Raw genomic sequence first — 122,893 nt, 5'->3', positions numbered from 1 at the left:
TCTATATATATCTTTACCCTAAGGACTAAAATGCAATTATTAATTAATCCACATTAATTAATAAATCACAAATGAGTCCTCACACTTCAGTCATCCAATGACTTGCCCTTGTTATAAGAAAGAAAGATCAAACAAGTCCTTGTCACGAGTTTCCATCAATAGACAATCTATTTATAGAAACTCTCCAAATAAGGAAACTATCGTATTTCCTTAATTAGATTTATCCTTGATATTGAACTTGGCTTTGGAATGTGCTAGCACCCTTACGACCACATTGCAAACCTCGTTCGATAATTAATTCCTAAATTAGAATTAATTCTTTTCTCGGTTTAAACATGCTCATCGCGTGTGACTAACTAGGTTCATTATCAAATGGCAATGGGATTATATTATCAAATCATTTGACACTACCAGAAACTCTTTCTGTAACCAAAATCATAATTCCCAAAATGCCATAGATTCCCAAAGTTCACGAGTGACACCTAGCAGCATATCGTGAGAATCCAAATGATGACGAATGTATAATTACAACATTCTGATGAACCTCTGATCGTATATGCCATGCATTGAATCCCTTCATAACAAGATCTCGATTTAGCTAGAGTTACGGTAAATGCCAAACTCTATAGCCGATTATATGGACTCTTTAATTTCATTCTTAAATCTGTAGTACTTGAACATAAACTCTTTTCTATTCGAGTCTATCTACCTCGGCTGAGGATTTTTCGATCTAGAACAAAGCTCATAACCATAGGACCTTTTCCCTGTTTACTCAGGTTAGTGAATTCCGTCTTGATCGGATACCTAACTCCAAGTATAACTAACTATGACCACTATCTGCCGAATACTCATGCTAAGCACAAATATATTAGCAGTAGCAAATCCTAATCACCTATACTTGAGATAGCGTTTCATCTCAGGTCTAAGGATTATATGCACTAATACGATCCAGATAACATTCATTGACATTAATAAATTACCATATGAATATTATATGCACGTCACATTCGACTACTTATCATATAAGTATCAACATATCTGTCATGATAACAGTTATCAAATAGCATGAGACTCACTACTCCATCTTCATTAGTATCTGTATACTAATAATGGAAACAGACAGAAGTGACGATCTATCTAGAGAAATAATGTCCAGTTCAGTCTCCTACGATCGTGAATAGTTTAAAGATATTCTTACTGAATTATTTCGTCACTCATATTCTTAACTCTTAAGAATGAACCATTCAAAATATCTTAAGGACTTTATTCTAATAAACATAGACAATATACGAATAATAGAATAAATTTTATTGCCATAAAAGGAATTATCCAAATATATAAATCAGGCTTTAGGGCATATCACTAACAGTAATAGCATCATATCATTGATGCTTCCAAAGTAGGCATTCATCATCATAAGGAACATAAACATATATAAATATATATGTTTACAATCACCTTCAAAACTTTTATCTAATCGTCCAGTCATCTTGAAGAGGTGATCGAAATGGGGTTCGCAATATAACACTCCGTCGTAGGAGGAGTAATGACTCAGCTGCAGAACATACATGAAGTCAGAAACTGAATTGCATAGGAATCGAAGAACTCAAACTCGTCTCAAACTTATCGATCTTCACAAGAGAAGGCCATAACAAGACAATCATTCCAAGATGCAGTTATCGACGCATACCTAAAGGAATTAGAGGCTCTTCAATAAAACGGATAGACAAACCAACCGGAATCAGACAAGCAACAAGCAGCAAAGTTTCTTAGCTAATCAATTGCAAGTATTCAACTCAGTAGTATCCTTCCACTTTAATTAGTTCTATAGAATCTTTAATCTGCAGCATATATAGAGTCTTTAATCAATTGCAGCACAAGATGCTTAGCTAATCAATTGCAAGTATTCAACAAGTAATTGAATTTCAAAAATCTCAATCAACAAGCAGCATTAATTTGACGAACAAGTGCAAGAGAAATCAAAGTCGGAATTGCCAGAATAAGAAAATGTTACGCCCCCGGATAGGACTTAGAACGAGAATTCGGGTGGATGCTTATGGAAATTGAAATCGTGAGGCCTAAAAGGAGTTTTTGATCAATTAATTTGATGCGGCAAAACAAAGTGAAAAATTGGATGAAATCAAAGATGTAGCAAAGCAGAGCAGGGAAGAGGAGTGCGGCGGGCGAGGTCTGCAGAGCAGCCAGCAAGGATACCTGAGGTCGAGGTCGTGCTCGTGAGGTTGAGCTGGGGTCGAGGTCGACTTCGTCTGAGGTCTCGGTGACGTCGCAACGTCTGAACAATTAGAGACGGCTCGAGATCCAGGGCTCGAGGGTCGTGGTCGCGGGTTCAAGGTCGAGGACTGAGCCGACGTCACATAGTTTGAGACTCTAAGGTCGGAGAGAGGGCTCGAGTCGAGGTTCGCGGGGTCGCGGTCGCGGGGGTCCAAGGTCGCAGGGTCGAGTAGAAATGCGGAGCGGATCGTGGACTATGGAGCGGTGGAGGCTTCTTCTACTGACAGAGGTGGAGGCGGAACCGAAGTAGGAAGCCAGAAAGGGACGAAGTCACGAAGGGTTACGGGTTAGGGTTACAACCTACAGCGCTACAGGAATAGGAATGGGAAGGCAACTTAGGCAAGCACCACAGGAGGAATTTCAAAATTAGGGTTAGTGGAAGGGTATATTGGTAAATTTGGTTAGATAAACGGGTTAACAGATGACACGATTAAATAACACAATTAAACAAGTCTAAATAAACAGGTTTAATCGTGTCTAATCGGGCTATGCGGATTCAACCCATTAAGACACGTTTATTAGCCATGTCTAAAAGGGTTGAACCGGTTTGGACCGAATATAGAAAAACCTCAACCCAAACCTGTTTAACTTCGTATCGTATTCGTGTCGTGTTATTATGTCGAGTCAAATATTGTCGGTCCTACCCTTGCACCAAGTGGAAGGAAGATATTCTTGTTTGTTTACTTCTAACAGTCACCCGGTCCTATCAACATGTACGCAGTCGATATGAAATTGGAGGAGGTTATAATTAAGAGTGATTACGTGTATATAATACAGCAAAATAATATTTGAAATAAAATCGATAAATTATTGTAGTCTATATCTTTAGAACATTCTAGATCTAATTTACATATGATGTAGTATTTGTGAATATTTATTTTCAGATTTTGTTCTAGTATTTAAAATCCATGAATAGATGAGTTCTTTTGTAATTTGTTTAGCGTGCCTGATAATTAAGAGGAAAAACCAGACCGGCCATTACTAGCTTTCCCGATGTGAATTTTCTCAATTCACAATACTCGAATTCGAAACCCTATTTGAAGAGAGCAAGCGTCAAACCGTCTGAATTGACCCACTTTAGTTATTCTCGACCTATATTTACTATGCGTAAAATTCTCAGGAAGAATTAGATCTCTTTTTATTCTGTATTAGTCATTCACATATATATCATTTGTTAAATAAATGACCGACTTACCAATATAAGTTGGTTCAACCGGTCCAGCGATTGTTCCCCTTAAGCAAAGTTTCGAGGTTCGAGTATTGTGGGTGGAAAAAAATCATGCTGATGGAGCTTTACCCTCTTAGTGGGCCGACCTGACTCATGCTGGATTAATTGAGGTTGGATGAGTTTCCGAATACCAAAGTACATACTCAAAAAAATAAAGGACCAACTTAATTTGCTTAGTACGAATTATAATAGTACGTGGGAACCCCAAAGATTTCCTTTATATAGAAGTATAGATAACCATCGATCTTGTCATGCTTCATTGATTTATCTAAATACTTTTAAAAACTTTAATCTTCACTTTTTTTTGTAAAATAATATTTTGTGACATCTTAATTTTTAAATATTTAATTCTTATATTACCAGTATGTGAATATTTAATGCTTATACTGATCATATAATCACCAGTATGTGATGCTTTTCGAATTAAATCTCATGTGATCAATTATTCACATTTTTACTTTCAAACATATAGATTTTATATTAATGTGAAGATCATATATATATATATATATATATATGTATATATTATATGTATGATCTTCTAAATACTAGTTGGTGCGCACTGAAAAAAATTGATTAATAGAGACACTAATTTTATACCAAGCATCTCAAAAAGGATAATCGACTCATACCATTTTTTGCAATCTCCCTCGTCTTCTGTTCTACACCGGTGTTGATCCGCCACTAAGCCCCTTCTTACTCTGTGATCACCACCACACAAGAGGTTTTAAAGCCTCACGTGGGCCGCTTAATTCGATATAAAGTGTACATTTTACATTTCAAAATCCGAATTTCACATCGTATTTTACAGTATTTTGTTGCAAAATTAATGTAATTATTTCTCCGAATTAAAACTTTACAACCGTGCTTAGTAAAGATTTTGGATGTGAAATATATGGAATTTTTAGATTGCAATGAAATTATATTTGTGGGATCCAAATCTTATCTCTCTGAAAATAAATGATATTTTATATTCTCATGTGAGCCCAAGGTATCCATACTGAAGGATTAAAAAATAAATAAATGAAACTTTTTATAGATTGTAGGGTCAGCTAAGAAAATGGAAAAATCGTTTGATTGACTGCATTATAATTAAAATATTTTTTCCATCAACTAATATCTAAAAAGTTTAATTGGCTCCAACTAATTCATATAACTTACTAAGAAGTAAAGCTCTCTCAATTATGAATAATCACATAATTTATTTTATTTTTTTTGGGTGTTTTTTTTCGGTGAATCATTTATTATTTTTCTTTATTTTATAAAGGCGTCAACTCACCACCTCAGCCGCCTCCTTTTCGGTGGTACTTTCAAATTAATATCGGTGCTACCTCTAATTATTGTTCTTTATTAATTGATTTGCTCACCAGTTATGTCAGCTCCACCCGAAGCTCAGCCGCCCTCCTCCACTATAAACATGCTGCAAACTGCATCTTACTTCTTCACTTCTCATTTACACATTGCCATATCCAGCCAAATTATAAGAGCCTCTCTCACTCTCTATAACATCTCTCCAAATCTTTCCAATTTCTCAGATGGCGAAATCACCAGAGCAAGAGCATCCCGTGAAGGCGTTCGGTTGGGCTGCCCGAGATTCATGTGGCCATCTCTCACCTTTTAAGTTCTCCCGAAGGTTCATTGCTACCCTTTGTTTCTTGTGCTGAGATTCCTGTGTGTCTTGTTTTTCATTTATTTGGTTGAAATGATTTGTTTATGCAGGGTAACGGGAGATAAGGATGTTACCTTCAAGGTGTTGTATTGCAGGATATGCCACTCCAACCTCCATTGCATTAAAAATGAGTGGGGAGATTCTGTGTACCCTATGGTACCCCCGGGTACGTTATAGTTTTAGGAACACCAACTTAAGTTGTATGTACAACTTAAATGAGAACCTCTGTGGATATAACCCCGGTCTCCGGGTGCTCATTTCACTATCTAACCAATCGATCAAAGCTGCCTTAAAGATCCGATTTTACCAAAAAGAGTTTTGACTTACTCGTAAAAGTTTTGGACAAAGTGCAGGCATGAGATTGTGGGAGTGGTAACAGAAGTTGGCCCCGAGGTGACAAGGTTTAAGGTTGGGGACAAGGTTGGCGTTGGCTGCTTAGTGGGATCATGCCACTCTTGTGAGAGTTGTGTTAACGATCTCGAGAACTACTGCCCCGAATGGATTCTCACTTACAATAGCAAGTACACTGACGGGACCATCACCTATGGTGGCTACTCCGATATCATGGTCGCTGATCAGCACTTTGTGGTAGCAATTCCTGACAATTTGCCGCTTGATGGGGCAGCTCCGCTCCTTTGTGCCGGAATCACTGTCTACAGTCCATTGAGGCACTACGGGCTTGACAAGCCTGGACTCCATGTAAAAGGGAGGAGGCCGTGGGCTGCCTGGGGGCCGATTCATTTTTAGTTAGCCGTGATCAAGAACAGATGGAGGTACATGGGTGGATATAATTATCTGCTACACACATCATCTGCCTTTTCACCACTTAATTATAGTGGTTCTTAATTAATATTTCGTTATGGTTACAGGCTGCTAAGGGAACAATGGACGGTATCATAGATACAGTCTCCGCAGTTCATTCTCTTCTACCTTTGATTGCTTTGTTGAAGAGCCAAGGCAAGCTTGTCCTGGTCGGTGCACCTGAGAAGCCACTCGAGTTACCAGCTTTCCCATTACTCACAGGTATGCATTAGTTTAACAAAAATTTAATAAATCCGACTATTTTAGTTTGATAATATATTAGAAAAAAGAATCACTTACTACTTGATAACGAGGTAGCTAGATTCAAGGGAGATACTCAATATAATCATTATATGACGTCCTGCCATATATTGGATTAATTACAGGACGGAAGGTTGTGGGTGGGAGTGCGATCCGAGGGCTAAAAGAGACTCAAGAGATGATAAATTTCGCATCACAGCATGGCGTCACTTCAGATATCGAGGTTATTTCAATGGATTATGTGAACACCGCAATGGAGCGTCTTGCAAAGGCAGATGTTAGATATCGTTTCGTTATAGACATCGGGAATTCATTAAAGTCTACGGCCTAAGACCGTAATTCATTGAAAAAGAGGCGGATTAGTTATTTCAGTTTGTCGTGTCAGTTGTTCCATGTATGCTTGAGCTATTTAATTGTTATGTTTGAACTGGGATGTTTATCAACAATAGTTCGGTCGCTTTGAGAATGGAGGTTGCGGTGTCAAGGACTTGCACTGTTTAATTCTTACTAGTGGGACTTTTTGTATCAGTTTGTTTACTTAAGCTCTCTTTGTCAAATAAAATCATTGGCAACCAGAACAACCTAATTTCAGATCCCAGAATCATCGTTTAATGATTCTTTGTTTGGAATCTATGGCTGGTTATGGAAAGGTCCACCGGTAGTTTATAAATAATAATAATAATAATAATAATAATATTAATACTCCTCCACTCTCATAGGACAAAATCGAATGGAAAAAAAATTAAATTATGATGTATTGTAAATTATATAAAATACGATGTATTATAAATTATATATATGTATTGTTTTCTCGAGCACCGAGAACAGGTTTAATAGAATATGGACGCCGGCCATCCGAGATTTAACGGATTATTAGCGAGGTAATCCGTGCATTATTGCCCGCGTCGATGGAGGAAAATTAAGAGCCACTGAGATTTTACGTGGTAAATTCCAAAGTAGAAAACGTCCACGGTGCAAAATAGGAGAAAATCCATTGAGAGAAATCAGGAGATTACAAAATTTATATTTATGGTTAATTATGTTTACGAGAGAAAAGTTAAAGAGATATTAAGCGATCCTAAATCAGGTCAAAGGAGGTGAATCCTAATCAACTTGAGTAGAAAATAACAAAGAACCTTCGCCCAGATTTCGGGGCTTCTTGGGTGGCATTGCAGCATGTTGTTGCAGCGTGGACAGAGACATTCGCCGAAGCTTCTATGTGGCACTCAGGTGGTGCTGCGGCACAGTATCGCACCGTGGATACTGACCAGCTCTCCAGCCCGCTCTCCATCATGTTCGTCCATTTCTTCCTCATACTTTTTAGTCTCCCGAGGTTCAAATGGAGGAGGCACATCTCCACAGTCTCCATACTCCAATTCTTTGAGCTGAGCTCCAAGCCAGACTAGACCTGCCAGAGTTCCGCCTTTAGATACCAACATTATGCATAAATCTACCAATGCACCTGCCGAGGCAGTCCCCAATTGGACCACGTGATCCTGCTATTCCTCGAATGCGCCTTTAGCCGCATCATCTATGTTTAATTTGTGAATCCTTCTACTTTAAACTTTGTTTGTGTGAGAATTTGAGATGTCAGATTTGTCTAATATAAAAGGTTAATCTGAATAGATACGATATGGATCAAATTGATATAGAGAGTGACCAAATTGATGTCAGGACATCGAAATTGAAGTCAAGACGAATCAAATTGATATCAAGTGGGTGGGACAAAATTGGTGTAAAATTCGAGAAAAATATCATATTGATGCAACTCATCTATTTCAGGGACGAAATTGGTAGTTTTTACATTGAATTTCTCTTCATTGGTGCAGCTCATACATATAGTTTTGCATTGAATTTCTTAATCTTGCGTTTCTCTTTTTTTTTCAATTATAAGAGATATTCATAATTCTGTAATAATAAAATAAAGGAATGAGAAATAAACCGCATGAAAATCTTGGTATTGAGAATTAAATCTTACACCTCCTCCCTCAATTCAAGTCCCAGCTAATGTTATTGTATTAAATCACCTTACTTTCTTTCCATCATAAAAAATTTTAATTTGAAAATTCCCCAACTAACCCAAGGCTGATAAATTTGAAAGGGGGAGTTATTAATAGTTATAGATGACTTCCTAACCCCTTTTTCCGACATCGTTCGCTAAATATAATCTCATCGAGCAATAAGAAAGAAACTTCAGCATATTTCAAGCCATTCGCCCTCCACTTATATACGAAAGATCCCATAATTCAATTCTTATCTCTTTGGGAGCGTTTATTATAAGGCAATCTAGCCACATTACCAGCAATATTGAATTAAATTGCCTGAGCCCACTACGTTAATATGTTTATGTTTGATTAGGCCAGATTATCAACAAAGCACATTGCCTTGGTATTCTATATTACCACCAAACTAGCAATGTAGATAGCCACCATGAGAGGTGTCTAAGTAGACTACCGACCAAGTGATAATCTGAGAAAAATAACATTCCAAAACAACCCTCATGTCTTCTGTCTTCACCCTCGCTTCAAACCCTACCGTAGGTGGCCGGAGAAATCGCCAGCAACAGGACCCTTCCTTTTCGTCATAGCTGCCACTCTCTTCTTCCACTCTTGATTTTATGCTTCGACTTCGAATCGAGGCATCTAGACCTCAATTCTGAAGCGACTTTGAAGAAGCCCAATTACTTTGAAAGGAAGCATTCTTTTTTGCTTCGAGGAAGGCAGACAGAGGACGATGACCCTTCGGTTTGAATTCAATCGAGACAGGGAACACGAGAAAGAGAGAGAGAGACAGAGGAATATAAGCAATGGCGGCCGTAGCATTCATGGGACCAAGAGAGGGTACAGCGCAGTGGCGCACCTCTCTCCTGGTGACCAAGATATTCCAAGTTCGATACCTAATGGGACTACTTATGCCTCTTTATTATATATTTAGAATTTCTACTTTAACGAACTTGACCCATGAGCTTCCCTTGTAACCGAAAAAAAAAAATTCTTGAACAGGAAATAATTTAGAGACATCAAGTGATCTCAAGCGCAACATGAAATTACAACTAATTAGCAATAGAAGCTAGCATGCAACGACATTACAATATAGGTTTTGGAATTCACTATTGATTCATATTTATTTGATATTTATCCATATAGAAGATTATTGCAATCCATTGTGCTTTATGTCGAGCACGTACAAACAAATATAGGCAGGACTAGATACAAATCAATATTTGGGAAATGCTTAAACCGCATATATGTATGTGTCCATCCTCTCTTTTGGCTTCCTCGCCCTCAACCTAATAGGGAAAAAAGATTATAGCGCGGCATGTTGGGAGATATTTGTCCCACACGGAAAAATTTAAGAAAAAATCATAAGTTTATAAGAGATTTAGTGCCACAACCAATCAGCTCGAGCTTTTGGGTTGAGATGGATCCAATCGCTTAAAGACAATTTTACAGGGCGCAAAAACGTTTTAGGCAGCAGGCCTCAATGTGTTCTTGATGTCGATGACGAATCGGTATCTGACATCTCCATTTGTGAGGCGATTCATAGCAGTATTGACATAGTCCAACGGAATGACCGCGATGTCAGATGTTATATTGTGCTCTGAAGCGAAGTTTATCATTTCAAAAGATAAGAAACTCGGAAAAAAAAATGTAATATAAAATAGACCCGTCATTGATTGTTTACCTGAAGAAAATGTACATTTTCGAAACCATAGTACCCACCTGCATCTGTTCTGGATCACTACTGACCAGAAACCAGTCGGCTCCCAGCCGGTCGATGGCCTCCTCCTTCTTGCTGGGGGAGGTGCTAATAACAGTCACCTTAGGGCCCATGGCCTTGGCAAACTTGACGGTCACATGGCCCAGGCCACCAAGTCCGACCACACCGACGTGGAGCCCCGGCCTATTGTGCCCATAGTTCTTCAGGGGGCTGTAGGCAGTGATCCCGGCACACAAGGAAGGAGGTGCCCAATCCAGCGGCAGATTGTCGGGTATTGCCACCGCATAGTGCTCGTCCGTCACCATGATGTCTGAGTAGCCACCGTAGGTGGTGCTCCCGTCTCGGTCCTTGGTATTGTAAGTGAGGATCATGCTGGGACAGTAGTTTCCCACTTCTGTTACTACACCCACGATCTCATGCCTAAATTTGCCAAAATGAAGAGATAATACATCAACTAATTAATTAATTGCTTTTAGCATATCAGGGATCGAGGAGCAGATGATTTTATGGAGGTCGGAGTGGCATATCCTGCAGTACTGCATCTTGAATGTAACATCATTTTCTCCAGTAGCCCTGCAAAATCATAATAAATATGATTTTACCTTTTAGTTAATTATCTTTCTAGTTCCTAATAAGACGATGATTTAGGATACAACAAACAGTTACGGCGTCGGAATTTTATTTTGATAAGGGCACAGGTGATATTCCGACAGAAAATATTAGAAAGAAAAGACAATGAGAGGAATGGAATCATCAATTCACATAAGAAAGAGAAAGCAATATTAAACCTCCTCGAGAAGTCGAAGGGGAATAGATGGCCAGAACAGTCCGGTGCAGCCCAATATATAATGAGTGAAAGAGAGCTACCAATATATGTGAAAGGTTACTGAGAAGCTAGGAAGTGTTTAATCACGTATATATAATGAGTGAAAAGGGAGACGATGACATAACTGGTGAGCTAATTAGATAAGACTATATCATTTATATGTATATAATAATGATATAGCCTATTCAAAAATGGATATAATAATGACATTGTTGACAAGTACGTCGAACATCATCGCATTTGAAAGTTCCATCATCAAATGCTAAATTGTCTTCTTTTTTTCCTTTTTTTTTCCTTTTCGGTGTCAATCATCTTATATCCGAAATTTCAATAAGTTAATCTAAGTTTAAACAAGATTGGTCCATTAAAAGTGAAAATATTCATATAGTGAATTTTTTTATTCATGAGATTTAAATTTAAATCCTTATTTGTTTTAGTGAATTTTAAGACCTTATTTATGAAGAATATGTATTAAGTTATCTGAACTAATCAACATGTTTGCTAATTTAAATTTTTTTTTTTAAATTCGGGTCCGCAGACTATGAATTAATTTTCTCTTAGTCCAAGCAGAGTAAGACATGTCGATGACCGAAGAATCTCATATCATGCATATGGGGTTGGACAACTCCGTCATTCAATACGTGATTCTCTCTGTAGTCTCTGTGCATGGAACTTTTCCACCGTTCACATTTTCATCCCAAATCTTGGTGCTTTTTTGTTTTCACCTAAAAAAAAAAAAATTATTGTCCTGAATGTGATAAAACTAGCCATGGGGTTATGCATATTTATGTTTTAATTTTATCCTGAATGTGATAAAACTTCTTCAAATAAATTTTTTTGGGTGTGATCCTTGGTATTCAAGTGAAAATCCGATGGACTCCGACTAATCCAATTCGAGCCAGGTCGGCTCACTAGGGGTAAAATTCTTCGATCATGAATTTTCTCCATTCATATGACTCGAACCCAATACTTTATTTAAGGAGAGCAAGTATTGAACTACTTGAACCAATCCAGGTTATTGTTCAAATATATTTTTCGTCAATGATATACATACTTATACATTACTTTTAACTTGTTGGAAGTGGTATATGACACGCAACGCTGTTGTCGTATATTTAAGCAAAGGTGAAGGTAGTCGCCACTCGTTACAAGGTTATTCTGTCTTCCCTTCGCTGGCCGTGAATTTTCAGGCTTGGTGGTCGAGAACCTATCTTTTGGTAAGCTGCTGGAGGCCTATTTTGATCAACCAAGTAAAGTCGATTTTATATTCCCTTTATAAGCATTAGTTCAGAGCATCTGGTTTGGAATCCCTGTGACTGGGTCGATTCCGACTAATATAATGTATCGACAGGAAGGTCAGTACCTTCCCATGATAATAACGACAAAATTGACAATTTGGTCCCTGAAATATGCACCTTAGGACAAGTTCATCCCGAAAATTAATTCTGTGGACAAATTGGTCTGGACGTTGCAAACGTTTGGACAAATTGGTCCTTCCGTCCGAAAATAGGGGAGGTCCCTGACGGATTACCTCTTAAGGCCGAATTTGCCGTCCCTTACTGTTGATCATCTTCCCGCCTGAATCGTCCCCGAATTCCTTCGTCCTTCTTCCCCCAAAATTCGATCAAACCCTAAGTAAGCTACAAATCTTCCTTCTAATAGTGTCGTCTGTGAGTTCGAGAAGCTGCAGAAGGAGCTCTGTTCAGTTCGTGTTTGGCACCGTTAGAGCTCATCTCGAGCTCGAGATCCTGCGCAAGGAGTCATTCTCCTTTGTCAGGTCAGTTCAGTTCGTGTGTGGCACCGTTGGGGCTCATTTTAGCTCATCTCGAGTTCAACATTGTCGATTTGAGTGAAATGATTGTAGAGATACGATACTAGGGACGCATTTCGCCATTCTCAGTCTCCCTTGAGCTGCTCCGAGTAGAGTTTTGTCCTTTAATTGTTGCTGGACCTTGGTAAGTTTGTGTTGATTTCCATAGTGTAGCTCGTTGCTGAAGCTCGATTGTCTACTGCGAATTCCTGATTCGACTGTGTTGCTCGTTCTCAATTCTCATTATGATCGACTCTATGTTGCTTGTGCGCTTTTGTGTCTGTGTACTGGATTTTCATGGTTGATTATGTTCACACCGAAATGCTCGCAAGGATCAGTTTTTGCTGAGTTTGTTTCGAATGAGACACAACATCAGCTGGTGCTAAATCTCCATCCATTACTTGTTTTGAATCAGACCCAAAAGTGTAAGTTTGAAACATATAGTACGAGGCGTTTTATAAAGATTTGAATGGTGACAGGTATGTTGAATGTATTATTCAATTTAAACTAAGTTTGCTTAGGAAAAATAAGCAATCTATGAATGAGGGAACTATGTGAATCCTTTGGGGTGTTCTGCTTGTGGTGATACCAATAGGGTGATTCAACCAATATGAGATGGGCTAGATTTGCATTGCTATGGCTCATAGGATCATATACGCAATTCGTCTGCTTTAATTTTTTGTAACGAACACGATTGTCAATTTGCTTTCAATTATTCGGACAACCATCCTTATATCAAATTCGATTGTTGAAATTTCATTTCAGAAGGCCCCTCTTTTGTGCCGCGTGGTTTAGCTTTTCTTAGTCCATTCGTGGGTCGCAGATCAGTTGCTGGTCCGCTCACCTGCCTGTCTCAATCTACCAATCCATTCTGTTATATCAACTGCTTCTACACGAGATGCATTGTGATATATAAATTTTTAGTGAAATGAATGAAGAGATGAGTTTTATTATATCTCTGATTTTTATGTTTCTTTATGGAAGTTTTTGTTTCGTCAAGTTTGATGAGTTGGGATATATTTATTTTCGGTGAGACAACGGAACATCCATAATCTAACCCGACAGCATATTTGATCAAGTCTCATTAAATATTTTCAGGGATGAGAAGGGGAATAACCCCGAGAGGATCCGAGAGTCCCATGGCTTCCAGGTCAATTATACGATTGTTTGCTGAGAGATCTTGCCCTTTTATGCCTCTTGCCAATTATGAATGTGTGGTTTAGCATTTGCAATCAAATTATGCTTTTGTGTTTGGCATGAGGTGATGGATTTTTTAATTGGTTTTATGAAGGAATGATGATGAGGTTAGTGAAGAAGAAAATCTTTAAGGATATGATGTAGATGGGTAGGAGGATCATTTTGAGTATGAAGGTACTGAGCATGTTGCTTCAGAGGTTTATTGGGATTCAGAATATATATTCAACGAGGATGCTGAGGGTCATTTGGATGAAGAAGAGGAGCATATTGGTGATGGATCAGATCCCGAAAATGGAGTGCATATAGTTGTGAGATTATCACCAACAACAGCGGATATGGTCATCTCCAGTGATGAAGATGAAGGCTATATTTCAGAGGAGTTAGCGGACAAGTGTATATCTGATGATGACAAGGGTGAAGAGGAGTTGAGAAAGTACCCCGAGTTTGATGAGAGGACCACGCTTGGGGAGGTTCAATTAGAGTTACACATGTTATTCCCAAACTTAACTATGTTCAAGAAAGCTGTGACAGATTATAATATAGCAATAGGAAAGGTGTTCAAGTTTGTGAAGAATGACAAAGAAGGGGTTAGGGCAAAGTGCAGATCAGAAGGGTGCAAATGGGAAATATTCTGTTCTTGGAGTAATGATGTGAAAACCTTCAAAGTAAAGAAGTTCGTGGAGCCACATACTTATGCTAGGGGGTTCAAAAACAAGCAAGCTAATAAGAAGTGGTTGGCTGCATAGCTTGTTGATGAATTAAGATCATACCCAACGATGTCAGCACATGATGCTTTTGATTGGCTTAAAAGGCATAGAGGTATTCATATAGATGATCATCAGATATATAGAGCAATGAGGTTGGCCAGAAAAATTGTAGAGAGATCTGAGAAATTGCAATATAAAAAATTATGGGACTATTGTGAGGAACTTAGGAGGAGAAATCCAAACTCTACATTTGGTTTGAAAGTGCATAGACTTACTGTAGAGCTTCCACCAACATTTGATAGGTTATACATTTGCTTCAATGCAAATGTTCAGGGGTTTAAAGCAGGGTGCAGGCCCCTCATTGGGCTCGATGGGTGTTTTCTAAAAAGATACTATGGAAGACAGTTACTATCTGTTGTTGCCCAAGATGGCAATCAACATTTCTATATGATTACAATAGCTATTATTGAGTAAGAAAGTAGGGATGCATGGAATTGGTTTTTGACAAATTTGCTTGGGGATATTGGACAATACAATGACAATGGTTGGAATTTTATATCAGATCAACAGAAGGTATCTATCAATTAACTATAATTCTTTAATATTGATTAAAACTAGAATATTATTTGACAATAAAGATTCTTGCAGGGTTTAAAATTGGCTTTGGAGGAATTATGTCCTGGTGCTCCATATAGGAATTGTGTATTGCACATATGGAGGAACTTCTACAACAAATTCAAGAACATGGACCTGACCAAGCAACTCTGAAAATGTGCAAGAAGTACTACAATGGTGGAGTTTGACCATAATATGATGATAATGAAGAGAATGAATAAGGATGCATGGGCATGGTTGAAGAGATTCAAGCCCGAAACTTGGAGCAAAGCTGGATTTAGTGATTATCCTAAAACTGATAATCTACTAAATAATACTTGTGAGCAATTTAACTCGAAGACTGTGAAGTTCAGAGGTAAGCCAATCATTACGATGCTTGAAGAGATTAGATGTTATTTGATGGGGAAGATGAATAAACACAGATTGAGGGCAAATAGTTTTGTGGGTCCAATTTGTCTAGTAGCACAGAGTAGGCTAGACAAATCTAGAAAAGATAGTTCATATTGGACCCCTGAATGGGTTGGGGATGCAAATGGTTACAAATTTCAAGTATGAAAAAGGCCACAATGCAATGTGATAGATTTAGGTGCTGGAACTTGCAGTTGTAGAATGTGGTAGTTAACTGGGATACCATGTGCACATGCTATTGCTTGCATGGCTTATAATAATTTGGAACCCGCGAAGTATGTTCACTCATAGTATTCTACGGAGCGATGGAGAGCCACTTATGTCCCGTACATTGAACCAATTACTGGTGAAAGTGACTGGCACCGCACTAAACTGCCACTAATTGAACCACCTGCATTTAAAAGACCATATGGAAGGCCTAAGCAAAAGAGAAGGCAATATGCGGGTGAGGCAAGCAACTCTGGCAACTCCTCCAAGGCAACAAGAAAGTATGGTGAGACTCACTGCTCTAAGTGTGGAGAGGCTAGGCACAACATTAAAAGATATACGAATCAAGCCACTAATGATGCTCCAAATGATAGGAGAAACAGAACAGCAACCAGGGGTCCAAATGCATCTGATTCACATGTATAATAACTGTTTATTATGTTAACTATGATAAATTCAATTGGCTTTTGTCTTATAAATGTTCTTTTGCTCTTTTGGTAGGTTGAAACCCCCCTTAGGCCCTTCAGGCCGCACTGTAGGGTTTCAAGACTCAATCATCCTTGGGCCTAGCGTACCTGTTTTATTGGGATCCATTCCATCAACCTCACATGCTTCTGCTCAGGTTGATTGAACTCACATTGAGAATTCAATTTATTTTTACTAAGGAAAGGCAGTATATAAATCTTGTTTTTATAGGTTCAACGAAGGCTTTTTAGCTCAGGAATGGGGATACCAGCAAATCAAGGTCCTAATTGGAGGCCTCCAACACCATTTAATCCGTCTCCAAGTCCAAGCACATTTCCATTTAGGATCCCTGCAGTAGTGATGGGTAGAGGCAATTGGAGTACTCACGCTCATAGACCCCCTCCTATAAGGCCAAGAGTACTTGCACCAGCTTCAACAGCTTCAGCGTCAACTTCTCATTCAAGCTCATCACAAGGATCAAACACAATCAGTCGAAAATCTTGAGGAATGGTTATATATAGTTTTAATTGTAGTTTCACCTAATGGTTATGTATTTTGTTGAAAAAATACATTCAGTTATTTCCCAATACAGAACAATGGTTTTGGTTATGTATTCTGTTAAAAAAATACTTGAAAAAATGCACTATGTTATTTTCCAATACAGAACAATGGTTTTGGTTGTGTATTCTGTTGGAAAAATACATTCTGTTATTTTCCAATACAGAACAATGGTTTTGGTTGTGTATTCTGTTGAAAAAATGCATTCTGTTATTTCCAATACATAACATGGTTTTGGTTGTGTATTATGTTGAAAAAATGCATTCTATTATTTTCCAATACAGAACAATGGTTTTGGTTGTGTATTCTGTTGAAAAAATGCATTTTGTTATTTCCAATACAGAACAATGGTTTTGGTTGTGTAATCTGTTGAAAAAAATGCATTCTGTTATTTCCCAATACAAAACAATGGTTTTGGTTGTGTAATCTATTGAAAAAATGCATTTTGTTATTTGCCAATACGCACAATACGCAACAATAATAGAAGGCCACGCAAAGCCAAACATTGAATTATATTAGCAATAACAGTCATCTCAATACAAATTAGAATCTCACAAGCCTATAGTATCACATTCACACGAGGAAACACATTACCATATCCTAAGACAAATACAAACTAAGACTAAAACAAGCACGAAAATCAATATACTGCATACAATCTTCAGCATTCTGTTCTCCTGTTTATGCATTTGAATTTTCTTCTTCATCTTTTTCATGAGCTTGTTATCTTCTCCATTTAAACCCATAATCTCGGGGGATGTAAAAGAAGCTCCAATCCGAGGTCTTGTAGTCTGCTGCACTTCAATCAGCTCCTCATTATCAACCCATTCAAAGTATCCACATGTAAGATCACTTCTCTTCCATAAAGGACAACCAAGGAAACGTCTACCATAACTTTGTTTCCTGGTAGATGTTTGCAACAGAAGCTTCATTCCATACCCAAAGAGATTGTCTGATTCCTCAACTCGTGACGAGGCTGTAGACTTTTGGACATATTGCTTTGTCCCACTCCATTGACTTCCCTCACCTCCCATATCTGTTGTGCTGAGATCTGAAGCTTAGTTGAAGCTTTGGGATGTGTCTGTCTATTTGTTCTCGCTGCAGATGGTTGAAGCTGCAAAAGAACATGTATCGACCAATTCAGAGAGTGTTATTCAAAGAGGATCTTAAATCAGAGTCATAACCATTGCCGTGCTACTTCAACAAACCAGATTTGCATAATTTCAATTCAAAAAATTGTAAATGTTCAACAATACAGACCCATTCATCAGACAATCAATAGAGAACTAGACATGTAATTAACTCTGCAAGATGTATCTCCATTCATCAGAAAATATACTGATCTAGAACTCTGATTACTGACCCAATTTTATCATTCCAATGGAATGTCCGCAGCAAATGAACCTAGTTCGAGGTTCAAACCCAACTTATCACTACACTGGAACAAAATAAGCAAAAGCAAGTTATACCTCACAGTAAAACTTCATTGCATGCCACTGTGCAAGGTGAAGTAGCAGCTTAAGGAGCTTAAGTCTGTAGAAACAAAACTTCCAAGACAGCAGTGACCGAAACATGAGACCAAGTATTCACCCAAAAAAGAGTACGGGACCAAGTGTCCACATGCTGCCTATGATGCAATGTCATTTCTAAACTTAAAAAATGTAGACAGTAGGAAATGAGCATATCAAAGCCACAAGCAAGCCGAAGGCCACTGATGCCAATTGCATATGTCAATGCATAGAATTGACCAATTTCCATCCTAAGTGAGAATTCAAACTACCTTCAACATGTGCAGATACAAAAATTATACTTCATATAACTCCAAAGAAATACGAAAGTGAGCAGGAAATCTCAATCTAATTCTGAGCAAATAAACAAGCTAAAGCACCAGAAAAATGCAAAGAAGCATTTCACATCAGGAAATCGAGAAATGTATTGTCTCCAAAATTCTTCAGTAACTCTCCTGAAGCAACAACATCAAAAACTAATGCACCAAAATATGAAATCTAAATTGAAAGGAAGCTGTTTTCATTGATTGGACAAAACCTAGATGCGATAAACTCAAAAATAAACCTAAATTGCAGAAAGAAACAGCATTCGGGCAACGCAGCAGACTTACCTGGTCCTCATTCAGGCAACGCATTGGACGACTTCGGTTCCCCCCCGCAGCGGTTCGACCCAAGTGATTCTCGTCGGAAAACGACCAACAATAACGTTCGCGACTTCGAAAGATCACAGTCGACAGTCTAAATTGTAGAAATGTTGAGGCATTTGGTCGAATTGGAAGATTGGCGTAGAAGCGGGTGGTTCAATTAGGGTTTATCGGAAGGCAGAGAAGCTCCAATCAGGGGCAATTACCGACGACACTATCACTTGCAGAAGGAAGTTTTATCGAATTTCAAGCTTTGTCCACAATTTGAAGATCAGGGTTTGATCGAATTTTAGGGGAAGAAGGCAGAGAAGCTCCAATCGGGGGCAATTGGGGCGGAAAGGAAATTGCAGGGGGAGGGGGGTTGGGGGTTGACAGTAAGGGACGACAAATTCGGCCGTGAGAGGTCAGGGACCTCTCCTGTTTTCGGACGGAAGGACCAATTCGTCCAAACGTTTGTAACGTCCGGATCAATTTGTCCACATAATTAATTTCCAGGATGAACTTGTCCTGAGCTGCATATTATAGTAAACGTTGCGACAATAAATATTAGAAAAGTTCTCACTAAAAGAACCCGTGATGGTCGAGGTGGACGATATTGGCCGTTAATAAAAGTCAAATGATAATTGTATTATAAGATTTACAATAATTGTTTTGGGTGGAGCTGACATACAGGGTGAGCTAATGATAGTAATTAATGACCAAAAGAAGGAATTAATGATTTTATGTTGTTGGGTCAAAAGTTTCCTGAAATTTCTATGGTTGACCCGACCACCTCTCCAAAAGTTCCTCCTGCTGGTGCTTTTTTAAAGGTCGGATGGGCCCCCCTGCACCAAGTGGAAGGAAGATATTCTTGTTTGTTTACTTCTAACAGTCACTCGGTCCTATCAACAAGTACGCAGTCGATACGAAATTGGAGGAGGTTATAATTAAGAGAGATTACGTGTATATAATACAGGAAAAAAATATTTGAAATAAAATCAATAAATTATTGTAGTTTATATTTTTAGAACATTCTAGATCTAATTTAGATATGATGTAGTATTTGTGAATATTTATTTTCTGATTTTGTTCTAGTATTTAAAATCCATGAATAGACGAGTTCTTTTGTAATTCGTTTAATATGCCTAATTATTAAGAGGAAAAACCGGACCGACCTTTACTAACTTTCCCGATGTGAATTTTCTCAATTCACAATACTCGAATTCGAAACCATATTTGAAGAGAGCAAGTGTCAAACCGCTTAAATTGATCCATTTTAGTTATTCTCAACCTATATTTACTATAAGTAGAATTCTCAGGAAGAATTAGATCTCTTTTAATTATGTATCAGTCATTCACATATTTATCATTTGTTAAATAAATGAAAGACTTACCAATATAGGTTGGTTCAAGCTGTCCAGCGATTATTTCTTTTAAGCAAAGTTTCGAGATTCGAGTATTGTAAGCGGAAAAAATTTATGCCGAGTGAGCTTTACCCTCTTAGTGAGCCGACCTGACTCATACTGGATTAATTGAGATTAGATGAGTTACTGAATATCAAAGTACACAGAAAAAAAAATAAAGGACCAATTAAATTTGTTTAGTACGAATTAAAGTAGCACGTGGGAATCCCAAAGACTTCCTTTATATTGAAGTATAGATAACCATCGATCTTATCATGCTTCATTGATTTATCTAAATTCTTTTAAAAACTTTAATTTTCGTTTTTTTTGTAAAATAATATTTTGTGACATCTCAATTGTCAAGTATTTAATTCTTACATTACCAGTATGTGAATATTTAATGCTTATACTGATCATATAATCACCAGTATGTGATGTTTTTCGAATGAAATCTCATGTGATCAATTATTCACATTTTTACTTTCAAATATATGGATTTTATATTAACGTAAAGATTATATATGTATGATCTTCTAAATACCAATTGGTGCGCACTAAAAAAAATTGATTAATAGAGAATAATTTTGTACCAAGCATCTCCAAAAGTATAATCGACTCATACCATTTTTTGCAATCTCCCTCATTTTCTGTTCTACGCCGGCGCTGATCCGTCACTGAGCCCCTTCTTACTCCGTGATCACCACCACACAAGAGGTTTTAAAGCCTCACGTGGGCCGCTTAATTCGATATAAAGTGTACATTTTACATTTCAAATTCCGAATTTCACATCGTATTTTACAGTATTTTGTTGCAAAATTAATGTAATCATTTCTCCGAATTAAAACTTTACAACCGTGCTTAGTAAAAATTTTGGATTTGAAATATATGGAATTTTTAGATTGCAATGAAATTATAATTGTGGAATCCAAATCTTATCTCTCTGAAAATAAATGATATGTTATATTCTCATGTGAGTCCAAGGTATCCATACTGAAGGATTAAAAAATAAATAAAAGAAACTTTTTATAGATTGTAGGGTCAGCTAAGAAAATGGAAAAATCGTTTGACCGACTGCATTATAGTTAAAATATTTTTTTCCATCAACTAATATTTAAAAAGTTTAATTGGCTCAAACTAATTCACATAACATACTAAGAAGTAAAACTCTTTCAATTATGAATAATCTTATTTATAAGGAATAGGCGCCAAATCCCTTAAAGTAATCACATAATTTATTTTCTTTTTTTGGGTGATTTTTTTCGGTGAATCATTTATTATTTTTCTTTATTTTATTAAGGCGTCAACCTACCACCTCAGCCGCCTCCTTTTCGGTGGTACTTTCAAATTAATATCGGTGCTACCTCTAATTATTGTTCTTTATTAATTGATTTGCTCACCAGTTATGTCAGCTCCACCCGAAGCTCAGCCGCCCTCCTCCACTATAAACATGCTGCAAACTGCATCTTACTTCACTTCTCATTTACACATTGCCATATCCAACCAAATTATAAGAGCCTCTCTCACTCTCTACAACATCTCTCCAAATCTTTCCAATTTCTCAGATGGCGAAATCACCAGAGCAAGAGCATCCCGTGAAGGCGTTCGGTTGGGCTGCCCGAGATTCATGTGGCCATCTCTCACCTTTTAAGTTCTCCCGAAGGTTCATTGTTTCTTGTGCTGAGATTCCTGTGTGTCTTGTTTTTTTATTTATTTGGTAGAAATGATTTGTTTATGCAGGGCAACGGGAGATAAGGATGTTACCTTCAAGGTGTTGTATTGCGGGATATGCCACTCCGACCTCCATTGCATAAAAAATGAGTGGAGAGATTCTGTGTACCCTATGGTCCCCGGGTACGTTATAGTTTTAGGAACACCAACTTAAATTGTATGTACAACTTAAATGAGAACCTCTGTGGATATAACCCCGGTCTCCGGGTGCTCATTTCACTATCTAACCAATTGATCAAAGCTGCCTTAAAGATCCGATATTACCAAAAAGAGTTTTGACTTACTCGTACAAGTTTTGGACAAAGTGCAGGCATGAGATTGTGGGAGTGGTAACAGAAGTAGGCCCCGAGGTGACAAAGTTTAAGGTTGGGGACAAGGTTGGCGTTGGCTGCTTAGTGGGATCATGCCACTCTTGTGAGAGTTGTGTTAACGATCTCGAGAACTACTGCCCCGAATGGATTCTCACTTACAATAGCAAGTACACTGACGGGACCATCACCTATGGTGGCTACTCTGATATCATGGTCGCTGATGAGCACTTTGTGGTAGCGATTCCTGATAATTTGCCGCTTGATGGGGCAGCTCCGCTCCTTTGTGCCGGAATCACTGTCTACAGTCCATTGAGGCACTACGGGCTTGACAAGCCTGGGCTCCATGTCGGCGTGGTCGGGCTTGGGGGATTGGGTCACATGGCAGTCAAGTTTGCCAAGGCCATGGGAATCAAGGTGACCGTTATAAGCACCTCTCCCGGTAAAAGGGAGGAGGCCGTGGGCCGCCTGGGGGCCGATTCATTTTTAGTTAGCCGTGATCAAGAACAGATGGAGGTACATGGGTGGATATAATTATCTGCTACACACATCATCTGCCTTTTCACCACTTAATTATAGTGGTTCTTAATTAATATTTCGTTATGGTTACAGGCTGCTAAGGGAACAATGGACGGTATCATAGATACAGTCTCCACAGTTCATTCTCTTCTACCTTTGATTGCTTTGTTGAAGAGCCAAGGCAAGCTTGTCCTGGTCGGTGCACCTGAGAAGCCGCTCGAGTTACCAGCTTTCCCATTACTCACAGGTATGCATTTGTTTAACAAATATTTAATAAATCCGACTATTTTAGTTTGATAATATATTAGAAAAAAGAATCACTTACTACTTGATAACGAGGTAGCTAGATTCAAGTGAGATACTCGATATAATCATTACATGACGTCCTGCCATATATTGGATTAATTACAGGACGGAAGGTTGTGGGTGGGAGTGCGATCGGAGGGCTAAAAGAGACTCAAGAGATGATAAATTTCGCATCACAGCATGGCATCACTTCAGATATCGAGGTTATTTCAATGGATTATGTGAACACCGCAATGGAGCGTCTTGCAAAGGCAGATGTTAGATATCGTTTCGTTATAGACATCGGGAATTCATTAAAGTCTACAGCCTAAGACCGTAATCCATTGAAAAAGAGGCAGATTAGTTATTTCAGTTTATTGTGTCAGTTGTTGCATGTATGCTTGAGCTATTTAATTGTTATGTTTGAACTGGGATGTTTATCAACAATAATTCGGTCGCTTTGAGAATGGCGGTTGCGGTGTCAAGGACTTTCACTGGACTGGAAATTCTATGTTTAATTTTTACTAGTGGGACTTTTTGTATCTGTTTGTTTACTTAAGCTCTCTTTGTCGAATAAAATCACTGGCAAATAGAACAACCTAATTTCAGATCCCAAAATCATCGTTTAATGATTCTTTGTTTGGAATCTATGGCTGGTTATGGAAAGGTCCACCGGTAGTTTATAAATAATAATAATTAATACTCCTCTACTCTCATAGGACAAAATCGAATGGAAAAAAATTAAATAATGATGTATTGTAAATTATATAGAATACGATGTATTATAAATTATATATATGTATAGTTTTCTCGAGCACCAAATCTTAGATCAAACCAAATGAACAGTTTTAATAGAATATGGACGCCGGCCATCCGAGATTTAATATGAAATATTTTTTGGTTTTTTTTTTTTCGGTGACGATTTAACATGAAATATTAAACAGTATAGAAGCGTTTGTCGGCAAACCAGCCAGATGCATCAACAAGAAGCTGCAAATTATATAAACTGTATGAAATAGATCGTAAAATCCTAGCTGTCCCTACAACACTAAATTAATTAGCGAGGTAATCCGTGCATTATTGCCCGCGTCGATGGTATTGTTGATGACTGCTACCAATCTCCATCGGATATAATAGCTCCGTCATTGTCCCAAAAAGATACTCTACTCCAACAGTAGAAAGATGGAGGAAAATCAAGAGCCACTGAGATTTTACGTGGTAAATTCCGAAGCAGAAAACCTCCACGGTGCAAAATAGGAGAAAATCCATTGAGAGAAATCAGGAGATTACAAAATTTATATTAGTGGTTAATTATGTTTACGAGAGAAAAGTTAAAGAGATATTAAGGGATCCTAAATCAGGTCAAAGGAGGTGGTGAATCCTAATCAATTTGAGTAGAAAATAACAAAGAACCATCGCCAGCATGCCGTTCGGGTCGCCCAGATTTTGGGGCTTCTTGGGTGGCATTGCAGCATGGTGCTGCAGCGTGGACAGAGACATTCGACGAAGCTTCTATGTGGCACTCAGGTGGTGCTGCGGCACAGTATCGCACCGCGGACAGAGGATGCTCAGAGCTACTGACCAGCTCTCCAGCCCCCTCTCCATCATGTTCGTCGATTTCTTCCCCATACTTTTAGTCTCCCGAGGTTCAAATGGAGGAGGCACATCTCCACAGCCTCACTTCCTCTCCGTAGCACGCTGCAAAAAATCTCGGAGTCTATATTTTGGAATAGTCTCCATACTCCAATTCTTTGAGCTGAGCTCCAAGCCAGACTAGACCTGCCAGAGTTCCGCTTTTAGATACCAACATTATGCATAAATCTACCAATGCACCTGCCGAGGCAGTCCCCAATTGGACCACATGATCCTGCTATTCCTCGAATGCGCCTCTAGCCGAATCATCTATGTTTAATTTGTGAATCCTTGTACTTTAAACTTTGTTTGTGTGAGATTTTGAGATGTCAGATTTGTCTAATATAAAAGGTTAATCTGAATAGATACGATATGGATCAAATTGATATAGAGAGGGACCAAATTGATGTCAAGACGATGAAATTGATGTTAATCTGAATAAAAATTCCATTTGCTTGTTACTAGCCATGGGGTTGTGCATATTTATGTTTTAATTTTATCCTGAATGTGACAAAACTTCTTCAAATATATTTTTTTGGGGGTGATCCTTGGTATTCAATTGAAAATTCGATGGGCTCCGACTAATTCGGATTATGGATTTCAATCGAAAATTTGAAAGTATTCGATTATGGATTTTCTCCATTCACAAGACTCGAATCTAAGACTTTATTTAAAGAGAGTAAGTGTTGAACCACTTGAATCAATCAAGGTTGTTGTTCAAATATATTTTTCGTCAATGATATACATAGTTATACATTACTTTTAACCAATTGTCATATATTTAAGCATACAAAGGGGGGGAAGGCAGTCGCCACTCGTTCCAAGGTTATTCTGTCTACCCTTCGCTAGCTGTAAATTTTCAGGCTTGGTGGTCGAGAACCTATTTTTTGGTAAGCTGGCGGAGGCCAATTTTGATCAACCAAGTAAACCGATTTTATATTCCCTTTATAAGCATTAGTTCAGAGCATCTGGTTTGGAATCCCTGTGACTGGGTCGATTCCGACTGATATAATGTATCGACAAGAGGGTCAGTACCTTCCCATGATAATAACCGGGTTACATATTATTAGCCTGAAAGGTTCGATTGATTGATCCCACGTGAGTTCAACCTAGATTTGAGCTCCAGTCTTACGTAATATATCTTCCATGGATGGATCCCAAAGTCAATTCTGACATATCTATATATAACCCAAGAAACCAGCGATGTCATTATCAGCTTTGAAGGGCCGACCTAAAAATGGAAGCCAAATATACTCCAGGTGCTGTCTGACCTAATCAACTGACTCCAAACACTGAGGACGCTGACTTCGCCCAAGATTCACTGAGAAAATTTTGAATGATCCTACCTCATAATGATATGGTGAAAAAGAACTAATAAGATTGTTTTAATTAAGAAGACTTACCACAATTAATCTAGTTATTAGTACTTATTATTTAGTTTATTGCAATTTAATTGATTTTTCTTCATACCATGTGGCGAGGTAGGATCACCCAATAATCTTTCAAGATTCACCGATCGAGTTTGAAGCCGGTCCTAGCTGACCTAAGCAGGCATGGGCTGGCTAGAATTTCTCCATCAAATACGACGGTGGAGGAACCATGAACATAGCTACGGCACAGTAAACGTTGCGACAATAAATATTAGAAAAGTTCTCACTAAAAGAACCCGTGATGGTCGAGTTGGTGCACCTGAGAAGCCGCTCGAGTTACCAGCTTTCCCATTACTCACAGGTATGCATTTGTTTAACAAATATTTAATAAATCCGACTATTTTAGTTTGATAATATATTAGAAAAAAGAATCACTTACTACTTGATAACGAGGTAGCTAGATTCAAGTGAGATACTCGATATAATCATTACATGACGTCCTGCCATATATTGGATTAATTACAGGACGGAAGGTTGTGGGTGGGAGTGCGATCGGAGGGCTAAAAGAGACTCAAGAGATGATAAATTTCGCATCACATCATGGCATCACTTCAGATATCAAGGTTATTTCAATGGATTATGTGAACACCGCAATGGAGCGTCTTGCAAAGGCAGATGTTAGATATCGTTTCGTTATAGACATCGGGAATTCATTAAAGTCTACAGCCTAAGACCGTAATCCATTGAAAAAGAGGCGGATTAGTTATTTCAGTTTGTTGTGTCAGTTGTTCCATGTATGCTGGAGCTATTTAATTCTATCAACAATAATTCGGTCGCTTTGAGAATGGAGGTTGCGGTGTCAAGGACTTGCACTGGACTGAAAATTCTATGTTTAATTCTTACTAGCGGGACTTTTTGTATCTATTCGTTTACTTAAGCTCTCTTTGTCGAATAAAATCACTGGCAAACAGAACAACCTAATTTCAGATCCCAAAATCATCGTTTAATGATTCTTTGTTTGGAATCTATGGCTGGTTATGGAAAGGTCCACCGGTAGTGTATAAATAATAATAATTAATACTCCTCCACTCTCATAGGACAAAATCGAATGGAAAAAAATTAAATTATGATGTATTGTAAATTATATAAAATACGATGTATTATAAATTATATATATGTATAGTTTTCTCGAGCACCAAATCTTAGATCAAACCAAATGAACAGTTTTAATAGAATATGGACGCCGGCCATCCGAGATTTAATATGAAATATTTTTTGGTTTTTTTTTTTCGGTAACGATTTAATATGAAATATTAGTATAGAAGCGTTTGTCAGCAGACCAGCCAGATGCATCAGCAAGATTTTACGTGGTAAATTCCGAAGCAGAAAACGTCCACGGTACAAAATAGGAGAAAATCCATTGAGAGAAATTGGGAGATTACAAAATTTATATTTGTTGTTAATCATGTTTACGAGAGAAGAAAATATTAAGGGATCCTAAATCTGGTCAAAGGAGGTGAATCCTAATCAATTTGAGCAGAAAATAACAAAGAACCATCGCCAGCATGCCGTTCGGGTTGCCCAGATTTCGGGGCTTCTTGGGTGGCATGATCAGTAGCTCGAGTGGCCTCTGTGGTGCGCCGACCATGATAAGCTTCCCACTAGATCTCAACAGTTCAACCAGAGGGAGGAGAGCATGAGCGGCTGAAACAGTGTCAATGATAATGTCCAACGTGCCCATAGCCGACTGTAAAAGTCACGTAAAATTCAGAAGATAAGAAACTCGGAAAAAAAAATGTAATAAAAAATAGACAAGTCAGGACTGTTTACACGAAGAAAATGTGCATTTTCGAAACCATATTACCTACCTGCATCTGTTCTGGATCACTACTGACCAGAAACAAGTCGGCTCCCGGCCGGTCGATGGCCTCCTCCTTCTTGCTGGGGGAGGTGCTAATAACAGTCACCTTAAGGCCCATGGCCTTGGCAAACTTGACGGCCACATGGCCCAGGCCACCAAGTCCGACCACACCGACGTGGAGCCCCGGCCTATTGAGCCCATAGTTCTTCAGGGGACTGTAGACAGTGATCCCGGCACACAAGAGAGGAGCTGCCCCATCCAGCGGCAGATTGTCGGGTATTGCCACCGCATAGTGCTCATCCGTCACCATGATGTCCGAGTAGCCACCGTAGGTGGTGCTCCCGTCTCGGTCCTTGGTATTGTAAGTGAGGATCATGCTGGGACAGTAACAAGAAATAAGATATACAGTAAACGTTGCGAGAATAAATATTAGAAAAGTTCTCACTAAAAGAACTTGTGATGGGCGAGGTGGACGCTATTGGCCGTTAATAAAAGCCAAATGATAATTGTATTATAAGATTTACAATAATTGTATTATATATCAAATGATAATTTAGGGATTGTAATATAGAAGATATCTAGGCACATTCCAATTGAAGCATCCCTTTGGTATTACTGTCCCAGTTCTCTTAACAATCCAAATACACAATAATATTTTATCTGCACTGCCTGGTATCAAGAAATCGAATGGAACCCGACTAATCCTGATTCAAGCAGGGTTAATACACTAAAGGGTAAATATTTCCCAATTGTGAATTTTTTTACATAAGATTTGAATATGAAACCTTACATTTGACGAATTGACACAGCCCTTACGTTGGTATTCATCCAAATTTTATGTCGGTAAGATTGATCTTATATTTGTAATTAATCCAATAAAACTACCATCAAATGAAGATTGCAAATCCTGGAGAAATGCTTGGAAAAGTTTGAAGAAAAATATGAGTATTATACGGGGAGAACATTCATTTTTTGATGACCGCAGATCATTCAATTAAATCATAGAAACAGTTACATCAACCGATCCACTAATTGACTTTATTTTAGAAAATAGCAACTAAGGGGCTTCCATGGAAGTACATAAGACAGATGAATGTGCAACAAGAAGGAAAAGTATGAAAGAACTAATAATCCGTCTCCAAGTGATTTCTCGATGATCCAAGCAAGTGAATGATGGATACTCTTAAGCAGCAGATTTCAATGAGTTCCCAATGTCTATAACAAACCGGTATCTGACATCCGCTTTTGCAAGTCTCTCCATTGCAGTATTCACATAGTCCATTTGAACGACTTCAATGTCTGATGTGATGTTATGCTTTGAGGCGAAATTTATCATCTCCTGTGTCTCTTTCAATCCACCAATTAGACTTCCCCCAACAACCTTCCGACCTGTAATTAATTTTATGTATAGTTAGTTCTCCGTAGCTGATTACATCAAAAGTCTCACATGGGCTAGTTCAAGAGCAGGCATACCCATGAGCAATGGGAAGGCGGGTAACTCGAGTGGCTTGTCTGGTGCACCAACCATAACTAGCTTGCCGTCGTTCTTCACCAGAGCAAGCAATGGTAGGAGAGGATGAACTGCCGAGACTGTATCTATGATGCCGTCCATCGTGCCCATAGCAGACTGTATCCATAGCAAGTATTAGAAACCAATACAAACAGTTTATAAAGATGTATAATGAAAACGAAAATGTGAAAATATAAGCTTGTAATTGTTAGGATGTCATATTATCACGTACCTGCATTTGTTCCTGGTCATGACTAACTAAAAATGAATCGGCCCCGAGGCGCTCCACGGCCTCCTGCTTTTTACTGGGAGACGTGCTGATGATAGTCACCTTGAGGCCCATGGCCTTGGCGAACTTGACGGCCATGTGGCCCAATCCGCCGAGCCCGACCACTCCGAGATGGAGCCCGGGCTTATCAAGCCCGTAGTGCTTCAATGGACTGTATACTGTGATTCCAGCGCATAGGAGTGGAGCCACCCCATCAAGCGGCAGACTGTCAGGAATCGCCACCACGAAGTGCTCATCAGCCACCATGATGTCGGAGTAGCCCCCGTAGGTCATGGTGCCATCATGACACTTGCTATTGTAAGTAAAAATCGTTTTAGGGCAGTAGTTTTCGAGATCATTGGCACAGCTCTCACAGGAATGGCATGACCCGACTAAGCACCCAACGCCAACCTTGTCCCCAACCTTAAACTTTGTCACCTTGGGGCCGACTTCGGTCACAACTCCCACAATCTCATGCCTACATTCGGGCCAAAATTGTTCATTAGAAAGACCACTTTTGGGATATAAAAGTATGTGATCTAAAAGATCTTGTAGACCGCTGTCTACGAATTAGAAGTTTATGTTATCGGACGTACCCTGGCACCAGAGGATACATGGCGCCTCCCCATTCATTTTTGATGCTATGAAGGTCGGAGTGGCATATCCCACAATATAACACCTTGAAGGTAACATCCTTCTCTCCCGTTGCCCTGCAAAATATAAATCATACATTTCAACCAGAGGATACACTATATAACCTCACTTATTCATCAACCACACAATAAGAGAGAGCGAAACAACCTAAGATTAATAAGACGAGTGAGATCTCACGGTATAAGGAGCACAATACGCAATAAAAGTACCTTCGAGAGAATTTGAAAGGAGATAGATGCCCCGAGGAGTCGCGGGCAGCCCATCCGAAGGCCTTCACGGGATGCTCTTGTTCGGGCGACTTAGCCATTCGAGATGCCATTCTGTGATCCGGGATGAATCCGATATAGAGCAATGGAGGCTGTTGCTCTTTGGTGGTAAAAGAGAGGAGGTGGAGAAGGGTTTGATGCAGTATGAGCGTACTTATAGTGAAGGGGCGGCTGAGCGTTTGGGGTGGAGCTGACATAGATGGTGAGCTAATAATAGCAATTAATGACAAAAAAGAAGAAATTAATGATTTTATGCGGTCGGGTCAAAGGTTTCCTGAACTTTCTATAGTTGTCCCGACCACCTTCTCCCAAAGTTACTCCTGCTCGTGCTTTCGTAAAGGTCAGATGGGCCCCTTGCACCAAATGGAAGATGTTCTTTGTTTTGTTTACTTCTAAGTCACCCGGTTCTATCAACATGTACACAATCGATACGAAATTGGAGGAGGTTATAATTAAGAGAGATTATGTGTATATAATATTTGAAATAAAATAGTATCGAAAAATTACTGTAGTTTCTATTTTTAGAATATTCTAGATCTAATTTAGATATGATGTCGTATTTTTTAATATTTATTTTCAGATTTCATTCTAGTATTTAAAATCCATGAATAGACGAGTTATTTATGTAATTTGGTCGGTGTGCCTAACTATTAAGAGAAAAACCCGACCGGCCTCTACTATCCTCCATGAAATGCCAACCTGACGATCTAGTTACAACGTGATGTTCAAGGCTACTCGTAGATGTTTTGAATCAGATTTCAAATCGTAACGGCGATCGAAAACTCTCGATTTATCAAATTTGATTGTATATAATGTGTGAAAAAAGTAAAACAAATTGCACCTCGAACCCGAACGAAAAGATGGCATGGACCAATATGGATACGAGTGAACATGTTTAGTGCTTGGACGCGTGCATCTCAAGCCCCAATCTCTATGGAGCAGTTGAGCTCCACGTAACAGCAATTTGGTGCCACACATATGTGGCCATTTTCGATTTTCAATTTCTCTAGCTGGCTGTTCTGATTTCTGGAAGGTTGCCAACAATGGGAAATGAAATCCGATGGGAAACAAAAATAATTTAATGACGCAGCACAAATTAGAAAAAAAAATTAATTTATCGGTTTTCCCCAATTTTCAAACGGATAAGTATCTAATAAATAAATAAATTTATGAGCAACATTTCATTTTCTTCTTTCCACATGTAATTAATTGGATGAATGTGTGTACTGTATCAATAATTTAGAAGGGATAATTACCCAACTACCCCTTACCTCCCCCGGACTGGGATAATTTATGCATTTATCAACTCAATTTACCCTCCCAACCTTCGCACGGACATTGCACTTGAATCCCCAACCAACGGAACTTATAAAATTGGGCTCAGGTGACATTAATTGTTCACGAGATTTCTTTTTTTCTTTTTTTTTCCCTATCACAAGAGAGGCTTGCTATGTGCATAATGAAGGAATATTATGAACCTAAAATATATAGATAAGCACTAAATCCAGAATCTCATAAATTCATGTTGAAAATGAATAACGCTGTATTGAGTTTTCCTTTCTCATCGATTTAACCGACTAAAAAGAAAAATCAAGGGTTATTAGGATGTCAATTTAATCAATAAACTGTCCCCTTTTGTTTCTTTAGAAAACACATTAGCTTAGGAGAAAATAGAGGAAAGGAAAAAAGAAACGGTCACATGATCCCACTGATAAGAATTAAACTCGGACTTCTTGGTCTTAAGTCGAGAGCGATGCCATTACACCAAACCACCCTCATCGTAACTGCCCCCTTTTCAGTTTCTCGGCCTTGGGTTAGTAGGGGAGATTTTCCTATTCAAAGTTCCAGGATAAGAAGGATACAGAAAAAATTCATGAACCAATTCAATGACAGGAATTGATCCATATTCATCACAGGTTTATCCTTGAAGGGTGGTTTGTATGGACTTCTTATGGCAGCTTCGCAACACCACAAGATTGGATTCGAGCACTCTCAACTCCTCCGACTCTGCAGCTACAATACATAGGAGACACGGGGAATACGACAAAGCCTGACTCCACCATTCCATCACTCAATTCACCCACAAGGCTGCCACCAATCCTACATTACAAGTCAACTTCGATGTTGCAATCTTTCAGCGCATTCTTACCTCTCAGTGGTTTGCATCTACAACAAAGGCACCATCAAGTTTGCCTAGGCTTTCTACTCAACTGCAACCGACCCCTTACAAGGGGAAGCAGAAGCTGCCTCAATGCCATTCGTTGTGCCCAAACTTGGACTCCACAGCCTGCTTCTACTCGGCGATTGCAAAGACTTCATCGATAGCTTGATGTCTTCTCATCAACTTCTGCCTAAACTATCTGCTATTATCTTTGTTATGCTATTTGATCTTTCTTTCTTTAACAACTGGACTACTATATATATCCCTCGAGCTGATAACCACCTTGCCCACAACATTGCCCATTGGGCTGGTTCTTGCAATTTGAATGGTCCTATTGACATCTCATCCATCCCTCTAGCAATTCGCATCAAAGAGGAAGAGATGCAACATGGTCCATTCAAATTTTGATACTTTATTATTATTAATGAATATCCATCTTCAAGGAAAAAAAAGTTCAACGAAGACTTTTTTTTATAGGTTAACAAAAAAAGAGACGCCATTATCTAATTATTTCTCATCTTGTTCCTACTAAATCCATGAGCTCTTCCTCTGTAACCGAAAGAAAAGCAATTCACCATAGCAAGACGAGAGGATATATTAAGGCTGGAAGTTAAATTTATGCCCCCCTAAGAGAAATTTCCACGAAAATTTTATTAGTAATAATATTTCTTAATAGTATTTTGGAGTCTATGTACGTATATATGACTATTTCTCAGTGCTTGCATTGCCTTTGCTCAAAGTCGTTACTTCTATAGACTAATGCAATGACATATATTAATCTAAATCATACTTGAAGGCTACTCTTAGCTTTTTCAAGCATTAATATATTGATAGTCAACTTAATTTAACTATTGTGCAAATTCTCTGCCAGTTCCCATAGACATACTAAACCTAGGAATTGTGGCATCTCCTCTTTTTTTTTTCTTTTTTTTTGTTACTACTAGTGTAACAGCACACCCATTGCACGTGAAATGTATTTGTTTTTTCTACTAATGACCTACTTCTAGTCACTGCCGGTACAAACTGGAATGGCCCGCTTATATATTTGTTCTTTACTATGAGGATGAAAATATCAGTAGAAGAGTGCTAACAGGGTAGGCTCACAGGGAGGACATCTGCACATAGGTTGGGCCACAAGTCAGTTGAGACTTTCTTTGATGATGGTACATTAAAAAAAAAGAAAAAAGAAAAAGGTAAATGTAGTGAGGAACAATTTAGAAAATAAAAGAAATGCATGAAAAAATTAGAATTCTTGTCCTTTTTTTTTCCTTCGGCGAGAAAAGGACGCCAAAGCCTAGAGTTACAAGAAAACATGAAAATTACAAATTACAAGGGACAAAGGCAGGACATGGAGGCCCCAATAACATCATCTAAAAGAAGCGAACTAAATCCATCAGGCGGGTCATGGATATATGCACCCCGAAAGAAAGAAGGGTCGGCCTTTTGGCGAGCCAATTGGCGATCAAGTTTGCCCTCCTGATAAGTATGTCAAATTCCAGTAGCCCAATCCCCTCTTAGAAGCTCTTCAACACCTCCAATCAGTGAAAATAAATGAGTACCCAGCGAAGAACTTGATAAAAGGTTGCAAACAGCAGTCGATTAATACCTTGGTGAAATCCAAGATCCCAGGGTAGCTGCAAACCGGTAGAAATGGCCAATAACTCGGCAGCAACAGCAAAGGTCCAGCCGATATCCCAGGAGAACCCAACAAGCCATCTACCTTCGTCATTCCAGATCATACCCCCAGCTCCGGCCAACCCCGGGTTGCCCCTGCCAGCTCCATCCATATTAAGCTTCACACAACCTCGCGAAGGTGGCGCCCAATCAAACAGTTAGTACCCTTTAACAAGCCCAGTCAAATTATTAGAGCTGATAAGGGACCGGCTCAAGGAGGCCGCGGTTCTTATGATCACAGCAGCTGCTCTGTCCGGTCTAGAAAAGTTTGGATCGAACAGCTCTATGTTGCGCCATGACCACCACAACCAACAGCCAACACACCAGCCCAACGAGAGGAAACTAACCGGGAGCCAAAGGGGAAGGGAGAAGAAGGAGACGCAGAAAAACGGGGAAAGATGGACTCCCACATTAAGCGAGTACTGCAGCAATCCCGCAGCACATGAAGGACGGAATTTTCCTCAAGAAGGCCACGTCTACACAAGCTGTTTGAAGAGAAATTCCACAAAGCTCAAAGACTATCTGTGAGAAGTCAATTGTGTGACACAATCCAAAGGAAGTTGCGGATTCTTTGAGGCCCTCGCCACCTTCATATAAGTTTCCAAAGCAAGAGATCATCAGCTCAAGACTCCTCAACCAGAAGGTCATAGGCAGAAGAGACCGAGTAAATCCCTGATGGATCAAGTGGCCAAACATATACCAATGCTAGTTCCCTGAGAATCAACAAAGTCTGCAACCGGCCTATCTCAAAGATCACCAATTGCATCACCAGGGACACGGGAAAGCAGTGAGGTGCAACCTGGTATCCAGGGGTCCTCCAAAAAGAGAACAGATACCCTGAGTAAGAGGATAAAACCCTTAGATCACACTTTTTCTCACATAAGCAAAACCCTGGCATCAGGGCAACAACATTTTCCATATATTGATGCAACAACATTTTTCATATAAGCAAAACTCTTTTCCAGTAGAATTTAGAACAACAATTTTTCATTGGAGAAAGGCTCCTTCAAATGATGGTTACAACTCAACTAACAACTTAAAGAACAAGTTCTTAAGAATTACACAAACACAGTCATTTAGAAGCTCAAAAGGTCAAGTGAACTCCGGATATATAGACTGTGCAATTGCTTACGGCGAGCACTAAAATTATTTTACAACATTAGCAAAACCTCAATAACTTAAGTTGTGCAATTCACATAAGTAAACTTGCCAATAATTATAATACCAAAAATCACATATATTACAGAGCAAGCATCAACAAAGATGATATGCTCATACGCACTAAATATCAAAGTCAGAATCCAAAAAGTGGGGGATGTGGGTTCTCTTGAACTTGAAGAGATAAATAAACCAAACAGCTTGTGTAAAGATAATGTTTGGGTATTCGCGAAATATCAAGAGAAAATTGAACAAGCAGAAGTCAATGATCATCAGATAAAGCATACGCTTTGTTTTTCTACCATTCATTTTAAGGTGCAGTATCTTATAAAATCTGATAATTGAGCATTTATAATCAACTTTAGTATAAATTTTTAAAACATCAAATGACTGAAAAAAAAATCCAAAGCCGATTTGCTATCCAACTCAGGGAACTTCTTTTTCTTTATAAGAGGATATCCATCATCCGACCTTTTCAAGGAAAGCACAACATTCAAATGAGCATTATGTCGAACATGTGGTGGATAGAGCAATCATTCCCAAAATGCAAGATCTATAATATATAATGCTGGAAAGAATAGAAGGTCAAACAATAGAAAATATACGATCAGAAGACCAAAGAAAAACTGTCATAGCAGCAGAAATTAGATGCCTCCGAGATTAACAAATGTAAAACGGCAGCAACAATGGCAGATTGCAGATTGCCTGCTTCTCGGATAGCAGATTGCCGATGGAGTCACAGAAGGGGCGGGTAGCGCGCACGGAAGCGATGGCTAGGTGATTCAGGGAGGCCCTGGGATGGGCAGTTGTAGTGATCGAGCGCATCTATGGGGGGGTATCACTGCGAAATCGGAAGGAGAGGCGGGACCATCCTGGTGCCATGGTGTGGTGAAATTCATTCTGGAAATGACGATGGCATCTTCGAAGGTAGGAGCGGTTAAGGAGACGGGAACAAGTGCGAGGCGGGTATGGCAGTGTGAAGCGCGAAAGAACACCAGGGCACGGGTACTTGAGTAAAATTGAGAAAGGGCAAGGGTATTTTAGAAAAAGTGAAAATGTCAGACTGTCAGACTATCTCCCTCTTTCTTTTTAATAGTAGAGTGATTATCATTATTATTATTTAAAAAAAAAAATTGTTGCAAGCGCTCACATGTGATGCACATTTGATTCCATCCATCAATCAATCAATATAAATACAGTGGCAGTCCAAGAGAATTATGGACAAAAGAAAAATCTTAAAGGGCCTTTCATTTATTCAATAAGATTGATATGAACTATAATGTAAAATTTAAGCAAATTTTTATAACCAATTTCGTCTAGATTAATGTTATAATAACCTAGAGAATTAGAATTTGCAGTTAGCTGATTGGGAGAGCAATGATTAAGAGAAAGTCAAATGAATTGGGTTGATGGAGAAAAAAATATGAATTGTGGAAATTCATAACCTAATAGTGAACTAATAAATGAAGATGAGAGAAAAAAATTCATTAAAGATTAAATAAGTTATTATATGCCTTATATTAAAAAAAATAGTTATAGATTTCAATTATAAAATTTTCATTGGACCAATAAGCTATTGAATCTATCTCCAACTTAAAAGAATTGGACCTGATATGGTTTCAGCTCACACGAGTATGCAGATAACGAACAGGTGGTAATGGTCGCCTTGACTCCCATGGGTTTAAAAATATTTAATATGTTAAATGATTTAAAGAATTATGTCTCATAACTATACTCAAACTGTTGTTGAAGCTTTTTAATAATACAAGGACAAGTGTCCTTCATATTTTCTATTTTAACATTTTCTTCTTTTCTTTTCTTTTTTCAAATTTGGCCACAAATTTTGATTGTTTTTCCTTTTCGTACATTCCATTGATTTTTTCTCACCTCGTCCAAAACTATCTCAAAATTAACATGTTTTAACTATTTATATATTAATTAATTAACTAAAATAAGTCACATCATACTAAAAAGTAAAGCTCTCTCAATTATAAATAATCTTATTTATGAGGAATAGACTTCAGATCACTTAAAGCAATTACAAAATTTATTTTCTTTTTTTGGTAATTTTTTTCTGTGAATCATTGATTATTTTTCTTTATTTTATAAAGGCGTCAACTTACCACCTCAGCCGCCTCCTTTTAGGCGGTACATTCAAATTAATATCGTTGCTACCTCTAATTATTATTCTTTATTAATTGATTTGCTCACCAGTTATGTCAGCTCCACTCGAAGCTCAGCCGCCCTCCTCCACTATAAACATGCTGCAAACTGCATCTTACTTCTTCACTTCTCATTTTCACATTGCCATATCCAACCAAATTATAAGAGCCTCTCTCACTCTCTATAACATCTCTCCAAATCTTTCCAATTTCTCAGATGGCAAAATCACCAGAGCAAGAGCATCCCGTGAAGGCATTCGGTTGGGCTGCCCGAGATTCATGTGGCCATCTCTCACCTTTTAACTTCTCCCGAAGGTTCATCGCTGCCCTTTGTTTCTTGTGCTGAGATTCATGTGTGTCTTGTTTTTCATTTATTTGGTTGAAATGATTTGTTTATGCAGGGCAACGGGAGATAAGGATGTTTCCTTCAAGGTGTTGTATTGCGGGATATGCCACTCCGACCTCCATTGCATTAAAAATGAGTGGCGAGATTCTGTGTACCCTATGGTCCCCGGGTACGTTATAGTTTTAGGAACACCAACTTAAGTTTTATGTACAACTTAAATGAGAACCTCTGTGGATATACCCCCGGTCTCCGGGTGCTCATTTCACTATCTAACCAATTGATCAAAGCTGCCTTAAAGATCCGATTTTACCAAAAAGAGTTTTGACTTACTCGTACAAGTTTTGGACAAAGTGCAGGCATGAGATTGTGGGAGTGGTAACAGAAGTAGGCCCCGAGGTGACAAAGTTTAAGGTTGGGGACAAGGTTGGCGTTGGCTGCTTAGTGGGATCTTGCCACTCTTGTGAGAGTTGTGTTAACGATCTCGAGAACTACTGCCCCGAATGGATTCTCACTTACAATAGCAAGTACACCGACGGGACCATCACCTATGGTGGCTACTCCGATATCATGGTCGCTGATGAGCACTTTGTGGTAGCGATTCCTGATAATTTGCCGCTTGATGGGGCAGCTCCGCTCCTTTGTGCCGGAATCACTGTCTACAGTCCATTGAGGCACTACGGGCTTGGCAAGCCTGGACTCCATGTCGGCGTGGTCGGGCTTGGGGGATTGGGTCACATGGCAGTCAAGTTTGCCAAGGCCATGGGAGTCAAGGTGACCGTTATAAGCACCTCTCCCAGTAAAAGGGAGGAGGCCGTGGGCCTCCTGGGGGCCGATTCATTTTTAGTTAGCCGTGATCAAGAACAGATGGAGGTACATGGGTGGATATAATTATCTGCTACACACATCATCTGCCTTTTCACCACTTAATTATAGTGGTTCTTAATTAATATTTCGTTATGGTTACAGGCTGCTAAGGGAACAATGGATGGTATCATAGATACAGTCTCCGCAGTTCATTCTCTTCTACCTTTGATTGCTTTGTTGAAGAGCCAAGGCAAGCTTGTCCTGGTCGGTGCACCTGAGAAGCCGCTCGAGTTACCAGCTTTCCCATTACTCACAGGTATGCATTTGTTTAACAAAAATTTAATAAATCCGACTATTTTAGTTTGATAATATATTAGAAAAAAGAATCACTTACTACTTGATAACGAGGTAGCTAGATTCAAGTGAGATACTCGATATAATCATTACATGACGTCCTGCCATATATTGGATTGATTACAGGACGGAAGGTTGTCGGTGGGAGTGCGACCGGAGGGCTGAAAGAGACTCAAGAGATGATAAATTTTGCATCACAGCATAGCATCACTTCAGATATCGAGGTTATTTCAATGGATTATGTGAACACCGCAATGGAGCGTCTTGCAAAGGCAGATGTTAGATATCGTTTCGTTATAGACATCGGGAATTCATTAAAGTCTACGGCCTAAGACCCTAATCCATTGAAGAAGAGGCGGATTAGTTATTTCAGTTTGTTGTGTCAGTTGTTTAATGTATACTTGAGCTATTTAATTGTTATGTTTGGACTGGGATGTTTAATTCTTACTAGCGAGACTTTTTGTATCTGTTCGTTTACTTAAGCTCTCTTTGTCGAATAAAATCACTGGCAAACAGAACAACCTAATTTCAGATCCCAAAATCATCGTTCAATGATTCTTTGTTTGGAATCTATGGCTGGTTATGGAAAGGTCCACCTGTAGTTTATAAATAATAATAATAATAATAATAATAATAATACTCCTCCACTCTCATAGGACAAAATCGAAGGGAAAAAAATTAAATTATGATGTATTGTAAATTATATAAAATACGATGTATTATAAATTATATATATGCATAGTTTTCTCGAGCACTAAATCTTAGATCAAACCAAATGAACAGTTTTAATAGAATATGGACTCCGGCCATCCGAGATTTAATATGAAACATTTTTTGGTTTTTTTTTCGGTAACGATTTAATATGAAATATCAAAACAGTATAGAAGCGACATTGTCAGCAGAGCAGCCCGATGCATCAGCAAGAAGCTGCAAATTATATAAACTGTATGAAATAGACCGAGAAATCCTAGCTGTCCCTACAGCCCTGAATTAATTAGCGAGGTAATCCTAGCATTATTGCCCCCGTCGATGGTATTGTTGATGACTGCTACCAATCTTCATCGGATATAATAGCTCCGTCAATGTCCCAAAAAGATGCTCTACTCCAACAGTAGAAAGATGGAGGAAAATCAAGAGCCACTGAGATTTTACATGGTAAATTCCGAAGCAGAAAACGTTCACGGTGCAAAATGGGAGAAAATCCATTGGGAGAAATCAGGAGATTACAAAATTCATATTTGTGGTTAATTATGTTTACGAGAGAAAAGTTAAAGAGATATAGAGGGATCCTAAATCAGGTCAAAGGAGGTGAATCCAAATCAATTTGAGCGGAAAATAACAAAGAACCATCGCCAGCTGGCCGTTCGGGTCGGCCAGATTTTGGGGCTTCTCGGGTGGCACTGCAGCACGGTGTTGCAGCATGGACAGAGACATTCGCCGAAGCTTCTATGAGGCGCTCAGGTGGTGCTGCGGCACAGTGTCGCAGCGCGAACAGAGGATGCTCAGAGCTGCTGACCAGCTCTCCAGCCCCCTCTCCATCATCTTCGTCGATTTCTTCTTCATTCTTCGAGTCTCCCGAGGTTCAAATGGAGGAGGCACATCTCCACAGCCTCACTTCCTCTCCGTGGCACGCTGCAAATAATCTCGGAGTTTATATTTTGGATTAGTTTCCATACTCCAATTCTGTGAGCTGAGCTCGAAGCCAGCCTAGACCTGCCAGAGTTCCACCTTTACCGATGTCAAGATACCAACATTATGCATAAATCTACCAATACACCTGCCGAGGCAGTCCCCGATGGGACCACGTGATTCTACTATTCCTCGAATGCGCCTCTAGCCACATCATCTATGTTTAATTTGTGAGTCCTTGTACTTTAAACTTTGTTTGTGTGAGATTTTGATGTGTCGGAACTGTCTAATATAAAAGGTTAATCCGGTTAGATACGGTATGGATCAAATTGATGTAGAAATGGACCAAATTAGTGTCAAGAGGACGAAATTGAAGTCAAAATGGATCAAATTGTTGACACGAAATTGATGTAAAATTCGAGAAAAATATCAAATTGATGCAATTCATCTATTTCAAGGACGAAATTGGTAGTTTTTGCATTGAATTTCTCTTCATTGGTGCAGCTTGTACATATATTTTTGCGTTGAATTTCTTAATCTTGCGTTATTCAGGATTTCACCTTCTTTTTTTTTTCAGTTATAGAATCGATTCATAATCTTATAATAACAAAATAAAGGAATGAGAAATAAACCACATGAAAATCTTGGTAGTGAGAATTAAATCTTACACCTCCTCCCTCAATTCAGGTCCCCGCTAATGTTATTGTATTAAATCACATTACCTTCTTTTCATCATAAAAATTTTTATTTTGAAAATTCCCCAAGGAACCCAAGACTGATAAATTCGAAAGGGGGAGTTATTATCAGTTATAGATGACTTCCTAACCCCTTTTTCCGACATCGTTCGCTAAATATAATCTCACCGAGCAACAAGAAAGAAACTTCAGCATATTTCAAGCCATTCGCCCTCAACTTATATACAAAAGATCCCACAATTCAATTCTTCTCTGTTTGGAAGCGTTTGTTATATGGCAATCTACCCACATTATCAGCAATCTTTAATTAAATTGCCTGGGCCACCACATTGACATGTTTGGTTAGGCTAGATTACCAACAAAGCACATTGCCTTGGTATCCTATATTACCACCAAACTAGCAATGTAGATTACCAACCAAGTGGTAATATGAGAAAAATAACATTCCAAAACGACCCTCGTGTCTTCTGTCTTCACCCTCGCCTCAATCCCTACCGTAGGTGGCCGGAGAAATCGCCAGCAACAGGACCCTTCCTTTTCGTCATAGCTGCCACTCTCTTCTTCCGCTCTCGATTTTATGCTTCAACTTCGAATCGAGACATACTTTGAAGAAGCCCAGTTATTTCGAAAGGAAGCATTTTCTTTTGCTTCGAGGAAGGCAGACAGAGGAAGAAGACGCTTCGGTTTGAATTCTATCGAGACAGGGAACACGAGAAGGAGAGAGAGAGACGGAGGAATATAAGCAATGGCGGCCTTAGCATTCACGGGAGATGAAGAGCAGAGACGAGGGTTGAGAAATAAACAAATTTTTTTAATTAATTTTTCAGATATTAAAGAAGGGCATAATAGGAATTGGGTATGGATTTCTTAGATTGGCACTCATATTATTGTGATACCGAACTTGATATAAGAAACTTTGAGATGACTAATCCCCCTCAAACAGAGAAATCTTCTCATCAGGCAGTAGAACTTAATGAATTCCCAATATCTATAACGAAACGGTATTTGACATCTGCCTTCAAAAGACGCTCCATCGCAGTGTTCACATAATCCATCCGAATAACCTCTATATCTGCAGTGATGTTGTGCTTTGATGCGAATTCGACCATCTCTTGCGTCTCTTTTAGCCCCCCGATGAGACTTCCACCCACAACCTTCCTACCTGTATTAGTCATGAAAATATATCGCAGTCTCATAAACTCATTACATCTAGTCATTTTCATGCAGTACTACATTATTCTTCCTTTTAAGATAACACTCGGATTAATCCAATTTCCATAAGAGTGTAGAGGGATACCCCTGAGCAATGGGAAAGCTGGTAACTCGAGCGGCTTCTCGGGTATACCGACCATGACTAGCTTGCCGTGGTTTTTCAACAAACCAATTAAAGGTAGGAGAGAATGAACTGCTGGGACTGTATCTATAATCCCATTCATTGTTTCAAAAGCAGTCTGTAATGGTGAAAGATGATATGAACCAAGAGTTGCTAATTTCTCTGTAAGCAATTAGGTTATTATATAACCGATCACCAACGTACCTTCATCTGTTCTTGATCACGACTAACCAAAAATGAGTCGGCCCCAAGGCGGTCCATGACCTCCTCCTTCTTACCCGGGGAGGTGCTGATAACAGTCACCTTGAGTCCCATGGCCTTGGCAAACTTGACTGCCATGTGGCCCAACCCCCCGAGCCCGACCACACCGAGATGCAGTCCTGGTTTGTCAAGCCCATAATACCTCAAAGGGCTGTAGATGGTGATACCAGCACAGAGGAGAGGAGCCACTCCATCGAGCGGCAGATTGTCAGGAATCGCCACCACGAAGTGCTCATCAGCGACCATGGTGTCGGAGTAGCCGCCATAGGTGGTGGTCCCATCATGGTACTTGTCGTTGTAAGTGAAGATAAGTCCGGGGCAGTAGCTCTCGAGATCGTTGGCACAATCCTCACAAGAGTTGCATGATCCCACTAAGCATCCAACACCAACTTTGTCCCCAACCTTAAACTTTGTCACCTGGGTGCCTACTTCTGTCACCACCCCAACAATTTCATGCCTGCAGTTCGTCCAAAACTTACACGAGTAAAATCGCAACACTCTTGGTAAAACCACGACTGATCTTTCAGCTTTAATCAATTAATTAGATGTTGAGTGAGAGTCGATCGAGTTTAGTGTTCGTCGAACGATATATGTACCCGGGGACCATAGGATACGTAGCACCTCCCCATTCATTCTTAATGCTATGAAGGTCGGAGTGACATACCCCGCAATACAGCACCTTCAAGGTAACATCCTTCTCCCCAGTTGCCCTATATACAGAGACAAATCATTTCGACCGAATATAAACATGGCACTAATTAATACACCCATATGCCGGAAAGGGAAACGAATGAAAAGGACAATATGCCTGAATCTCAAGTATAAGAAACGGGGAAACTAGGTGAACCTTCGTGAAAATTTGAAAGGTGATAGATGGCCGGACACATCTCGGGCAGCCCAACCGAATGCCTTGATGGGATGCTCTTGGTCCGGTGATTTCGCCATCTGAAGAATTTGAGAGTTGTTCGAGGAGGAGTGAATGGAAAATGTATGTATGAAGATCAATGATGCAATCGCAGCGTATTATTATAGTGAAGAAGGGTGAATTTCCGGGCAGCACTGACATACGTGCTAACATGTAATCTGTGTCTATATACACATGGAAACATTATTAATAACTTTCCAAAAATTATGAGCTTTTGTTTTTTTGGTGAGCAAAATTATTAGATATTATTATCATTTATATCAGGACAAAATGTTGTACATTTACTATTTGTCTAATTGCCGTTTTGGCAAGTAATTGTTGATTTATTTTGGGTAAGTAATTTGTTGAGCTTTATCTATAAGATTTCCCCGTAAATCTTCTTGCAATTCATTAATAATATCAATATATATGCAATTAATACTAATTTACTACCTGTGCAATGCACGAGTTTATTTTATTTACTCTCTTAGTACTGTACTTGTAATTATTTCATTTATAATATTAAAATATTTATTATTACTAATTCAACCAATCAAAGGATTTGCCTTTAGGCCATGAAAGTTTTTAAATACTTTTTTGTGATAAAAGAATGCTTATAAGTTCAATATAATAAAACTTAAATTTTAAATGGTAATAAAAGATACGAAAAATTTCACAACAAGCATTAAACTTGTAATCTTGATTTTTTATAAGTTAAAACTTGAGATTTTTTTTATCCAAAACCAAATTTTGATGTTTAGAAAAATTATATGGTGGTGGACAATCACTTTTTGAATAATTGAATTATAATATTGATGAATAAATAAATAATCTAGATGATTCAATGGTCAAAAAACTGATTGCATCATCATGTAAATAATTGCGTCATATAACTTCCCGATATATAATCATGTTTTTCGACCTCATTAAATAAATACATAGCCCAGCCTCGAGCACACATGAAATAACTGAGAAAGTGGAAATAATTAATCCCCTGCCTCTCCTGGATAGATTATGTTCTTAGACAGTAGACTTCAATAAATACCCGATGTCGATGACGAAATTGTTGGGAATTGGTGTATGCCCTAGATGCAATCTATCATCAGTTCTGTAATATGACATGTATTTCATTATATTACGAGGCATATCTGTTATTGTGTAAATTGCGCTAAATATGATTTTACACAATAATGTCCTTGGAATAGTAGGTTCAATAGGCATCAAGTGTGACTTGATTGTGAGATCCTATAATTACTGAACATTATTCCTAAATGTCCATAGTCAAAGTATTATCGTTAATTAGGACAACGATAATACGGTTAGATTAGTGTAAGTGTTGATTGATGATCAAATCTCATAGGTCATGGATATGGAGATATCAAATCACACCACATGTATACATTAAGAGTAATGTGTATAGGACTGATCCGCCATGAGATTGCTACATGGGTTGTTACGTGACTGTCATTAGCATATCTCAAAGTAACTATAGTGTAATGGTCCTTTGACTTGAGGTCACCATAGATTCCTACATGTAATGTCATATACTTTGATACTGTCAAACGCCACTGTAACAGGATGGTTATAAAGACAGTTATTGGGTATACCACAGAGCATGGAGAGGAATGTGAGTGATCAAGATAGGATTTGTCCCTCCTACGAAACGGGAGCGATATCTCACGGCCACTTGGTGGTTAAGTCTAAAAGTGTATGCATACCCAAATGAGTCGATATAATGATATCGAGCTCATTTGTTCTGATAGACTTACCCGGTAAACCAAGAAAAAGAGATATTGAGCCATACAAGGATGTCATCGACCATGCCTTGGGCTCAATAGAGATATAGAGGACAAAGGGATTATATTACACGGTAATGGAGGTCACAAGGTTCGTCGAGAAATTGACTTTCCGATTACTTGAGTAACAGTGATGCATTGCTAGATGCCACTCACTGTTTGTAATATTGAAATAGAGATTTTGATATTACTGTCAACGTAATTGGGAACCTACAGGGTCACACACTACGACTAAATTGACGAGATATTTTGAAACAATAAAATCATCTAATAAAGATTAGATGATTTATGGTGCGACTAATTAATCGGATATTTAATGAGATTAAATTTGTCGATTAATTAGACTCGATTTATTAGATTAAATGGACCAAATTGATGCAAGATTAATACGGTGACACATGGGCCATACATATGTCTACATTTATACATACACATGGGCTAATTAAATGATGCCATTTACCTAGACACATGGGCCATACATATGTCTACATTTATACATACACATGGGCTAATTAAATGATGCCATTTACCTAGACACATGTCATGTAGGGAGCCCATGTAATTCTAATCCCACATCGGTGGGATTTGAATTTTCTTCCCTTCCTGTTTGTTATATAAAGGGTACAGAATATATATATATATATATAGATGAGATATATATGTATGCATGTGTTTGTGTACGTTTACATACACAAATATATAAGATATACATGTATGTATATAAATGGGCATAATTGAGTTGAATTGTTCAACTCATTAGGTCCAATTAAGTCTAATAAATTTCGAGAGTCGCACCAGTGTTTCTTTCGAGTGTTGGTCGCTAGCACCGCCGATCTCGAAGACTCGTCGACAAAGTCGGTGTGGATTCCAGTAGAGGCGTCACGCGTGGGACGCTCGGTCGACAACTTTAAATATTCCAGGTACGTTTTATTTACTCTTATTCTTCTAGTAGGTCTTGGAATTAGTTTCACGGGTAGGAAATTTTGAATTTCTGTTCCTTTTTCGCTTCCGTTGCGCCCCGTGGAACTAGCAATTGGTATCAGAGCCTAGCTAGTTAGAATCTGAGTAGATAATAGCATAAAATATGATTTTATGCTTGGTACTCGTGTGATTATGTTTGATATTTGCGGTGCATGACTGTTAGACATGGACAATGTCCTAGTTGTGTTAGTATAATAGTTATACGTGTGGACTATTATGTAATAGTTACATAATAGTGTATAGTGAGATCGATTAAATGTTAATCAAATCCCTCAAAATATTAAGTCCATATCCTTCCACCGTGTAACGCTCGTCAAGACCAAGATCGATGAGTGTGTAGACCTTGCCTTCGCAGGATGCCCTTATCTATCCTAGTAAGACGTTGTGTTTACCAGTGGGTCGGACTTAACTGAGCAAGCCTAATAGGATTAGGAGTTCAGAGGCATGTAGTTGGGCATCGATCTATAAGATAGATTTGAATAAGGAGTTATTCACCCAACTAATCAAGAGTTGCATGTGATGCAATTGGGAAAGTGAGTTCCCTACCTAAATAGCCAGTTCTGGGTGAATCAGCCCTCGCTGACTCAGAGCTTGGTGAGATATGGATCTTGAGCTACTATGAGAATGATATTCTCTGAATCAATGTTGAGGGTCATTGATTTGATATAAATAGTGGGAGCAATATTTATAAAGTCCTCATTAAATATTGTTGTGTCATAATACTTATTTTGTATATTTCTATGGTAGTTACCATGGCAGGGAGCACTTCTAGTACTTTCTGTTTGCGATCCGTCCTTGATAAGGACAAACTGTCAGGGAATAATTTCCTTGGTTGGTATCGAAACTTGAGAATTGTTCTCACCCAAGAAAAGAAGCTATATGTCTTAGAGCAACCTCTTCTTGCGCCACCGCCTGACGATGCCCCCCAAGCTGAGAAAGATGCTTATAGTAAGCATCATGATGATGCCGTAAACGTCGGATGTCTCATGTTAGTCACCATGGACTCGGAGCTTCAGAAGCAACACGAGAACATGAAGGCGTATGATATGATCGTGCATCTCAGGCAGCTCTATCAAGAGCAGGCCCAACATGAGAGATTCGAGATCTCTAAAGCACTTTTTCAGGCAAGGTTGATTGAGGGTAGCCCGGTGGGTCTTCATGTACTCAAGATGATTGGGTACGTTGAGACTCTGGGAAGACTGGGATTTCCTCTTGGTCAAGAGTTGGCCACAGATTTAGTCCTACAGTCGCTGCCCAGCAGTTATAGTCAGTTCATTATGAGCTATAATATGAATGACTACAATAAACCATTGCCTGAACTGCTTAGCATGTTGAGAACAGCTGAGCATGATATCAGCAAGGGGACGTCCGTTCTAATGGTCCAAGGGACCAAAAGAAAGGGCAAGAGCAAGAGTAAAGGCAAGAAGGCTAAAGGTGCATCCAATTTTGACTTGGGTGCGTTGAAGCCTAAAGCCAAGGTGGCGAAGAATGATTACTGCTTCCATTGTGGCAACACTGGACATTGGAAGCGGAATTGTAAGATATACCTGGAAGAGTTGAAGAAGAAGAAGGGAAGTGAGACTTCCACTTCAGGTATCCATGTTATAGAGATTAATGTATCTACTACTTCTACATCTTGGGTATTAGATACCGGATGTGGTGCTCATATTTGTGGAAATATGCAGGACCTAAAGGACAGTAGATCGTTGACAAAGGGCGAGGTGGACCTACGAGTTGGAAATGGAGCAAGAGTTGCTACATTAACTGTAGGGACTTATCACCTAGTTTTGCCTACTGGGCTTGTATTAGATCTTAACGACTGTTATTATGTACCTGCTATTAGTAGAAACATAATATCTGTTTCTTGTTTGGACAAGAAGGGATTTTGTTTCACTATAAAGAACAAGTGTTGTTCTATGTACATGAATGATGTATATTATGGCAGTGCACATTTAAGTAATGGTCTGTATGTTCTTGATCTAGATACGCCTATTTATAATGTGGAAACCAAACGGCTCAAATCTAATGATTCGAACCCGACTTACCTCTGGCATTGTCGTTTAGGCCATATTAGCGAGAATCGCATCTCTAGACTCCATAAGGATGGATTACTGGACTCGTTTGATTTAGAATCGATCGAGACATGCGAACCTTGCTTAATGGGGAAAATGACTAAGGCCCCTTTTACCGGAAAAGGTGAGCGAGCTAGTGATCTTTTGGCTCTCATACATACCGATGTATGTGGACCAGTGAACAAGCTTGCTAGAGGTGGGTATCTCTACTTTATTACATTTACTGATGATTTCAGTAGATTTGGATATGTGTTTTTGATGAAACACAAATCTGAATCCTTTGAAAAGTTCAAAGAATTTAAGAATGAAGTGGAGAATCAGTTGGGTAAGAGCATTAAAGTTCTTCGATCAGATCGAGGAGGTGAATATTTGAGCTATGAGTTCGCTGACTATCTTAAACAGTGTGGGATTTTATCTCAACTGACTCCACCTGGAACACCACAATGGAATGGTGTAGCTGAGAGGAGGAATCGAACTTTATTAGATATGGTTCGATCTTTGATGAGTCATGCAAACTTACCTGACTCCTTCTGGGGATATGCTCTACAGACAGCTGCTCTCATATTAAACAATGCTCCGTCGAAATCAGTTGAAAGGACACCATATGAGATGTGGTATGGGAAACGTCCCAAGATGTCTTTTCTAAAGATATGGGGTTGCGAAGCTTATGTGAAGAGATTGTCTTCGGATAAGCTTGGCCCTAAATCGGACAAATGTTACTTCGTGGGGTATCCTAAGGAAACTCGAGGATACTATTTCTATAATCCCATCGAGGGCAAAGTGTTTGTCGCTCGAACTGCGGTATTCCTTGAGAAAGAGTTTCTCTTCAAAGGAACTAGTGGGAGGAAATTAGAACTTGGGGAAGTTCTACCACAAAATGACATTGACCAATCGACGGGCAATGTTGCAGAACAAGTATCACAAGTTGTTGTGGCACAATCTTCTACACAGGTGACACAGGAGTCTCGTAGGTCTAGTAGGATACGTCATGAGCCCGAGAGATATGGATTTCTCGTGACTCAAGACAATGACGTATTGCTCATAGATAATGATGAGCCTACAACCTATGTAGAAGCCGTAATAGGCCCAGACTCTGAGAAATGGCTGGAGGCCATGAGATCTGAGATGGAGTCCATGTACACTAACCAAGTATGGACTTTGGTTGATCCACCTGAAGGGGCAAAACCCATTGGGTGTAAGTGGGTCTTCAAGAAGAAGACTGACATGGACGGTAATGTGATTACCTTTAAGGGCCGACTTGTGGCAAAAGGTTTCAGACAAGTTCATGGTGTTGACTATGACGAAACCTTTTCCCCGGTAGCTATGCTTAAATCCATCAGGATCTTACTTGCAATTGCAGCTTATTATGATTATGAAATCTGGCAAATGGATGTCAAAACTGCTTTCCTGAACGGGAAGCTCCTCGAGGATGTGTTTATGACACAACCTGAGGGTTTTGTCGATCCACATTGTGCCGGAAAGGTTTGTAAGCTACAACGGTCTATTTATGGACTGAAGCAAGCTTCTAGGAGCTGGAATCTTCGTTTTGATGATGCAATCAAAGAGTTTGGCTTCATCAAGAATGAAGATGAACCCTGTGTTTACAAGAAGGTTAGTGGGAGCATAGTAATCTTCCTGGTGTTATATGTAGATGACATACTTCTGATCGGGAATGACATTCCTTCCTTACAGTCTGTGAAGACTTGGTTGGGAAGGTGTTTCTCTATGAAGGACTTAGGCGAAGCTACCTACGTGCTAGGTATCAGGATCTATAGAGATAGATCCAGGAGACTGCTTGGCTTAAGTCAGAGTGCATACATAGATAAAGTGCTTCGGCGATTTAGCATGCAGGATTCTAAGAAAGGGTCGCTGCCTATGTTACATGGCATAAGCCTTTCGAAGGCTCAGTGTCCTTCTACTCGAGAGGAGAGGGACCGCATGAATAGGATTCCATATGCGTCAGCTATTGGATCCATCATGTATGCTATGTTATGCACTCGATCAGATGTCTCGTATGCTTTGAGTATGACGAGTCGATACCAATCAGATCCAGGTGAAAGACACTGGATTGCAGTAAAGAACATCCTTAAGTACTTACGAAGGACTAAGGAGATGTTTTTGGTATATGGAGGCGAAGAAGAGCTCGTTGTAAGAGGTTACACCGATGCTAGCTTCCAGACCGATAAGGACGACAGTAGATCGCAGTCAGGGTATGTGTTCTGCCTGAATGGAGGTGCTGTGAGTTGGAAGAGTTCTAAACAGGAGACAGTAGCCGACTCTACCACAGAGGCCGAGTATATTGCTGCCTCTAACGCTGCAAAAGAGGCCGTTTGGATTAAGAAGTTCATAAAAGAACTTGCTGTGGTTCCTAGCATCGTAGACCCAGTGGATCTCTATTGTGACAACAATGGAGCCATTGCGCAAGCTAAGGAACCCAGGTCTCACCAACGATCCAAACATATACTCAGGCGCTTCCATCTCATTCGCGAGATCATCGACAGAGGAGATGTGAAGATATGCAGAATACCAACAGATGAGAATCTCGCAGATCCACTTACGAAGCCTCTTGTGCAGCGCAAGCACGAGGCTCACACTAGATCTATTGGCATTAGACAGATGCCAGATTGGCTCTAGTGCAAGTGGGAGATTGTTGGGAATTGGTGTATGCCCTAGATGCAATCTATCATCAGTTCTGTAATATGACATGTATTTCATTATATTACGAGGCATATCTGTTATTGTGTAAATTGCGCTAAATATGATTTTACACAATAATGTCCTTGGAATAGTAGGTTCAATAGGCATCAAGTGTGACTTGATTGTGAGATCCTATAATTACTGAACATTATTCCTAAATGTCCATAGTCAAAGTATTATCGTTAATTAGGACAACGATAATACGGTTAGATTAGTGTAAGTGTTGATTGATGATCAAATCTCATAGGTCATGGATATGGAGATATCAAATCACACCACATGTATACATTAAGAGTAATGTGTATAGGACTGATCCGCCATGAGATTGCTACATGGGTTGTTACGTGACTGTCATTAGCATATCTCAAAGTGACTATAGTGTAATGGTCCTTTGACTTGAGGTCACCATAGATTCCTACATGTAATGTCATATACTTTGATACTGTCAAACGCCACTGTAACAGGATGGTTATAAAGACAGTTATTGGGTATACCACAGAGCATGGAGAGGAATGTGAGTGATCAAGATAGGATTTGTCCCTCCTACGAAACGGGAGCGATATCTCACGGCCACTTGGTGGTTAAGTCTAAAAGTGTATGCATACCCAAATGAGTCGATATAATGATATCGAGCTCATTTGTTCTGATAGACTTACCCGGTAAACCAAGAAAAAGAGATATTGAGCCATACAAGGATGTCATCGACCATGCCTTGGGCTCAATAGAGATATAGAGGACAAAGGGATTATATTACACGGTAATGGAGGTCACAAGGTTCGTCGAGAAATTGACTTTCCGATTACTTGAGTAACAGTGATGCATTGCTAGATGCCACTCACTGTTTGTAATATTGAAATAGAGATTTTGATATTACTGTCAACGTAATTGGGAACCTACAGGGTCACACACTACGACTAAATTGACGAGATATTTTGAAACAATAAAATCATCTAATAAAGATTAGATGATTTATGGTGCGACTAATTAATCGGATATTTAATGAGATTAAATTTGTCGATTAATTAGACTCGATTTATTAGATTAAATGGACCAAATTGATGCAAGATTAATACGGTGACACATGGGCCATACATATGTCTACATTTATACATACACATGGGCTAATTAAATGATGCCATTTACCTAGACACATGGGCCATACATATGTCTACATTTATACATACACATGGGCTAATTAAATGATGCCATTTACCTAGACACATGTCATGTAGGGAGCCCATGTAATTCTAATCCCACATCGGTGGGATTTGAATTTTCTTCCCTTCCTGTTTGTTATATAAAGGGTACAGAATATATATATATATATATAGATGAGATATATATGTATGCATGTGTTTGTGTACGTTTACATACACAAATATATAAGATATACATGTATGTATATAAATGGGCATAATTGAGTTGAATTGTTCAACTCATTAGGTCCAATTAAGTCTAATAAATTTCGAGAGTCGCACCAGTGTTTCTTTCGAGTGTTGGTCGCTAGCACCGCCGATCTCGAAGACTCATCGACAAAGTCGGTGTGGATTCCAGTAGAGGCATCACGCGTGGGACGCTCGGTCGACAACTTTAAATATTCCAGGTACGTTTTTATTTACTCTTATTCTTCTAGTAGGTCTTGGAATTAGTTTCACGGGTAGGAAATTTTGAATTTCTGTTCCTTTTTCGCTTCCGTTGCGCCCCGTGGAACTAGCAGAAATGATATCTAATCTTTGCCTTCGCAAGACGCTCCATTGCGGTGTTAACATAAACCATCAGAATAACCTCGATATCTGAAGTGATGCCATGCTTAGATGCGAAGTTGATCATTTCCTGCGTCTCTCTTAGCCCCACCGATCATACTCCCGCCCACAACCTTCCGCCCTGTACGTAATTAGCTAGTATATACGTGGCAGGGCATTTACACTGATTATATCAAGTATATCTCGCACAAATCTGCTCGTTTTCAGGTAATATACGTGATTTTTCTTTTACAAATAACAAAAGTTGGATTAAGGAAATTTATGGCAAGCGACCGCATTCCTCCGAGTAATGGGAGAGCTGGTAACTCGAGCGGCTTCTCTGGTGCACCGACCATGACTAACTTGCCAAGGCCATTCATCAAGCCAAGTAAAGGCTGGGGAGGATGAACTGCTGAGACTGTATCTATAATAGCATTGATTGTTCCCATAGCAGACTGCCAGCATGCCAGCATAATGAGTACTTGGGGCCAACCGGCTCGGTTGGATTAATTGAAGTCTAATTGGATTTTTCGAATACCAAAATTTTACACACACAAAAAAAGGAGGTCATAACATCACCCATGTACGTACCTGCATCTGTTCTTGATCACGGCTAACCAAAAACTACGTCTGCCCCTAGGCGGTCCAGGGCCTCCTCCCTTTTACCTGGGGAGGTGCTGATAACGGTAACGTCGAGTCCCATGTCCTTCGCAAACTTGACTGCCATGTAACCGAATCCCCCAAGCCCAACCACCCGGAGATGGAGCTCAGGCTTGTCAGGCCCTTAGTACCTCAATGTGCTGTAGACGGCGATACTGGCACAGAGGAGCAGAGCCGCCCCATCAAGCGGCAAATTGTCTGGAATTCCCTCCGCAGCTACCATTTTGTCGTTTTTTTCGATCAAGAGTTTTTTTTTTTCACTGAATAAAATAATTCATTAATGAGAGGTAAAAATTACAAAAGATAATGGATCTACCTTTGGATATCCTTCAAAAGTACATGGTGAATGAAAATTTGACATTAAGCTAAATTGGCCCAAGTCATGAGGAAGGGTATTGTCTATCGTAGGAATCCATGAGTATAACCAATTCAAAAAGAGTTTGAGAATGGAAGTTATGTGCGCTATTATGTTCCTTATCTTTCACGGGGAGTTATCGGGGTGCAAAATGACATCAACCAGTAGCAAGACATCACTTTGTAGCCAAATCTTCGTCATTCTTCTTCTTGCAGCTAATGATAGGGCCAGGAGAGTTGCTCGAGCCTTTGCTTGAAGCAATTTGTCTTCATTGGAGAGCTGAAACTATGAAAGTATTGGTGAACTATTCGGTTGCTATATGACTTTCGAGACGTGTGATTTGCTGTTATTTCAGGCTGCATCTGTGTTGATGATGAACCAATCTTGTCCTGTGGGTATTTGTGATTCCTTTTTTTTTTTTTTTTTTTGACTAACAAGTGACACTCTTTATTTAAACCATCGAAAACAAGTACAGGAACAACATACATCAGCCTCTAATTCGACCTTAAAGTAGTTTTTTTTTTCTCCTCCTATGACAAAGGAGAGGTTGCTATTCATGGAAGGAGCAGAGTAAATATCCAAAAAGCGGCGTTTTGGTACATTGCCAGAAATCTAAAATTGCCCCCAACATAGATTGCTCCCAATTAAATTATCAATAATGTGAAATGACAATGTTTGATATTTGACGATTTCGCTCCTTGAAGTCTACAACGCTCCAATTGAAACGACATCCCTAATTTTACCGATAAGAGGATTCCTCGGTCGAACGACAGAGGTACCCAGAAAAATGCAGTGCACGAACACATTCTGTTCCTCTCCAAATCACCATCTTCCCCAGCAAAAGCTGTCGATTTTGCGGGCGAACCAGTCGCTTGCCGAAGAGCAGAACCGAACCCAGAAACGCGGCAGGGCTTCTGTCGGAAGTAGTCCGAAGCTGATCACCAGCACTTCGAACCCATTTGTGAAGCACTGCGTGAAGCTCCGCCAGAGCCCCTCTTACCGCCACTCCCATGGCTCCGTTCTCGTTGTCGGCACCACCCCGATAAGGTCCCCTTTTGCTTCCTCCCCTCTTCTTTGGGTTTTCATTCTCGGGCTCAATTTGGTACCTTTTGCTGTCTGTGTCAGTTTTCTGGGTGATTCATAGTCGTTAGCACAATGGGCATCTTGTTTGGTTTTCCGAGGAGTTAATTGTGTGCCCTTTTTCGCTCTCAATTGCTAGATTTGTTGGTCATGTTTCAGCTAGTCTGAGTCTTTTAGATTACAGTCCTTAGTCCTTGAGCTCATGGCACTTCATCCATCGAGTGTTTCCTCGTTGGTTGGGAAGCAGATTTCAGTTGGAAATGATGTTCCTGTCATAAGGAGATATAGGCAAGATGAGGAGGTGGAGATGTGTAGAAGTTAAGACAACGTTGATGATAGAAAAGAGATTCATGATCTTGCCAGAAGTTTTACACTGCACTCTGCAGTATGATTTCTTCTCTGTTATCCCGAGCAAAAGGATATAGCAGCGACGCCCCTAACAAAGCAGCATTTGATACTTAGAGGAGAGCTGAAAGTGGTGATGATTCTGACTTCTGAGTCACCAATTGCCTAGGTTAACCGTATTCTTGTTTGCGTTATCCATATCGAACTTTCAATTCAGATTATGTAAAACTCATAAAGCAAGTTGAGGTTGATAACATGTGGCATATTGGTTTGTAAGGTTCTTGCTTTGTTTTTGGAAAAATTATAATGAAAATTCAAGTTTTACATGGGTGCAAAAAAAAATTAACCTATATGTTTCCGATGGTTGTATATCAATTTTTTATACTAAGATCTGTTGATGGTTTATGCAATTGAGACAATGTTCAGCTGTGGAGACATGGAGATTTCTCAGTTTACGGCATGGTGCAATATCAATCCTCAGGATTTTTTTTTAATAGTTTGTAAGTAAGATATGAAACTACTTTATATTCGTCTTGTGCAGGGAACTAAACAGTTTTCAACAGTCATTACAGGAGAGAACTTCAACAATGGACTGCTTGCTTCTTCTCAACGGAGCTGTAGTCCCCGAGGGGCTTGATGATCACACCCTTCCTATCGTGCGTGTGACCCCTCTCGTGATGAATAAACTTTCAGGTGTAGAGTCCAGTGAATCTACTGAAGCAGCTGCTGTTATGAGAATCCCGAGGACATTTCACAGTATAGTTGATGAGCAAAAAGATTATGAATTCCGGAGATGGTTCCCTTCTTTGCATCGGATTCTAGTACTAGATGGAATACAGGTGTGTCTTTTGAGTAAATGATATGTTCTATCGACCTATCTAATGCTCTATTGAGTTTGCAGCCATTTTTAAAAGTATAGCTTTTCATCTTCTTCTAATATCAAGTGGAGTGAATATCTGTCAACATGACAGAAAATTGGTTTCATATGTATTGTTAGTGCGGAAAGTAATGGTAGACATCCTTTTCTTTTGTTTTAACTGATTGAATGTAGGGAAGGGAAAGTTTGCGCTAAGTGCTTTTGTGCTTATAATACATAAAGCCCTTGAATTTTTTACTTGGTGATACGCCTTTGAATTTTACTTGGGCGATACCGTCCTAAACATTGGTTCTACTATGTTCATTAAGGAAGGTAAATGTTACAAAAATGAAATCACAAAGGCTCATGATTGTCTGCAACAATATCAATGCATTCCCTTTCCATCCCTTGAGTACATTACCTCATCGGGAACTTTATCAGTTCAAGATCTGTATCCTAACACTCAGGCTTTGTGCTACAGGATCCCGGTAACCTGGGCACACTACTGAGGTCTGCAGTAGCATTTAATTGGGTAATGCATTGGCTCTAAACTTCTCTTTCATGTTTAAGCACTGGATGAATTGGGCCTTTCACCGACAAATTTATGGGAATCCATCTCTAAAATTACCAATTGAGTTCATAGCTGTTAGCTTGTAGAGTGTGTTGGTCCCACATTCATCTCGGGCTAAACTTGAAGAGACACTGCACTATTTGCCAGATCTCATAAAACTAAGGTAAATGTCTTTGTTTGGGTTAATATTAGGGCCATGGGCCTGGTCGGAAATAATATAAGGGAAAAGAAAGGGGCATATATTGGTTGAGAACCAAATGTTTAAGTCCATTTACATGCACTGATATTGGTTTACAAGTGATAAATTACCCTGCTTCCATCTTTTGATTTCGTCTCTTTAGGTCTCTTTTCGTGTAAAAAATGAATCCTCTATGGGGTCTGCGACAGGGTGGTGTGTTTCTGCTCCCCGGCTGCTGCGATCCATTCAATGACAAGGCGCTACGAGCTAGCAGGGGAGCCTCTTTTCAGCTGCCAATCGTCTCAGGGTACTGGACCCACCTCGTGTCCCTCAAGATCGAGTTTGGGATGAGGGTACTAGCGGGCCGACCTGAGGGCGATCATGATGTCCGGAAGCCTGTTTCCGGACTCTCTCAGCAGTTCGCAGACTCTTTACTCGATGAGCCATTATGCTTGGTCTTGGGCAGTGAAGGAAGAGGACTATCAGAGAAATCAGAGTCGGAGTGCGAACTAGTCAGCATTCCCATGACTGGGAAGTTCGAGTCCCTCAATGTTTCCGTTGCTGGTGGGATTTTTATGTTTGTGTTACAGCCAAGGAGTTGTAGAAATAACCTGAAATGATACTGCTAATTTGTTTTAGTTCGCCCAATTGATCTGATTGTTTTACCTTCATAGCTCGATCGTGTTCTTGGTGAGTGTAACAAAACCTACTTATAAATATTGATAATTATGTATTTGTAATATGAATATAACTTATGTTCCAAACTTGGATCAACTGAATTTCGGTCCCAATTCCGGTTCGGATGCCCTAGTAGGTTTGTCCAGCTTCGATAACTCGATATTCTTCACCCACAGATGATGGACTATGAGGGCATTTCTGATGGAGTTGGGTAAAAAAAAAAAAAGAGAAAAATACAAAAATTTCCTTTGTGATTTGAGCTTGAGACAAATTGAATCATGTGATTTTTCGTTGGACAAATAACACTCTGTGTTCACTTTGTGAGACAAAATAGACGGCGCCGTTAATTTTTTGATCACTTTTGATCCTCAAACTTTTCTTTTTTTTCATTATGACCCTCGAACTTTCAAATTGATCCTAAAATTAAAATATGTATATATTGAGAGAGAGAGAGAGAGAGAGAGAGAGAGAGAGAGAGGCAGGGGGGAAGGAAGGGGTTGAGGCCATCGATCGGAGACCCGACCCCATCACTGAGGTCGCATGCACCCACAAAAGATGCTAACGACCATGGAGGTGGGGCTGGGGCCGTAGATTGGCGACCTCACCCCCGAATCGATTAGGATCTCAAACTCGAGATCCCGGTCGATTCAGGTGCTAGGGCTACCAATCAAAGACTCCGACCCCATCCTCGATGTTTCCAGCGTCCTCTATGGGTGTCGGCAACCTTGGCGGTGGTGTCGGGGTCATCGATCGGCAACCCAAGCCCTTTCCTCCTTTTTCTTTCCTGAATTTTAGGATCAAATTGCAAAAAAAGTTGAAAGTTTGAGGGTAATAATGAAAAAAGAAAATTTTGAGGACCAAAAGTGATGAAAAAATTAATAGTGAGATCCACTATATCTTATGAAGTAAATCATAAGGTGTTATTTGCCCCTAAAAAAACTGCAGTGTCCAATTTATCCTAAGATAAAATCACAAGAGGCTTTTGTACTTTCCCAAAAAAAAAAAAAAGAGAAGAAATTTTTTGAAATTTAAATTTGATCCCTGAACGTGCTAAATAAGATCCTACAGTCCTTAGACTCGATAATTTATCGAGATTTCATCCACTTGTATTGATAAAGAATTATCTTGGCATCTATTATCTGCAACTGTCTACGTGGTTGGAGGATGACATGAAGAATGTTTGTTCCAAGAGTACCAACTTAATACATAATAAAATAATAGAAAATGGAGAACTACTGAATGTCCTTTTGATCGGAATTAAATATGAGATCACTTTAATTTCAGATCGAAAATAAGTGCTACTACAATAAAATTACGTCCCACATTGGATCAAGGATTGCACATCTAATTTTGAAAGACTAATTATGAAATCCAGTTTCGACTAAAATTCAAGGACTGATTTTGAATGCAATTTATAAATAATTCAAATTTTTGAAATTATTAAGAGTCGAAATTGTCACCTATTAAGGTCCTATTTCTTGGCACAAATTGAAAAATATATGATTCCTTGATACGTGGCGCCGTGACTATCAGTGGATGGACTTTACTTACAAACTGATATAAATTTCTAAATATCTGAATACAATACAATTATATATAATTTGTGCCTAACAAATTGAATCATAATTGGAAAATGGCGAAGAAAAACAAAAACAAAAACAAAATCGGAAAGAGAAATATTATTTTAGATGAGAAATATTATAACACTTCGTCTTCAAGTGAAGAACCCCATCCCACTCAAAGCCACCGAAACGTTTCGAGCCCACTCCTGCACCGCCGCAGCCATCTACCGGAGGATCCACCGACAATGTCGGCGGCGACCGGGAAGCCACCGCTGCAGCCACAGTCGCCGCCTTCTTGGCCACTTTGCTCGCTCCAGGGATCGCTCCTCGGCCTCGCGGTCCTCACCCTGATCTCCTTCGTCCACCTCTCCCTCAGCTCCGTCCGGTTCCCTCTCCAGAGCTCCGGCGCCACCTCGGTGAAGCTTATCTCCCAATTCTACAACGCCTCGGTTAACAACGTCCTCTCCGAGGACTTCGAAGATCTCTCGGATGTCTACCACTTGCCGGAGATCTTCAGGGTGAATTATGCGGCGATGGAAAGGGATTTTAAGGTTTATATCTATCCCGACGGCGATCCTGACACCTTCTATCAGACTCCGAGGAAGCTCACCGGGAAGTACGCCAGTGAGGGATACTTCTTTCAGAATATAAGGGAGAGCCGGTTCCGCACGGAGAATCCCGACGAGGCCGACCTCTTCTTCCTTCCGATCTCTTGCCATAAGATGCGAGGAAAGGTAATTGCCGGCTGTTAATTGAGAAATTGGGATTCTTTGTTTGAGTGAAACTCGCTGGGAGTGTTGCAGGTCTCTGGGGTTCTTCGTTTCATGAATTTTCCGGGTGTCAAGTAATAGTCTTGATGACGAATGCTCTCAAATTCGAGAACTTGAACTTGGTTTTTGGTAGCTGCCTTGATGAAAGCTTGATTCTTGGTGCTAGGGGAAGAGGGCTCTATGCTCCGAGATGATTTTCTTAGTGGTATGAGTAATAGAAGCAAAAGGGTTTAGATTGTTTCACTTATATATAGATTTCATGGATGAAACTGCAAAGCGTTCAGCTGTGAATTGTTCTTTCTTTTTTCTCCAAGAAAAAGATTTAGCCTTACTTGGTTTTCTTTCGAACATGAGGTCGAGCAGTTAGGCGTTTTATTTGCGTTGTGCTCATTGAATTCCTGAACGTGAAAAGCTATCTTGAGCTCGTGTATTGTTTGTTGCGTTGCATGCTTATCCTATCTTATTTAATGCAGGGCACGTCTTATGATAATATGACCATAATAGTCCAGAACTATGTGGAGAGTCTGATTGCCAAGTACCCTTACTGGAATAGAACCTTGGGAGCGGATCACTTTTTTGTCACTTGCCATGATATCGGGGTGAGGGCAACTGAAGGTGTCCCATATCTTATAAAGAATGCGATCAGGGTAGTCTGCTCCCCAAGCTACAATGTCGGGTTCATTCCCCACAAGGACGTTGCCCTACCCCAAGTGCTGCAACCATTTGCTCTTCCTGCTGGAGGAAATGATGTCGAGAACAGGTATCATATTTTTCCTATCCACATTTTGCCTTATCAATAAATGATGATCTCTAGAGAGCTAGGACTAGGAATTTTGTAGATTGGGTTCATGAATGAGGTGTTTATTATTAATTAGAGCTTTGTGTTAGAAGTGCGTGATGGGATGATATTAATTAGAGCTTCCTGCATACTGGAATGTTTGCATTACTGGCTCTTGGATTTTACCTGGGTAGAATTTGTGATGTGATGTCTTTATGTAATAAATCTTTTGCAGGACACGTCTTGGTTTTTGGGCTGGTCATAGGAATTCTAAAATCAGAGTCATACTGGCACGTGTGTGGGAGAATGATACCGAGCTTGACATATCCAATAACAGAATAAACAGGGCAACTGGACATCTCGTATACCAAAAGAGATTTTACAGGACAAAGTTTTGTATATGTCCAGGTGGATCCCAAGTCAACAGTGCCCGAATTACTGATTCAATCCATTATGGATGCATTCCTGGTAAGAGCTCAATTTCCTGGCCCTCGGTAGAAAATTGGAGGTCTTTACTTCAGTCCACCACTCTTCTGCATTTCATATTCTTTTGCATAAAGTGAGATGTCAATATGATCATGATAGTTAATTTGATGAAAATAAAGATGTGATGATGTTTATTAACCACAGTAGTCTGCTGGAGTTTCTTGGAGAAGCATGATATTACGAGTAGCTTCATAATTTGCTTGTAGTTATGGTTTCTTAAACTTTCTAGCAGTAGTTTTGATAGAATATGAAGCATAGATCTATTCCCTTTTCCTTAGATATTTTAAATATTTTTGTCAGTTTTTCGTGGTATATGCTCTGATCTCTGTTTCTGCTACTTGCCTAGTGATCTTATCGGACTACTATGACCTTCCGTTCAACGATGTCCTCGACTGGAGAAAATTTGCTGTTGTACTAAAGGAGGCTGATGTGTATGATCTGAAGCAAATACTGAAGAACATATCAGATGACCAGTTTTTGCAACTGCACAACAACTTAGTGAAGGTGAGATGTTCATCTCATTATGATTTGGATGCAGCGAACAATAAAAAGCTTCACCTTATACACGGCCAAATTTCATTGTTCAATTTTTTGATCTCTGATGATTATGTGTATATATATGATTTGACGTGTTTGACGTGTTTTTATGAATCTTGCGAGCAGGTCCAAAAACATTTCCAGTGGAATACACCACCAATTAAGTATGATGCCTTCCATATGGTCATGTACGAGCTGTGGCTCCGCCACCGGGTTGTCAAGTACTGATTCTGGGAAGAAGGGATGGAACTCGACCAGTCTCTCAATTCTCTATGCCCTTGAAGGTTCATGGTGGTCCCACTCTCGACGACAAACTTTTGTATATTGTGTCGTATTACTCTCTTCTTTGCCTTTCCTCCTTGGCCTTCGGGGAGCAACTGGAAATGAACTTAATTGGGACTTAGTAAAGGAAAGGAAAAGCGAGGCGATAGCTCAGTGATTTGATTTGTTATGTGTTGATTTTTTCCCCACCTGTAAGTAGCATCTTTATGCGTCTTTATTTAGAGGAAAATGACACCACTTTTGTTCTTTGAGAATTCTTTTGTAACATCAGCAGGATCATATCAAACATGACCAAAATCTATCAGATGTTCGGGTTTCGTTTTGGAAGATAGCAGGAGTAAAATTCAGATTGTTCGACGGGGCCACTGCGAAATACAATTTTCTTACTTCCTGTGCTCGAGATAAGAAAAATGGAGCACCAGAAATAGTAAACTGTTATGCAATACCGTTCTGCAAACTAGTTTTGTATACAGATACATACGGCCACGCCCACGCCCACGCCCACAGTCTGTTGACTGCAGAAATAAGTTACAAGCATGTGCTGATTTCTTCTACTGTTTCAATCCGATCAGATCCTGCGCTGTTCGAATCCCTTGTAGGCGTGCGCCTACCACCTGAGGCAACATCTGCTTGCAAGCTCTCGGAGCCTGGAGGAGGCATCTCCGGTTTACATATAAGATACATTAGCATGACCACATAGGCAACCATCGCCGGAAACATAATGGTCGCAACCAGAGCTGACAACACCTTGGGCAGTCGACCGCTTGTGATCCATCCGGCTAAGCTTGTGGTAATGAAGTACATGTTAATCCCTATAGTGCCAAACCCCAAAATCCAAGAGAGGATTGTCACCTGCAACCCCAGAAGGAAGAATGAAAACTGATAACTTTTTTTTCTAAATCCTTTGCTTTTTATTGAACATAATGCAGCTTTTCAGGTGTAGAGGTGATTTACTGTGATAGAGCTCTTGTGCTGATGCATTTTGGCTTCTCTGCTTGTGAATCGGAGGAGAGGGACCAACGCGAAAGGCAGATCGAAGGACAAGATCATCTGTTCGAAGGACATTCAACGAGGGGAAGACGGAACAGGATTTTACTCAATTTGCAGTCAGATATGGCAAAAGAATTGGAATGTACCAACAGGGAGACACGTCTAATTTCCATTACTCTCTTTAAAACCCGGAAAATACAGAAACAAACTGCTTGCTCACTTTTCGCTATTTTTGAATCCGTGAAGTACAAGTCAAGACATTTTCTTCTTTCCTTATTTTCCTTATTTTATGAGAAGAGAGCGATGAAGCGCGGAAAGTATTTTCCAGTATTCCAAAACAAAATGGTGCTCGAGTTTCGTTTAAGTTCTTCGGGCATTTGCCCTGTTACTTAAAAAAAAAAAAAAGTGCCCAAGTTCGCGAGTATGCCAAGTAAGAAGGCTTTACTGAAGCAATGATAATGAGCCGTGAAGCTCCTGCTGATCCACCGATGATGCAAACCACCAAACTCGGAGCAATCGCTATACACCTCGTCACAAGATTCCTTAACCAGAGCTTCATTTTCAAATCCAAGAAGCCCTGACAATCAACAGAAACAGGTAATTACTTCTCCGGGTCATGGATAAAAAATTTCATCAGGAAATCGTAAAGGACAAACACGGGTCAATTGTTATGAAGATCGATGGGCACATTTTTATTCGAAGTTGTGCATGGGACGATATGGATGGGCTCACACTTAACTCTTTTGTTAGTGTTTTGTACTGCCTGGACCTAACATGACAGAAACTGGTTCAATATCTGGGGTCCTATTGAGTTGCCCCGCGAAGTCTGATGTGATGGTTGAGATTCAGTTGATCTACTGCAATTCAATCTTTGACGAATCAAAGTGGCATATACGAGATAGGATTGTACACCTGCATAATGAACTGTCCCGCATAGGTTCCTGTGACCGTTGAGCTCTGGCCTGAGGCAAGCAGGGAAATAGCAAATAGCTTCGAACTCCAATTTCCGAGTGCATTCTACAATATTGCACATTAATGAGATTTAGCAGAACCCAGTAAAAGAATCAAGCATTTTCAGGTATTCTAGGACTTGAGATTCTGGCTACTCAGCTTGGTTACGTGATAAATCAGTGAAGAGATGCGAAACCGAATTCAAACAGATAGATGCAAAGCTCAGGCTATGCAACTCTGCCGACTGGTCCTTATGTCTCTCCGGTCTTACAAATAAATCATTTAGATTCTTGTTGTCCCTATCAACAAGAGACAGATTACGGATATATTTGTGGGTAAGGAGAACGAACCTTGAGCAAGACCGCTGCGGATTGAAGAGTGATGTCCTTGCACTGAGACTTGTCGACCTGTGGGGAGACTTGGGGGCGAGAGCACACACTTGCGCTTACGGATACGACGGCCACATTGATGAGAAACGTGAAGAACAGAGCTACGCCGCTCTCCAACATGAAGTACCTGCTTGCACTCTGCCTCCCAGAAGATTATAAGCCAAGTCATGCCAAGAATCCTACATATAATCATATACATTGTTACAGCATACAAGCGAAGCATATTCCAGTAAGTATATTACTAACCCGAATGCCTTCTGAGGAGTGTTGAATCTTTCTCGAAATTACAAGCGCTGAATGAAGATAAAGATTGTGCCTGCCAAGTTTTCATTCCCATGTATCAGTGCAACGGCTTTTCCTCCCAATCATGCAATGAAAAGCTAATCATATCGAGGAGGCATAGATATATAAAATAACAACGAAATAAATGTTACGGCATTATGAGGGCTCCCAATAGAGCAACAGCATCCCTAGTGGCTCGACCACTGTCCAACTTAGGCACGAACATCCCCGTCACAATCTCCTCGGCACTGGGCCTTGCGTGAACCATTACTGCAAAGAAGCAGCCACCAACCACCAGCAGTAGAACAACAATCACAATCTCCAGTTTCCTTATCTGCGAAGTTTATCAATGTAAACTGATTCAACTGCAGAATCGGAGAGTTGCAGTTGAAATATTATCATAACTTTTTCTTTATGTATATTTATATATAAGTTGTCTGTGCTTCATTGTTTTCCAATTGATCATGTGTGTGCTTCATTGTTTTCCAATAGATCATGTGGTCCAGCATGTCGCAGTGACTCACGCCGTATCGCTGCAGTCCAAGGAGGAGGAGAGTGTTCAGTCCCGCAAGCAACACCCCGGCCCAGATGGGCACCTTGAGAAGCATGTTGAGGGCCACTGCTGTCCCTATCACTGCTTATAATTCGACAACCACCGAAAAATCAAGTAGTTGGATAAGTCTTTTTCGTACTTGGCTAGGACAATCCCACAAGATAAAGAATAGGAATCAGAAAGTATATGACAACACCGAATGTTCAACGATGTTTTCCTATTCACATGTGCAAGCATTATAGTTTGAATTTAGCCTTATAAAACTCGGTAGATCTCCCATTTTGCTTGGCTATGTTTATATTTGTTGGGAAATTGAGACTTCTGTTGTTGTTAATGGTCCATATCGAACTATCACTGCCTCCGTTAGAACGATTCCAAATAGTTATGACAGGACTACCTCCATGTCCTATTTGTATGTAAACCCTGTTTTAAAGAACACATGAAGATCTGTGCAACTATCAGATAAGCATAGACAACTGAACAATTTTGTATAATCATAATTTTCGAGACAAATGATGGATTATAAGAAGAGATAATTATTGTGAGGTGATATGGGGCTGGAACCTTCGGGGATATCAGCAGCGATTACAGCCACTTCGGCTAGTGCCCATAGGCAGTAATTCACTGCCGGAGGATACTCCATCTTACAATGCTCTGACAGATGCTTCCCTACGAATAACGTTGTGCAGAGTATTAGATCGTTTACGATCATTACTTTCGTTTATTTTTTAATTAGATCCCTTCTTGCAGCTTCACGCAGTACATATAGACGCTGCTTTATGCATATGGAAGCCAGAAAAATATGTGTTCTCCGAGGTACCTGTGGCTACTCCAAGATTTGCGGAACGTGATTGAATGATGAGCGCGTACACAAGCCCAATAAACACGATCCATAGCAACTATGTCATCCATGAAAATTAAACGATGAATATCTCTTCCTCGAAAAAGGATTAGGGAGGAAATCTGCAGATGAAAACGTTTCTAGTGCGAGGCACCAGTTACAGTAAGGCAAAGTACATGAAAGTATCTTCAACTTTGTTTTTATAAAAATTCGTGGACAGGACTAGGGCATGGATTTTTACTTTCCATGCCCATTTGGAACGTGACGCTAACAGAGCGCGTTTTTACAATGTTTGAAAATCTGTGAGCGCATTTAAGGCGCATGATGATGCTGAAAAATGTGGAAGTGCTTACAGCACCTTCAAGACTAGTATTTTCAAAACCTTGTACTCACGACGGATCAAAGTTAAGATGACAGAGATAATCTACCGGATGAAAGAGGGAGAAGAGATAACCTCGTATTTTTGGTCCGCCCCGGCCTGAAGATCTGTCTCCACTGCGTGTTCCAACCATTGACAAGGGAAGATGATTGATGTTATCAGTCAGAAAGTAAGATCAAGTAAATCATTTTCTTAGTGCATGAATTATTGCTTTTAAGTACGTTGAAGAATTATTAGTTAGTATTCAATATAGAGAGATTAAGGGACAAAGAGGACGAGCATACAGTTTCCGGGATCGAGATACGCAACGGAGACCAGAAAACCGGGGCCTACAAAGGTCAGGATCTTCTTCCACCTTGGAGTCTCGACAATCTGCACGAGAGCCATTTCCCCAACTAGTTATATATATATTTCTTCCTCACAGTCTCAACGTGTGAGCTCATGTATATAACGATATATCGCCTAATTTGAAAGTTGCACAAATTTTCTATCAGATTTATAGAGAATGAGAAAAGAGAGCTGATGATCATGGCAAGGAACTCAAAGTGGATCGCTCTGTCTCTCTCCCTCGCGCACCCGCCTTAGCAAGCACGTCAGCGACATACACTCAATGCAGACACAGTAGGTGGTTATGTCTTGTCATGTTCACCGGTTCATGATATCTTCTCGGTATAAGCCTCAGCTATGATCAGTATGAGAAGACTGCGAAAGAATTCGGTCCTAAAAATGTTCAGGAGCGGTGCAGCCTTCCCAGCCTCAGAATGCTTCTTGCTTTCATTATTTTCCTCTAGTGATTGTCACACTACATCAATTATGATGATGATGTAGATTGATTAACAATCTCAGCTGTAAACTTAATGATAACATTTCATGATAACTTATACTACGTGGAAATACGATCTAGACCTAGAAAACTATGAGGTCCACAAACTCAAGGTCCCACTGTTTTACATCATCTTTTTTTCCGTCAAGTGGTGTTAAGAACCAATAGATAAAACGACCATTTCAAATGTACTTTCCCCTGAACATATGGAGTCTCCTGGCATGATTCTCGAGAAGTGCATATTTATATAGTATGATGCTAGATCCCTATGTTCAGTTCTTCACGGGATGCCGGAAAAGAATACATAGACGTACTGCCAAAAACAGTTTGTACTTAATTCAAATGCGAATGGATAGTCCAATTGAAGGACTGATAGGGAACCAGTAAGAGAGAGTAATGACTGAAAAGGATAGGCATTGAGATGTCACAGTTGTTGAGCTGCATGCACAATTATTGGTTTTCATCCCCGTTCTTTCAAGAGGACAGAAGCATTTAGTAGCATCACTGGCCGACTCATTTTCCGCAACAAGACGGAATCTATTAGGTAAATACTACATAGGTTTTGCATGGCCATGTTCATGTTTGTATCTGTGGAAGTCCTGTCTCAGAGGGCCCATGATCGATCCATAGAGTTTCTGATTCGATCTCAGCTGGTACTGGCACTCAACCCCCTTTTTCCAATTAAAGAATCGACAGCAGAAGACCCACAGCGTATACCAGATTCTGCCCAGTTCATCAGTAACAGCACCTCTATGGTAAATAATGGCGCTTTCTCTATCGAGGTTAAGAGAAGACCTTCTGCTCTGTTCGAACTACCACCCCGCCAAGACGAAAAGTCTTGCATCTTCTCTCTCTTGCTTAAAGACCTCGAGAATCACCTGCACATTTAGAATTCTTTGCCATCTTTGAAATGCTGCAATACTCTCTCCTCTTTGCAAGTTATAGAATTGATCAACAAATGAAGTTACCCCTGCAGAGGGTGAAAGAGACCGGAACATATCTGCCGGAAACCAGTAAATGACCTAACAGTTTGTAGATCCAGTCACCAATAATCTCCACAAGAGCATGACCCATTCTTAAAGTGATGAAACCTCTTTGAATCTCTTGCAATTATCTCCCTACCAACAGCAACTGTAACAAACTTTATCCAAGTGTGGCAATCTCCGCAAACTCTGAGATTCTTTAGAACTCGAATACAAGTGGTCTTATCGCTAGTCCTCCATAGAGCAAAAGCTATTGCAAGCCTCTCGCTGTGATAATAAAGAGACGTCTCCTTCTTGTCTTCGTCCATGTCCTGCAAGACAAAACTGGTATCGGGGATGTAGCCGAGACTCTTTGCCTTCCTGATCAACTCCCCCAACTTCCCAAGTATTTTCTCCGACTCTGGGTGCGAAAAATCACCTGCCATGAAAGTATGAACCTCTCGGTCGATCTCGACCCAGCTCATTGCAGGGCCCTTTTTCAGCCTCATATCCCTCATCGTGCTCTTCATCGCAATGACCTGGCTCCAATTGGAAGTGGATGCGTAAAGGTTAGACAATAAAATATGAGTCCCCTCGTCCCCTGGGGCAAGCTCAAGGACTTTGGTCCAGACACGCTCGGCCATTTTAACCGCTCTATGAATCCTACAAGCACTTAGCAGAGTCCTCCACAGAACCGCATCAGGGTTCTTCACTTGGTTTACCAGCATTTCTGCCTCGACAAGTCTCCCTGATCTTCCCAGTAAATCAACCATACAAGCATAATGACCACTAGAAACTTTAATATCAGTTTTCTCTCTTAAGTAGGTGAATATTCTCTGACCCTCTTCAACCAATCCCGAGTTATTACATGCTAGAAGAACACCGAGAAAAGTCATGTCATTCAGCTCTAGGGATGTCAAATCCCTCATTGTATAGAATAAGTCAAGCGCTTCCCCTCCACAACCATTAAGGGCATAACTATAAATCATCGAGTTCATCGAGACTAAATCAGCCTCAACCAGAGCATCGAAAACCGACCTCGCCTGGTCAGGGGTTCCACACTTCCCATACATGTCAATGAGAGCCGTCCCCACATAATTACGCCAGTCAAGTCCATACTTAGTAGCTAATGCGTGTATCTGTCTCCCAGTGTCAAGCATAGCAAGCCTCGAGCAAGCACAAACAACACTGGAAAGAGTGAAAGAGTTCGGCTTTGCTGAGCTTCGCATCATTTTCCGAAATTTTAGAAGAGAAGTCTCTTCCTTCCCATTTTGAATGAGCCCCACTATGAGAGATGTCCATGTTATTTTGTTCGGATTCTCCAATGCATTGAATGCCCTGGACGATTCTTTGACCATCCCAAACTTCGAATACATGGTGAGGAGAGATGTTTGAGACGCAACAGCCGAAACATAGCCCAACTTGATCATTAGCCCGTGGACCGATTCACCAACTTTGGCATCTCCGAAGTTTGCACAGCTAACTAAAGTACTCGAAAAGGTGAACTCATTAGGCCTGATCCCCTTCCTGACCATATCCGAGAACACCTCCAGAGCCTCGACGTCCTCTCCCTTCTGAGCGTAACCCACAATCAATGCTGTCAATAAGACAACATCTTGATCCCATACTCGATCACAAACTGATCTCGCATCTCTCATTTCCCCGAGCTTCGCATACATATCCACGAGAGCACTTCCCACAAAAACATTCGAGGTCTCCAAGCCCAAAACCACAGCCAGCCCATGAGCCCTCCGCGCTTCGAGCACGACACCAAGCCTGGAAAAAGCTCGGAACACGCTCGAGAACGTGTACTCGTCGGGGAGCACACCCTCCGAAACCATCCTGCCATAGAGCTCGACGGCTTCCCCGCTCCTGTTCTGGCTCGCGTAAGCGGAGATCACGGAGTTCCACGAGACGATGTGCGGCTCGGGCATTTCGTCGAGCAGGCGGCGGGCGTCGGACATGCTGCCGCATTTGAGGTAGGAGTCGATGAGCTTGTGGCCCAGAGAGAGGTGGCAGAACCCGTTCTTGACCAGATGGGTATGGACAATCTTGAGGTCTGAGAGGTTCTTGGTCGGTGTGCATTGGTGTATGAGGGAAGAGAAGCAGGGAGAAGAGGCCGTGAGCTGGGTGTGCGTAGCTATGGAAAAGAAGGGCTGAGAAGCAGAGGAGGAACAGTTCCTGAAGTGAATGAAAGAGTTGAGCCGCATTTCGGAGATTCCTCTGCATCCTATGCAGAAAACTGGACGAGATGGACTCGCAGCAGAAATGTATGTTTTGTTGTCAGACCATATGACACATCAAAGATTTATTAGACATGAAATCGATTTTCCTATACATAAATGGACCGATTCAGTGCCGTTACAATGTACGAAAATTTTGGATATGTGAAACATACTACACTTATCGACACAACATGTAGCGTTATCTTATCTACTTACACATTGATTAGCAAGAGGTTATTGATGGCTTCTCCAATTTAGAATTTTCAACATTCTTCTCTTACGTTTCGTCCATTGAAAATATAGCGAAAATACGTCGCATGAGACCGGTGGATAGATAGGATCCAGTTGTGTAAGAGCCACCAGCTCGCGCGCGGGCCAAGAGAGAGTTTGAGAGAGGGTAATTTGAAAGTACGGAGGCCTCGCGAGGATGGAGTTCGACGTGAGTCAAGTCAACCTCATGAACGTGAAAGAGGAATGGGCAGAGGGATGTCGACGTGTGGGATTAATCGTTTTAGGATTCGAGAATTGAGTTCGAAAGTTACAGCGACCGGGTTAGTGCACAATCTTAGGGCGTTCGATCTGCTGATTGTTGGATTACTGGAAAAATTAGATTACTGAAAAAGTAAGTCCGATAATGACGGATTTCAAGAAATGTGATATTATGTTGAGTACAATTTTATTACTGGAAACGTACATTACATTACGGTGTTTGGTAAAATAAATAAATTAATGGAAAATGTATGTAAATTTACAGTAATGACCTTATTAATAAGATATATATATTTTAGTGAAAAATTAACTTTTAAAATTTGCGAATAATTCATTAAAATTCATATTTCATATAAGTGGACCATGTTACATATCTATTTTATTTATTTATTAAATAATCATAAAAAAACAGATATGGAGGTGTCGGTGGAAGAGGTGGCGGCTCTGCGTCGTCGATTTTCTATACGATTTTCTCATTCCTCCTTATTCTTTCATCCAACCGGAGGGTTAGAGTGCGTGGAGTGAGGGAAGCTTTTTCATTTACTATGCTAATAGCAAGATTGTTGAACACCATGCTCTCAGTCTGGTTGGTGGAGACAAGAGAGATCGACTGAGGGCTCGAAACAGCAGAGATCATTTGGTGGGCACAAGCAACATCATCAGTGGTTGATCGACGTTCAAGGTAGCACATGTTTCTATAATTTGTGGGCACGTCCGAGGTCGAGTATCGAAGTCTTCTAATGATTGGACATACTTGTGGTCGAGGACATGTACTACTGTGCTATACATAAATACTTTAATACTCCACCTTTGTCGTATATCCAATACATCACACTAGATAGATATCATATTCACATTTCTTGATATAGATCGTCAGACATGATCATTAATTACATATTCATCGTTAATAGTATAAATCAGGATACATATTTTATAGTCATAGCGGAGTAAAATTTATTCTTTTGATGAAATCTATGTATTTTAGTTTATAAGAATCTAAGTAATTAATTCCAACTAATTTATTAGAATATGTTAACTTATGAGTGTTACTGTATCCTCTTAATAATCAACTTAAAAATCCCCTTCCTCCTTCAAATTTCCAATTACACTGGCATGAGTTGCAATTTACACAATATTCAAAGACTATTTAATAAATATGATTTTGAATTAAGAGAATTTTTAAGTACGCCATTTAGAAGGATCCAACATATTTTGTAAATTACTTGAAAGGCATGTGATTTACTTAGCGTTAATAACAGAAAAAAAATACAATTTTTTCACATTTTAATAATTTTCGAACGGATTTTTTTCTTTAACATAAAAATGTACAAACTTTCGATTTGATAACAATTCTAGTACGGAGTCAAATCTTCCGTAATTTCAATAGAAATTGCTAATGTATAGGTCGAGTATGACCCACTATATTTTTTAATTAAAAAATTTTAAAAAGAAAAAAGAAAAAAGAAAAAAAGCAACATCGAGGACCTCGATTTAATTAGAATCGAGAGAATCCCCAAATTGTTTTTTAAATTTCTTTTTTATTTTTTGAAAAAATTTCATTATTAAAAAGATATGATGGGTGCCACTCGACCTACACGTCAGTAATTTTCATCCAAATTAACAGAAAATTTGACGTTGTGCTAGAATTGTTATCAAATTAAAAGTTTGTGCATTTTTATATTAAGAAACAAAGTCCATGCTAAAATTATTAAAATGTGAGAAGTTGTGTTTTTCTTTTTGTTATTAACCCATTACTTAATATTGCATTACACAAGTTTAAGTAATTTACAAGTCTAATAAATTTGAGTTATTTCAAACCGTTTATCATTCATACTATACCTCGAGCATAATATAATATGAGGGCAGTCGGGCAAGTATGCCCCCACCGTCTAGTCATGTTGTTAGGTACTCCATTTTATTTTCCCATTGAGCCCCAACCTAAATCTATACTCGAGAGATAACTGTCGATATTGATAAGGGATGTATGAATTCTCGAGAAGAGAGGAGCCATGGTAGTCCCCTCTGACCGTGTTTACACCTATTTTCGATAATTCGTGAAAACAATCGAGTCGTGATGGATGATGGTGATCTTGATATTTTCCGGGTCCGCAGACGAATGGATTCGAGCTATAAGAGCAGGCCGTGATTATTTGAACACTGGTCAGACCAATTGAAGGCCCAATGGTAGCCCATTATGGAGCCATGGGCATACACACACATATATGGCACGTGAATGAGCGTACATGCATTCAACAGAGGCGGTGAAATGATTTCCCCAGCAGACAAATTACTTAGTGATGAAGCACATAATATTCTCGTCTTATCTTCATTTTACGAAGTCAAATAAGTCGGATGTTTCTCCGATATTATTTAGTATTCTATCTTTTAGGTAATTTAGATTTGCTAGGTAGTTAATTTTCTATTTTGATAGTATCTCGATATCGTACACTGTAGCGTATCAGATTGCGATATATTCTTTAGAGTTTCATTATATTCCCTATATATTCGTGTCGTCTAATTCGTTGTTCGGTGACATGCACACATATCAATTAAACTCATACTTTTTTATCTTTCCTTTATCGTACTTTTCTTATCATGCACTTTACCTTACCTGTACTTTCATTTATCACACCTTACTTTTTCGCATCTTTTCAATTCTCATTGATCTTTCTCTCAATTGATTCCCCGTGGATCAATAAAATTCATTCTTGGAGCTCCTAGGTTTTCAAGACGAAGATTTTATCTTCCTTTGGCACCACTTGCCGAAAATTATCAAATGGTTGGGTTCACTCACATCAAGTGAATTTCTTCACTTTAAACTCGGCTTCCTGGCCTGAGTTGTTGCCGAATTCTATTAAGCGGGCCACACAGCCGCTTGATTGATTTCGGACATAGGTTTGTGTTCAAGTAGAAAGTTTGGTGAAGAATTCAAACGGCTAAATCCCTAAGTCGTGTTATCGTCTAAGGCGCGAACTATTATTTGAATATTAAACCTAGCCGTCGATCAATCGCGCGGACATCTAAACCATGATACAAGCTTTGAATCGGTAGGGCCAGCTAGTGGCATGTCTCATATTTTGGAACCGCTTCTTGAAACGCCTAGATCTTCTACGTGTTGCCAATTAAATGGTCATACGATTTGACGTGAACAGACCGCTCGAATCCCATGAGTGAATAAAAAGTTGGATCTACATTGGATCTCACCTGATTCACCCCATCTATCTTCCGAATTAAAGGTTTTGGTTTGTTTCCCTTAAACAAGATTTGGATTCGAATCTTCTAAACAGAAAAAATTAATACTGGAAGAGTTTTATCCCTTAACAGGTCGACCCGACTCAAACTGAATTAGTCGGAGGCTATTGAACTTTTGGATACCAAATGCACATAAAAAAGAAAAAATAAAAGAAGGTAATTTACGTGCATGAATGACTTTAATCACTCTTTCCCTGGCTTCGCCTATCGCATATCATCACAAGGCTGCGAATATACACGTGTTGTCGCTTTGATGCCCTTTTTCCAGGGAAGGTTGCTGGCCCAAATTTGTACTTTGAAGCCTCGCAAGATCCGTTGGGAAGGCCCAAGAAAAAGCCCAAATGTTATCTCTCTAACTCTCACTCCCTCGTTCTCCCTCAACTCTGTCAACGGTCTGCAGCAATCTCCGCCACCACCGCTACGAACCCTTCCGCCTCCATCTCCACTCCACCGCCCACCACCGCTGGATCCGACGGCCGCCCCTCCATATGCATGCAAACCCTTACCCATCTCCCATTCCGGAATGGCGCCATCTCGTCCGCCGCCCGTTGCTGCGCCTCCTCCCGTACGGCCGCCGCCTCCGCCATTGCCGCCGCCCCGCTCGACCGTCAGCACCAGAACCACCGCCTCCTCCTCAGCGAATCGCTCACCTCAGTCGCCCATTCTCCAGCTTCTCCATCTCCCATTCCCGAGCTCCTCTCCATTCTCTCCTCCCCGAACTGGCAGAAGAACCCAGCGTTGAGAACCCTGATCCCCTCCATCACCCCTTCCCATGTCTCTTCCCTCTTCGCCTTCAACGTTGACCCTCAGACCGCCCTTGGGTTCTTCAATTGGATCGCCCAGCGGCCCGGGTTCAAGCACAACGTCCAGTCTCATTCATCTCTTCTCGCCATTCTCATTCCCAATAACTTTCTTGGCGTTGCCGAGAAGGTTAGGCTTTCCATGATCAAATGCTGTGATTCGGTCGATGACGCTCGGTTCTTGCTGGATTTTGTGCTGAGCATGAATCGTGATAGTGGGTTAAAGTTCAAGCTCACTGTTAGATGCTATAATACATTGTTGATGTCATTGTCAAGGTTCCTTATGATCGATGAAATGAAGAAAGTGTACATAGAGATGCTAGACGAGAAGGTTTCGCCGAACATTTATACGTTTAATACGATGATTAATGCCTACTGTAAGCTGGGGAAGGTGGCGGAGGCTGAGGTTTATGTGAGGAAGATTTTCCAGGCTGGGTTGAGTCCCGACACGTTTACATATACTTCTCTGATTTTGGGATGTTGCCGGAACCGAGATGTAGATGGTGCCTACGGGGTGTTTGTGCAAATGCCCCAAAAGGGTTGTCGAAGAAATGAGGTTTCGTACACCAATCTTCTTCATGGCCTTTGCGAGGCTAAGCGGGTTGATGAGGCTCTTAAATTGTTTTCTCAGATGGGTGAAGATAATTGTTTTCCCACGGTTCGCACTTACACAGTTTTGATATGGGGTTTGTGCGGATCGAATAGGAGGTCAGAGGCAATGGATCTTTTTGAGGAGATGCCCAAGAGGGGCTGCCAGCCTAATCTTCATACTTATACCGTGCTTATGGATAGCATGTGTAAAGATAACAAGGTTGATGAAGCACGGAGAATGTTAGATGGGTTGTTGGAGAAGGGATTGGTCCCTAATGTGGTCACATACAATGCTTTAATGGATGGGTATTGCAAGGAAGGAAGGATGGATGATGCTTTGGAAGTTTTGGCTTTGCTGGAGTCAAATAGTTGCAGCCCGAATGCTCGGACATACAATGAATTGATATGTGGGTATTCTCGGATTAAAAACCTGCACAAGGCTATGGCCCTGCTTGATCGGATGATTGAGCGCAAGCTGTCCCCAGACCTAATGACATATAATTCATTAATCCATGGTCAGTGTAAATTAGGTGAGCTAGATACTGCTTATAGGCTGCTCGATATGATGGAGGAAAGTGGCCTTGCTCCTGATCAGTGGACATATGGCTTTTTAATAGACACCCTCTGCAAGAAAAGCAGAGTTCAAGAAGCCCATGATTTATTTGAATCTCTACCCAAGAAAGGTGTTAAGGCAAATGAAGTGATGTATACAGCTCTAATTGATGGGTGCTGCAAAGCTGGGAAACTCGAAGATGCCAAGAATTTAGTGAATAGGATGCTTGAAGAGGGATGTCTTCCGAATTCTTGTACTTATAATGCCTTGATAGATGGTCTCTGCAAAGAGGGAAAGATGGAAGAGGCACTTAATATGGTTGAAAAGGTGACGAAGGATTTGAAACCCACAGTCCACACCTATACAATTATGATTAAGCAAATGCTTGCTGAAGGGGATTTTGACCATGCCCAAAAGGTTTTCGAGCAAATGGTTTCTTCAGGACTGCAACCTGATGTATTCACCTACACCACATTCTTGCATGCTTATTGCATCCAAGGGAGAGTAAAAGAGGCAGAACATGTGATGGATAAGATGAAGAAAGAAGGGATCGTGCCAGACTCGCTTACTTACACCTTATTAATTGATGCGTATGGGCGCTTAGGATTGCTTCCTTGTGCTTTTGATGTCTTAAAGCGAATGTTCGCTGCTGGTTGTGTGCCTTCTCACCATACTTATTCATTTCTACTGAAGCATATTTTGATCGAGAAACAAGTGAAGGAAAATGGGATTGCTGTTGGATTAGGATCAGTATCAAACATTAAGACAACCATTGATCTGGATGATGTTTGGAACACTGTAGAATTCCCATCTGTCTTGGAACTTTTTGACAAGATGTCCGAACATGGGTGTTATCCTGATTTGAATACTTACACAAAGCTCATTATTGGATTTTGTAATAAGGGGCGCCTGGAAATTGCGTTTCAAGTGTTTGGTCATATGGAAGAGAGAGGAATAACTCCCAATGAGAAGACCTACATCTCCCTTATTAATTGTTGCTGCGCTCAGAGATTGTTGGGTGAAGCCATGAAACTCATGGATGGTATGATCGAACAGGGCCTTCTACCTCAGCTAGAGTCATACAAGCTTCTTCTTTGTGGTCTTTATGATGAGGAAGAAAATGACAAGGCTAAAGAAGCTTTCTGCTCTCTGCTGGAGCATGGGTATAATCACGATGAGGTGGCATGGAAGCTTCTAGTTGACGGGCTACTTAAGAGAGGTTTTGTTGACAGATGCTCTGAGCTGCTAGGTATTATGGAGAAAAAAGGATTCCAACCTCATCCTAAAACATATTCAATGTTGATTGAGGGACTGGACAGTACTTGATTTTGAGTTTAATACTCAACTGTATCTTGTCTGAGTTCCTGGGACGACGGCCAATGAGACATTTGGCTCTACTGTATGAGGGACTGTTGTGTAAATGGATATGAGACTTTCCTGTCCACATGATGAGGACCAACATATTCTGTTGGTAGCTTTATATCTGTGAAGGAAATGCAATACTTCTTTTGTCCTCCCAGTATTTTAGCATGATGACCGAGCCTATGAGTACAGTCATCATTAGCAGGTAAAATAGCTTCTCGTTGTTCTTGTGCATGATACAGAACTCCTCAATTCTTTTTAGAATATGTTTAGGTTTCACTGGCTCGTAGTTATCTATTCATTAGCATGCTAAACTCCTTGTATTTCTTAAGGCGAAGGGGGAGCAAAGTAAAACTGTGAAAAGAACACGAAACCTGTCTTTTCTTTCTTTTGCTCAGTTCCATATATAATTATTGATAAACTCTCTTTGCAGGCTGGAATTTGCCGATATCATAAAAAATTGGACATCTGGTGCAGATCTATTATGAGTGGAGTACATTCCTGGAAGACCAAGCAATGGATTCCTGGAGATGGCAATGATCTATACTGAAAATTTTTGGTGTACAAGGTATTTTGGGACCAATAGGAAACACTGCACTTGCTTAGCCTGTGTTTATGATCCATAGTTTGCTTTTTTAGAGAGTCCCATTCCTTTCACTATTACTATTTGAACTATATCATCAGTTTGGCTCCTAAGTGATTTTACTTCAAGGATCAGGGGCTTGGAATATTTTGGATCCTCTTCTGCTGGTTTTTATAATTTACTTCTAATTAGTGATTTTTTTTCTGAGGCAGTTTGAAGCATGATTATAGCAATTTCCAGTGATCCTTTTGCGATTTTTGTACAATTCTTTTGTGGCTCTTCAACCTGCTTATTTAGGCTCCAGGCATTAACTTAAATAACTTTATCATGAGCTTGCTCCTCTTGTTCATTCCGCTATTATAATTTGCAGCCTTTCTAGCATTTAATTTTAGTATATTCTATGCGTTGTTTCCATCATACACTTTTCCTCTATATGCACTGCCACATTAGTTCTCAGGGCTTTATGTTCAACTGATTATGAAAGTGCTTCTTTGCAGGTACTGCATGTCGCTGTTGTCAAGCAAATAGGCATGTGCTCTATCTGTATGTGGACATTACAAGTGCTTCTAGCTGTTAGCAAAGTGTATTTGCTCTTCCATTATGTTCCAGAGTTCCATATTGAATCTCTGGTAAGAAAGAACTTCTATTTGCAAGCATAACTTGAACTAGAGTGTACATTTGAATCTTACCTCTTGAATGGCTTTTCCCACTTGATATATGTTACTAATAATGGTAAATGGTAAGTAGCATATTTATTATGCCGCCCCCCACACTCTCCCCCCCCCCCCCCCCCCCCCCCCCCCCCCCCCGCCCCTCCCTCAAACTTATGTGCATGGCGATTGATTTTCTTTGAAAATTTAGTGATGTATTGTCTGTAACTGTTGAAGAAGTTCATAAATTGCACTGGTGAAAGGGCTACTTTTGATTTTATTATCCCACTAAAACAGAATGAGGCTGATGATGCATTTTTTCTAGTTGATTTTCTGCCTGACCTTTCATAATCTATGTTCACTGAGGATTGCAGAAAAGCTTCTCTTTGATATATTTCCTTTATTTATTTGATTCATGGGGGACAACTCCAGAGATTGATATGCTGCCATTCACTTAGATTATGTTCCGTATTTGTTTGATTAGGAGTGTTTTTATTTTCAGGGAATTCTCTGATAATATAGCATTCTATTAATTTCATTGCAGTGATTCTCGGTTGCTGTTCCAGTATGGCTGCTTTCACGTGTTACGCAGTAGTGGTCCCCCATTTGTCCCTCCAACTATATTCATCAAGCAAGGGCTTGCTTCATTTGTATGTCTCACTTGAACTTTCTGTCCTACTTGTCTTCATTTGCGGGCAGCTTTCTTTAATTTGTTTAATCAGGTCAGATCACTTTTTAAGTAACTCGATTCAATGATCTGAGGATACGGAGTGCTGATTGAAGGGATCTTCTCCAATTGATCTCAGCTCTTGTTCAGTACAAGGAATTTCTGGATGATTTTGAGAGCAATGCAGCAGCCACGCAGAGGTTGCCCGCAGCCTCACTGTCAGCATTCGATAACAGTGCTGGACACCTGTAAAAATCATCCTCTTGTTCAGTACAAGGAATTTCTGGATGATTTTGAGAGCAATGCAGCAGCCACGCAGAGGTTGCCCGCAGCCTCACTGTCAGCATTCGATAACAGTGCTGGACACCTGTAAAAATCATCCTCTTGAGGTTATGCAGGAGCTCTGGCTTTAGTTTCTCAAAATGTGGTGAATCCTCATCTTCCTCAACGGTCTTTCAGGTGAGAGAGCCCTACACTTTGTTCATCCCCTTTCAGTGAATCTTTCCTCAAGGAGGGACTTCTAATGATAAGAAATTGCATTCATTCCGGGCCTATATCTCTGCACAGAGATTGTTGCGAGGAGCTTCTCAATCGACTGTTTGATACTCTGAGCTGGATAATGACTGAATTTTCTGTTTCTATTCGCAAAATGCAAGAAAAATAACAGGTGCTACAACCTAGATTCAAGTCGAGTACTGCAGTTTAGAAATGCGATGACATATTTCTGATGTTCTTGATTCAATCTTCTGATGATTGGTGGAATAATTCATGTAGGTATTAGAGTTAATCATCGAAATGCGGCGTCATATTTGATCTTTCCTGTAATCTTGCGAGGATGTTGGAGTTCTTTATTCGTGATTTATGAGATCACTCAGGTGTTCCTATCTATCTGGAACAAACAACAAATCTCCATAGGCTGACTTGGGTTTATTGTCTTGATCAGCTTGAGTCACATAACTTCAGCAGCAGATGCTGACTTCTTCAAATCGTAAGTATTGTTGCCACTTATGTCTCAATCTTCCCCTAGAATTTTCTTTCTGCTGACTTTAACGATTCGCTCTTGGCCGGAGAGGTAATCTGTAGCATCACTATCCACTTTGTGAAGCACTAGCCGTTGTCGCTGCAAGACTTTAATTAGCTTTCTGTAAGCTTTGTTCTCTCTATTTTCTAGGTCAGTAAGAAGGCATGGTCAGTTGGAGAAAGTGAACCGAATCGAGGAATGTTGTTGACCCCTCGCAGGGATCATCTTAAATTTGTCTGATGCCTGTGGAAAGGGACAGCTAAGGAGCCAAAACGATGTCGTGAATGTGTTTGCGAGCATGGACTGCTCCAACTCAGTCCCACCGTGGGTCTCACTATCTGTTGTAGTACCTGTACAGCTCTTGCTTCGTCGTTCAGGTTCCTGGTCAATTCCTATAGCTGGGATGGCACTGGCAGGACAAAAAAGGAATAATCTATATCTATGGTACCAGATGAAGCAAGAGCTTAATATCTCTTTTTAAACGAGACAATGTAGGTGCAGGTCATTAGTAAACTCAAAACGATGAAAATCACATCAAATGAGATCTAATATAAGAAAATAAAAAATTTAATAAAGGGACGCGAGTAGTTCTACTATGGACGAATTTGAAACTATTAGATTATCGGGCGAGTAAATGTGCCGATGTGCTATAACCCTTTTCTCTTTTTATTATATAAAGCCAATTTATTCTTTTATCCTTCCAGTCTAACATTCTGAGTTGTGGGTAGCAAAGAAAAGAACAACTTATTATGCTTGTTATGCAACTCCAGATGACCCAAATTCTCATCCTTGGAACTATGTAGATTATTTAATCATTAAAGCAGATAATCCACTGGCCACTCATCCTGGCTTCGAAAAGGAGTTCGACTAATTATTTCGTAATGATGATGCCGTCCCTTGACCAATGGAAGCTCAGTTCCATGACTTTATGTTTGATGCGATTTGACATGATTGGCATTGGCATCATCACCATGTTAAAATTAGTGTCAAAATTAGTGTCGGTGTTATCAAATTATGAGCCGGAAGGGGTAAGGTTGTCTGGATTTATAAGTTTGATTGGGGTTCGAGAGATCGGATAACATGTGTAATTATAATAAAATAAATATTTTATGACATGTGTAATTATAATAAAATAAATATTTATATTCTTCATAAAAGAAGGATAAGTATGACAAAAATATAATAATTTTAAAGAAATCCTTGAAATATAATATTGTCATTTAACATATTTCTTTCCAAAACACTAATTAGGACTGATTGGTAGCTAAAAGTTAGGAAAATAAGAGCAATAGGAGCATGGTAGCTTGATTGATAGGGTGTTTAGTCACAGAAATGCGGGGAAAGTCAAAGTGAAGGGTTCAAACCCTTCAACAAAAAGAGAGAACCCACAAAACTTATAGAACCGATCGATTGTTGGGAATTTAGCTTAAAACTAGCCGGTTCAATAGATTCAACAGTTCAATAATCAATTTGGGTCCTTGAACAGACTGGATTGGACATAGTGTCGGTTCTCAATCTAATCAGGTGATCCGATTATGATAATAGTGGTCATAATATCCTCCTAATAATTCATCTAATTCTTTTCTAATGAGGATTATCAATACCTTCTTATTTAGTTTTTTATTTTCTTATACAAGATCTATTAGCCTCCTTTGTAGTAAAAAGAAAATTATGAGCACACTTTTCTGGACACTTGTGAGCACACTTATGAGCACAAATTCGGTAAGAACATCCCTATAAGTAGAGGTGTGCGGGTTCGGGTATCATGTTTTTCACGGTACTCGGATCCTATCCAGTAAGGAACATGTTTCAAGATTTTAGAATCGGATCCTACCATGTGAGATCTGGAATTGGAATCTACTTGGAACCTAAATTATACTACAGGTTTCGGCACCTTGCTGGAACTTGTAAATTTTTCTTTTATTTTTTTTTGCTCTTCAAACACAATAAATGAAATAAATAATTAAAATCGAAAAGATTTCATTCACAATCACGCAAAATAGATAATTGTCGATATAGATTAATCGGATCACATCCATCGATCCACAAAAATAAATGATTATGTAGCTCTCCTTAGGATTATATAGTAGATAAGGCTAATAAGCAATTAAAAGATTATATAATTATCTAGCAAATAAGCTCCACTTAGGAATCTGTAACTACTATATCGAACATAGAGGATTATGTAACTATAAAATATATATATTTTTTAAAAAATATATACGTCCTAGGTACTGGTTCCGTGAATACCTATATGTTAGAACTGGAACCGGAACATATTTTTACCGGTTCCTTAAATTACTACCCAGACTCTACTCCATTTTCAATTGGAGTTACCTGGACCTTACCCTAACGAGTAGTTTCCAACCGATATCCGATATCTATGCACATCCCTACATACAAGCATTATGGAGCCCTGCCAAATAGTCCTTCCTGAGGCGATAAGATTTGAAAAATTATTGGCCGATTGCCAACTAGATTCGTGGCGGACAAGAACTTGAAAAATTTATAATAGTTTTGCATCTTTAGATTCTTGAAAAAAAAATTTCCCCTCGCGAGAGAACGTTATTGCTAAAGTCTAAAAGTTTCGCGATTTTTGTTGATCGAGTTTTGCATGTTTCGTTTTTACTTAATCAGTCCTGTAACTCCATTATATAAAATAATTGAATGGTAACTGGTGATAACATTATGGTTAACACCATTAAATATTTTTGACCTATCATGAAAATGTTTACGTGGATATATAAAATAAAATAAAATACAAAACACTTTTACAACAAAAAGGAAACCTAACCCTTTATTGGGCCGGGTGCTTCCCAGTTCCCAAGGTGGGGGGCTTGCTAGTAGCCCCCACCCCTTAAGATGAGGTCGCCAACAAACCCTTAAGGCATCGACGACCTCATCCAAGAGGGTGGGGGTGCAGGCAAGCCCACCACCCTCGAAATCGAGCTCACCACCCTTGAAATCGAGCTCGAGTTTGATCTTGACCTCGAGCGCGATTTCAGGGGTAGGGGCTCCCTGACAACCCCCAACCCCTTGGGATGAGATCATCGATGCCTTGAGAGTTTGTCGACAGCTTCACCTCGAGGGGTGGGGGTCGCCAACGAGGCCCCCTATCCCCGAGTGCCATCAAGCTTATTGAGTTTTTAAAATTCTAGAAAAAAATAATTTAAAAAAGAAAAATTAGTGAAGAGGGAACATAAGGGCTCTGTTAATGGCCATCATGATCCATTTAAGGTCGCGGTCACCATTGAGGGTGCCGGCGACCTCACATGAGTTGGTTGTGGCCGTCGGCCACCTCTAGTGGCTTGCGCCGCACGGGTAACCACCACCCCTCATCAAGGTTGCCATCGACCACTAAGGCCTCCGACGGCCTCGTCAAAGTAGATGGTGGTCGCGGTTGAGGCCGCTAGCCCTCCTTAGCCGGGTTCTCCATCCTTTCTTTTTTTTTAATTATTTATTTTATTATTTTAATTTTCTATTATTCTAAGCAAGCCACATCAAAAGAAAATACCAGGTGGAAAATGCCACATTTGTATTTGACTATCTTCATGTTCCAACATCATCGCCTGGTACCGCACTACTCAATTACAATTTGGGCTGAAAATGGGTAACGAACTATAGGGTTCAGTTGTATACTTTTTTATTTGTCCAAAATAAAACACATAGGACACAATCGATAAATCACAAATTTTCAGGACTTCAGCTGTGTATATATATATATATATACATATATTTTTTTTCTTTTGTTAATGTATGCTAAAGAAGAAAAAGAGATGAATTGGGGAATTCTATATGTGAAGAATGTTTTGTGTGTAATGGGTATATTGTTGGGAATTGGTGTATGCCCTAGAGGCAATCTGTCATCAATTCTGTAATATGACATATATTTCATTATAATACGATGCATTTCTGTTATTGTGTGGGTTGCGCTGAATATTAATTTTACACAATAACGTCCTTGGAATAGTAGGCTCAACATGCATCGAGTGTAACTTGATTGTGAAATCCTATAATGACTGAACATTATTTCTAAATGTCCCTAGTCAAAGTATTATCGTTAATTAGGATAACGATAATGCAATTAGACTAGTGTGGGTGTAGATTGATGACCAAGTCTCACAGGTCATGGATGTGGAGACATCGAGTCACAGTGACTATGGTACAATGGTCCTTTGACTTGACGTCATCATAATTTCCTACATGTAATGTCGTATACTTTGATACTGTTAAATGCCACTGTAACATGTTGGTTATAAAGACAGTTATTGGGTATACCACAGAACCTGGAGAGGAATGTGAATGACCAAGATATGATTTGTTCCTCTTACGTAATGGGAGTGATATATCATGGCCGCTTGGTGGGCAGAGTCTATAAGTATATGCATACCCAAATGAGTCGATATAGGGATATCGAGCTCATTTGTTCTGATAGATTTGCCCGATAAACCAAGAAAAAGAGATTGAGCCATACAAGGATGACAGCGATCATGCCTTAGGCTCAATAGAGATATAGAGGACAAAGGGATTATACTTCACGGTAACATAGGTCACAAGTTCGTCAAGAAATTGACTTTCCGATTACTTGAGTAGTAGTGATGCATTGCTAGATGCCACTCACTGTTTGTAATATTGAAATAGAGATTTCGATATTACTGTTAACGTAATCAGGAACCTACAGGGTCACACACTATGACCAAATCGACGGGATGGTTTTGAAACACTAAAACTGTCTAATAGAGATTAGACAAGTTACGGTGTGATTAGTTAATCGGATATTTAATGAGATTAAATTTGCCGATTAATTAGACTCGAATTATTAGATTTAATGGACTCAATTCGATACATGATACAGAAACACATGGGACCCGAATTGGGAGCCACGTGGCACATAGAGACACTTGTCATTTTGCATGGATGCCAAGTGCATTCCATGTGGCCTCTTTTTGCATGAAAGTCATGCAAAATCAATGCATTGTCGAATGCATATATGTAGCCATCAGAAATGGGATGGATATATATATATATACATGATATATGTGTGTGCGTGTATGTTTGTGTATATAAGTGTATGTGCGTACGAGAGTTCAGATCGAATTATTCGATTTGAAGACATCCATTAGTCATATTATTATCGGAGTTACACCGGTGTTTCTTTCGAGCATTGGCCGCTAGCACCGCTGATCTCGAAGACTCGTCGACGAAGTCGGTGTGGATACCGGTAGAGGCGTCACGCTTGGGACGCTCGGTCGACAGTTTAAAAGATTCCAGGTATATTTTATCTATTCCCATTCTACTAGTGGGTCTTGGGATTTAGTTTCACGGGTAGGAAAATTTTGAATTCCTATTCCTTTTACGCTTCCGTAGGTCCCGTGAAACTAGCATATATATGTAGTTTTATATACATAAATAATTTTATTTTTGTTGACAATGAATTTTTTTTTTTGTGATAATATTAAAAACTCAAAATGATGACCCTGATTGGCTTATGATATTGCGTGGTGGTACGCGCGTTAAATGTCCGACTTTTTCCGATATATGGGGCCTTCTAAGTGCAGAGTACGCAGTGTCATGCACATGTGATTGCCATTATCGCTCTTGCTTTATCTCTTTCTCTACCCCCATCTAGATTGCCATGGCCGATACAGCTGATGATAAGCTCCACATAGTGATGTTTCCATGGCTGGCTTTTGGCCACATGATCCCATACTTGGAGCTCACCAAGCATTTCGGGAGAAAGGGTCACCGTGTCTCTTTCCTTTCGACCCCACGAAACATCGATCGGCTTCCGGGAATCCCCCTGGACCTCGTAGCCCTGGTTGAATACGTGAAAATTCCGCTTCCTGCCGTGGAGAACCTGCCCGAAACTGCTGAGGCTACCAGTGACTTGCCCTATGACAAGATCCAGTACTTAAAGATAGCACACGACAAGCTCCTCGATCCCGTGGCCAAGTTCCTCAAGTCGTCCGACGCAGACTGGATAATCTACGACTTCGCCGCTTACTGGATCGGACCCATCGCCCGCGAACTGAGCATCAAGAGTGCCCAGTTCAGTATCTTCTTCGCGTCGAGCTTGGCCTTCATGGGGCCCACATGGTCCCTCATGGGAGGGGACTACCGGAAGGCACCCGAGGACTACACGGTCGCTCCCAAGTGGATCCCATTCCAGACGAGCCTCGCGTTTCGACTTTTCGAGATAAAGAGGATCTTCGACTCCTTTGATGGGAATGCTTCGGGTGTGACCGACATTTATCGGTTTGGAGCAGGGCAGGAGAGCGCGGACCTCATAATGGTCAGGAGTAGCTACGAGGTCCAGCCTGAGTGGCTCAAGCTCCTCGGGGACCTCATTCCGAAACCTGTCTTGCCGGTGGGTCAGTTGCCCCCGGGACAGGGAGATTATGGTCACAGCAAGGAGACTGATGAGTGGCAATGGATAAACGAGTGGCTCGACTCAAAAGAGAGGGGCTCCGTCGTTTACATTGCATTCGGAACCGAGTCGAAACCGACCCAAGTCGAACTGACTCAGATCGCTCTCGGGCTGGAGAAATCCAGGTTACCGTTCTTCTGGGTCCTTAAGACCCAACTTGGGTCATCCGATGTAGATCGGGTCGAACTTCCAGATGGATTCATGGAGAGGGTCAAAGGCCGGGGACTCGTGTGGACGAGCTGGGCACCTCAGCTCAAGGTACTGGCGCACGACTCGGTGGGCGGGTTCCTGAGCCATTGTGGGGGTACCTCAGTTGTGGAGGCGATGAGCCTCGGGAAACCTCTTATAATGTTCCCGCTCTTATCGGATCAGGCGTTGAATGCTCGCCTTTTGGAGGAGAAGCAGATGGGGCACCCGATCCTAAGGAACGAGTCGGACGGGTCATTCACGAGCGACTCCGTAGCGCAATCGTTGAGGCTGGTGATGGTAGAGGAGGAAGGAAAGGTTTACCGAGAGAAGGTGAAGGAGATGAGAAGTGCTTATGGAAACATGGATATTCAAAACCGTTACATAGATAATTTACTGAATCATTTGAAAGCAAACCGACCTGTCGCCAAGATTCATTCTACATAGCAAACTCGATAATCTTATTCTCACACTTGGGATCTTAACCTGTAGCATTTGTATGTTCAATCTTACCGTCCTCTTCAATGTACGAGCGAGATCACGCCTGTCTTGCTTAAGCTTGGATTTCCTAGGATTATGCTAGTATAATAAGCTGGTCGAGCTGTCTTGCATTGTACGGTCGATTTCTATCTTCTTCTTCTTGTTTATGAGTTTATCTATTTGTCCTATCAAACCAGTGAATTGTTGGCAAAGTGTATGTACACATTAACGGGGTCTCTCTTTCACCCAAAACAGAGCAAAAAAAATAACAATAACAATAACAATAATAATAATAATAATAATAGAGCATTCCAAAAGTTGCCGATCATAGTGTTTTCCAATACATAGGGGAGGAGATAGATATAGTAATAACTATATCTCCCTGAGGCATTTAAGCAATCAAGCAAATGCAGGCATCGAGGAACACCGGTTCATCCCTCTACAAGACGGAAAAGGAGACGAAAGAAGCAATGGTTCAAATTGCGGCAATTAAAAGGCCAATGAAAAATTTAATCGGTTAGATAGTCATTGTACGTACTTAATGTGGATTGAGCCCATAAGTACGACCCAAGTAGAAAACAAGAGAGATCTCTTAGATGGTTTCCATGGCTGTAGGAGAGCGGATGTGTTTGCTTTCTAAAGAGTATATCAAGAGTTAAATGGACCACGAAAGGCCGTGTCTGATGTTGGTTATTATCGAAGTCTTGGGAGGATCGCACACAGTACTTGTAGAATGGACAATTTTATCTTAGGAAAGCAAATGTATTAATAGTAGTGTCCATTTCCAAATACATCAGAAAACGGACTAGAATTACCACGTCTACGTAGCTCGTAGTTTTTCTTTTCTTTGTATTCAGTTCTGGCCTCGTTAAACTACCAAAAAAATGAAAAAGGACTAGAATAGTTTTCTAATCCTTTTAATATATTGATAACACACGAATAGTTGTAATAGTACATTTTGCTTTTTCTTTTTTTCCTTTTAATTATCGTGGATAATAATAATCGACTCGAGCTCTTCAATACACGAATAACGATTATTATTAGGCCGGTAAACAAAATAAAAAATGCTAATTATTCTATGATGGTCATGAGTCCTTCATTGGGCTTCAAGGAGTCTTTCCACTGTCGGGTTCTCATTGAGCATACCGTTCCAAGGGACCGTTTCATATGGACTAAGGGGCTCTTTCACGGGCTCTTCTCAAACGATAAGTTTTCAACTCATAGATCTCTCTTGTAATAAAGGGATACTGAAGATCTTGAGATCTGAACTTAAAATCTTTAGTTTCACGTCAAGACTGAGTACCACTATACTATAAGTCGCTTATTTATTGACAGAAAAATATATGATCTCTTGATTCCATACAATGACATATGTCACTATATTGCACCATTTTCTCTCAAATATCAGTTCATTTTTTTCTTCTGGTTACAAGGGAGGCCCGTAAGCCTAGTACAATAAAATAAAAATCCTAATAGTTAATATAAGGGCACGAGTAATCCCATTGAGTATCGAATCCGAAATATCTTGATTATCAGGCGAGGACGTGCGCTACTGTATTACACTAAATATCGATTCATATCAAGCTCTCGTTTTAACGTGGTCGCATTTATGGAAGTTAGGTATATGCTCCCATCAGTACAGCTAGACATTTTTATTCTTCTCGCCTTTACTTTGTTTTCAATTTGAATTAAAACTGATACAAACTGTAGATTTTGGATAGGCAAAGATGTCGAGATCACCATAGTTATATAACTTATATTTGGACTTAATTAATCAATATCACATGATTCGATTGAGAGATGTACTTTTAATTTGTGTGATATCCACATGATTTCATTGAGAGATGGAAGATTTGATTACTGTTGTTCTGCAATTGATCACCGGAATAATGCCTATCACATATATCAATATATGTCCGTGATTAAATATAAACAGGGTGTTGGCACAATTTTATGAGTTTTTCCCCTAAATAGACTTCTTTCTAGAACTTATTCCCAAACTAGATCTCTTTTGAAAATAATTTCCAATTTAGACTTGCATGTATAAAATTCTTTTCAATTCAATTATTATTTTTTTAACAATTCTAAAAATACCCTAAAAGATACTCTTATATCCTACTTACTTATAAATGTAACTGTTTTCTTGTTCGGTTAGCCGGTTAACCTTATTTTTTAAATACATTGAAACCTAGATAAAAATTAATTGGTTCAGCTACATTGTACTCAATTCTTAAATATCAAATGTAAATTGAGGTCGATTTTCGTACATTTAAAGACATTCATATGTCTTGTTTACCGAACATTACAATTTTACAATTAGGTAAATCAATTAATCGAATTCTTTTTACAAGCATTAAAATGTAGAAAAAATTTAATCAGGTTTAGCTACATTGGACGCAAATTTTAAGAATTCTTGATATGTTTGACTTATAAAGGAAAGAAAGACTTAGGCCTTAACATTTTAAGAATTCCTAAAATAACTAAAATAGAATTCCAAAAATAATTAAAAAAAGAAAAAGAAAATATGAAAACTCAAAAAGCCATTCAATATATGTTTGATTCTTATTCTTTGTTTGGCATTTGAGTTGAGTTATATATGTTTGATTCTTATTCTTTGTTTGGCATTTGAGTTGAGTTTTAACTCAACTCTATTTTAACTTTGAATATATATAAATTAATTGGGTTGTAATGATTGTGTTATTAAATTAGGAGAAAAAATGTGAACAAATAATGAATAGTTGAGAGAAAGTAATGATTGTGTTGTTGAATTGTGAAAAAAGTAATGAATAGTTGAGGTAATTTAGTATTAAAAAATGAATTGAATGATTAAAAAAATTGAAAAAGGGAAAAATAATAATTGTGTTGTTGAATTAAAAATAAGTAGAGTAAAGTTAAAAATAAATTGTAAAACCAAACAAAGTAAATTTTGCGATGAACTTAGCCAAACCCAATTAAATTTTATCTAAATTTAGTGTTTGTAAAAATTTCGGTTAACCGGTATACTGAAAAGGAAAAAAATTGTATTTGGTAAATAAGACATATAAGTGTCTTTAAAAGTATCGAGCTCCACTTCAATTTAAGTTTGACTCATAAGAATTTAGTACAAAGTAGCTGAACCGATTAATTGTTATCTAAGTTCTAATATTTTTAAAGATTAGGCTAATCAATGAACCGAACCGGAAAATGGTCATATTTCACAAATAAGATATAAGAGTATTTTTAAGTATATTTTCAAAAGAGTAAAAGAAATAAGGATTGAATTGAAAAGAATTTAACACACACAAGTCTAGATTGGAAATTATTTTCAATAAAACTCTAGTTTTAGAATAAGTTCTAAAAAGAAGTCTATTTAGGAGAAAAACTCCAGTTTTATAATACTCTTGAACAGTTGGCAATTTCTTGGAATAAATCATTGCCCACTCTATTCCAGAAGAAAGTTATGAATCGGATCTGAGCTATTGTAAGTTATCGTCCTTACTGACAATTCATTATGAATTGCATGAGGTTAGGGGAGCAACTACTGCCATTAACAGGGCACGGCCTAAACGTACGAAATGAGACATTAAATCTCCGTTCCTTGTATAAAAAAAAATTATAGTGTAGTAACGCGTGATTTCGTCTTAATAATTAAGAAATTTTAAATTTGATATTCGCTATAAGATTATCTGTGTAATTTAATTAAGTATTAAAATTTTTATTTTATCATAGTAAATCTATGAGCCTTCCCTTGTACTTTTTTTTTTGTCCGAAAATATATAACTTTCCTTCCTCTTCTCAAGTGGTCTCTTCGTCCATTTTAGTCATCAGATGAGCGATGACTTCACCCTTCGGCATTAGTTTCGAGGCCAGTAGAAGGACCAAAAGACTGTTCGAAAAAGGATTAAATAGAAATTATGAGTATATTTACATTTAAAAGATTAAAAAAAAACTAATGACTTGATCATTCATACAGTGAGTTTTTTTGTACTGTCGAAACTCCAAAGCTCTTAACTATGAGGATGTAATTTATTAGCAAGTTGAACTCCTAATACGCAAACTCTACTTGTAAATCTTGGGCCAAACTTATTGAAAATATCTGGTACTTAGAATTAAGTTGATTTGAACAGAATTAATCTCAATTCATAAACTGAAAATACACACCATTTCATCAAAAAAATTAGAAAAAGCAAATCTTACATATGACAAAAATAACATCAAGCATATCGATCCAACAATTGAGAAAGGAGGTTTGATTAGGGACACGTGTTCTCATCTAAAATCAAGAGTACGTATCAAATTAATTCTCACAAGTGGGCTTGTACATGATCCATCATACAGTGAGGTTTTTGTACTATCTTTATTGGTTGAAAGTGCCAAATCTTTGCCTCCTAACCACCCAGAAAAAGGTATCAAATCGCAATTATTTGGACTTGCCTCAACCACGTCAAATTGAGTTTTTAGTATGCAAAACTTTATATGTAAACTAGACTAAGGTCCGCGCATTTTGCTAATCATTATTAAAACATTTAAAGATAGAAATTTTAAAATATTAAAATTTAGTCATATTGTTAAATAATATAAAATTTAATATATATATATATATATGTATTACAGAGTAAATTAGAAATTGATGAGTTACTATTATTGTTGGAATGGAGTGAAGATCATTCCTAAACAAAGCTTACGAATGTAAAACAACAAAAATTAATTTACTATTATTGTTATGACGATTTAAATCAAACTTTATAAAAATAAGTAAATTAATTAAAATATCAAATTCAAAGTTGATGAAAGAAATATCTCAATTGAATTATAAAATAATAATAATAAAGAAATACTGAAGGATTACTTACCCTTGGTTTAGACATAGGATTTGACTTTATTATGTTTATCAAATATGTAATTCAAGTTACTATGAAATATTAAAATAATAATGATAATAATAAAAGAAATAAGGTTCACATATAGGTTCTGGGTATCGTGTACAGTAGAACCAAAATCGAAATTTATTTTCACTGGTTCCTTAAATTGTTACCAAGATCCTACAATATTATTTTTTGGATTTACCCAGACCCCACCCTAATGGGTAGGTTGCAAAAGGTTCCGGGTCTATCTGGTATCTGTGCATACCCCTAGTAAGTAACTTCAATCTTCATAAGGAGGAGAATACGAGTTTGACCTTCGGAAAGCACACTTATTGAGAGAAAAAATATATATTTAATATTCGATATCTCGAAATTGCGATAGCAATATCTCATTGTCTCCTATAATTTTGCTGAAAAAAGCACCTAAGCTTTTTTATGATAAATATATCTTGTAAACAAGAAAAATATACTATAGTAGTAACCTGAATAAATTTTATGGAGATCTATATTATTAATTTTATTTTCTTTTTTTAGGTTAAACATTTGTAAAGGCAATTATATACAGCTCCATAGTTAATGTCTTATCAGGCCGGCTTTCATGGTTTGAGGCTTCAAATGGGAAGCCATGCGCTGCTATGACATACAAAATTCTTTTGGTATGTTCCTACTATCCGAAAAACTAATTGGCATACAAAATTTTACAGGGGTATTACGTAATTTTTTTCAAGGTTTACACAAGAGAAGTTTATAAAAAATTTTAAAACACAACAGTTTATTTAATTGAACTAATGTGAGTTATCACTTTTCATTTAAAGTTTAACTTTTGACTTCATCAAATATATATATATATATATAAGGCGTATCAGTGTTTTACTGATCCTTTGACCGGAGCTTTGGTAGTTCTTTAAAAAGATGGGCCCATCTTTATGTAAGTCATTAGATAAGAATCGGGATGGAATCTTTCTCCTATTAAGATCTTTCTCGAAATCAACACATAGCTGATCTTCTCCTCTTCCTCGATTCCAAAAGTGTGAGATTTCAACTTGGCCTAAACGGACTTGAACTCATCTGCAACTTAAAAGTTTAAGTTGATAGGTTGTTGGACTCAAATCTTATATAAACTTGTGATTTTTTTTTCAATTTTTCCATATGGGATAACGTATCTTAACACCCGTCCTCACGTGACAACATGTGGTCTAACACGTGTCGCATGCCCTTAAACACCCGCCCTTAACAATTGACCACGAGCCAGGCATCCTCTTCCGTGCTCGTGCAAGGGGGACAAATATCAAACTAGCCTCGAGCTCCACACTCGAGCCTAACTAGAGGTGCACCTTTGTCTACATCGGAACTAGACTAGGCCACTCTTGGCCCCGATTAACATGAGGCACAATCTTGGCTGCCTCGAAACTGAATATGGCATGGTGTGAGCCCACATGAGCACGCGGAAGCATAACTCGCTCTGATACCATGTAAGATTTCAACTTGGGCCTAAACGGATTTGAACCCATCTGCAACCTAAAAACTTAAGCTGATAGGTTGCTGGACTCAAGTCTCATATAAACTTGTGATTTCGTTCTCAATTTTTCCATGTGGGGATAATGTATCTCAACAAAAAGCTACTCTTTGATTTCCTTTCAAAGCTCTCCTGTTTCATGTCACTATTGTGAAGGTCCTAATCCATAAAAACAAAGGAAGGGACAATAGGGGACTCAAGAGTTGTTCTCGAGTAATCCTCTCCGACACTCAAGTTAATATCTATATGAGAAAGAGAACCCTATCACTAGGAATGAAACAGTTAGCTCACTAAACCAGCTAAGGGGAAATATTTATAAAAAAACTCACAGTGGCTATCTTGTTGCTCTTGAACTGCAAATCAGATGGACTTAGCAAGTTAAACTATACGTGAGTAAAAAGAGAATGCAGCGCAGTAGAGTTTGTTCTCGTCTGGTAATCTATAGATCGCATATTCAATACCTAGTGAGACTGCTTGTATTCATTTATTAGTTATTTAGAATTTATATTTCATTGTATTAGACAATGACCTCATTTGTAACCGAAAAACTAGACGTGAGTTCATATTGGCCTTATTTGAGTTGTGGGCTCCTATCTGGAGGTTCAGGCCCAATGAAGCCCAGTGAATTGGTGTGTGGGCCGATTACTTGGAATAAGGTTGAGCGAGGCCCATTATTAGTCCCAAGAGTGGGCCCTTCGGCCCTTTAGCTTGGGGGAGGGGCCAGCAAGGTCCCTCCTTCGAGGTGATCGTTAATGGGCCCCCTTCTTAAAGGTGAGAGGCCCATGGTTCGTTAGGCCAGTGGTTGAAGGGAGAAGGGTCGAGCCCTCGACCCTTAGGGGCTCGTTGAATCCCCCATCGAGTTAGAGGGGGACGACCCCCATGGCAGGGAAAAGGGCTAGGGGGTTATGATTACGTACCCCAATCCAATAGAAGATGGCCATTTGAATGAATAACGAGATATGAAGGCATACCAGGGGCAGCGGATAAATCCTCAAAGGCATTGCAGCAATAGCAGCTTCAACTGATAATCGAATTTCCTGCGGAAGATGACGGCAAGAGGCCTAAATTCAATCGGTCAAAACAATAAGAATTGAAAGTGAAGGCGGGTAAACAAGCCAGCGGGCTGCCGGCGGCCGGCCGGGCATGAGAAGATTTGCATGAGGCATTATGTGAAAGTGAAGGTGGGTAAACAAGCCGGCGGGCTGCCGGCTGCCGGCTGCCGGCTGGGCATGAGAAGATTTGCATGAGGCATTATGTGAAAGTGAAGAGTTATTATAAGTTTGTTAGCATCGCCAAAATATTTTGTACCGCTGTAAGTATGTTAGTATCACCTTATATGAATCAGGAGAAAGAGTAGGGATATTTTTGGAGGAAAAAAAAGATCCAACTCAACCCGTAATCTTTAATTGTAATAGTGATTGAATCGTGCCATATCAATACTGCCAAGTAGCGTTACACAATTCAATTAGACTGTGAAATTGGAGAAGCACACGCCTCATTAGCTAATTGATTGGGTGGTCACACCGTCTGACCTTGGTGACGTGGTACTATCTCATCTTGTATCTTTGTCTCACTAATACTGGTCGGATGTGTTGGTCTAGGATTTTGCTTCCTCTTCCTCTGGTTTATAGATTCATATTTTAAGTATTATTCTCTTATAAATAATTCCAACAAGCATGGGCCTTCATGCTTACTGAAAGATGAATTAATTATTAAATCCATCTCCCACCCCCGGTCCTAACGCTGCCGTTGTGATTTTTACTTTATTATCTATTTTTAATATATCAATTGAGATTAATTTTTATTCAGACATTAACTTAAACCTGGTCACGGAATACTTCAAATGAATTTTGAACTGATAAACTGTACATTAGAAGTTTAATTCATCCACATGAAATATAGTTTACCAACTGCACTCTTATATGCAGAATAAGAAACAAAAGATATATGAGGAAAGTATATACTCTTTTTATATATTTTGAGCTAAATGATGCTTATGGTGATTACTAGATATATTTGCTCTTCTTATCTTACTACCGTTTTTTTAACTCAAAACAGATCATAGAAACCTGTGATTTTGCATAAGCTCCAATTTGAGAAAGATGTCGACTATGGATTAGGTCTGATACCTAATCAATCATATGCATGGTGACCTCTAAGCGCACAAATGGAATTAAAAAAAAAAAAGAGAAAAAAAAAGAGGAGAGAGAAATGGAATTCACACCTTTTGGATTTATAAAGTTTATGTTATCGCCGTCCAAATTTCGAGATTATAATACTCTTCCTCTAATAAATTATGATTTATTCAACACGTTTTCATCGAGAGATGGCGTATTTGACGGGAGCTGGGAGATAGAATTTTTGCATACGCAACATATATGCTTTATGCCTAGAATTATCACAATAACCACTAGTCCACGTGATTTAGTTCTTCCAAATTGATAGCAACATCTGATTATATATATATATATATATATATATCGTAAAATTAGACTCGTGACGTATCTATTGTTTAAAAATTCACAGTAGCTTCCACCGAGAAAAAAAATCCACAGGACCCCAGTAGCTCCATCTAATTGTTTCACTATCGTATATTAGAACAGCGTATGTTTTTTTTAAGTAAAATTTCATGTTCAAATAATGTGACAATGAAGATTGTCTATGATTAGGAGAAATTTATCTCTTAATGGACCGTCGGACTCGAATTTTTGAATTAGCTGAGATACATTATACTTATGAACTTCAGGCGGTGATATAAAAGGAAAAATAAATAATCATTGCGCCCTAGGTATATCTCACTCTATAAATAAACTATCTTTGAACTAAAATCAGTGTGCTTCTCTTGCCTGCCCCTCTCTGTACGAAGAATATACTATGGCGGAGATTGTTGACCATGAGCTCCACATAGTGATGTTCCCATGGCTGGCCTTCGGCCACATGATTCCGTTCATTGAGGTCGCCAAGCATATGGCAAGAAAGGGTCACCGAATCTCGTTTGTGTCAACCCCCCAAAACATCGATCGGCTCCCGAGAATTTCCCCAGAGCTCACCACCCTCATCGATTTCGTGAAGATCCCACTTCCTGCCGTGGAAAACCTCCCGGAGAATGCCGAGGCCACCAGCGACCTGACCTATGACAAGGTCCAATACTTGAAGAAAGCGTACGACTTACTTCGTGAGCCCATGACAAGGCTTCTTGAGTCCTTGGCCCCGGACTTTGTCATATACGACTTCGTACCTTACTGGCTCGGCCCGATCGCGAGAAATCTGGGCATCAAGACAGCCATGTTTAGCATCTACATAGCTGCAACCTTGGTCTTCACTGGCCCCACCTGGGCCTCGATGGGTGGCGATCACAGGAAGAGGCCGGAGGACTTCACCGTGCCTCCAGAGTGGGTCCCGTTTAAGACGCACGTCGCGTTTCCCTATTTCGCCATAAAGAGAATCTTCGATGCCGTCGAGGGGAATGCATCTGGAGTGTCCGACATGCACCGGTTCGGAGCGGCAGAGGAAGGTGCAGACATTATCACCCTCAGGAGCAGCTATGAGGTCGAGCCCGAGTGGCTGAAGCTGCTTGAGGAACTCCACCAGAAGCCCGTCTTTCCGGTCGGTCAGTTGCCCCCTCCTAGTGCTGGTGATTGCAACTCAAGAGATGAAACCAAATCGTGGCAGCGCATCAAGCAGTGGCTCGACTTACAGAGGAAAAGCTCTGTGGTTTACGTAGCATTCGGAAGCGAGGCCAAACCCAGTCAAGATGAACTAACCAAGATCGCTTTAGGGTTGGAGAAGTCCGGGCTGCCATTCTTTTGGGTCCTCAGGACCCAACTCGGCTCCTCCGATACCGATAGTGTAAAACTGCCGGATGGGTTTGAGGAGAGGGTGAAAGGGAGGGGCTTCGTATGGACGACATGGGCGCCTCAAGTAAGTATACTCGCCAACGACTCGGTGGGTGGGATCCTGACTCACTCAGGGTGGGGCTCCGTGGTTGAGGCACTGTGTTTCGAGAGGGCTCTCATACTATTCGCACTCCTCTCGGATCAAGGGCTCAATGTTAGGTTTATGGAGGAGAAGAAGATGGGGTATCCGATCCCGAGGAATGAGTCAGACGGGTCGTTTACGAGTGACGACGTCGCCGAGTCGCTGAGGCTAGTTTTGGTGGAGGAGGAAGGAAAGGTTTACAGAGACAAGGCAAAGGAGATGAAGGAGGTGCTGGGAAACCCACATCTTCAAGAGCAATACATGGATAATTTGCTCAATCATATGAAAGCAAACAGACCAATGACAAGAAGCAACAAATAATTTCTTGTTTATATCATAATAAGTCCTTTAAAAGAGGAAAATAATATGTACTTGTGACGTGAATAAGTTACTCTGCCACTTTACTCTTTTTTTTTTTTTCGGTTACAATAGGGCGCGTGTGCAAAGTATATTGCTATAAAAGAATTGTAATCAGGAGACGTAAAAGAAGTGTCCTTTCTATTATTCTGCATTTACGGAATTATATATGCCCTCAAAGTACAATTGGACTAGCTGATCAAAGTGGTCAATTATGCAGCTTCGTGATTGTTCCATACCAATCAGATTCATGACTGCGACCACGAAAGACGGCACATTATCATGTTAATTACATGTATTGCCTCTCTTTCTGTCAGCCTCAAGCTTGAATTTACCATGTCGTATTTTGTAGTCACACTAGTGGACCAACATGTGCTTTGCACGTGCATAGGTTGTGTGTTTTTTTTTTTTAATTATTGAGTACCACATTTATTAAATTTATTAAAATGAAAGCAATATATGTTATTTATGTTATTAAGTTACAAAGAATATTTTTGGTACAATAAGAGTAATATATATTATTTATATATGTAAAATGAGAATAGTTCTCACGAAATGGTTTTTTATGAATAATTTCTCAGATGTATAATATATAAGTCTTCCCCTACTTTATGTTACTGTCAATCTTCTATATTGTTTGTAAACAAATAAAACTCATTTCATCCAAACTCACAACCTCTAAGGAGATGCAAACAAAAGGCAAAAAACAAAAATTGAAGGAAGATGATACCTAAATTACAGAAGATAGGTTCGAACTCATTTTATTGCGCTTTTTCTACTATGATTCCCAGTAAGATCCTCAACTTGTAATTATAACCCAACATAGTGACCAAATGAAACATTATTCTCATGTCTTCATAGAGAATATATGCGACCATGATCGAGCCTCCAAGAGACCATTATAATAACTCTCATGAATGAAATGATTATGTTTCAACGAGAATAAAAGCAGGGTCGGCTCAATGGCTTGGCAAATAAAGCAATTGCTTTAGGCCTCCAATTTTAAGCAATACATCCATTATAGATTAAGGCCCCTAAGATTAATTCGCCTTGTTTTTTTGGGTAAATTTCATTTTTTCGGTAAATTAATTTGCCTTGTTTAGTTTATGATAGATTTACTTGTTTCCACAGAAGATTAAGGCCTCTAACATTAAATTGCCTAACTATAATAAATGTACTTTCCAAACTAATTTCTAAATAATCTCATTTTCCTTATTTGCATTAATTAGCCTACTCTAACATAACTAATTTCATAAGGGCCCTAACATTAAATTACCTAACTTAATCTATAATAAATTTACTTGCCAAACTAATTCCTAATAAAACTCATTTTCCTTATTTGCATTAATTAGCCTACTCTAACATAATTAATTTCATATAGTCACTCACATTTAAAATAGTTAATTTCATAAATTTTAGTTTTCTCGCTATAAACCATCAACTTATTGCTCACTTTTTCTAAAATTCCTAATTCTGCTATCCATCAACTATCCATAAATTCAACAAAAATGCTAAATAATCTTAAAGATTGTTCCTATTAATTCTCCTAACACTCACGGGTATTTAATAGCTCTTTGACAGTGTGTAACTAACAATTCATATCATTGTAAGTGTGATTTTAAGAATGTTTATTTGTGGGATCTCTCATTCTCTTTGTTCTGTTTGAATTTGTTTATCCTTTGTAATGCTCAATTAAACTAATTTTGTTCTTCTACTCATATGTTTTTTTATTGAGTAACTCGTCAAATTTTCTCTTAATTTCTCCCTTGACTTTCATTTTTTGGTGATTTTTCTAATAATTTTTACTCTTATCTTGATTCAAGAAAGAAAAAAGTCGTTGAAAATGATTCAAATAAAATGTAAGGAGAAATTTATTATAAAATTTTAATTATTAATTTACAGTCATTTAAAATAAAAATTCTATGTTAATTTTATTAACCTGTTATACTGAAATAAAATAGGTTTTTAAAGGCCTTATGTAATTTTTTTGCTTTATGCCACCAATATTCAACCAAGACTCCCCCCAATTACCACAAACAAGGTGGCCTAATGGTTAAATTTCAAGCGCTCCACTTGAACATTACGAGTTCGAACCTCATTGAGGACGTGGAGCTCGCCACCATGTGGGTATATTATGAGATTGTAGTAGCCAGCCCATAATATTTGATCCAGTGCGCCTTAGACTTAATCCACTAGTATGTTGGTGGGATTGTGGTAATTAAGTTGAGTAAAAGTCTCAGCGAGCTATTGCGAAATGAACATTTTATGGCGGTTAGATTCCCTTAATTGGGACAGTCACAGCGGATCAATAACCTGATCTAGCCTTTAATCCAGCAAAAAAAGACTCTGCCCCTATTAAAATCTTGGATCCATCCCTACATGCCATCCGAATACTTAAAGTGAGCTCTCGCTCGTGGATTTGTCTCACTAGCTAGCCCTCGGTAAGCATTCCGTCAAGGATTTTTGCTTCTTCTGGCTTATATATAATAATTCCGTCATACGTCTAATAATAATTCCGAAGGTGCAACTTGATATTCGAAAGTCTAATTAACTAGTAAAAGTAAAACTCTCTTAATGTGGAATTCTTTCATTTGTAAGACTCAAATTCGAAACTTTATCTAAAGGGAATAAGCGTCGAATTATTTGAATTAATCACATTAATAAAAATTAATTAATATACTCATTTTCTACTTTCCGTATAATTTTTTTGACTGTTTAATCTTCTTGACCGATCACTTCTCTCCTCAACAAACCCGAGGCCTGATTTCGTCATATGCCCCATCAAGGATAAATTAAAACACCTCATGGTAAAGAAAAATAATTAATTATTACTCGTAATAAACTATATAGATATATATAAAGTAATTACTTTTATATTTTTTTCTTTTATTTTATAAGGCTCAAAGAGGGTTTTGGTTTGAATTGACGTTTTCCTTCCTACCACGGGAGGACATTATTTCAATTATTTGCTTTTGGGCCGTGCAACACGCGCGGGTTATAAACAAAAATGTACAATAAAACAATTGAATTTATAAATATAAAATCAGAAATCGAATTCAATAATACATATGAATTAAACTACTCATTAATCTCTGTTGTTCATAAGTTTATTAAATTGATATTATTAGGGGATAAATGAGAAAAAATAAAAATTCTAAAAACATTTAGAAGAATGGTATACATAATCAAAATATATCATTCTATCTCTCGAACATAAATTAAATAAATATCAGTAAAAAAAATATATTGATTTACCTAATTTTGGAAAAAAATGATACAATTCACTTGGTTACTTGAAATATTGATTGGTTACTTGAAATATTGATTCATGATATGCTTGAAAATACGTGGGGAGTGTTGGGGGGGTGGGTGGTGTTGGGGTTTGGGTTTGGACCATGAATTTAGTCCATCAACGCGTTCAATTAAGCCAGGACCACGATCATGTTAGTTTGTACTGTTTAAACAATTTGGGCTTGAAATTTTAGTGGACCGACAGAACTGGTCCACATGGTCTAAGCCCACAAACCCAAGGCAGGCAGATAGGTGCGCGGGCCGACAAATGTGGATGAGATGGATGGGGATGGATGGATGGATGGGAATTTACTAATATCCCTACAAATGTGGACAGCACTCATTTCCTTCACGTGGTTAACATCCAGTATCGAGGAATCCAGGTGAACCAGGATCGGATTTTTCTCCTAATCAATAGCTGGACATTTCTCCGTAACCATGGCTGGATTGTGCTCACTTATTTCTTTAATACTGAGATTATGAGAATCTGATCATACGGTTTCGGACGGCATAGTAATTGGTCCGAACATAATACACACATGGAAAACAAGCTGTCGTCTTGTCGCCAATATATGGAGGACGGGAATTACATCATCGAGGTCCCCTTGTTGCTTAAGAGATTCTTCGGTGATCCTATCTCGTCACGTGACGTGAGAAAGTACCAATTAAATTGTAATAAACAGAATAATGTGTGCTAATCACTCGATTAATTATGATGAATATTTTTAATTAAAATAATCTTATATGTTCTTCCTCACCACATTATTGTGAGGAAGGACCATTTAAAATTTTCTCCTTGTTGCTTACATTGCCGCCGCGATGTACCGAACAGTTATCTGATTCGGTCCAAGGAGTGGTTGGTGCGTGTTTATGTTTTAGCAGAGCTTGCCATTTTCAGTTCTTATGAGGCCATGTTTCCTCTTTCAGTTGCGAGGAATTAGATGATCTTTCTCCATTTCATTCTCCTATTATTAGAATTTCCGGTTTGGAAATTGCTCGAAGTTAAATTAGTGTAAATCAGATTCTAACTACGACTTGCGGCACACCTCCACATCACCTGATGTTTGGAAGTTGAACTTGATGCGATGATACGATTCGAGGTCATTATGCTAGTAATCACATTATATATCCAGAGTCATGCATTATGCTTCGGTATTCCTTGATATCCGATCGCAACAAGTAATCCACGACTACCAGGCTCCAAGCACTGAAAATGAGACATATATTGTAACGGATCGGATTATACTCTATACCCCTTATGGAACTTACGAGTATATAATACAAATATCGGAATGCTTATTGTATTTTTTTACGAGTTACCTAACCGGTAGAAATTCTTGGCTTCATCCCTGAATACAATTGTTGGCTTGGCTCCTTTTGTCCGTCCGTTGCAGCAGATAAGAATGGAAACTTGCTAACAAAACATATGACATATAAGAGATGCACAGTCTTTATCATAATCATATTGACGCCTGCTATGTCGTCGCCCCTGCCACCGCCGCACGTGGTCTTCTTCCCCTTCCCTGCCCAGGGACATGTCAACTCCATGCTGAAGCTCGCCGAGCTAATGATCCTCAGCCTCCCCAGCGACCTCGAAATCAGGGCCACCTTCGTCAACACCGAGCACAACCACCATCGCCTCCTCCAGTGCTCCGATGTTGCTTCCCGCTTCGCCAGCCACCCCACCTTCCGCTTCAAGACGATCTCTGATGGCCTCCCGCTGGAACTTCCCCGGACTGAAGAGCAGCTATTAAAGATGTTTGAGTACTTGAAACTGACTGCGAGGGATGTCGTACGAGAGGTGACGGTACCGGGGACATGCATCATAGCAGACGGGTTCTTGAACTTCTTGATCAATGCCGGGGAAGAGACCGGAACTCCAGTGGTCATGTTCCATGCGATCGGCGCTTGTGCATTCTGGACCTATTTCTGCATCCCCCGGCTCATAGAAGCAGGGGAGCTTCCCATCCGAGGTAATGGTATATATATGTAATTATGGTATGTCTCTTTTCTTTTCTTTTTTTAAGAGTAAGAACACCAAGGGCCGTTTATTTTTCCAGTTAAAATCACAAAAATTTTAACTTTAACTTTTAACTCAACACACTAAACAATAAAAACACGCATTTCCAAAGTCAAATTTATAATTTCATCTCATTTGTCATTTTCCACAATCAAAATCAAAGTTACTTTAACTATGAAACCAAATGCACTGTTAGTATCCTCATTTTATCAACTAAAGACTAATTCCACAACGTGCCGTTAATGCCACTGAATTAGGGAGGCGGCGTTATATGCAATACTAATACTGAATATTACGAGTAGATTGATTTCAAGCTTTTCGTTGTGTAAGGAAATGAAGAATTGAACAGGACCATAACAACAATTCCGGGAATGGAAGGTCGCCTTAGGTGCAGAGACCTGCCTCCGCTGTGGCGAGTCGCTAACCCATTTGACTCGCTCCTAGACTTTGGCACGACCCAGATCCGAGATGCCCCCAAGGCTCGAGGTCTCATAATTAACACCTTTGATGCCTTAGAAGGTCCAATCCTGGGTCACATTCAAGCCCATTGCCATAATATTTACACAGTGGGTCCCCTCAACGCACACCTCAGGTCCCGGCTCTTGGCCACAAAGGCCGCATCACGTTACTTCTTAAACAGCCTCTTGGAAGAGGATCGGAGCTGCCTCGAGTGGCTCGACAAGCAGCCCCCGAGATCGGTTGTCTACGTGAGCTTCGGAAGCATAGCAGTCTTGAAAGGGGAAGAGCTAATGGAATGTTGGCACGGCCTCCTTAATAGCAAAAGTCGGTTCCTTTGGGTGGCCGGGTTCCGTTAAGAGTCAGAGTGAGATCTTTTCCTTAACCGCGGTACCATGATAGCTTTACTACGCATAAAATTCAATGTACTAATTCATTTTTCAACCAGATGAGATTGTCGCGGAGCTAAAGGCATCAACGATTACTATGGACAGGGGATGCATTGTCGACTGGGCTCCGCAAGAGGAGGTCCTGGCCCACCCAGCAATCGGAGGGTTCCTAACGCATAGCGGGTGGAACTCGACGATGGAGAGCATAACAGCCGGGGTCCCGATGCTGTGCTGGCCATATTTTGCGGACCAGCATCCCAATAGTAGGTTCGTGAGCGAGTTCCTCGGGGTCGGTTTGGACATGAAGGACATGTGCGATCGGACCATAGTCGAGCGGATGATCAACGATCTGATGGTGGACAAGAGGGATGAGTTGCAAAGTTCAGCTGCAGAGAAGGTTAGGTTAGCCAGGGAAGCCGTGATAGAAGGTGGGTCCTCCTGGGTTAATCTCGACAGCTTGATTGAAGACATAAGAAAGATGACTGTGGGGAAGCAATAGGAGACACACACATAATTCCAATTAGAGTAGAGTTGAGGACACGGATCTAGGTACTTCTGCACTGTCAACTCTCATACATGAAACTAGGAAGTTATGGATTCGATCAATTGGTATTTTACCATTTTTTACACGGTCAATATTGTTTTAAAACTAACTTTGATATCAATACCTCTAATTATTTTCATAGATGATGATATTTATATGTCAATCCTAGACTCAGATATTTTCATATTTGAGTTGTGAACATGCATAGATAGCTGCATTATATCTTTTGCCTAATCATAGCAGCATTTCATATATTTTATCTTTTAATGAGAGTCTATAGTATTGTTTCTTCCTGTTACAATGAAAGCCTTAAATTTTTCATCTATTCGTAAAAAAAAGGCTATATTCATACGGTTCTAAATAGAAGTGATATTCCAATGAAACAGTCTACTTGGTGCGAATCAAATCGCATTCTTGCACACAAACATTGATGGAATCAGTTATGGTATGAAAAGACATAAAGCTTTATGCATCTTCAGCTTGGGGCCACTTGGAAACCGAAGTTTTCCATATATACAATAATACACATGAGTTTTTGTGGGACAAGTCCATTTCTTGACGTACTCTTTTTTAGCGTGAAATATGGGCCCGAAATCCGAGTGCATTAAAAAAAACCTTGTGGTATGCTGCACAACAGCATTTGGTATGAACCACAGTTGTACACATTCCTTACGGCCGATCCTATGAACAACATTTCACTAACGTACTAATCTCACTCAGGTGTCAGCGTTGCTCTAGCCACCTTCAGTGAATTTATTTTTTAATCTGTTAACCATAAAGAAAACAATAAATCCAATAATAATTGATGTGCTAATTAGACACATAGGTTGCGTTTGGTTTCATAGTAGGATTTTAAAATCAGATTTTGATTTTGATTTTGAGTGGTATAAATGGGGTCCACCCTTTGACTTTGTATGAGTTATGTTGTTTTGTTGTGGAAAAAAGTGGTATAAATGGGGTCCACTCTTTGACTTTGTATGAGTTATTTTGTTTTGTAGTGGGTAGAGTTAAGTTAGAATTGTGATTCTAAAATAATATTGGGAAACCAAACAGGCCCATAATCATCGGGAAGTTCTATGGATTTGGTTGAGACCCTTAGCTCTTTGTGACGCTATATACTACATTGGCACAATTATATGATATCATCAGACCCCATCATAGTAATACTTTTTTCTCGATTACTATGATTACAGAAATTGGAAGATGTAACTCACCATAAACATGATCACCATAAGAAGAGAACCAGGTACATAAAATGCATCCTGCACATATAATTAATTCATCTGCCTATCCAACACGTGACACTATGTACGTATCCGGCGGGGGGCGGGGTAGGGTGGTGGGTGTGAACTTCAATTATAATGTGGTTTCGTTTCTTAACTTCAATTATACTGCTTTATCACTCATCCAATAAATTATTGCTATAGATTACTAATTGAAAAGCCATCTAAGTTCACCTTTAGTCTCCCCATTTGTCTCTCAATATATACAGAGACACATCTTTGAGCAAAACGCCTGTCTCATCAGAAGAACTATGGCCGACGGTGAGTGCGAAAAGGTCCACATAGTAATGTTCCCATGGCTAGCCTTTGGCCATATGATCCCGTACATGGAGCTTGCCAAGCTCATCTCCCAGAAGGGTCACCGTGTTTCCTTCCTTTCAACCCCTCGGAACATCGACCGTCTCCCTAAGCTCCCTCCAGAACTGGAGAACCTAATTGACTATGTGAAGTTCCCGTTGCCGGCCACAAATGACCTGCCCGAGGATGCCGAGGCCACCAGTGACCTGCCATATGATGAAGTCCAGTACCTGAAGAAGGCATACGACCGGCTCTGCGACCCCGTAGCCCGGTTCCTCGAGTCTTCGTGCCCGGATTGGATTCTCTACGACTTCGCCCCTTTCTGGGTAGGCCGGATAGCTAGAGAGCAGGGCATCAAGACGGCCTCGTTTAGCATTTTCATAGCGGCTTTCTTGGGCTTCGTTGGCCCTACATGGGCAATAATGGGAGGAGACTACCGGAAAACACCCGAGGACTTCACGGTGGCTCCATCTTGGGTCCCATTCCGGACAAACGTGGCATTTCGGTACTTTGAGATCAAGAGGATTTTCGACGTCCTTGAGGCTAATGCGTCGGGAGTGTCCGACTTCTATCGGTTTGGGACTGGTCTGGAGAGCGCTGACATTCTAGCCGTGAGGAGCAGCTGCGAGGTCGAGCCGGAGTGGCTCAAGCTACTCGAGGAGATCCACCAGAAACCGGTCTTCCCGGTCGGTCAGCTCCCCCCGATGGATTACCTCGGAGAGGAGGAGACTGGCACATGGCAATGGATAAAGGACTGGCTGGACCTGCAAAAGAGAGGCTCCGTCGTTTACGTGGCTTTCGGGAGCGAGGCGAAACCGAGCCAGCTCGAGCTCACCGAGATCGCCCTCGGACTGGAGCAGTCCGGGATGCCGTTCTTCTGGGTCCTCAAGACACGGCGAGGTTCATCGGATAAGGATAAGATCGAACTGCCGGATGGGTTCGAGGAGAGTGTGAAGGGGAGGGGGGTGGTTTGTACGAGTTGGGTGCCTCAACTCCGGATACTCGCCCACGACTCGGTCGGCGGGTTCTTGACTCACTCCGGTTGGACCTCAGTGGTGGAGGCACTGAGCTTGGAGAGGGCCCTTATACTGCTCACGTTCTTGGCGGATCAAGGGGTGAACGCTCGGCTTTTGGAGGAGAAGAAATCGGTTACACGATCCCGAGGAGCGACTGGGACGGATCGTTCACGGGGGAGTCGGTGGCCGAGTCGCTCAGGCTGGTGATGGTGAAGGAAGAGGGAAGGATCTACAGGGAGAAGGCGAAGGAGATGAAAGGGGTATTCGTGGATGCACAACTTCAAGATCAATACGTAGAAAATTTACTGAATTATCTAACAGCAAATAGACCTAAGAGGTGCACCTGATAGGGTGCGTAAACCTAATTATCGGGTTATGATCAACCTTTTCTTTTAATTTCTTTTGGATGATGTAATGTGTGCTCGAGTTAAGAAAATTTGACAGATGTTGTACCGACAACAAGGTCATCGGGATATTGAGTATTACACAATGTCGATTATCTAAGTAAATAAGTACATTAACACTAAGAATATGCTAATTATCCATTGAGTTATTGAAAATCATAAGCATATGAATTGAATAAAATGCTAAGCATATCATTGATTCAGTTGTTTTATCCTTTTAACTGGTCTTACTAATTGTCAGTAGGCATTGAAAGCTTTATCGGCTACCCTAAGATCATATCATATTCCGAGTTAGCAGATCGTAGAAGTAGAAGGTGCACATGATTAATATGCATATGTTTCTTTTATTGTTCAACCTTTATTGCACTTCTCTAAGGTTCATTGGCATATTAAAAAGAGATGGTGAAAATAAGTACGGGAAATCTATTTGATAAAAATCGGTCAAGCGGAATTTACTTTGTAGGGCCTCTCACTTAATTTATTTTGCGCATCTGCCATTTTTCGCGAAGTCAAATTAGGGTAGAGAGAAAAAAATATAATACGGTGAAGCGCGTTCTTGTGATAGGATTATCCGTGCCTTTTTATTATTTTTGAGGATTTTTATTTTATTATATTAACTATATAGATCTCCTTTACGATTGAAAAAAATTAATAAGTCACATAGAGATTTTATCAATAAATTAAGTATTTTTAAGTTCGATTCTCACTAAAATTCTTCTCCTTTAGTTAGATTCATAAATCTCTTTTACATTAAATAAATAAACACACACACAAAGAGCCACATAGCCAAAACGAAAAATATACCTGTTGGGACGAGGAAAACCATTATTATTGGATTCTCATTGTATTCCCCAAAATTCGTAAGTGTTGATCAAAGGAGAAACGACATCACCATTTTTATTTAGTAAGATGCGAAAATGGACGATGGGACTTTATTTTTCAATGATAATAGAGATTCTTATTTTTCAATGATATCTCACAATCAAACACAAGTATCGTAATTGCGCATATTTATGTATTTCATATTATTATAATTAGTATTTTATGGAGTGGTATTTCATCTTTTAATTTTCTGTTTAATTGCATTTTCTATTCATTCCGATCAATGAAATACATATTTTTCTTATTTGTGTTTCCACCAAGCAAACAAACACAATTTTATTAGAAATTTCAATTCAATCTACTAATAACTTTCACTTGTTCTTTCCTAATTGCTTTCCAGCGAACCAAACATAACATAATAATGTTATAGACATGATATTATTGATCTGACTCGTTGTTCATTGTCAATCGAAGAATCACTGAGGATTCGAGAGCATTCTAAACTTGGTAACAACAGTTTATGAATACCCGATAGAGAGGGTCGTGGGACCAACTTTTTTTTGCTCGTGAATCTGCCCTATTTGGATTCCCAAACAATTGATTTTAACTTTAACTTTAACTTTAACTCAACACACTACATAACAAAAATACACGTTTCTCAAGTCAAATTTATTATCACATCTCATTTGTCCTTTTCCACAATCAAAATCAAAATTACTTTAACTCTGAATCCAATCGCACCATTAAGGATTCATTCATAACACGAAAAGAGTAAATGATAAAATGCTCAAGAAATCGAAGATTACAATATTAGAATAATTTGATCCCCCTTGGCATAGTACATAGGAAAATTTTAAAGTGAAACACCAAACAGTATAATGACAGATACAATGTAGCAACACTTCAAAGTTCCGGTTAAAACCCTCTACCGTCACAAATGGATTCCGATAGAACTAGGGGAGGGTTCTCAAGCCATAATTCCATGTAAAACTCAATACTTTAATGCTGATGTTTTGAATCGACATCAAAGCAAAGCAGGGGGTCTTGAGCTGTAATCAGGCATCGAGAACCTTGACAGAACTGTTCCCACAGAGCCTAGGCCAAAGAGGACTGTCTGACCAGTTTAGTAGGCCGGAGAAGACACCTGGCTGCCAATCAATTCGGCAAGGCCGGGGAAGACTGTCGACCAATCCGACAGAATAGAGAAAGACACTAGGTTGGCAACCAATCCAACCTCTGCCAATCCAGTGTGCAAGAGGACACCGAAATACAAAAGCAGCCTTGTCGCTAGAGTGGGGGGTAATATTGCAGTGATCTGATTCTATTTGAGGGAGACAATTCCTTCAAGCAAAGACTAAGTTTTTTTTTTTTTTAGTTCAGCAATCAACGATTGTCCATTGATATAACAAAAATGAGTATAAGGTAAAATATTCAAGAAATATATTACAAGCACAAGAACAATATAGCATATCCACAAATATCTCTGCAAAGGAAAAAAGTGACGAGGGCAAATCCAATGAAATCAAATACAATTACAGAAAACCTTCCCGATACTATACGTCTAATCCCAACCTCTTATAACTAAATTATGCACGGACTCAGTCAATGCCGAGAAGTGGTGTCAAGTGCAATCCATATAAAACAACTATTGTGAAAAAATAAAAGATTAAAGTCAAAAGGGGTCTTGAACCGGTACTCTGCGCATGAACCTTTCACAGTTTACAACTTCTAGATTTAATCAATCAACCAAGTCCTAAACAGCCTAATCCCTAAACAATCAAATCAGAAAAGCCTAACTTCATGATCGATTATCAAAAAAGCCTAACTTCATGATCGATTCACACCAACGATTATCTATCTAGACAATCAAATCAACAAGCTAGGCTATTTTGATTGATTCAAATCAACGACTATTTTCGGGTAGTTAAGACCTGTCATAAAGGCAACGCCACAAAAGGTTGATTTTTTGTAAGCGGATGGTAGGATTATTCAGGCCAATGTTGTAATCCTTTGGTGTGAAAGGCGTGGATGTTGTCACAGGGACAGCGAGAAGCTGCAGATAAGAACCGGCATTGAAGGGGAGGAGCAAAGTGATTCGAATAGAGGGTAGATGTAGGAAGTCATCTCTATTGAGCCGCCATCATTTCTAGTCGCGTGGGGTGCGCTGCAACATGCCAATATTGCTGAAGAAAATGGGGAGCCACCACATCATCTTACATTCAAGGTCTGAGTCACTAGAGAGGGGTCGGGTGCGATTGCCCGACGGGTAGGGGAAGCCACCACCATAAATGCCCAATGGTGATCGAGAGGAGGAGGAGGGCCCTAACGACCATTGGGGCACCATCATCACCATTTCCATTGCAACCTGACCGTGCCCCCTCTAACCCGACCGGTGGAGATTAACCGACCCAAATCCATGGGAAGATGTCATTCAAATGTCGGGGGTTTGCTCAGACAAACAGATCAAGGTAGATTGGCGTCAATCTCCCTAGATCCAAGTACTCTGACTGATAGGCGGGTGGAAGAAGCCCGATCGATGCTCGATTGGTTAGAATCGGTGTTGTTCATTGCTGCTAGATCAATGCGGAGAAGGTAAAGGATCGACGGCTCTGCAGACCATTAGAAGGGAGGAGGCAGTGTCGACGACAGGCCTCCGTCAATCCAATAGGCGAGAGAGATAAGGGGGAAGAGAAAGGGTTTGAAGGGAGGGAAGGGCCAGATGCGCCTCCAACTGGAACTGGACATGCCGGTAGCAACAAGGACTTCCGACCGTGGCCTTTGGCTTCGAGAGAGTTTGAGAGAGAAGGAGAGTTAGAGAGAGAGATATCATGATTATTTTATGCAAATATCAAATTATTGTGATGTAAATCACTCCATTTTAATGATTAATTTGACAATTGATAGGATCGTACCATGTTTAATGGACCAGACACACCTAGAAAAATACCGACACATAAGCTCGACGACGTTTTTTTTTTTTTGGTCCCCTAGTGCCATTAGGATGAATCTATGACTGTCGAGCAATATGTATTACTTAAGTTTAATACTATTTCAGTTAGATGTGATTACGAGGACTGGCAACAAGATCTCTCCTTTAAACACATGAGGAAGAGTGATTGATGAGTAAACGATTCGACTCAAAACAACTGAAGCTGCACAAATGTGGAATCCAGCTTATTAAAGAGGATCACCCGATACGTCATTCAGGCAAAACTTGCTTCCAACTATACAACAAACTTCATCATAATATACATTGGTTTTGTCTCTCCGCAGCGACAAATTCTGAGGCTTCGGCGCCAGCAGTTATCACAGCCAAGTAAAACAGAATACATCTACCAAACATTAATGATTACTCCAAGTCAGATTTAAAAAAAGGCACCATTTAGATCAACCACCTGATCACATCGGATGGCACAAACTATGTACAGTGAAAGGAGAGACTAATATATAGTTGCACAGATTTTTTAGATATCGGAGAGGCAACATACGCGTACAGCTATTTGCCTGGAGAAGTGAGCTTGCTTTCGTCAGAGTCGTGTTTTAAGGCCGAATCCCCACCCATCAACTCCTGAAAGCCCTCCACTTTCACTGGGGGAGCTCGGACCAGACCCATGCTCCTGGACAAGAATAACAGTACATGTCTAAGTATCAGTCTCATCTAAACCCCGCAGTAAGCAAAAATAAAGACATGCCATCCATTTCTCGATCCTTACTGTGCAGGCATTTGAGGGATCTGAGGAGAGCCCACTTGTCTAAACTGATTGCTAGGTTGTTGTGTGTGCATATTTGCCATGGCAGCAATCTGCTGCTGTCGGAACTGCATCTGAGGATGTTGTCTGAAGTTCACAGGATTGAAGGCATTATTGCTGTCCGTTGGCAGATCAGGTGGGTTCTCAACCTTCACTTGGACCATGGGCCTCATCTTGTCCGTGTCCATGGCCGTTCGTGAAGCTGAAACCTGCTGCTGTTGCTGGCGCCGCCGAAGCATCTCTAGCTGCTGTTGCTGGAAAGCCATGTTATGGGAGCTGAGCATCTGCTGCACTTGCGAATGAAATTGTCTAGGGATCTTCCGAATCAAACAGGGGAAAAAAGGATCCTGTTAAATTACTAGGCATACCAATGCTAACTGCAACTGATCTTCAGCAAAAAAGGGCCACAGATAATGCTAGAAGAAATTTAGAAAGACCAACAGAACAGAAGCAATAAATGCTTACTTGCTGAGGTAATCGAAGGGGGTTTGGGTGCTGTGTCTGTGCCTGTGCCTGCAATTGTGCCTGTATATCGTGCATTTGCTGGTGGCTTGGCTGGGCAAAGTTCCTTGAGCCTTCCTTGACAAGTTCAGCTAACGCCCCAAGGTTGCTGCTAATAGAAATCAACACATTATTAGAGGATCCAAAAATTACAGCAAATGAATCAACAAAAAAAATTTAAACAGAGGGTCTACATGTTCCGGACACCTAAATTCAAGGGCTATTGCAATTGAGCAAAGTTACTTCCTCACAATGATGAACATTTGAACAACTTCAGGGAGAAACTTCTTTCAGGGAATCAACAAGCTGTAATGGAATATTATAAAGATCCTGACCACATTGATCCTCACAGCAGGATCTCTACCAAAATATACTAGAAAGACCTAAAACTTAGATAAATTTTTGTAATCAAACTCTCAATGTTCAATGACAAAATGTTGGATTATGCGAAGGTGAATCTAACCAGGTGGAGACCATGACAAATAAACAACATGTTTGCAAGATTAATGCTCCAAATGCCACAACCTGTGTGTGGAAAGGATCTTACCTGTTATTAGATATCTGTAGGAACATTTTAATCAATTCGACAGCTGAACACTGCTTTTTATAGCTATCCGCAAGGACTCTCAAAATTCGACCAAGTTTACACAGATGACCAGTAAGTAATTGAGCTAAGATTTCCATTGGGACTTCGGATGCACCTTCAAAACCCAAAGTAGTCAACATGCGTGCTACCACTTTCTGAGATAACACTGAAGCTTGATCTTGGCCAAGATGCTTTCTGCTACCATCTAACATGCTCTTTGGCCGATGTGAACCCCCTCCTTGGTCTCTGTTGAGGTACTCCGGTCTTATGCCAAGTCTTTCAATCATGACAGCACTTTTGGTCGCAACCTGAGGTAAGGTGTCAAATATACCAACGAAATCCACCTTTTGCTTTTCTTCCACCCTATACGATGTTGGCAGTGCACTGTCAGGTACAGAGTTCCATGTAAAAGTCACCTCTGGAAGAAAATATGGGTCATCATCAGTTGAGCTTGTACTGTCTGCTACCGGATTTACCATGGTCATGGGATTGCCAGTGCCCTTGTACTGGTCATCCTTAAAGACTGTACGCTTCCTCTTATGTTTTTCAGCCACTTTAAGATACGCAGACATCTCATCGGGGGTACGCTGGTTTGTTTCTGGGCTCCCTACTGATGACTTATATGACCTACTTGCTCCATACTTCTCCATAAACTGATGATACCATGTCTCTGGCAGATCCTCATTCCTGAATCTATGAGACGCATCTTCCAGCTCTCTCGATCCAACGCCAAAAGACGATTTGGATTGCATCTGTATACCCCGTTCCAAAAAATGAATTAGGAAAAGAGAAAAAAAAGATCTAACTAGCCATATTTTATGGCAACTAAGCAACTGCAACGGAACTATCCCTCAATACGAACATGTCCGAATGAATCTTACTATCTGCTAATGTCTTGTTATATCATAGGTCTCAACTTTCACTCATGAAAAATGAACAGCACAAATTGAACAAATGAGAACTGAAACTACGAAACTAAAATTGCCCACGGAACCTTAGACGAAGCAGTGCTGTCTCGCTGCTGGGCTCCGTCTGGCAAGGCAGTGTCCAGAGTGAAGTACACATCGTCCCCGTGCAGCTGCAAATCTTTCGGGCATAATTCAACAAAAACATGTTAAAATGCTAGTTCAAGTTGACCTCTCGAGTTGAACAGAGAAGGCGATCTGATTCAATTCTCGCATACATACAGCTGGGATTGAGCTTCGAGATGGCAACAGAGGAGGGAACGGGAGGCAACCGGAGGAATAGAGACGCGGAGGCCTTGTCGAAGAGGAGGGCGCGAACCCTGAGCTGGAGATGGATCTGAGCCCTAGACTTGGAGCCGTCGGGACGCATAAAGTCCTCCCACGCGGCGGGGGAGGAGAGGCAATGGATGAAGACGGAGTAGCTGGAGTCCCCGAGCCACGCGCGCCACACCCCGAGGTTCTCGAGCTTCCGGGCGAGCTCGTATCCGCCGCCGTCGTCGCCGAGGAGGGCCATACCGGAGCTGAACGACGGCGCGGAGAAATCCTTTTGACCGGAGGAGTTTCGTGTCAAAATCCGACTGATCGGCGTAGGCCCTTGACGTAGAGTAGATTTAATTGGGCAGTCTCTATTGGGCTCGTTCGGCCCATTCAGTTGCCAGATCGAACTTTTTTTAGAAATTGGGCTTCGGCCCAAGATGACCTCTTTCAGAAGAAAGATGGAAATGTTAGAAAGGACTACTATCTATAAATCTACATCTATTATCTATAATCTATATCTATAAATCTATATCACCATCAATATCAAGAGTCTTCTATAATTTCTATAAGGATAAATTTCGACGATACCCCTATAATTTATAAAATGACCAACGACATCTCCTCCTTTCAAAATTATTCACACACAACTCATCCTTTCGCTAATTTCTTTTTTTTCTTTAAATCGAATCAGATTTCATTTGGATAAAAAGATAGGTAACGGGTTGATTTGTGTAGTTCCACGACATGGATTCATGTGACAAAGTGAATGTTTTCTTAACGCCACATCAGTGAAAAGAGGGGTAGTGTATAGCTAATTTTAGAAATGAGGGGTGTCACTAGTCATTTTCATAAATTATAAGAGGATATGGTCGAAATTTACCTTCTCTATAAAGTACTGTGATTTTGAGCTCTATGGTGGAGAGTATGCATGGGCACTTCTACTTATATTTATTTAATAATAAGAAAACACTGATAGACAGAAGAAACAAAAGTCTATACTAAAATTTTAGTAGTTTTTGGCATTCTAACACTATACATGTGTGACACTTGTTCTTGAATGGAGGACAATCGGCATTTTATATCACTATACTATGACCCGTCCTCCCAATTAGGATTTATTTAGGTTATATCAATAACCCGATAGTCTAAGTGCCTCATCTATTCTGTTGAATATTTATTACCTGGCTTACCCTCTCCAACCCCAACAAAATCCCAAAAAAAAAACAAAAAAAACAAAACAAGACCAACTTGTCTGTTCTTTTTATTATGAGTAACCAACTTGTCTATTCTATTTCTGGCAAACACATTGCTTTACTAATTGAAAGCTTGTGGATATGATTGGTTCAGCGAGTGTTCATTATCTTTGAGAAAACTATCAATTTGGTCCTCAAATAATTCTATTATCATTAATTTGGTCCTTCAAAGATTTATGCCCATAATATGGTCCTTCAAATGTCATATTGTCATCAATTTAATAAAACCATTAGAATTGCTTAGTTTCGTCAAATAACCTTTATAAAAGATTAAATGATAGAAAATATTTTTTTAGACAGAAGAAAAATTGTTATCTCTCAATCTCTCTCACACTCTCTTTATAAAATTCAGTATATATATGTTCATGTTGGAAATGTACGTGTCTGCTTGATTTATTTATTCTTCTTCTCAATATCAATGGGAAAGATGACTATAAATGAAGATGGAGGTGGAGGTGAAGACTATCAGGCGATTGACAGAAACACAGCACATGTGTTGGAGTGAGAAACATTGTTGATTTTTTGTTTCAACAGATAATTTTTTTCTATTTCTATTTTTATTTTTTTAATAGAAATTATTTGACGGAGTTAAGCAATATTAACAGTGTTTTTAACGGAAGATTAATTTGATTGACGAAATGATCTTTGAACGACTATATTGATTGCCGAAATCTTTGAATGACCAAATTGACGGCAATATAATTTTCAAAGGACCATATTGATGGCAAAAATTTTTGAATGACCAAATTTATGACAATGAGATATTTGAAGGGGCATAATGATGACAATATAATTTTTCAATAACCATATTGATAGTTTTCTCACTATGTTTTATGTAGTATATCTTTTCACCAAAAAATTATGTTTTATTTACTGCATATGTCCATTATATATTAATATGCCCAAGCACTCATTCCGAGGGGGAATTGGGAAGATTAGTTAATCAACCATCTTTAAAATTAATTCACGTTATGTATAATGACATATTTTACAATTAATCTTTCTTGCATTTGATTACTATTGTCATTTGATTTTACTTGATCCCGAATAAAGATTATATATGGTGATACTCTACAACTTCCTTGAAGATAATTACACATCTGCGGGTGCTCAAACATGCCCTTGTATGATAGCCATAACCTTCACTCTAGGTGCAACTTCATGCCATTAATCCTTGCAATGACCCATCGAGTAGCTTCCCTAATGCTTGCCAAAGCCTAGTTTGGTTTCTCCTAAATATCGTTCTAGTCAAAGATAAATTCTTGAACTACATAATTCCAAACTATATATGTTTAACTAGAAAAGATTGATATGATACAACTTTTCCATTGATCGTCTAACGATGAATAAGATGTCCTAGATTGTACGCAAAACAAAAATAAATAAGATGCCCAAGAGCCGAGACATTTGCCATAGTACGTAGAAGTAGTCTGTTGCAGGGGCAGAGCCAGCATAATAGCAGGGGGGGCAATTGCCCCCCCTGAACTTTAAATTTTTTATAATTTTACCCCAAAAGTATGTTTATTGTAACATTTTTTCCCCCATTGCCCCCCTAAACTTTGAATTTTTAAAATTCTACCCCAAACTTATATTTATTATAATATTTTTGCCCCCCTCGACAGAAATCCTGGCTTCGCCCCTGGTCTGTTGGAATATGATATTGTCGACTCCCGAGCATATCTAGTACTACGTGGACATATCCAATGATCCCGTGTCCAAAGTATATCCCCATGCACATATCGATCAGTTGGAACAACCAACGCAAAACCGTTATAGCTTTTAGCCCAATTCCTTTAACGAACCCGAGCTTCTGATAGGCGGAGTGTTTTGTGTTATTGGTAGGTGTCCCACTTCCCATTAGAAATGCACCAAATCCGTTGGAAAATCACGAAAGCGAAAGCTGTTTATATATAAAAAAATGTTATATATATATATATATCAAAGAAGGGACATAATATAGCGACAAATACTTTTATATGATATGATAATTAAAAAGTTTTAAGTTTGATACTCGTTATGAGATTATTCATGTCTCTTTATTAGCTATTAGGCTTTATATTTTATTATACTAGATCCGTAAACATCTCTTGTAAAAGAAATTATTTTATATTTATTAATGATATATATATATATATATATATATTTCATCCATTTCAAATGCTCGAATTGCTAATTCAATAAGAAATTTTAATTGATAATATCATAAAATTTCTATGGATTGAATTTCCGCAAAGATGAAGAGGTCGAAAATAGTGCCACTCACAAGTCCAAATCCACCATTTCTGTGCAGTTGTTGAGTGTGCGGAGAAGGTCTATCTATGGCACCTTAGTCATCTAAATCTCTTTGATGACGTGAAATATGTCGTGCAAATGCTATATGGGCTTTGTATCACGGACAAGTAACACGATTTATTAAGATTTTCAAGTTATGAATTGTAAGTCCACATCATCTTATAGAAACCCGAACTTTTCGCCCATGTTTTGCATTTAGAGGAGTTGAAAATCCTCTACATCGCATTATACAGTTTTCCAATATTAATTGGAGCTGGTGCCATAACACACACAAAAGATCGATTGGTGAACTTTCCGGATCATCACATTACAAAGGATATCGCATTATGCTTTTTCAGGCACTCTGAAGGGGGGTTTAGTTGCCATGTTATGTCACTGTTCGAAAGGTACGTCCGTAGTAGTCAAAGGAAGACTTCTTAATAAATAAAACCACCTCTGAATCTGCTTTCAACTGTATCCGTAAAATTGTCTCCATCCTATTGACTCCTTTGCGTGCAATGTGGGGTCCTTCGATGAATTCAGTTTCTCCCTAACGAGATTTTTGTGCCAATTAAAAAAAAAAATTGAATTGGGACATTGGTGAGGTTGTTGGTGGGCTCTGTTGTGCGTTTTTGGGGTTAAGTCGTCATCCCACTGTTGAAGGGTTTAGTTCACCCACTTAACCCATAGGAGGCCCTCCTCACATCAGCAAATTCTTTAATGGAATATTAGGAAAGTAATTAATAATTAAAAGGTTAATTTCTCGATTACAGAGGAAACTCATAGATCTAGTATAAGGAAATAGAAAATCTAATAAAGAGGCATGGGACCAACAAGTATTGATTTAAGCAATTCGGCGCTGGTTTTTCTTAAGTAAGGTATCGAAGTGGATTAGTCGGGATCCGTTGACTTCCGAACACCAAAGTATGCAAAAAAAAAAGAGACATGGATAGTCTGACAACGTGAATCGAACGTGAAAAAACTGCAACAGAAAGCATGTGCTATTACACTATACCGCCTAATGAAACTTAATTAAGCTTTTTATTCGGGATCTTTTTTATTTTCTTTTGATTTTCTTGGGTGAAATTTTTATTCATGCAATGTTAATGATTCTTTTTCGATGAGACCATGGTATATATCCCAACCTAGCTAACGGGTGAAACTATTCTCATTTGGACGTCGACTTGTCAATAGCTCACAAGGTTTCAGTGGATTTTAGATCCCTATAATGTATAAAAAATTTCATGTGCTAAAAGCTGAATTCACCTTTGACTAACATTTTTATGGTTGCAAGGTTAATGATTTGGATTTGGTGACGATATGTGGGTTAGTGGAAGATTAACCGATTCAAAACCATTTCATATTACCTCATCTTCATGTCGACCCAAGTTTGAGTTTTATTAAGAACCGGGCCTACGAGGTTACAAGGGTGGTCAATTGATAACAACTCTTTAGTCCTTCTACAAATTATAGTTTTATCGTAATTTTTTTTTCATTGCTTTGATAACAGGAGAGGCTAATGGACATTGTAGGATAAGTGTTGTTATATCCTCCTAATAATTAACCTAAAAATCTTCATAATTCAAAACTTCATTCATAATGACATGAGTTATAATTTATACAATCTCCAAGAACTATTGAATAGATATGGGCGATATTTTGAATTAGTACTATTGAATTAGGAGAGTTTTTAAGCTTACCATTTATGAGGATTTAGCATTTTAATTGTAGGATATAGAAAATGAGATAAAAAGCACGCAAAAAAATCTCATTGATGATAATTGTATTAAATGACTGCTACTGTCGTAAACTTTCCTTGTAATTCCGTTCAATTTGTGTTCCTTATTAAGGTTAAAAGAATTGTATGCATGGTAAATGCCAGTTAAGAATTCAATATTCAACATAGTATGTGTTAAAGGGCACGAGACAGCTCTTGCCGAGGAACTCTTGGAATATCAAAGATATTAAATAGACTTAACCACAGATAAATTTGGACTAAACTAACTTCAAATCAAATTATAGAGGGAGTATGCATATTCATCATTCACGAAAAAAAAATTATGAAAAGAAAAAGAGAGGGTCTATGGGTACGCAATCAGGCTATCTTTGGTTCGTTAAAATGGAATTGATAAATAATAGAATGGACATGGATTAGACTTGATAGATAATAAAATAGGAATTATGATGAATTTATTTATTTATTTATTTATTTTTTTCGGTTACATGATGAATTTTTTTTTATTTAGTTGGAAGAAATAGAAAAATGGTAAAAATCGGGAATACAATATAATCAAGATAAAAAGACATAAATACCCCCTTTTAAAATATTAAATATTATATTAAATAGAATTTTTAAAAAATGCAATGTTCCTCTTCTTCAACGTGAAGAAGATGAACATTGCATGGCTCCCCCATGCACCGCCAAGGGCTTTGCAAACCCAACCATGGGGTCGCAGGGTCAAGGTCGACCTCCTGGGTAGTAGCTTTCCCAATCTGCACCTCGCCTCTGTGGCTACGTCGTCTTCAAGTGTCGACGCCTTGCGGAGGAGGGAGCAGATGCAAAGTGATGACAGCAGTCGCCTCGACGAGAGTTGCGCTTTCGAGACTTCGCGGAGGTGGCAGTGCTATCGTCGTCGGCGACGGTAACAACGGCGGCCCTGTTGTGAGGACTTCGAGACTGGACCGCGTGGAGGACTTCTTGAGCCACCCCAAATCCAACCTCTCGAGTGGCTCAGGTCGGATTTGTGACTCACGGGACTGTGACAAGCGACGGTAAAGTGAATATGAGTGCACGTCGTTAGCGTTCATGGTGGAACTTGGGAGGCAGCAACAGTTGAACGGTGGCAGTGAAGAGTCTGAGCTGAGGACAAGTTGGAAATTTGATCTCTATTCCCGATGGGAGTTTCTATGGAGGATGGTGGAGTGGGTAATGGCTATTCTCCTCCTACGAAGGAGAGGGCCCATCTGGAATTATCATTCCTATTCCGAATGCAAACAAACGCGAGAAATGATATTCCTCTCGAAATAGATCCGGAAGAAATTGGCAATTCCGGTCAACCAAATATGTTCTTAGTTGATTTACATATACATAATCCCCATCTGAAATTTTGGGTAAATTTGTGGTTAAGCTGCAGAAATTGCAGAATTTTGGGCCCTCGGTCGGCGTTGATTTGCTTGGGACAAAAAAATTGAGCACCCCTATATAGAAAGGCGAAAGTAAATTAAGACAGTAATCACTGATATTGAGTCAATTACTTAGCCACCAGATAATAATGAAGTGGATCCAATATACATGCTATCCCCAACATTGATATAATATAAGTCATTGCATTGCATGCTAAAATTAGATAAAAGAGTAAAAGAGAGAGGGCAAAAGAGAAAGGGGAAAAGGAAAGGCAGATTCATTCACATACGTACGCGTAGTGTATGGGTCAGGGAAAACCCACGTTTGTCTGCTCTGCTGCAACTTTGCAGTTCACATGAAACATCGCGGCTTCCCATGTCGATGACTTTACTTTGGCCCTTTTTGACTTAAAGGTGTCGAAACAAAAAAAATCTCTCACTTTCTCCAAGGCAATGGCTAATGGCTATTGTCAAGGAGCTTTGTGTTCCATCTCTGTCTGGGGACTTGTAAATCTTAATTACAATCGTGCAAAGGGGAAGCAAAAATCTTATTAATGGAAGTTTTCAATGATCGATGGTGTTGCCTTTCCTGGTTCCATGCGCCCATTATTCTTCTTTTTGGAGACATACAAGAAATATGGATATAAAGATGTGCCCATCAAAATTTTGGTTGAGTGAAATAATTTTAACCTTCTTCGAGAATAAAACAAATTTCAATGTCAAGAAGTGCATTTGTTAGATAAAAGAACATTATTTAATACTCGATTTTCGAAACTGCAACATCAATGTCTTCCAAAGTTTTATTGTTAAAAGAAGAAACAAGGACGTGAAATTAGACTAATCTAGTAATAGATTTTACATGATATTCGTTCTTAACTTGAAATTAAGAGATTGAACTTATATCTTTT

At 39.5% G+C, this 122,893-nt stretch overlaps 13 protein-coding genes, 3 long non-coding RNA genes and 5 pseudogenes across 33 annotated transcripts; 11 read left to right on the top strand and 10 right to left on the bottom strand.

Moving 5' to 3' along the window:
* Nucleotides 1–4,986: 4,986 nt before the first annotated feature.
* Nucleotides 4,987–6,600, top strand: LOC116199659 (annotated as a pseudogene).
* Nucleotides 6,601–9,410: 2,810 nt separating this feature from the next.
* LOC116200345 lies at nucleotides 9,411–12,168 on the bottom strand (annotated as a pseudogene).
* A 5,090-nt stretch (nucleotides 12,169–17,258) lies between these two features.
* On the bottom strand, nucleotides 17,259–19,413 carry LOC116199664. The gene is made up of 2 exons (XR_004155579.1): nucleotides 18,884–19,413; nucleotides 17,259–17,878 (listed from the first exon to the last, which is right to left on the bottom strand). It is a non-coding gene; the product is annotated as an uncharacterized LOC116199664 (long non-coding RNA).
* Nucleotides 19,414–21,769: 2,356 nt separating this feature from the next.
* Nucleotides 21,770–23,665, top strand: LOC116199656 (probable mannitol dehydrogenase). Its single transcript, XM_031530114.1, has 5 exons — nucleotides 21,770–21,958; nucleotides 22,036–22,149; nucleotides 22,337–22,850; nucleotides 22,947–23,100; nucleotides 23,265–23,665. The coding sequence occupies exons 1-5, from the start codon at nucleotides 21,861–21,863 to the stop codon at nucleotides 23,468–23,470; spliced, it is 1,086 nt and encodes a 361-aa protein (XP_031385974.1). The 5' UTR covers nucleotides 21,770–21,860; the 3' UTR covers nucleotides 23,471–23,665.
* Nucleotides 23,666–26,452: 2,787 nt separating this feature from the next.
* Nucleotides 26,453–26,874, top strand: LOC116199662. Its single transcript, XR_004155578.1, has 2 exons — nucleotides 26,453–26,501; nucleotides 26,666–26,874. It is a non-coding gene; the product is annotated as an uncharacterized LOC116199662 (long non-coding RNA).
* A 550-nt stretch (nucleotides 26,875–27,424) lies between these two features.
* On the bottom strand, nucleotides 27,425–28,817 carry LOC116199660 (probable mannitol dehydrogenase). The gene is made up of 2 exons (XM_031530121.1): nucleotides 28,009–28,817; nucleotides 27,425–27,887 (listed from the first exon to the last, which is right to left on the bottom strand). Exons 1-2 carry the CDS (start codon nucleotides 28,375–28,377, stop codon nucleotides 27,648–27,650), a joined length of 609 nt encoding a protein of 202 aa, XP_031385981.1. The 5' UTR covers nucleotides 28,378–28,817; the 3' UTR covers nucleotides 27,425–27,647.
* Nucleotides 28,818–28,949: 132 nt separating this feature from the next.
* Nucleotides 28,950–30,844, bottom strand: LOC116199654 (probable mannitol dehydrogenase). Its single transcript, XM_031530113.1, has 5 exons — nucleotides 30,643–30,844; nucleotides 30,376–30,489; nucleotides 29,744–30,257; nucleotides 29,475–29,628; nucleotides 28,950–29,390 (listed from the first exon to the last, which is right to left on the bottom strand). The coding sequence occupies exons 1-5, from the start codon at nucleotides 30,750–30,752 to the stop codon at nucleotides 29,185–29,187; spliced, it is 1,098 nt and encodes a 365-aa protein (XP_031385973.1). The 5' UTR covers nucleotides 30,753–30,844; the 3' UTR covers nucleotides 28,950–29,184.
* Nucleotides 30,845–34,060: 3,216 nt separating this feature from the next.
* On the bottom strand, nucleotides 34,061–36,717 carry LOC116199661. Of its 2 annotated transcripts, none has more exons than XR_004155576.1 (2): nucleotides 34,467–36,717; nucleotides 34,061–34,392 (listed from the first exon to the last, which is right to left on the bottom strand). It is a non-coding gene; the product is annotated as an uncharacterized LOC116199661 (long non-coding RNA). The 2 variants fall into 2 exon arrangements; XR_004155577.1 differs by having other exon boundaries at nucleotides 34,061–34,383; nucleotides 34,467–36,716.
* Nucleotides 36,718–38,002: 1,285 nt separating this feature from the next.
* On the top strand, nucleotides 38,003–39,823 carry LOC116199657 (probable mannitol dehydrogenase). The gene is made up of 5 exons (XM_031530115.1): nucleotides 38,003–38,169; nucleotides 38,256–38,369; nucleotides 38,557–39,070; nucleotides 39,167–39,320; nucleotides 39,485–39,823. The coding sequence occupies exons 1-5, from the start codon at nucleotides 38,072–38,074 to the stop codon at nucleotides 39,688–39,690; spliced, it is 1,086 nt and encodes a 361-aa protein (XP_031385975.1). The 5' UTR covers nucleotides 38,003–38,071; the 3' UTR covers nucleotides 39,691–39,823.
* Nucleotides 39,824–42,007: 2,184 nt separating this feature from the next.
* LOC116199655 lies at nucleotides 42,008–44,267 on the bottom strand (annotated as a pseudogene).
* Nucleotides 44,268–53,436: 9,169 nt separating this feature from the next.
* LOC116200344 lies at nucleotides 53,437–54,351 on the bottom strand (annotated as a pseudogene).
* A 764-nt stretch (nucleotides 54,352–55,115) lies between these two features.
* LOC116199658 (uncharacterized tRNA/rRNA methyltransferase YsgA) lies at nucleotides 55,116–58,287 on the top strand. 4 transcript variants are annotated; one of them, XM_031530118.1, is made up of 5 exons: nucleotides 55,116–55,530; nucleotides 56,450–56,747; nucleotides 57,246–57,296; nucleotides 57,422–57,498; nucleotides 57,723–58,287. In XM_031530118.1, the coding sequence occupies exons 1-5, from the start codon at nucleotides 55,271–55,273 to the stop codon at nucleotides 57,862–57,864; spliced, it is 828 nt and encodes a 275-aa protein (XP_031385978.1). In that variant the 5' UTR covers nucleotides 55,116–55,270; the 3' UTR covers nucleotides 57,865–58,287. The 4 variants fall into 4 exon arrangements, with proteins under 4 accessions (XP_031385978.1, XP_031385979.1, XP_031385980.1 ...); XM_031530119.1 differs by having other exon boundaries at nucleotides 55,117–55,530; nucleotides 57,677–58,101; XM_031530120.1 differs by lacking the exon at nucleotides 57,422–57,498 and having other exon boundaries at nucleotides 55,118–55,530; nucleotides 57,677–58,101.
* A 1,590-nt stretch (nucleotides 58,288–59,877) lies between these two features.
* LOC116199653 (probable glycosyltransferase At5g03795) lies at nucleotides 59,878–62,910 on the top strand. The gene is made up of 5 exons (XM_031530111.1): nucleotides 59,878–60,487; nucleotides 60,997–61,283; nucleotides 61,537–61,769; nucleotides 62,134–62,291; nucleotides 62,451–62,910. The coding sequence occupies exons 1-5, from the start codon at nucleotides 59,999–60,001 to the stop codon at nucleotides 62,550–62,552; spliced, it is 1,269 nt and encodes a 422-aa protein (XP_031385971.1). The 5' UTR covers nucleotides 59,878–59,998; the 3' UTR covers nucleotides 62,553–62,910.
* A 15-nt stretch (nucleotides 62,911–62,925) lies between these two features.
* Nucleotides 62,926–67,749, bottom strand: LOC116199652 (metal transporter Nramp1-like). 3 transcript variants are annotated; one of them, XM_031530109.1, is made up of 13 exons: nucleotides 67,597–67,749; nucleotides 67,276–67,363; nucleotides 67,041–67,107; nucleotides 66,592–66,670; nucleotides 66,336–66,440; nucleotides 65,743–65,852; nucleotides 65,371–65,552; nucleotides 65,183–65,252; nucleotides 64,898–65,074; nucleotides 64,509–64,613; nucleotides 64,042–64,173; nucleotides 63,561–63,656; nucleotides 62,926–63,458 (listed from the first exon to the last, which is right to left on the bottom strand). In XM_031530109.1, the coding sequence occupies exons 5-13, from the start codon at nucleotides 66,412–66,414 to the stop codon at nucleotides 63,135–63,137; spliced, it is 1,275 nt and encodes a 424-aa protein (XP_031385969.1). In that variant the 5' UTR covers nucleotides 66,415–66,440; nucleotides 66,592–66,670; nucleotides 67,041–67,107; nucleotides 67,276–67,363; nucleotides 67,597–67,749; the 3' UTR covers nucleotides 62,926–63,134. The 3 variants fall into 3 exon arrangements, with proteins under 3 accessions (XP_031385969.1, XP_031385968.1, XP_031385970.1); XM_031530108.1 differs by having other exon boundaries at nucleotides 67,067–67,107; nucleotides 67,276–67,749; XM_031530110.1 differs by lacking the exon at nucleotides 67,597–67,749 and having other exon boundaries at nucleotides 67,276–67,377.
* A 452-nt stretch (nucleotides 67,750–68,201) lies between these two features.
* Nucleotides 68,202–71,459, bottom strand: LOC116199651 (pentatricopeptide repeat-containing protein At5g65570). Its single transcript, XM_031530106.1, has one exon. It carries the CDS (start codon nucleotides 70,984–70,986, stop codon nucleotides 68,857–68,859), a length of 2,130 nt encoding a protein of 709 aa, XP_031385966.1. The 5' UTR covers nucleotides 70,987–71,459; the 3' UTR covers nucleotides 68,202–68,856.
* A 3,615-nt stretch (nucleotides 71,460–75,074) lies between these two features.
* Nucleotides 75,075–81,664, top strand: LOC116199960 (pentatricopeptide repeat-containing protein At5g65560). Of its 12 annotated transcripts, none has more exons than XM_031530564.1 (7): nucleotides 75,075–78,253; nucleotides 78,482–78,616; nucleotides 79,129–79,260; nucleotides 79,826–80,407; nucleotides 80,516–80,615; nucleotides 80,892–80,936; nucleotides 81,120–81,664. In XM_031530564.1, exon 1 carries the CDS (start codon nucleotides 75,235–75,237, stop codon nucleotides 78,010–78,012), a length of 2,778 nt encoding a protein of 925 aa, XP_031386424.1. In that variant the 5' UTR covers nucleotides 75,075–75,234; the 3' UTR covers nucleotides 78,013–78,253; nucleotides 78,482–78,616; nucleotides 79,129–79,260; nucleotides 79,826–80,407; nucleotides 80,516–80,615; nucleotides 80,892–80,936; nucleotides 81,120–81,664. The 12 variants fall into 12 exon arrangements, with proteins under 12 accessions (XP_031386424.1, XP_031386418.1, XP_031386414.1 ...); XM_031530558.1 differs by having other exon boundaries at nucleotides 80,723–80,936; XM_031530554.1 differs by having other exon boundaries at nucleotides 79,826–79,931; nucleotides 80,088–80,936.
* Nucleotides 81,665–86,019: 4,355 nt separating this feature from the next.
* Nucleotides 86,020–88,283, top strand: LOC116201615 (UDP-glycosyltransferase 91A1-like). Its single transcript, XM_031532896.1, has 2 exons — nucleotides 86,020–86,240; nucleotides 86,599–88,283. The coding sequence occupies exon 2, from the start codon at nucleotides 86,605–86,607 to the stop codon at nucleotides 88,027–88,029; it is 1,425 nt and encodes a 474-aa protein (XP_031388756.1). The 5' UTR covers nucleotides 86,020–86,240; nucleotides 86,599–86,604; the 3' UTR covers nucleotides 88,030–88,283.
* An 8,909-nt stretch (nucleotides 88,284–97,192) lies between these two features.
* Nucleotides 97,193–98,953, top strand: LOC116201378 (UDP-glycosyltransferase 91A1-like). Its single transcript, XM_031532597.1, has one exon. The coding sequence runs from the start codon at nucleotides 97,297–97,299 to the stop codon at nucleotides 98,719–98,721; it is 1,425 nt and encodes a 474-aa protein (XP_031388457.1). The 5' UTR covers nucleotides 97,193–97,296; the 3' UTR covers nucleotides 98,722–98,953.
* Nucleotides 98,954–103,244: 4,291 nt separating this feature from the next.
* On the top strand, nucleotides 103,245–105,596 carry LOC116198993 (annotated as a pseudogene).
* A 1,193-nt stretch (nucleotides 105,597–106,789) lies between these two features.
* Nucleotides 106,790–108,568, top strand: LOC116199331 (UDP-glycosyltransferase 91A1-like). Its single transcript, XM_031529649.1, is given in 2 exon segments — nucleotides 106,790–108,180; nucleotides 108,183–108,568. Coding segments are annotated over 2 exon segments (1,407 nt in total). The 5' UTR covers nucleotides 106,790–106,991; the 3' UTR covers nucleotides 108,401–108,568.
* Nucleotides 108,569–112,453: 3,885 nt separating this feature from the next.
* Nucleotides 112,454–115,667, bottom strand: LOC116201077. Its single transcript, XM_031532166.1, has 6 exons — nucleotides 115,303–115,667; nucleotides 115,110–115,201; nucleotides 114,077–114,867; nucleotides 113,494–113,638; nucleotides 112,993–113,345; nucleotides 112,454–112,896 (listed from the first exon to the last, which is right to left on the bottom strand). Exons 1-6 carry the CDS (start codon nucleotides 115,592–115,594, stop codon nucleotides 112,776–112,778), a joined length of 1,794 nt encoding a protein of 597 aa, XP_031388026.1. The 5' UTR covers nucleotides 115,595–115,667; the 3' UTR covers nucleotides 112,454–112,775.
* Nucleotides 115,668–122,893: the final 7,226 nt, after the last annotated feature.

The sequence above is a fragment of the Punica granatum genome, chromosome 3 (genome assembly GCF_007655135.1).
Source record: "Punica granatum isolate Tunisia-2019 chromosome 3, ASM765513v2, whole genome shotgun sequence".
Classification (NCBI taxonomy): domain Eukaryota; kingdom Viridiplantae; phylum Streptophyta; class Magnoliopsida; order Myrtales; family Lythraceae; genus Punica; species Punica granatum.
The sequence above is the reverse complement of the archived record's forward strand: the minus strand, read 5'-3'. Positions and strand labels throughout refer to the sequence as shown.

Coding starts and splice junctions, on each gene's coding strand:
- LOC116199656 (XM_031530114.1), top strand. CDS start 21,861: ATGGCGAAATCACCAGAGCAAGAGCATCCCGTGAAGGCGTTCGGTTGG. Junction 21,959..22,035: donor CCTTTTAAGTTCTCCCGAAG/GTTCATTGTTTC, acceptor TTGTTTATGCAG/GGCAACGGGAGATAAGGATG. Junction 22,851..22,946: donor GTGATCAAGAACAGATGGAG/GTACATGGGTGG, acceptor TTATGGTTACAG/GCTGCTAAGGGAACAATGGA.
- LOC116199660 (XM_031530121.1), bottom strand. CDS start 28,377: ATGATCCTCACTTACAATACCAAGGACCGAGACGGGAGCACCACCTAC. Junction 27,888..28,008: donor GTGATCCAGAACAGATGCAG/GTAGGTAATATG, acceptor TGACTTTTACAG/TCGGCTATGGGCACGTTGGA.
- LOC116199654 (XM_031530113.1), bottom strand. CDS start 30,752: ATGGCATCTCGAATGGCTAAGTCGCCCGAACAAGAGCATCCCGTGAAG. Junction 30,258..30,375: donor ATGTATCCTCTGGTGCCAGG/GTACGTCCGATA, acceptor GCCCGAATGTAG/GCATGAGATTGTGGGAGTTG. Junction 29,391..29,474: donor CGCCTTCCCATTGCTCATGG/GTATGCCTGCTC, acceptor AATTAATTACAG/GTCGGAAGGTTGTTGGGGGA.
- LOC116199657 (XM_031530115.1), top strand. CDS start 38,072: ATGGCAAAATCACCAGAGCAAGAGCATCCCGTGAAGGCATTCGGTTGG. Junction 38,370..38,556: donor GTGTACCCTATGGTCCCCGG/GTACGTTATAGT, acceptor GACAAAGTGCAG/GCATGAGATTGTGGGAGTGG. Junction 39,071..39,166: donor GTGATCAAGAACAGATGGAG/GTACATGGGTGG, acceptor TTATGGTTACAG/GCTGCTAAGGGAACAATGGA.
- LOC116199658 (XM_031530117.1), top strand. CDS start 55,271: ATGCAGTGCACGAACACATTCTGTTCCTCTCCAAATCACCATCTTCCC. Junction 55,531..56,449: donor GTCGGCACCACCCCGATAAG/GTCCCCTTTTGC, acceptor CGTCTTGTGCAG/GGAACTAAACAGTTTTCAAC. Junction 57,297..57,722: donor CTGCAGTAGCATTTAATTGG/GTAATGCATTGG, acceptor GGTCTGCGACAG/GGTGGTGTGTTTCTGCTCCC.
- LOC116199653 (XM_031530111.1), top strand. CDS start 59,999: ATGTCGGCGGCGACCGGGAAGCCACCGCTGCAGCCACAGTCGCCGCCT. Junction 60,488..60,996: donor GCCATAAGATGCGAGGAAAG/GTAATTGCCGGC, acceptor TATTTAATGCAG/GGCACGTCTTATGATAATAT. Junction 61,770..62,133: donor CCATTATGGATGCATTCCTG/GTAAGAGCTCAA, acceptor CTACTTGCCTAG/TGATCTTATCGGACTACTAT.
- LOC116199652 (XM_031530108.1), bottom strand. CDS start 67,378: ATGGCTCTCGTGCAGATTGTCGAGACTCCAAGGTGGAAGAAGATCCTG. Junction 65,253..65,370: donor TTGGGAGCCCTCATAATGCC/GTAACATTTATT, acceptor AAAACTTGGCAG/GCACAATCTTTATCTTCATT. Junction 63,657..64,041: donor GGCTCATTATCATTGCTTCA/GTAAAGCCTTCT, acceptor TCCTTCGAACAG/ATGATCTTGTCCTTCGATCT.
- LOC116199651 (XM_031530106.1), bottom strand. CDS start 70,986: ATGCGGCTCAACTCTTTCATTCACTTCAGGAACTGTTCCTCCTCTGCT.
- LOC116199960 (XM_031530554.1), top strand. CDS start 75,235: ATGCAAACCCTTACCCATCTCCCATTCCGGAATGGCGCCATCTCGTCC.
- LOC116201615 (XM_031532896.1), top strand. CDS start 86,605: ATGGCCGATACAGCTGATGATAAGCTCCACATAGTGATGTTTCCATGG.
- LOC116201378 (XM_031532597.1), top strand. CDS start 97,297: ATGGCGGAGATTGTTGACCATGAGCTCCACATAGTGATGTTCCCATGG.
- LOC116201077 (XM_031532166.1), bottom strand. CDS start 115,594: ATGGCCCTCCTCGGCGACGACGGCGGCGGATACGAGCTCGCCCGGAAG. Junction 115,202..115,302: donor CTCGAAGCTCAATCCCAGCT/GTATGTATGCGA, acceptor TATGCCCGAAAG/ATTTGCAGCTGCACGGGGAC. Junction 113,346..113,493: donor CCCTTCGATTACCTCAGCAA/GTAAGCATTTAT, acceptor TTGATTCGGAAG/ATCCCTAGACAATTTCATTC.